A 144179-nucleotide genomic window follows, 5' to 3' on the forward strand; every position below is an offset into this window, starting at 1 on the left:
TGTTAATAGTCTTGAAACAGACACTCACTGATCCGGTAAGAGCAGGAATTTAACTACAAACCCTCATAGTCCCCATCAGTATTCTTCATTTTGCTCTGCAGCAATGGTCACAGTGGCTGCTTTAAGTACGTTTGCCCCATAGAAATCCACTGATGTTCAGTGAGTCCCTTTGATACATATTTAGACCTTCATCATTTTCAGGGTGCATGAGTGTTATATCTCCATCTCATCCTAAACATTTTACCAACCAACACGTTCTCACTCCCAACTCGTCAAACGTGTGACGCATGGTCAGGCTCCCTCTGCTTCACTTATTGACGTGCAGGGTCCTCTCATTGAATACTATAGAGCTCCCTTAACGTTGCTTATTGACGACAAGAGATTGCCGCGGAAGAGCCTGTTGTCCGTATATTTATATATTTCCGAAATCACATTGTATTTATAGAATGACTATTAAAAGTCAGCGAGTGTCAGTAATGTTAATGTGGTTATGTTAGTAATACACCGAGTGCTAATATAACAGCTTTAAGATGCATTTGTAGATATTATTACGTGTTTTACCATCTTTATGGTGCTAGCTTAAAGTTACGGTGTAAACGTAAGCTTATATTGTAGTAAAGCTGTTACTGTTTAAACGATGTTAGCACAGAAATATTCGCTTCTGTCATGACTGATGAAGTTACTAGTTAATAAAGTTTTCAGTAAAGTGTTTAATCGCAGCCACAGATTGACAGCAAATATCTCGATTAGCTTCAGTGCATCTATAATAAATATGTGCAAGTTTCAGTGCTTCGTTTAAACTGTATGATACTTATACTGATCCAGGGTCAGTGTAAAATACAATCCTAGCTGTGTGAACAAAGCCTGGCTCCTTTAATCCTGCATGACAAACCTCAGAATGCAGGTTATTATTACTCTTTCCTGCTGGCACACCTGTCACACCTGAGAGTCAGCTAGAAACTTACAGTGACGTGGACATCATGCAAAGACTGCCAGACTCTGTAATACTGCAAATGATCAGTGACTCATGTTAACACTAAACTTTAAACGGTATCTCTGTGTCTCTCTGTGTGTGCTGAACATTTAGGATTGAGTCAGGCTGCATCAGCTGAAGCTGTTATTTGTATATATCAGTATTTTTTTCATTCAGGTGTGGGGAAAATACGTAAGACTGCAGTGAAGCGATGTACCAGATTAATCCCTGGCCAAAGGTATCGTACTTAAATCAGACTACTGATCCAGCCACATCAGCCTTTTGTGAGGTCTGTTTAAAGTAGACTAAAAATGAACTGCAGGTTCCTGAGAGGTGGACTGTGAGCACAGAAACACATGTTCATACATACAGCTGCAGCAAACTTACATTAATTTTAAATAGATTTGTTACTCTGATGTCTGTCTCTGTGTTTGTCCTCTGACAGACTGGTGACCTGTCCAGGTGTGCTCTACCTATGACTACTGGGACAGGCTCTAGCCTCTGTAAAAGAAATTTTCTGTTATTCTCATTTAAAGTATTTAAGTGCTTATGCATATGCTTAGTTGTGACACTGTTATAGACTGTTCAGTGAAAGTTTCTAAAACTAGATGAACTTACTTCAGCGTCAGCAGTTTGAGAAAACAACTCCCTTTACAGGTGCTGATAAGGCCAAGGGCACAAAACAGCATAACCATTGATCCGTTAGGTTTCATAGCGAGACACGTGAAGTGTGGTAGGATCAGTTTGTAACTTCCTCCCTCTTCCTTGGAATGCATAAAGGAGTAGGAGCACAACTTCTGTGGCAGCGCTGACATGACTGAACTGTGATGTTTGATGTGTGTTGGCGTAGTAATAAATAGCTTGATCACAGCTCTTTCTGTGTTGCAGACTTTATTTAAAAAATTCCACGACACCCCCCACCCTCCCACTGTGAACCTGAATTGAATATTCAGAAGACATTTGTTTAAATAGTTCTACAAATCTGAGCTGTTGGTGTGTCCTTGGATTGTGTGGTAATAATATTAGAGCTAGCAATCTTTCTTACTGAATCTCTACTATGAGTCATGTTACCTGAGATTAATTCTATGTTTACCTGTCAGCCTGGACAAATGTGCTGTGTGAAGGAAATTAAATTAAATCAGATCTGAACTGCGTACATTTAAGGAACCTGTTCATATTTAATTGAAATATGAACCAGTGATTTTTTGATTGCTGATTCCAAGAGAGTCTTTGTGGAAATCCTGTTTGGCTTTTTGTTATTTTAATTCTCTTCTCTGTTTTCCAGAACAGTTCTCCACAGTCGCTGTCCACATGGGTCAGTGGGACCAAGAAGCACTCTGCTAATGTGTGGACTCTGACCAGCAACATCCAGCAAGACCCAGACAGCGTTTTCTATCTCCCAGCTGGAGTTTTTTGTTTGTCTGTGACTGGAGAGTCAGATTTTTGTTGAGCTTCACACTTGCAGAGGTAAGTCAGTTTGCAGAGATCCCTCCCACCCTGGCTTTTATGTCCTAGATTTCTTATCTGAAACAGTAATATTTCAGTGACTGCTGCTTATACCACAGGTTAATACACGCTACTGATCCCTGATAGGAGAATCATCAATTTTGGCAACAAAGAAGCCTGGTGGATGTTTGTTTGCAGTCTGATGATGGGACATCATGCTCTGCATCTTCAAAGTTTGCCCCCTCATTATTATTCATACCCAGTAATGTGAAGTATGCTTATATCTACTATAACTGAACCAACCTGGTGCTCTTCATTTATGGAGGCTGTTGAGTCTGAATGTTGGATGTTGTGTATCTCGTGTTCTCTGGGCTTCGTTGTCCTCAGTCTTTTTGCAGGATCAGAAAACAAAACCAGGAGGCGTGTAAATGTTTCTTCTCCATGATGTTTCTTCAAATGTTTCTTCTGGATGATGATAAGACTGTGACACGGGATGCCACCTTTGGTCTTGTGATGAAGCAAAGCTCAGGAAGAAGTGGGATTAAATGGTACCCACATGTGTGCTGCTGAGAAGGATGTACAGGGGCACCTGCAGCCAAATCCAAGCTTCAGGTTAGTTGTAGTTGCAGAACGCTATAGGACTGAGACAGCTGAGGCATCAAATGTTTGATTAAACGGATGAAAAAGAGAAGTTTTTTCCCTATAATTATCACTTCTTAAAATCTGTAGCAACTTCAAGTCTGTCAGCGTGCTGAGCATGCTCAGAATGTGACAATATATTTTTGTTCAATATTTAATTTCTTTCAGTTGCAATTGTTAAATGAAAAAAAAATAAAAATATATTCTTATAATTTAGCAAACTAATTTATCAAAAAATATATATACATATATCTGTATTAGTTTTAATAAATTAATTTGACACCTGTATTGAAAATACCATATTGTATTCATACAGAATCAGTATGGTATCATTGTTTGTCTGCTCACTGATTGTTGAAACTAAGAGCTACTTTGATCTGTTTAGATCTAAAGTATCCAAAGTTGAGCTCTAATGTTTCTTCACCCCTGTGTGTGTGATATCTGATTTCCTACATGCTGGCAGAGCAGCAGTTTGTGCTCACAGATGGTGACGGTGTGGAGAGACGGTGGTGTTTCCTCAGAAGAACCAGCAGAGTCACAAAGGACACCAGTCCATCTCACCACCTTGACTTGCTGACTGATGTTCGTCTGCACTGCACAGAGGAAATCAACTGACCGAGGTTTGTCCAGTGACGTGTTATGAAATGTATATTTGTTTTATGCTTACAGATATGTTTTTCTTGACAGAGGCTCTGCAGAGGTTAGACAAAGCAGAGAAAATATGTGCTTTACATTTTACTGTGATTTATTGAGATATTTGTTGCCTGATGTTCAGCAGGAATGGAGAAATAGAATCAAAGGGAGATGTTTTTGATGTTTTTGTAATGATGTAAGTAAATCTTCAATATTATTTATTTGCTTGGTTATATTAGGAGTGTTTCTGAGTGAGGGGGAGAGGAGTCATCATCCAGTTTAAGTGACGTAGATCAGTGGATACACTTGTCTCCCCTTTAAAGGAGACAATCCAAGTCATCCTTAAATGTTAGTGCTTTCAAATACACAAACATTTTTAAAGGACAAAAATGAACATCCAACTTTGACTGTAATACAAAATAAATCTTTGCATGTGTGTTTTCAAACTCTCAGATGGGCAGGATATCAGTCTTGGACTGTCTAACCTGCCGGAGCAGCACTGAATGACCACCACACATGAGCATGTTCCTGCAACATTCAGCATCTGATCTGTCATCTGTGTGCTTCTGCTTTTGGTAAGTAGAGTTACCCAACTCCAGTAACTCTAAACACATGCCATCCATTTCTAACGGCCTGGTTACTTCCTGTCAGTTACTTTAGAAACCATGTGGTCACCTGACCTAACACTGTTTCTTCTTCTTCCCCTTAATGTTCAAGTGTCAAATGTCCAACAGCTGGAGAGGAAACTACACCAGTGTACTGGGATGTTTCAGCAACACGTGCCAGATGCTGTTCCTTCATGGTGACATCACCAGAGACAGCCCCACCCACCTAAGGACCTCGCCATTGATCATGATGATTATAATGATGACAGCGAGCGGAACTAAGACTGTAAAAATCCACGACCACAATTTTTCTTTCTAATTATTAATGAATACTGAGAGCCTCTTTCTGTGTTTTGTCTGTTTTGGGGTTGTTGTTTTTTACCTCATTTGTTACTAACAAAGTTCACCAAACTCACACAGTTTACATTCTGTATGTTTCCATCTTTACCAGCCACACTCTAACTGCATTTAAGAAAATAATCCTTAGAAATCGTCGTTTTTCTCTTTCGTAATTGATGATAATTCAGTGAATATACTGCGCTGCTTCCTTTTATTGCGTCACACATTGCTTTAAGTTTTTCAGTGTCCAGTTATTTTTTACGGCTGTTTGAATTCTCTGTATGTTTGACCCTGTAGACTGTTTGATGGACTGCTTGTCTTCCTGTTTGTTACCGCCGCCTGTTTTTGACTAAAGATTTGGATTTCTGACTTCAACACAGCCTCTGCGTGTCCTCCCTTTGTGTCCTCTTCCTCTGTGAATGTGTTGCATGTGTCACAGATTCATTTTATTAACAGTTTTCACACAGTGAGTTGCATCAGCATTCATCCACAGCACATTTCAGAAGGATTCAGATTAATACAGTGATCTTATAGTCAGAATTATCCTGACAGACTGCCACTGTAAATTATCTTTCATCAGGTAAATTTTCAAATAAAGTCAAATAAAGTTCAGTATTTCAAAGCAGGAGTTATGAAGAATCATACTGGCATTAGGACTAATAATATGTACTTACAAAGTCAAAGTTTTTTAATTATGCTAGAATACTGGAAGACAATCAACTTTTAGTGTTTTCCGCATATTAATTATTCCGAAATAGAGATGGTGACCCTAACTGTACAGAAGCACACTAAACAACTGACAATCTAACAGACATCATTGGCCTGAGCTGTCATGCACAGTGAGTCTGATCCTTTGCTGTGAGAGTCTGACAAGCATGTTTCTGGTCAGTTTGGAAGAAATAATATCACAATGTTGATCTTTTTTTCCAATATTCCTTCTCTTTTACAACATAAACTGTGATCAAAGCTACTTATGTTCACAGCATGTAATAATACTGACAGTCCAGGGCATTGTGGTCTGTTGAGCTAGGGTTAGGGTTAGCAATTCAGACATATGTAATCAATATTAAACGTCTCTGACGTGGGCCACTGTCCGCAGTGTTGGGAAATCCATACCAGGCTGGAACGAGTCAAGGTAGGTGAGCATCCACGAGAAGACACAGCAGATGCATCCTACTAATACTGACAGGACCAGGAGACTCCAGAAACCGAGCATCTTCTCTTCAGTGCCATCCTCTCCTGTCACCCTCTCTGCCCGCAGCTCTTTGAGTATGGGGTAGATAAGGGCGCAGAGAAAGCCTCATTACTAATTTATATTATAATTCAATTTTCATGAAATATTCATATTCAGTATTGGTCCTTTTATATTATAACCACGTATCCACCCAGGCTCATGGTGGGGCAGGGCTCTGTCCTGGGATGCTTGAGTACAAGGTAATGTACACCCTGACCAGGTATCCAGTCTGTCAGAATTGTTTTCAATATTTGGTTCAAAAACATGAGTGACAACAAAAATCCAACTAGGATTCTTGCATATGATGAATGAAGTCTGTCTTTGACTGTATTGTCCAGCTGATCCATCAAACCCCCAGCAGGTGAACCTTATTCATGACATAACACGGCAACAATGTAAAAAATTAGACAGCAACAGTCTAAATGTAAAGTGCATTCTAAACTCCTCTTCAATAAATTATATGCAAAGAGTCATTCAGGACTGTAAAACGTGAACTACAGAACCCAGAGTATTCATCATTAAATCTCTGGTTGCTTCATTTTTCTATCTATCCTATATCAGATACTTTAAAGGTTAGGTTAGGTAAAGTTGCATTCTCATGGTGAGGCAAAGTGCTTTATGTGTGTGTGTGCGTGTCATGAACGGCTATAAAAGGCCTATAATTAAAGAACAAAGCGGGGTTTGAGTTCGAGTTGCGGCAGACTGTCACTACTTGTAAATGGAACGCAGCCTTCCTACGGCGGACAGCTAATAACAGGAATCGGACGCGGTCCACCCAAGTCCACAGCAACCACCATAGCAACCGCCTAGCATGACCTTAAAAACATATTCTGTCTTCATAACTATCAAAAACATGAAATGATTTGCAAAGTGTTTAAGTGTTACAGCTGCAGAGAGCTATGGCGGTATCTTTGGAAGCTGTTTACATAGCTAATAATATACGATGTAACCATGGAGACAGTCAGTTACGTGAGCTAGCGGTGCATGTTTACTACAGTGAATAAGGTGATTGCGTGCACAGCGTCCACACGCTGCAGGGGGTAAAGACATTACTTCAATATTGTTTTATATTGATATATATTTGCCTTCTGTTGACCATCACCTCAGGTTCACCATTACAGTTTCAGCATACAGATGCACACTGTCTAAATATCAACACATTCAAAAACTTATGTCTCAGAAATAAGCACAGCTGTTCATGTTTGTCATTAGAGTTTTATTTGTAAGAAAATTATGAACTTCATATTGTGTATCAAATAAAAGAACATTTCACAACTCTGAGTCAACAGAAACAGGTAACAGAAATGTCTCTAATGTAGACATGTAGAGTGTAGCGTAAGCATTAAAAGATCATAAAGGAAAAACTAACATTTATGTGAAACTAATTGTAATAAAAAAAATGAACAGGTGGTTTATAGATGTAAAAGAAAGAATCTGAAAACAACACTTTTTTGGTCTAAGTGATCAAAGTAGAAAACAGAACTGATGTTCAAAAACAAACCGTAGCTGCACTAATATTACACATCTCCATTGTTGTGGTGAACAGACATGTTGCTTTTAAAACCACATGCAGTGTGTGACCGTGACTGTTCACTGAGACCATGAACGCCACTTCGCTGAAGCCTTCGCCTTCTTCTTCTTCTTCTTCTAAAATGGAAGCAGAAGGAGCACGAGCTGCTTTGATCTACTGAAAGGAAAAAGCAGAACATCTGAGCTGAAACCAGTCAGCTGAAATCATTAAGACAGGAACAATCATTCAATGCAGTGTCTCAGGTGGCTTAGCCTGTTACAACTGTTGATACAAGCTAAATACGGTTAACACACAGTGTCAGGGAGCTCCAGTGTGGGAACTAGTGGCTTTAGGTTTGTAGTCATTTAACTTTCATCCATTCATTCATTTAATTCAGGAGGAAGAAATGTCAGGTTGATGCAGGCTGGTTACATGCATTTGGTCCCATGCTGTCTTTAACTAAATGACTTGGTTCATTTTATGGCTGGGCTGTACGTGGGGTTATATCATGTTATTTGGGCAGGAGTACCTGTCCCCTGTTAGACTTAGAAAGTTTCTCCATAAGTAGAGTTTCTAACTCTTCTAGCACATCTGTTGCTGACAGCTTTTTGGTGGCTCTTTTTACCCCACACTGGTTGTGAGTGTGTAAATAGCCCCACTAGTTCTTTTGGGTTGCAGTTAACTTGGGAGGAAGAGGTAGGTCTGCCATGACTAGATGAATAACAATTATCTGGGATACATAAATTTCATAATGCATGCATATATCTCTCTAAACCTGGCCTGAGGGCTGCCATTTTTTACATTCAGTTATTTCTTTGTTGAATCTAAATAATGAATGTGTTACAGTTAAACTGACACTGATCAGTGTAAATGGCTCATTGGGACACAGAAACCTTTAAATTAAACCCTATCACCTGATATCGAGTGTCAAACAATATCAAAGCTGTAAAAGCTGTTTACAGTCAGAATTTATAAAGCTATGATTGTAAATAAATTCAAACAAGTGAGCTTTTCTCTTTGTGCTGAATATCAACACTGTGATTTCTTAGACTGCAAGCTTTACTTTAGCACAACCAGTTGTAGAAGCTGCCACTCCAAATGTCTTTTGATAGCAAGAAAAAATACCTTTTCAGTACACGGCCTGAAGTTCTTCTCTGACATCTTCTGCAATCGGCTTTGTCTGCTGGTTTGAAGACAATAAACCACAAAAAGATGATTTAGTCACTTTGTCTGCGTCATGCAGCTCGAATGTGTCGTGTAACGATGTTGAATAGCCGTCGTTATCCCTCTGCTGTGTCAGTAGGATTGTACTGTACAGCATCTCACTGATATGTGAGGAATGCTAATGTAACACGATAACAGACTTCCATCATTAAAACATAAAGGACAGGAGATATTTACATATTTTTATATTTATATTACATTTTATAGCTGACGGATATTACTAAATAGATAGAATTTACTAAATAGCTGGATGAACATGAAAAATATGTCTATAATAACAAATGACCATGAGAGCCAGTAGAATTAATTCAACTGGACACTCAAAAGATGTCCTTAAATGCTCTTTAAGTGGCAGAACAAACGAACAAACAGTTAATTGCTTACTTGAGATGAAATCTGCTCAGCTACTTTGAAAACAGCTTCTAAGTGGTTCCTCCTTTAACAGGATGACTGCTCAGGGGTAAGGCCATCATGCAATCCAGCAACCTTTATGGTTCTGCTTTGATTCACCAGGAACTATTAGGGAAACCTTCCAGCGCCTCCTGTGAAAGACACAGGCATAAACACACAAACATTTATTAACATGTTCCACAGTCTTCCAGTTTGATTTTCTCATCCTGTGGACAACAACGTACATGGATGCAGGTTTATTGTTAACTTTTGTAAGGTTTATTTAGTGAACATATCCAGCTGCAGCTCCACTGTGATCCTGAACTGGATAAGCACTTAAGAAAATGTGTCAATAAATGGACATACATCAACTTACTATATTTATCCAAACAGACGGGACCAATAATGCTTCACTGAGTTAGAGACTTTAACAGTCTCTTCTATGTAAGAATGTCTCGTGCTGATATACCTGCAAACTTGACAACAAAGGTTTTTCAGACTACATTTAGCTGTCCTCTATGTCAGCTCACACATTTACATTCATGTCACGCTTATTTCTGCTTTCCCATTTTATAATTATTACTTACATTTTGATTAGATACCTTGAGTTTGTAAATGATCAGATTACATAATTGGAATACAATGTATCCAATTCAGGGTTGCGGGAGGATGAAGCCTATCCCAGCTGATACAGGACAAAGACAGGCTGCCAGTTTATTGCAGGGCTAACACAATATGTGTAACAGAAAATCCACTTAAATGTTTGATATTTCTTATAATAATCATAATTATGACTATTATTTAAAGGTTTCTTTATAAATACATTTTGATTTTTTTTATAACACCTAAAATCCAAACCTGAGCTGTTTCAGATTCTGACCTCTGACCTCAGTGACCTGGCTGTGTCCTCACTGCAGCTCCCTCTTGGAAGTACGTCTGCTTCTTGTCTACCCCTAGTGTTGACCGCCTGCCCTTGATATCACGTACTGTACCTGAGGAACAAAAAAGGACAAACACTTGCCTTCATTTAAGAAGTACATTCATACAGAGGTAATCTATGGAAACACACTAGTTCACCCTTTGGGAGAAATCAGTTCCTGTGAAACATTTCTGTAAATGAACATCATGTGGAGAATGAATGAAATGAGTTCTTCAGGTGACTCAGCAGACCCACACTGACAAATGAAATCTAGTTAAACTATTAAGCATATTTGCTCTTCTGAAATCTGTGTTAAACAACAACAAACATAAATTAGTAACAAAAATACAGCTGAGTAGAGGCTTTACAAACCACCAGCAGCCATAATGCTAAATTTTAATCTTCAAATGTTTCTGAGCCGTCTTCAACCTGCTTTTAACACATTAAAGTCCCACAGTCAATGCAGCCTGACTCAATCCTAGATGTTCAGCACACAGAGAGACACAGAGATACCGTTTAAAGTTTAGTGTTAACATGAGTCACTGATCATTTGCAGTATTACAGAGTCTGGCAGTCTTTGCATGATGTCCACGTCACTTAGGGTTGCCAACCGTCCCTTAAAAAACGGAATCGTCCCGTATTGAGAAACAAAAGTACACGTCCCGTATTGAGCTAATAAGGGACGCACTTTGTCCCGTAATACAGTGAGAATCAAAAGTAGTCTATAAATGTTTATGGAATTAACGCTTTGTTTGAAAACATAATTCCCAGCCCCTCTCCTGCTTTGTGACCAATGAGCTGACAGCACACTTATGACAATTCGAGTATGACAATTCAGATTACCGCTCATCTCATTGGTCGAGGAAAGGTCGCTTACGGAGAAAATACCGGAAGACAACAGATGACCACAACAACAAGCATGGCCAACAGGGAAACAAACGCCGACACTGCGGTGCAAGTCTCGGACGACACTACACCTAAAGCTGGGCAGACACTGTGCGATTTTTTTCAGTCACGTTATTCAGCTCCTGCTCAAACTGCACGATTGACTCGCAGGGGTTAGAAGTTGGTAGGTCACAATGCAGGGTCTGACACTATACCGCCCGATGCTCTGATGCGACCTGAGTGCTCACACTGTGCCTCCATAAAATGAAGGTTATAACAGAAAATCTGTCGCTTGCTCTCTCTCTCTCTCTCTCTCTCTCTGTCTTTCACTCACACAGACACACCACCGCCATCAACTTTGCTAAATTGCTAATGAAAAACATTGATCAGGCAGCTGTGATTGAGCAGCAGTGTAGATCCAACTATTTTCACGGTTGTTGTGGTCGTGATAATTTTGTGATGCCACATCGAAAAGGCTCGGATGAGCTTTCCAAAGTTCTACAAGTTGTGCCTCCATCGCTTGTGTCCAGATCACACGCTGCACAGCCGTGCTGCTCCATCTTTTTCGCCGACGTTTACGTGTTTGCGCGTGAGCAGTGTGAGCGGCTGTGGTGACACCCTCACGAGCGATTGATGATCGGGAGCTGGTCGTGAGGTGTTAATCGCTTCTCGTTACCCCACGTATACTACACGATGCACGATGAAGGCCAAAATCGGGCCGATCACCAAATCGGTCGCACGACTCAAAAATCGTCTCAAAATGGGCCAAAAATCGCACAGTGTAAGCCCAGCATTAGAGCAGCAATGTTTGTTCCCCTCAGAGAAAGAAAAAAAAGGCTGCAAAAGTACAGGGAGGAATGGGAAAAGGAAAATACCTGGCTGGGAAAATGCACGATAACACCTTTAAAGCGCACTGCACTGTGTGCCGGCGCACTTTTTCCATAGGCATGCTTCTAGTGGTGGGCACATGAAGAACATGAGGGGCGTGAAAGCTCGGGGAACACTTAACCAATTTTTTGTCCACCAGGCCACGGCAGAAGCAGATATGGTATGTAAACACTGGTTGTTGTTTTTTTAAACCCTCTGGTTAAGGTTAATATGGGCATGTGCAGTGAATATCAGCGCTATGTGGCCAGAAGTGTGATAATATAATTTATTTTGTGTAATAAACAACTGCAAGGATAGATGATTACAACAAATAGATCACTAATACATAAAAGCAATACATAGATTAATAATGATGATGACTTATGATGCGTAATCATGGGAACAAGTGGGTTTACAAACAGGAGCAGCTGATTAGCATTAGAAAAGCTGAAATAATACCTCAACTGAAGCCAATTGTACTAAATGCACTATATGTGCACTGTTACAAGAATATTTTTCGTTCTATTGTTTTCTATTAATTTATATAATTTTAAGTTAAGCAGGACAGAGTTCTTTTAAAGAAAGATTTACTTATATTCTCAAAGGTTAAGCATGACAGGCTTCTGTTTAAGAAAGAGACCTGTTTTACTGTGTTAATGTTGTCATTTTGAGCTAAAAATAAATGGCTAAATGATCATTTGTTTCCCATATGGTCATATCACAAAGAATATGCATCTGCTTAAATCAAATTCAAGTCAAATGGTTAAAAAATAATTTCCCACACAAAAAAAAGAGCTACAAAATTCACCACACTGGGAAGGGTGAACGAGGTGTCCCTTATTTATTTTTCAGGGAGTTGGCAACCCTAACGTCACTGACTCTCAGGTGTGACAGGTGTGCCAGCAGGAAAGAGTAATAATAACCTGCATTCTGAGGTTTGTCATGCAGGATTAAAGGAGCCAGGCTTTGTTCACACAGCTAGGATTGTATTTTACACTGACCCTGGATCAGTATAAGTATCATAAAGTTTAAACGAAGCACTGAAACTTGCACATATTTATTATAGATGCACTGAAGCTAATCGAGATATTTGCTGTCAATCTGTGGCTGCGATTAAACACTTTACTGAAAACTTTATTAACTAGTAACTTCATCAGTCATGACAGAAGCTAATATTTCTGTGCTAACATCGTTTAAACAGTAACAGCTTTACTACAATATAAGCTAACGTTTACACCGTAACTTTAAGCTAGCACCATAAAATGACCAAGCATTTCAGTATTATTTATTCAATTTTTTGTGTGGTTTTCATTTAACCTTTTCAAAGTCACTGTATACAGACTCCAACATGTCGCCAAAAAAAACACCAACAAAGACAAAAAGATTATGCTGCCTCTCCTTCGTGGCCTAACCGGCCAATTTTTCCAGGAGAAATTTTCCGAGGCTGGGCAGTTTCCACAGAGGAAATTTCCCTGGCATCTGTTCAAAGGGCATTACAGGAAAGTTGGAAGGGAAACTCCGACCTACAGAACAAAATTAAACAAATTGAAGAAGAGAAGCTTCAACTAGAGGAGAAGTGCAGACAAATGGAAGCACGAAATAAAGACCTGGAAGGAAAACAGCAACGCCAGTATGACATAAAAATTATTAATGAGGGCTGGAGAATAAAGTTTGGTCAAGCACGAGAGCAGATTGTGCACCTGATGAAAGAAAACAAGAAAAAGAGCGCTGAATTAAAAGAAATGTCTGCCCAGCTTCAAAACAAGAAAGCTACTACTGAGGAGATGCAATGGGATCTCAAAGACATGGACCAAAAGAATCAGGTGCTCCGAGGAACGCTCGAAGAAGCTGTAGAAAAAATTGAAGAAAACCTATAACAGAAGGATGAACAGGACATAACGCAAATAGAAATGCAGCACAAACTCACAGGCATGAAGGAAAAATACAGAGCGCTAAAGGTCACGCTTGATGAAACACTGCACAAAAATGAAGAGCTTCTTCAAGAGAAAGAGCAACAGGAAGAAGAAAAACGTATTCTCCAGGAATTTGAGAGAAGAAATCTACAACTGCAAGATTTTTTTAATAAATTGAAGGACAAAACACCTGAACTGGAAGGAGAAAAGGAAAAATGACGCTCAGAGATGCAGCGTAGGTTCAATGGAATAGAGAGAAAAAACTCAGATCTCATTAAGGGGAGGCCGTTGAACTTCAACAACTTGAAGCGCGAATTAACTAAATTGCAGGCAGAAAATCAACAACAAGAGAAAATAAATGAAGACCTGCAGCGTACAATTCAAGAAATCCAAAGGGCATTGCAGGAAAGTCGGAAGGGAAACTCCGACCTACAGAACAAAATTAAACAAATTGAAGAAGAGAAGCTTCACTTAGAGTAGAAGTGCAGACAAATGGAAGCATGAAATAAAGACCTGGAAGAAAAACAGCAACGCCAGTGACATAAAAATTATTAATGAGTACTGGGGAATAATGTTTGGTCAAGCACGAGAGCAGATTGTGTTCCTGAAGAAAAAAAACAAGAAAAAGAGCGCTGAATTAAAAGAGATGTCTGCCCAGCTTCAAGACAAGAAAGCTACTACTGAGGAGCACCTGATTCTTTTGCTCCATGTCTTTGAGATCCCATTGCATCTCCTCAAAAGCAGCTTTCTTGTTTTGAAGCTGGGCAGACATTTCTTTTAATATATTTTAGTATAGTTTTTGAATTGAAGACAATAAAGTTTTGTGATGTGTTCGTAAATGTCCCTGAATCCAAATCACATGTTTTTGTGTATACCCTACCTACCTACCTTCATGAAGGAAATATGATTTTTTTTGTTACTATTTACACAAATGTTTTAACCTCCATACTTACAGTCACTTGTTTTAACTTTAACCCATTAAATGTATTTTTTTTTTTTATATCCTACATTAATTAATTAATTAAAACATCTTAAAATTGTCTGTGCACAAGTAGTAAACAAGAACATTGGTACTGGTAATGTTAGCTATTCTTTTATTGACAAAAACTATAAACTCTAACAATAGAGTCTAAAATATAATGACAGCATAACTCACAAATGCAAAAATTGGAACAAAAAATGGAAAGCTTAAGTCATGTTAAACCTAAATAATGATTACTTTAAAAATGAGTCAGCAAAATATCCCTGACTTATCTGGATACACACCAGTTTACAAATAAATTAACAATTATTTCTAAATAAAAATATGTCTTTTGAAAGACATTATTTTAATTAAAAAAAAAAATATAGGCTTTAATATTTATCACAGAAATATCAAGGCAGTTTCGCCATCTCCAAAGTCCAAACTCCACATGAAGCCTGAAAGAAGTGCAATGGCTGCACTTGCTTATTTTTCCCTGCTTTTGAAGTTCTTTCTCCCACAATGCACTGCAGTAGTTAACCCTCTGGGGTCCAGGGTATATATGGCCGTTTTTGACTACTTTTGTTTTTTCATTTTGGCATACTGTATTAGCACAATTGATTCAAATCCAGACAAAAAAAACATAAAATCTGAGTTTAAAAAAAGTTATATTTTTTACCGTAAAAACCACAAACATGTTTAACAAATCATTTTAATAACTTGAAATGCAAACAGAAATTGTACATTTTAAAAATTGTGCATAGGTTTTGCAAACAACAAAGTAAAAAGGTGCGATTTAAAAAAATGCAGCCAAGGCGTTTTTTTATATAACCATTTAAAACTGTCTAAATTCTTTCATCTGTAATAAAATGATCAGTGTGGCTGCTCTACCAGGTGTAACAATCAAGTTTAACATCCATGAAAATAGAATTTATTAAATTTAACGTGGTTAGAAGTAAGCAGGAAGTTAGCTTGCTAGTTTCCACCTAAACATAATAAACCATGCTCTGACTGAGAGATTTCTGAAAAAATAAAATGTACAGCTCTGCTATCACTTCTGACATAAATGAAGACAGAAAACTAAACAGTAGTGACGTTTGTGGGGTTACTGAAGTTGGACTAGCTGGTATATAATGATGTGCTACGTGATCGCTAGCGGCACATCTATGTTAGCATAACATAGGATGAACGCTAACTTTTTTCCACTCAGTAAAAGTTAATATGAGGGATTTAGTTTTTATTGTGAAAATGATAAACGTTTAAAATTGGTGACAAATAAAAAATAGTGGCTTTGGCTAAAATAAGATCAGTGGATTGGCAAACAGCAAGAAAACACTTTTAAAAAGGGGGGGCAGCTCATTGAAAAAGGCAGGAAAGGTTTTACATTTTTCTCTGCTGATAAAGACCTTTCCCATAGCTATTTGAATTACACCAAAGTAGTAAATAAATGATTAAGTGATAGAGATCTTCCTGTTATTTCACAACTATAGAAATTTCTGATTTTACAGTGATTAAAGAGCTCTCTTTTTTCATTATAAGACAGTGTGAGTAATGAGATATGTGAACCTTGAACGCTGTTTTTTCATTGTAGGTACAGAGAGATGAAAGAGAAAGCTGAAAGTACTGCAGTGATTGTGTTCATACTCAGGAGTCAAACTGGGCTGGAACGAGTGCAGTGTGTTGTAATCAGTGAAATAAACTGCAGATTTACACATGTAATGTGACAATGTACAGCAGGATGTGGAAAGTAGTATGCATGCCAAATATCCTTGGGCAAGATACTAATCCCAAGTTGTTCTCCGATGTGTCCATCAGAGTATGAATGGCATATACATGTGTGTGACTGCTACATAGAAAGCACTTATGCAGAAAAATGAATTGGTGTGAATGAGGCAAGTTGTATAAAGCGCTTTGAGTAATAAGAGTAGAAAAACGCTGTATAAGAACCAGTCCATTTACCATTAACGTGGAGAAATCACAGTGACTGTGGTGGTCAGTGAAAGGTTACATCAAGTGTAGCAGAGATTAATTTATATTTAAGTTTATAGCAACTTCATACTGTCTGGTATAAAGACAATATACAGAAAAATGTTGGAACTCAGCCCAGATATGAAACATCTGCTTACATTTTGTTGAATTCACTTGTGTAAATCCACAAATAACAGCAGGTCAGCCGATCACAGCCCATTATTATTGTGAGCTATTAGTATTTTCCCCACGCTGAGCCACTACAACAGATCCTAGTGTTTCCACACTTTGTTCTTTAGAACTAGAATTTAGCTTCGATGATCATTTGTATTGTCATGTACTAATATTATATTAGTTTTATATTTATATCGCTGAAAGTCGAGTTACTTGAGCATAAAAATAGATGGTAGATGTGTCATTCAAAGACCTTCTTACTTTGATTTCAGAGACTGTAGTTTTTCACTTTAACTTGAGTAAAGAAGTTGACTCAGTACTTTTACTAGATTATTTTTTTAACACAAGTATCTGTACTTCTACTTAAGTGCAGGAGATGGGGTGGAGGAGGGCCAGACAGTAGACCAACCTTACCTTAATTCCATTATGGATGAGAAGTACTGTGTTAGCTAGGGCTCTGAAGTTGTGGGACTTGAAATACAAGACGCCGGCTTTTGAGCTTTCACCTTCCTGCTCCTATGTCTGGCCTTCCTGACAGCAAGAAGACTGACTCCTCCTTTACCATTTTGAGTAAAATCCTTTCTGCTTGACTCTGTCCTCTGCTTCCTGAAGTACAGAAAGGCTGAAAATGTTAGGTGGTAAATCCTCCTTTGCACTACAAAGGACACAGAATTCAGTTTTAGTAGCTAAGGTTATCAATGCTAAAATGAAAATTTCTCCAACTTTGAGAATGATGACAAGAGCAAGAGCAGTAGAACCATATTAAAAGCAGTATAGCTAATACTATATGCAAACACCACAAGCATGTTTCATGCCTTTGCACAAACGATAACAGCAGCAGACCCATGAACACTGCTGACGGCCCGCTGTGAGTACACGAGGATAGAAAACCTCCTGCAGCTGCCCCCACTGTCACCCCCAACCTTCCTACATACTCCATACTTATCTGCAACTTGTCCATATTGATCTGTAGCTTTCCTGTTGCATACCCCTACTGGCCCTGCCACCCCATCAGAGCTCCTATGGTGGGACTTGTTGTGTGTTTGTATCCCATGAGTTTCTGGTTGTCAGCCAGTAGCTCCAGGGACTGAAAAAAAAACAATTGCAGTCCCTCTCATAAGCAGACCTCCTGGAGCTCCAAACACCAGCCCAATGCAGATGTGGAAATGAGTGATGCCAGCTCTGAGGATTAATAAACAGGTCACACTGTACAGAAGATTCATTGAGTGTGAATGTGTGTATTTGTGTCCCACATAGATATACTGTAGACTTATTACTGAAAACACCAAAGTGTCTTCGCAGACCTCTGTAAAACACAATAACAACAGTAGCTTTTACTTTCATCCAGTAAATCTGTTCTGAAATGACTCAGAAAAAAGCTTTAGCTTAAGCTTAAGTTCACCTGTTAGAGTCCAATATTTTCCATTTCAGTGGCTGGCAACAAAAGAGTTTTTAATGAATAGAAGATATTTATACAATGTATTAAATCCTCCATGATCAATATTGTAGATTCTAATTAACATATAATTAAAAGCACCGCGTTCCAATGTGGCCATCATCATTATGCTCATCAGTAAATAATAATTTAGTAAGCATGTCTTCTTCATTTAAGAAGCACATTTCCCTAACCACAGCTAGCTGCTAATATCTGTGCATTTCATTCCTGTTTTGATCACTGTTACATTATTATATTGAAATTTCATTTCATTGAGTCTTTGATTCTTGTTTTTACTTGATTAAAAATGATTATTCTAATGATGAGCTCAGGTTTGAAAACGTTCCTTCCTGACAATGTCAAGCCTTATTAAACCTCTTGACACTGTCATAAAGAAAGTTTTGCTGGACCGGCTGAGTTAAGATCAAAGCCGGCTGTATGTGGCCCATAAGTTTGACGTCTGTGCTCTAGTGAATTTTCTGGTTATGACATCGGTGATATGCAGTGACATTCATCAAACAGGAGAGGTCAGCATGCGGTTGAATGCAAAGCTGCTTAGGCGTACCGCCTCTAAAGTTCTCAGTGAAAACCTTTCACAGAATAACAGGTTAAATTAGCCTGTGTGTCACTTCAGCCGTTGTGGTGACTGTATAGATAAAACACACAAAAGTGGCATCTGCATACTGATTTAGAACAAATGAGTATTTTACTTTCAACAGTAAAATTGAATGTTATGAGGAAATTAGTTCTCTATATTCAACACTAAATCCGTCTTAAAAATTACTCAGATTTATGTCAAAAGTACAGGTTTACTAAGCTAATGTAACCTGAGAGTGAGAGATATGTTAGCTGTTAGCCCCGTCCTCCAGCGCATGAAGCAGGTGTAGAGGAGATCCTGGCTCCAGACATCCAGAGACCCCCAGAACACAAGAGACCAAGGAAGACCAACAGAGGGGCAGCCGTGCCACTCTGAGAGAGCCCCAGATGAGGGGTCACTCAGCAGCCGCGGAGCAGAAGCCAGGGGGGGGGGTTGCAGTGACGTGCCCGTGAGCTCCGCCGGCAGCCAGCTGTGCCAGAGTGACCGAGCCCCAGGCCCAGAGGCCGAGGGCACCCCACCCCCCAAAGGGGCCCGAGCGAGCCCAGGCTCCAGGCCCTGACAAGCAGCCACCAGGAGTGAGCCGGTGCGTAACTGGACGCCCATCCCCGGACACAAAGAACCATCAATGCACCGATGTCTGAGGGTGTCTGCCAATGGAAGGGGGAATGGTGGGGGGAGATAGACCTCCATACCTTGGAGGGCCTGAGATGTCCCTAGAGAGGTGGCGTCTGATACCCGACCTGACATATAGACACAGACAAACAGGCACACACACACAGATACAAACATCCATTCCCACCCTCATGCTCTCATATGCAAATACTCAGCACTCACCCAACGTGGAGACAGACATAAATAGACACTGTACACTCCCCAAGCGTACCCTAAGCCCCAGGTCTACGTACCCTTGCCCCTAGAGGGGGAAACTGCACCCAGACCCAGGTGGTGTTACCCTCTTCCCTGGGGTGGAGAGAAGCAGACAGTCCCGACTCCGCAGCAGCAGGGAGGCCCCACATTCCAGACCCCAATGGGACGGCCAACTCCTCCTCCCAGCCCAACAAAACTGAAACAAAACTGAGCTACTGCCAGACAAAGCCACAATTCTCCCTTCAGCTTGGTGATACTCTTTATAGGTTGTGGAACTTTTTAAAGAAACTGAAAGCATTCAATTCCCCAAAATGGATTCTCTTTTGCACATATTAAGTATTATTTAATCAAAATTCATGCTTTATGGTTTCCAGCAGCATTCAGCATCCTCATACCTCTTTCCTAAAACAGGTTCTGACGATTTGTCAGAAATATTTTAACCGTCAACAGCAGCCAGTATGATGGTGTCAGTTTCTGGCAGCACAGCAAACAAGGTGTCTTAGAACGGAATGTTGTCCTGCAAACATTTGTGGATACACCTCCTCATGGTCGGATAAGTATGCACTCACTGCCCTTCTGGCTTGTTCTGTATAGACTCACCTGACAGCTTGACGGTTGAGAAGAAGTGATAAGAAACGAGAAATAAAGTAAGATTAGTCAAAGGTATTTAAAGAAGACCTGACAAAAGAAGAGAAACTAAGCACGAACAAAAGCAGCTACCCGTCTCACCACCACGGATCATGTCGCTGTCAAAGCCAGAGGACCAGCTAGCCTACGAGCTGAGCTGTCCCATCTGCCTTCAGCTCTACTCGGACCCGGTGGCTCTCCCCTGTGGGCACAACTACTGTCTATCCTGTATCCGCAAGACTATTGACAGCACGGATAAGACTGGCAAAATCCTGCCGCGCTGCCCAGAATGTCGTGAGGAGTATCCTGGCACGGATAACCTGCAGATAAATTTCAAACTTCGCAGCATCATTGAGAACTACGAGGCCACCGCGCTGCTGCTGAACATGCAAGCCGACTGCGTGGATACCAAAATGGAGGTTTTCTGCGATCAGTGCATAGATGAGCAGTCGCCCGCCGTGAAGACCTGCCTGAAGTGTGAGGTGTCTCTCTGCTCCAGACACCTTCAGAAACACCACGAGAAGGAGTTGTTCAGGACCCACCCCGTGGTGGAGCCCACGACGGAGCTGAGAGTGAAGGCCTGTGCCATCCACCAGCGTCCCCTTGAGTACTTTTGTTCCAACGACATGATGTCTCTGTGCACCACGTGCGTCGTAGAGGGCCATCACAAGAGCCACGACGTTCTCACCTTTAGCGTAGCTGAAGAGGAGATGAGACGAGCGCTGGAGGCCCGAAATAAGGTACTTTTGACTGCATTAACATCTTAACATTTTACCTACTGTTATATTGTAGCATTATATATTAGGAAGGGGGGTTATTATATATATGTATTGATAAATAAATTGATAACCTACAAAATGTGGGCATATCTGGGTCAGCTGAGCATGCACAAAAGTGAAAGTAGTGCTCAGACAGTAGACTGATGAATAAAATATTCAAGTTATACAAATGCATAATTCATGTTATAAAAATATGTGAATCCCATCAGGGAACTTACTGTTGAGAAATGTCAAAACCTGAAAATCCTGTAATATAATTTTGGAACAATGTTTAAAAGACTATGCTCTATGCACATGGGACATAGACATGGGAACCGAACTTGTTTCACATATAAATTAAGGGCTTGGCACCTCAGTGACTCACTGCCATTTTTGAGGAGTGGTGAAGATCTGGAATGCAAAACAAATCTGTCTGATAGGAATAACCTGATGACCTTTGGCAGAGTCTAAGAGAGTACACAGTTTCGTGCTATACATACAATTCAAAAGTGCAAAGTCAGACTGTTGAATTTAATATTTTGGACCAGAAAATGATCAAACTTTGATGGAATATGATCATATATTACTTAACATTACAGAAAACATTTACAGTACCATATATATGTATATATAGATCTGTTTTCTCTACTTGTTTTCCGAAAGCCACTAACGTGAAAAGGGCATCCAGTTTTTCCAGATCCGAAATCTTTTATGCTTATACACAATAGAAAGAATCCTGTTGTGTGAAAAACAAAAGATCTTAAAACATATTACATGTGTGTTTGCAGGTCATTTCTAGCAGACTGCAGCTGACAGAGGGACTCCTGCAGAAGACAGCAGAGGATCAGGGAACCTCTGAAGCTGCAGGAGAAAAAATGGTCAGCAAGGCTGTGACAGTCATGGACAGCATAGGTGCTCTGGTGGACAGGTAACCTGCTGCACATTTGCTGCTAGTAACACTGCCTTAAAAAGTAGCAGGTGGTGTAATTAAGCAAATGCAGTGACCAAAGATGCACTTAAAGGCTTTGAAAACACATTTCCCCAATTACAGTCTGAACTATATGAGGTATGAATGCACGCTCAACAATCTCTCATAAAACCAAACACACCCTGTTCTGATAGAATATCCTCACGAATCTTTGACTTTAAAGCACTTGATAAAAATGTTTGCAGGTTTTCATTTGATTTTTGTGGTTAAACGTTAAACTCTACAACCATCACAATGTAAAAATAGATGGAATGATTTCTCAATAAAGAACAGGAATTATCTGTTTTTCCCAAATGCTTTAAAAGTCAGCCAGTTTTCGTGCACAGTATGTTTTCAAACAGCAAGATGACAAATGATATTGGCTTTAAAAAGGTGTGGAAAACCCAGACTGCATATTTCAGAGGTGGTAGAACAGAGTTCCTTCAGGAGCTTCTCTCTGACAGGATGTGCTTCATATTTTCAGCAGCAAATAAAAATACAGACCAAAACTCAGGCCCCTCAAAGAATGTAGTAAGCATGTATGTAATTAATGCAGTTTATCTGCATTTTAGGCCTACCAGTGTCTGTTTTGTGGGGCAGATTCAAGGGTGTCTGTAACACCCTAATACTTTAGTAAGTTTCAAGAAAACATTCAAGAAGGTATATCTTCGGAAGGAAGGAAGACTGAAATGTAGAGCTCAGTCACATTAGTGAGGCTGTGTGTGAGCTAGTTGTACTTTAAGTTAAATAAAAATATTGAGCATGCATAGCAGCAATTTTCCCAGGGCCGAGGGACTCTTGGAGGAGTTTATTATGTCATAGGTCAAAAATTAATATGTGGACATTCATGGTTGGAACTTTCTGGAAGTTCAGGAACTTCTGGGTGTGCCTCTGAGCACATTTCTTATCATTTAAGTAGCCTACCAGCAGCATTTCAGCCAGTTTCATCTCACACGCATTTTCTCAGTACCAGGTATTTATTGAAAGAACAAAAACAAAAAAACTCACATACATAATCAGATGCTATCTGTTTAGCATTTTTGTTTGATTTTTAAAAAACTATTTGGCTAGCTGGCTAACCTTATCTAATTAGCACAGATTATAACTTAGATTGTTGAATATTTTCTGAGCTTTGTGATTATTTCTCATTGTATGGATGCAATGGATGCATGTACAACTTTAAAGCAGACACAGTGATGAATCGATCTACCTGACTCTGTTTAGTAACATCACGATAATAAAAGGAATAAAACTGACCAGTCCGCTTCACTTGTGTGCTGTGATACAGGTACAGGGATCGCCTGCTTTTGCTGTTGGAGGAGGAGAGAGGACAGCGCCGCAAAAGCTGGCAGCTAGGCGTGAGTGCACTTGAGGAGCAGCAGCAGCAGCTGATGGAGGCCCAAAAGAGTGCCACAGAGGTCCTCAATGAGAAAGACACATGCATCTTTATACACAGGTACAGAAATCTGCCCTGCTATTACAATTAAAAAGAAGAAATATATAGAACAATGTAAAAATGACAAGAAAAGTGAAAGTGATGCAGTATTCTTACTGATAAACCGACATGTAATTGTTTATTACCCATGGCATGTGGCTAGATGAGTGGGGTAAGTAATAATAAATCTTTGCTCTCCAGGTTCATGCAGATTGAACAAAAGCTGAGACATGTTGTCACCAGTGCCATTTCCTCCAACATCCCCTCAAAGGCTCCACTCAATAATATGTGCCTGCAGGGAGGTCTCAAAACCCAAGACTTCTGCACAGAAATGACCTGCCTCATGGATTCTCTTCATATCCTCCTCAACCCACTGGAACTCACCTTCAGCATCTTCACCGCCCACCCCAACCTGCTGGTGTCCAACGATCTGCGCACAGTGAAATACAGCTCCAACAAGCAGTCGTACCCGGAGCACCCCGAGCGTTTCACGAGTGCACCTCAGATCCTGTGCAGCCAGGGTTTCTCTGGCGGCGAGCATGTATGGGTTGTAGAAGTGGGACCCAATAGCATGTGGTCATTGGGTGTGTGCTACAAGAGCATTCCTCGCCGTGGTGACCACAGCCGTCTGGGGCACAACACTGTGTCCTGGAGGCTGCAGTGGAAAAACGGCAAGCTGACAGTGTGCCAGTGCTCCTCGAATGTGGTCCTTAAGGAAGTGACCACACCACCGGTCAAGATTGAGGTCGCACTGGATTACGAGGGGGGAACTTTGACGTTCCACAGCACCAAAGGGCGCAGGGAACACCTCCACACCTTAAAGGCTGTGTTTAAAGAGCCTGTCCACCCGGTATTCAGTATACTTTCAAACACACCAGACTCCTGGATCACACTGAGCAGTGGGATGTGAATACATCCTGCATAGAAATTGCTTGGGTAGTCAGCCAAGTAAACTGCCTTCCAGCTAACACAAAAACCCGCAATACGTCTGCTGCCTGGCATTGGTGCATTGTATAAATTTAGCATTACAATCACATGAGATTGTTTACAAAAATGTGTTATTCATGTTTTGGGTGTTTTAATAGAGTAGATTTATCAATACAGGCGCCTAGTACCTTTGTGAGATCTTGAGGCATAAATATTTATGTCACAAGATCATGTTTCCATTTTGTGTGTTTTGTAAATGTTACTGGAACGTGTTGAATGTTGTGTTTGCTCCCCATACAGTAAACACTGCTGTGCGCAGACGCTGACATTTAGGCATAAACCGAGACATGTTGTGTGTTTATTCTACAAATAAACTTATCTGGCAATGTTTCTGTGTGTCTTGTGACCAACTTTCTTTGTCTCAATACTTTTACGGGTGCATAGAAATAATCTATGCCGTATATAGCCTTTGATTGGCTGTTGATATTTCAGCCATTCAACTATGACCCTGGAGTTGCCAGGTGTGCCTGTAAATCCTTGATTTTTTTTTTAAAGTGATTAAGCAATTTGCATTTAATCTGACTTCCCCCAGAACACACATGTAATAATTTCTTATTAACAATTTCGTATTCACACGCAATGTTTTCATTTCCAACACACGATCTGACCTTTACACATGTGCAAAAGGAGGATGGTTCATGAGGAACCTGGCAACCCTTTCCCTTCTGTCTCACATTCTGTCATTGGGCAGGACAGCAACATTATTTCATATTAGAAACATTTTTCTCACCACGAAAGCTGTGCGTTTGCAGCAGAAGCATGGGTTCGGGAGAGAGTACAACAAGAAAAGTGTCCTTCGGTGTCGACGATGAGGACAGGGTCAGAATTCTCCGTGGAGTCAAGGTAATGCTAATTTAGCTAGCACTTGAGAAGCCATGTTAGCATTACTTTAATGTGTCGCTTAGCGCTGACTGGCTATTGTCAAATTAAGTTGTTGCTTTGTTCAAGCTATCAGTCTACGACTGGTAGAGTTTCACTGCTAAAATGAGGAGGTACAAAGGTAGGAAGAGGGTGGGACAGGTTGTTGGAAGAGCTGAAATATGTAACCCCAAACTCCATTTGTAATAAGGTGAAAATAGTAATGTTCCTTGTTTACAAGTAAAGGAATATATGTGGCAGATGCTCTAAGAAATATAGAAAACTTTAGGACCTTAAGGTAAATTCGGCATATACATTGCCCACCTAGCAGGAAAACTAATTACCCGAAATTAAACATTTTAGCTGTTACCTACTCGCTGGCATTTGCTAACAACGTTAACGTGTTAACACATTTAGTTTGCATTGAAACGTTAAAGTTCGCTGTTATCCTACTTGAACATGTCTGCTGCACAGTAAGTGTGTATCAAAGAAAAACGGGGAGAATTGTATAAATGTCATAACTACCTGACATGTTGGTTTAACTCAGCATATGTTTAACTAGAAGTGGATGGCTTCAAATGAGCAGATTTCAAACAAGGTTTGGTGTGGAGTTGACGCCTCTTTACAGTGTTGCTTTCACGTGCTGTTGGACATATAGAAAGCTTATACTTTTAACACAACCAATAGTAGAGCGAGTTAGTGTATGTAAGTGAAACACTAATGCAGTTGCATATATAACTAAATCGTCGTCTTCTAAAACAGGAAACGATAATGAACAAAACAAAACGACAAATAGAAATGATTTCAACAGGGTATAGGCATGTCTAGTTTTGCTGAGCTTTCGGTCACCTGTCAAGCGCTGACAAAACCAGTTAGATAATCATACACCTCCATGTTTATTTCTTTTCTGAACTCGTTTGTGGAGATTCTTGCATTGTCATAATGATGCAGATGTGTACTCGTTTCACCTTTAGCCTGTTGGCGTGTATGATTAAGTGGTAAATTAAAATTTACCATAGTTAAACTTCTTGCATGCACACACATGCAGAAAGTCAGCTGGTGTGGGTGTGTGCCTCCAAATATCCAGACATTATGAGGAAATGAAGACACCCTCAGATCCTGCAAAAACAACGACTGGAAATTAATACATTGCGGTGGAATGCAATGGCATGCAATGGAGTTAGCAGGTTTGTAAATGTAAAAACAGTTTTTATCTAGTGCTTTTCTACTCTAAGCACCCAAAGTGCTTTTAAAATCTTTTGTGAAAATGTCTGTAAGAAGAGAGCCTGCCTTGGTTGCACATTCAGTGTGACTCATAGAAATAGTGAGTCAGTGCTCCCTCCTGTGGTTTTTGGGGTAGTAGTACTTAAGGACTTCCCTGGATACACAAAGACACACACACACACATACAGGGAGTGCAGAATTATTAGGCAAGTTGTATTTTTGAGGAATAATGTTATTATTGAACAACAACCATGTTCTCAATGAACCCAAAAAACTCATTAATATCAAAGCTGAATGTTTGTGGAAGTAGTTTTTAGTTTGTTTTTAGTTTTAGCTATTTTAGGGGGATATCTGTGTGTGCAGGTGACTATTACTGTGCATAATTATTAGGCAACTTAACAAAAAACAAATATATACCCATTTCAATTATTTATTTTTACCAGTGAAACCAATATAACATCTCCACAGTCACAAATATACATTTCTGACATTCAAAAACAAAACAAAAACAAATCAGCGACCAATATAGCCACCTTTCTTTGCAAGGACACTCAAAAGCCTGCCATCCATGGATTCTGTCAGTGTTTTGATCTGTTCACCATCAACATTGCGTGCAGCAGCAACCACATCCTCCCAGACACTGTTCAGAGAGGTGTACTGTTTTCCCTCCTTGTAAATCTCACATTTGATGATGGACCACAGGTTCTCAATGGGGTTCAGATCAGGTGAACAAGGAGGCCATGTCATTAGTTTTTCTTCTTTTATACCCTTTCTTGCCAGCCACGCTGTGGAGTACTTGGACGCGTGTGATGGAGCATTGTCCTGCATGAAAATCATGTTTTACTTGAAGGATGCAGACTTCTTCCTGTACCACTGCTTGAAGAAGGTGTCTTCCAGAAACTGGCAGTAGGACTGGGAGTTGAGCTTGACTCCATCCACAACCCGAAAAGGCCCCACAAGCTCATCTTTGATGATACCAGCCCAACCAGTACTCCACCTTGCTGGCGTCTGAGTCGGACTGGATCTCTCTGCCCTTTACCAATCCAGCCACGGGCCCATCCATCTGGCCCATCAAGACTCACTCTCATTTCATCAGTCCATAAAACCTTAGAAAAATCAGTTATTTCAGAGATATTTCTTGGCCCAGTCTTGACGTTTCAGCTTGTGTGTCTTGTTCAGTGGTGGTCGTCTTTCAGCCTTTCTTACCTTGGCCATGTCTCTGAGTATTGCACACCTTGTGCTTTTGGGCACTCCAGTGATGTTGCAGCTCTGAAATATGGCCAAACTGGTGGCAAGTGGCATCTTGGCAGCTGCACGCTTGACTTTTCTCAGTTCATGGGCAGTTATTTTGCGCCTTGGTTTTTCCACACGCTTCTTGCGACCCTGTTGACTATTTTGAATGAAACGCTTGATTGTTCGATGATCACGCTTCAGAAGCTTTGCAATTTTGAGACTGCTGCATCCCTCTGCAAGATATCTCACTATTTTTGACTTTTATGAGCCTGTCAAGTCCTTCTTTTGACCCATTTTGCCAAAGGAAAGGACGTTGCCTAATAATTATGCACACCTGATATAGGGTGTTGATGTCATTAGACCACACCCCTTCTCATTACAGCGATGCACATCACCTAATATGCTTAATTGGTAGTAGGCTTTCGAGCCTATACAGCTTGGAGTAAGACAACATGCATGAAGAGGATGATGTGGACAAAATACTCATTTGCCTAATAATTCTGCACTCCCTGTACAGATACACATGCAATAGAGGTTCAGTGATCCTCTATTAATGGCATGTTTAAGAGGCTCATGCTTTTTTGTTGTTGTTGTTTTTTTTTATCTGAAGGATTACACAAATGTTTTTTTCTCTGAAATAAATAACACACGTCGTGTATATTATATGCCTTGTGGTTGACTCTGTCTGTCCAGCTGTCAGAAGATGTTCTGCAAAGAATGAGAGGAGTTGCCAACATTGCCCCAGACCGCACGTCATCACCTGCCTCAAGCCCTCAGACAAACACAGGTAGTGATCATTTTTGAGATTAGATTCTATTGGTGCCTCTGCACTTATCAAGTTTGCTTACAAGTCAGTTTGTTTTAATTATTCCCCTTTTGATTGCTGACAGTTTATTCTCTCTGTATTTGTGGGGGTAGGTTTCACTGAGTCCCAGCATTAACAGTTTTATTATCTCCCAGTGTGAACACACTGACTGAAACTCAGGTGTGAAAAAACCTCACCCGCTGTGAATTAGGCGTCATTGTTCTGCCATGTGCAGTTGCAAGTACAGTGTGCCAACATTGTGTGAGAACTTGATAAACTTTGACACATACAATTCAAGGGAAGTAGACAATTTGGAACTGGTTCTCGATTCTCATCTGTAAATGCACGTATCACATCAGCTGATAGTGTTTAACGAGAAAATATTTTTTTAAGAAAAAAAATGTGTTGCCTGAGCTTTTTAACTGGACACCTGTGTCAGAATAAACTGAGAGCGGGAAATGATTTTGGCAGCCAGGGAAAAGTTGTGGTGTCCTCCTTAAAAAAAAAAAAAAAAAGTAACTATTTTTCTTTTTCTTTAGTGGAATTTAATTTACTGAAATCGACTGCTGCTTATCAAATTGTCAAACATTGCCAGAAAATGTATAGGGTTTTACACTTCTGTTAAGAAAACACAGATTCACTGTCAACCAAATGTCTGACCTAAAGTAAATTTTGAGCCATGAAAACCTTCTACAGATCATACAAACTTCAACTATTTTTTCTTAAGAAAGATTACAATGTTTGATTATATAGTATTAATTATACATGTGCATTCGTCCCTATTTTGACAGTATTTTGTAAGCCACAAACGTGCCAAGGTTGTTCTTACCTTGTGTGATAATCTTTTTTCCTTTGAACGTTTGTTGTGTCTTTGTTCAGCCTCCTCTCACAGTGCCAGCTCAGGCTCTCAATCTCAGCAAGGCCCACAGCAGCGCGCACAACCCAGTTCGCAGTCCAGCAAATCGGCCTCCTTCAGCAAGGAAGATCAGAGGAGGTGAGTTAAAGGAAATTCAGGATACAGATTTTAGTTAAGATTTCTGCCTGGTGACCATTTGTATGCATTGCAAATAGAATTGTTGCATATCGGAGCAAAAGGTTTTTTGTGATTTGTTATAAATCACAAGGTTGTGTTGCTGTTTGCGTTGGAAAGAGAACATAAAATGTGGAAGGTGTGCCACATTTTTTTTGAAGGCTCAATCAAAAAAACTAAAATGAGCTGTAACAGGATAATATGCAACACTGTGAAGGTTTCAGAAATATGATCTGATGCTTATCATTTCAGAGAGCCTTTAAATCGAGAGCTTCTTCTAAAAGAGTCCTGACTAATTTAACCTGCAGGGCATCATGCATGGTTTCACATTAAGTCAAGTTAAGTAAATGCATAAATAAATACCTGTAAAGCTAATCAAGCTCCTTTTTCCATTCCGAGTTGTGCGATTGTACAACACGTCTCTGTTTTGATGGAAGCTGTTTTTGTATCCAAAGAGGTTTGATTTTTGCAAGATGCAAGTTTGCTAGTTCACTATTGGTTAACAGTGTGTCTATATAAAGTAGTTTCACAAATTATTTTAGCTGTCATGGCCTTTGCTACTTATAAGCTAAACTCAGGTATCATTTGACATTTGAGACACGAGTTAGACTGTGTTGCACTTTGATAATTTAGTAGGATAAATCATGTTTGATAAGGACCTTCATTTATAGTAATTTTGTTTATTTGAAAATGGATAAAAGGAGGTAATTCTTATTTCATGTCAGCATTCTGATTCATGTCTAATGAATAAACTAAACTCCTGATAAGTTTGAAGCTACCCTACAATGCATGTTTCTAATATTCTATGGAGGGAGCTTAAATTGTGTCTATACTGCCCCCTAGTGGACATACATAAATATATACATACGACATCTGACTGTACTGTGGAAAGCCATGAAAAACCTGCCTTAAACATCCATTCTTTGTAACACCTACCATCAGGCCATGTGAAAAGGCTTCTGGTTCTATAGAGATTGACAGACCACGTGACTTTCACGCATTGCATGCCGGGAACTCGTGGCAAAACAATCAAAGCAATGCATCAAACGCAAGCATTTGCAGCACCGCAAAACGTTCATTCTCCGGTTCCAATACCTTCTTGCTTTTTCTTTGTCCCCCAAAAAAGTTATGTACAAAACGAAGGAGAACAATGCCGGTCCATACAAAAACAGACTTGACGAAAAGTCAAAGAAAAGATACGAGGAAAAAATCAAAGGAGTGAAAGGTTTAGACCCTTACGAGCACACAGTGGACAAAAGACGTTAGCGTGCTGCCCAACTTTCACCACGTTCATATTTATAATTATACGGTTCTTGGAGTGAGTGCATACACTCATGAAGTTTTTAGTAACTTCAGGTCACTGCAACAAGCCCAGGTACAGTTTACCGACGGATGGGTACAGGACCTTGAAATGCACCGTGTAGAACGAAAGACCATCGTACGAACAAACGTAAGTTTACCAGTCTCACAAATCGTCTTCATAAATACACATTCGTTAACCGTTTATTAATAGGACCTTTAAGCTCAACGGTAATTAATTAGTAGTGGAAATAATTTCTGGTTTGCATTACAGAAATGTAGCAGTGACAATAATATTGTATGCTGTAATCGTACTGGGCAATTAGTGATACGAAAAAAACCTGTTTTATCCTGTGAATAAAAGTATATGTTTTTGTCAATGTACCATGGTAATAACAGAAGCAAAACGCAATATTGTGTCAGGACAATTCATTATTTATGCACAATAAACAAAGGAGCATGGCGCGACCATTTCTGTTCAGCGCCAGACTTGCTTGTAACCTATATCACCAATTATGTTATGAAAAATGACGTATTAACTACTACAAAACACTGACCTTTGTGGGAATGCTTGGAGCAGACTAACGTGAGCTGGAGTGTTCTGGGACGTTATATTTGGTCTTCGAATGGCTGCAATCCAGGCCATCTGTCGCCTCTTTGCTACTTCGGAAACATGACTTGAACAATTTCTCTTCAACGACGTAATCCGATAACAACTGATCTCTTTACCCATCGGCTTCCCGTGGCTGTCATGCGACCGGCTATTGCAGTTAATAATACTACAGCTTCTTGCCATTTTTTGTGTTTCTTTTTATCGCTGTGTAATGTAATTTCAATTGAAAGCCTGCGTGCGCTAGTACCGCTTACCACAAGTTCCCAGAATCCTTTGCGGTTTTACCCCTGAATGACGTCACATTTTCAATCTCTATAGAAGGCTATGGGAAAAAGGTCCTGAGCTGTGACCTCTGTAGACACTTTCCCGATGACTTTATGGGCTCAGTCACTCATTTCAGATTATGTTGCATTAAAAATAAAGACTTAAAAAAGAAAAAACCCCAAACAAACAAAAAACATTTGGTCTTTTAAAGTGTCATGAGGATTACCTGTAATCCATCTTACATACTTTAATGTGTCAGTTTGCCATTAATGTAAGCAATATTCATTATATGTATGGTTTAAGGTATGAACACCAACAGAAGTTACTGAAGGAAGAGTGGGCCAAGATGGCACAGCGAGAAATGGAGGCGGCAAAGGAAGAGATGGCCAAAGCCACGAGCCGGGAAAGACAACAAACACGGCTGGAAGCTGAGAGGACCAAACAGTTGGTATATACACACCCACACACCCATGCATGCGTCAGACATGTTTTCTATTAAAGTTTAAATCTCTTGTTTCCTTCATGTGTCGTGTTGAGCTGCTACTGATAGTTTAAATAAGAGTGAAGTAAGTTCATATTTAAAACACTTTAGTCCAGGGGTCCCCAATCCCAGTCCACGAGGGCCGGTGTCCCCGCAGGTTTCAGATGTGTCCTTTATCCATCACAGCTGATTTAAATGGATAAATTACCTTCTCAGCATGTCTTGAAGTTCTCCAGAGGCCTGGTAATGAACTAATCATGTGATTCAGGTGTGTTGACCCAGGGTGAGATCTAAAACCTGCAGGGGCACCGGCCCTGCGGACTGGGTTTGGGGACCCCTGCTTTAGTCAGTCACACTGCACTAGGCAGGACCCTGTAGGAAGTAATTTCTCTGCAAGGGTTAATACAGATTTCTCTGGTAGTCGGTCAGTACCAAAGTTTTGGGAGTCTAAAGCAAGACAAGAGGGATTTGCAAAGTGGTAGGAGATTCAGATTTAATCCAATTAAAAATTGCCATCACATCCAAAGTTATGAAAATCAAAAAGTATTTTTTGCATAAAATAAAAAACTATACTCCTACAGCTAACCTTATGGGTTATGTATGACCTAATGCAACCTGAGATGACCCTCTAGGCATTGCTGACCATTTGCTGTATATACTTAAACAATAACAACTCTGTACTCCAGCTTAACTAATTGCCTCTTCTAGTTTTTCTTGTTACACCTAACACGCCTTGCCTCTCCTTCGACTGCCGCTCTATGTTTACAGAAACTTTGTGCATCATTTTTGTTAATATGGTTATGATGTGAATGAGGGATATGTTGCTTCCCCCTGCAGTATCTGCCAGTGACCCATTGAGGGAGCTGTTGCTGCCTGTGTACAGTTCTTTAAAGTTTTAGTCAGCAGTCAGCCTATCTCTGTTCACTGAAGAAGTCAGGTGTTGCACGAGTTTGTTGATAAAGTTGTGTAAAAGCGGATTACTCTGAGTGGGAGGAGATAGGTTTGACGTGGTGTCAAGATGTGACTCAGTCTGATGAGTTTGTCTGTGGTTAAATCGGAGTATTCATACGGACGCAAATTGGCTCTTGAGATTGAATTTGCAATTTCCATGATGATACTCCCCCTGCCTCCTCCTCGTCCTCCTTTTTATCCTCCCCTTCTCACCTATTACATCCCTGTTCTTTTTCCTATCTACTCCTCTTTCCCATGTTCTCCCTCCCTCATTTCTCTTTCTTCTTTCCTGCCCTCACCCCCTATCTCACTCTGTCTTTCTCTCCTTTTCTATCCCAGCCCATCACTCTCTCCTTCCTGCCCGGGAGACAGTATTATCAGCGTAGTGCAAGCGGTAAATTGCACCCTGAGAGTTTCCTGGAGCTGGAGATAGGAGTGGTGTGGAGATGCCCGTGTAGTCGTGGGCGGGGAGGGTTGAGGGGGGGGGCTCTTGTTGTACACATCAGCCGGTGCCTGTTTCATACAACTCTTCCTCCCCCTTCCCCTCCTATTACACCCCCTCCCCCCATCGCTGTAGCGCCTGTCTTATCTCCACTCCAACATACTCCCACTGCTAATAGAAAGCTGCTGGAGGGATGCGCTGAGCAGAATGACCGCTTGAGCAGGACTGGACCTCCTGATGCTGAGGGCTGCTTGTAATTACTGTTTCTGTGCTATGAAAACCTATATGCACATGCATACGAAGTGTGGGCAGACTTGCTCACATTCTTTACTCAAATTTGATTTTTTTTTTTTTTTTTTTTTTTGCTGTTCTGGAGTCAGAGAGCATGATCACTCATCTTCCACAGTTCTTTGTCCTGTGCACCCTTGCATGGGTAGTTTTTTTTTTTTTTTTTTTTGGTCATTTATTAGAATGTGATATTTTGTATCACAGTAATACAGACATGGCACAGAGTATATCTAGTGCATACTGTATGAACAGTTCGCCTAAACTTTTGTATCCATTAATCACCTCCAGCCAGCAGATTTATTTATTATAATATAGCAAATTTCCCATAATTGAGTGGTTTCTGTGAATCTCCAACCTCTTGGAGAATCTCAATAAAAGGTCATAAAAAAAGAAAATAGAGGTATGTATTCAAAGACATGCAGGTTTAGTACCTGTTCAGCATTTAAAATATACCGGTACTTTTTATGTGGATCAGCAATACTTTGCTAAATTTTCACTAAAATTGCTCATTTAAGTTGCAGTATTTTATTTTTCTGAGCCCCAAATTACTGGAGATGGCCATGTGAAATATTTCAGGGCTGAATAGCACATTTACAAAACTGTCCTGAGAGTTCAAATGCACTGCAACTTGAAAAAGACAAATGCTGTAGTGCTGCAAAAGCACACAAAACACAAGGAAAATACAATGGAAACAGAAAAAATTCCACAAACTCACAAAAACCCAACGGCAGTGTTTTTGGGAAGACAACAATGTGACGGACAAGCTAACAGTAAACAGCTAATATTAATAGTAAAGTGTTGCTTTTTCTATTTGTTGGTGTTTTCTTAAGCTGCAGTGTGTTTGAAATCTAAGGACCACCCTATGTTTAAGCTTTATTAAAAATGTTTTAAATTTAAAACCAAATCGATTTTACTTTCAACCAGGAGCCACAGTCTAAGGGAATGTCCTATCTGTGACCATCTTTCATAATCAATATGGATTATGTTTTACTAGGAAAACTGGTACATGGCATAGAGCACATGTACCGATACCTTGGATGTTCACTGTTTTTTCCGATAAATCAGTGGAGGAAAAAATGGGATTTGGGGTAAACTTTAAAAGTGACATTTCACCGTGTAGGTTAGGTGGTTGATTAAAACAGGATTTAAGCCAATGAAAGGTCCTATTTCTTCCTACCATTGTAATACCAAAACCTGTGCTCACATTGTAGCTGTGATTACCAAATTCTTTTAGGTGTAAAGGATTTAGATCATTTTTAAATCTCAGTGGCATCTCTGCTTTTTTGCTTTTGGGAACCGAAAGAGCATTAGGACCCAGAACAGGCTAATTACATCAGACATGACATGTACACAGTGTAGATGGACGCATGGACGAGTGTTTACAAGTTAAAAACATAATAATAAAAGTGAATATTTTGTTATTTTTAGTGATAAAAATCTAAATAACTTTTGAATTTAGATGGATTACATAGCTGGCAGCAAAGTTATCTGGCACCCATGGTCAGAACCAATGTACATTTGGCAGGGAGCCATATTAATTATGCAAGGAAAAGTTTAAAGCTGTGACAGTTATGCAATATTTCCTGAAAAGGGAAAATAAATGGATGAGGGAGACTGAACATATGAGACGATTCAAAATGGGAGCTGACAGCTGATTAAGCATTTACTAAGTAATTGGGAGCAAGAAGGATGTGAGGATGAAAAAGAAGTGACGGAACATTTTGTGAAGGGTTAGGATGAAGAATGAAGAGGAGCCGGGAATGAATGGGAGTGAAAGAGAAGATGACACGCATTTCCTGCCGAATAGAACTGAGGAGAAGGGAACGAAAAAGGAGCCCTTTACAAGCGATTGAACATTTCGTGAAGGATCCACAAGGAAGTGGAATGGAAGCGCAACAATGGGTCAACGAGAAGGAAGGAGGGACTATTTGTAACGCTTCTTTGTCGCATAGGGAGGATGAATTGCAGAAGGAGGGTGTGATTTTAAAAGCGGGTTACAAGATGAATAAATATTTCGCACAATCAGGAGATGTTACACAAGGAGGGATGAGGGGTGGCAGGGGTTGAGAGAAAATATGAAATCTGACGGAGAAGGACGAGGAGGAGAACAAAGACGGAAAGAAAGGAATGATAGGAGCAAGAATGAAAATGACAGATGCCTCAGCACTGCATACAGAGGGGAGGGATACGTGCAGGGAGAGTTTAAAAAAAAAAAAAAAACAACAGCTGAGTAAATGCTTCCTGTGGAAGTTGAAATAAAGGAGATTTAGATGTAAGGCTATTGCAGCTGTAAGGCTTAGCACCACTAAGTTTAACTAGTTTAACTAATGTTTATGATGATCATCATGATGATGATCCAGAAAGAAGACGCAGCAGGTGACCTGCAGAATTGTTAGAAAGCGGAGGAATAGGAGGAGAGAGGAGCTGTGCAAATGTGTGCCGAATGGACGGAGTCGCGGTTTATCCTTCAGTGTCGGAACAAAGGTGTGAGGAGTGGGCAGAGAAGGTTGCTACAGGTGACTCAGTGCCCGCTGTCCTCGCGCGTGGTCGCAGCACTGAGTCACATGTCAAGAAAGAGCCGGACAGCGATGTGTGGCGTCTGTTCTTTAACTGCTTCTTTCTTTTCCGGTGCCTTTCACTCCCTCGCTCATTTCCTCCTGTCTTTTGTGCTCTTCCTAGCGCACTGCCTGATCCTTCTGTTCCTCTGGCCCTTTCCTCATCTTTCAAGCCAAGGCTCTCACCCACTGTGCCACACTGTGTGAATAGTCTTTGTTAATAGCAAATCTTCTGCAGATTAATTTCAGAATAAGTGAGGGGGGGGGGGGGGGAGAACGGGAGAATAGAAAGAATAGAAGCAAGTTGAACTAAAGAGCTAAAAGGGATTTTCTCTTTTTATATTGTATTAATGGCCTTTTGGTGTGTCTTCAAAGGCCCACCCCCCCTTTAAAAAAAAAAAAAAAAAAAAAAAAAAGGTTATAAGTCACATTACCATATGGTAAATTTCTCTCTCTGCCTCTGTGTTCTCACAGAACAATTAGGAAGACTATTTTATTAGCTGCCCTTTAACTTCCTCTGACTGAGCTTGGGCTAATATAAAATGCCAGCCTTGTTTTTCTCATTCTTCAAACGTGCCTTTTAAGCACAGGTGAGTCAGTTGCATCTTACTTGGACTTAATGTGACAGGGAACATGTAAGGTGGTTAAAGGGTATTATGCAGGGAATTTTTCATGTCAGTATAACACTTTTAAAACTATTTAAGGCTTCTGTTTATTCAGGAACCTCTGTTTGAGAGGGAAAAATGTCCTATTCATCATCATCAGGTATCATTGGCTAGCTGTCCAGTTTAAAAAAAAAAAAAAAAAAATCCTCAGGGCTTCACAGAAGAGAATTAATGGGCACTCGAGCAATCTTTACATCATGAGGAGATGTTCTCAGGCTTTGATTTTCTTTTAGCTCAGACATAAAAGCAAAATAAAGCCTGATTACATAATATTAAGAGACATTACGTATTATTAACATAAAGCCTGTGTTATATAAATGTGCACACATCTAATTCATAGATGTGGACATTTACCAGAATGAGATACTACTGCGTTGTTCTCGGAAATGTCCATGTATTAGCTGGTTAGATGCACTCTGGGTGTACTCAGTTTGAATCACTTCCTCCAGTCGACACTAGATGGCAACAAAACCATATGCCATATTTCATATGTTGGCCTGTCTGTCTTATTTTGCCTGCTGCTTTGTCCCTGTGCACATCATGCACAAAAACTAGATAAATTTGAAATTCTGTCACCAGAAAAGCCAGTCACAAATGCTATTCCACCTGCTCCCCCAACACTAATGGAATCTGTGTGTGCCCTCCTTGTACATGTCCTATTGTCTGCCATTATTTTTACTGTCAGAATTGCCTGTGGTACAGCGCCAGGGCACTTTTCATTGTAATGTTCATATTCATTTAGTCTTTAAGGAAGCTATCATATATATCAAGAGCTGTTGATGTTCTTTGACTCACGTGCTGCAGGGATGTTCCTGGATCTTTACAAAGAAAGCAATTATCCTTACTCAGATTTGCACCAGGTCACTGAGTGAGGTTTGCATTCTTCATATTTAATACTTGTGAGTTTTGTTTTTTGTTTTTGATGTTTGGTTTCTTCCCCCAGTTGTTGAAGTGCTTATTTTGATGACACATTAAATTTGAGCCATCAAATTGCATGTAAAAAAGGGTTAAATTATATTTCAATTAAAGTTTAAAAGTAAATTATTATTTTTTGTTTGGTTTTTGTTTTTAGGACAAAAACATATATAATGATAATCGAATGAGCTCTTGTACCCATGTGTACTAAACATCTTTCATTATAATTTCTTAGTATATGTCATTAAAAAAACAAAAAAATCCAAGTGCAGCATTACAACCTCCGAATCAAAACAACACCGTGCACACTGTGTTGGACTCCTCATTAATACTGACTGTGGCGTGTTACTATTTTCCCACCTTTAGCTTTTTTCCATGCTATTCTGAACAGTTACTGCAATATCAGTGCACAACTTTTTTTTGTCAGTGTGGTTTGAATTGTGTGTATCTACAACTGACTAACACACAGATATCTGGCTTTTCCTGTGTGATGTGGCACTGCCAGGCATTTTTGCTTTAATAAAAGTCATATTTTATATGAAAGAAAAGTGCAGAGGCCCTGAGAGGTCAAATGCAGTGCAATTTAAGAACACACTAGCAAACAGAAATTTGCTGCAAAAGTTTAATACAACACAACAAAAATAGAAAACAAAGCCACAAAACCTCACAAGAAAAAAACAAAACCTGCAAAACACAGCTGTAGTGTTTTTTAGGAGATAGCAACAAGACCGAAAAGCTGTAGAAGTAAGCTAACAGTAAACGGCTAATAGCAGACATGTATCAGTGTTGTAAACCATAAACGGTACATCTTAAATATGCGATTAAACGCACATTCCTTTACATCCTTTTCGCCCTCACAGCACTGATAAATCCTCTGTCTGTTTTGAGTGTTTCCGTGCAGTCCTTCAAATCTTTTGGTTTCTGTCACTTCCGTAGCTGTTCCGTCACGTTATTGTGTCCCCAAAACACTCTAGTTTCCTTTCCTTTTCTTTTATTCATCTTCCATGTGTTGCGTGCACTTTTACGCTTTTGCAGCGCTCTCTTAAGTTGTAGTGCATTTGACCTCTCAGGGCCACCGTAGAAAATATTTGAATCCATTTCTTCTGATATTCATCTGGCGGGGTAGTGCTCTTTATTTTGAGTAAGGTCAGGTTTTAGTGCTTTAAAATAATGAAGGATAACCCAATTTTATAGCCTTACTCCAGTGATTTAATTATTATGGTAGTAGAATAGCCAGGGTATCATTAACTTCAGTCTGCATGTGGTGCAAGCTTTAAAAACTTCAGAATGTTTAAATACTCAAAAGAAAAGAAATCTTCAAATGCATCTTTCAAAGTTGAGAATCTATGCTCTGCGATGCTTGGGTTTAAAAACTTTAAGCTTCAAGTTTAAACCAGAGTAACCCCGTTGAATTCAGTGACTTAAAGAGAGTTGTTTTGATACCATGCCAGTTAACGCTGGAAGCGTTGCTGAGGAGTTGTTTGTTTGGACTAAAAGAAGGCTTGATTTTAAGTTTGGTGGTCAAAGATGAGAGAGCTTTGCTTCACAAAACCCATTTTAGCCTTAAAAAGGGTTTCTATGATCTTTTTAGCCATAACTGAATAATTTATAGACTAATATCACAAAGCATTACACAAATATCGAGTAGTTAAAAATAAGATGATACTATGTTGGTATCTGTAAGTTTTTCTGGCCAGTTTTAAATGCATAAGTTTTTAAAATAAGGAGACACTGACTATATTGTACATTTTGTAAGATACCAAAGTTGATGCTGTATTTGCTACGTCTTGCACTTCTTAAAGTACTTTGATTAGGAGATGCATATAAACACACTAATTCTAGTTAATTTTTCTATGATCCTGAATTTGGTTTAATGATGAGCAACAAATCCAAGTTTTTCTCTGCTATAACTTTTAGGGTCTGTGGGTTTGAGCGCTCACACTAAATGTTCCTAAATGTAATGTCTCTGTTTACTCCCATCGCTCATGTCCCCCTTTTCAGCTGCAGTTGGCAAATTTTTAGGACCAAATGGGAGATCAGCATAAATGACAACTATCTGTTGAAAGCATTGGAGAATATAGCCGATGAAGAAACAGATGTTGTCATCATGTTTAGTGTAGATTAACGCAGAGACTAAAATGAGTCAGCAGCCCAACACACTCCCACAATCTCCAAATCTGGTAGAGTATCCACAACATGCTCAGTCCATGGAGATCTCACACCAGCAACCCACAGGACCCAGAGGATCCTCTGTTTAATGCCTACATTGGTCTCTTGGAATGAGCTTACACAATATTACACAGCATTTTGCTGTTTCTTGAGCTGTCTCATTTCAGGAGCGCTCCTCTATTACTGTGAAGTTCTAGCAAAGACTTGGTCAGATGTCGCGCCTAGGTGCTAGCGATTGATTTCATCACGTTGTTGTTGTTTTTATTTTTTGTTTAGTTTTTTTTCCCTACCTGCCGGTGTGTTTGTCAGACTGCCGGAATGAACCAGATGTTTTCTCTGATTGGACAAACCAGCCTCACTTGTTTATACCTAAAACCATATAATCAGTTGGAAACTCTGATGCTGATGGGGTGACAGCAATGTCTCTCTGTTACACACTCAGGAAACTCATTCAGACTTTGCTTATCAGTATGAGAGAAACAGCTGTGTTTATGCTCACACTCACACACACATACATAGAGGAGTGAGGCAGACTGAGGCAGATGGGACATGCTTCATTATAGCACTACATATGAGTGAATTGCTTGATGTTTTATCGTGTGCTCCTCTGACTGCTTATTTAGTCAGACATATGGTAACATGCTGCTATTATGCCATTTAGTTGAATGAAAAAAGGATAAATGAGTTGCTAAGTGCGCAGGCTTTTTCCTCCGTTTTCAGTGGTTTAGTAGCCTTTGATCTATTTTAACATTATTGCTCTTATTATGAAAAGCTGTAATCCTGCCTTGGTGTATAAGTTGGAAAATAATTTATTAACAAAGATGTGCTCAGACATGCATGCTGTGCAGAACTTCCCGTACTCTGAAAACTATTCCCAAATAATTTTCAGTTATTTTCAAAGAAGTGCAGCACCAACTCTCCTAGTTTCATTGGCACAGCTTCAAGAAGTTTGTTCCAAAAACATTTTTCAGAATTTGTCACAGTTCTCATGTGGATTTATTCGTCTCAGTTATCTTCAAGTAATCTCAGACTTACGCCATGATTTTAAGATCAGGGCTATTTGGGGGCTGTACCATCTGTTTTCATGCTCTGCTATTCGCTCATGATGATTCAGATGCATTTAGAATGGACCGAATCTGAAGTGCTTTAACGTTTTGGACTTTGCCGTAAAACGTTACTCACAAATAATCGCCAACCTTGACCCAGTGTTTGGGAAGAAAAAGACGACAAAGGAGAGGAAAAAGAGGAAAAAATGTAAACGGTAATGAAGCTAAAGCAAGGGGGGCAAAGAGAAGATGTAGCGAATGACCAGTAAAGAGAGAGGAGGAGGAGGAGGAGAGGGTGCTTAGGAAGTAGGGAGAAGGGATGTGTGCTGCTGAAGGAAATGGTGTGAAGAGAGGTGAGTGACGGACTGAATATAGGAGGAGAAGGAGGTTGTGGAGGCTCGGGTACAGATAAGCCTGCAGGTTGTATCAGTAATTGTCATCTGCAGTGACTGAAATGGTTCTGCATGTAAAGCTATTAGACTGACAGTGCGCTCAAAAGCTACCTTCCCCTAAATGCAGAGTGAGATGGTGAGGCAGAAAGCCAAATGAGAAGGCAGACAGACGGGACGTTTGAGGAGTTCTTCAGGTAATCTCAGTTATTACAATAAAAAAAAAAAAAAAGAAGTAAATATTCAAATCTTTCCTACTTTAGTTTCCATCCATCCATCATCTTCTGCTTCTCATGTCCTTAGGCTGTTGTTTTAAATGCTGAAATTTGTCAATATGTTTGTCTTTTTTTCTTTTAGAGAATAGGGTATCTTGTAGCATATGTAGCACATTTTCCCAACAATGACAAAACAGCTGGCAGACAAAGAGAAAAAGAAAATGCCTGAACAAAAACCAAACCAAACAACACTCTGTTCATCATATTCAATATGTAGCGATCCACATCCTCAAAAGAAAAAGTCCCCTCCAGGGAAAAAATAAAAGGACACGCAGTTCAAGAATAAAAAAGGATAAAAAAAACCAAACAAACAAGCAAGCAAACAAAAAACACCCCAAAACAAACCAACCGCATGTTTTACAGTAAACTCTTATTTTTTTTTATTGAGTATTCTGAAAAAGTCACCAAACTTTTCTAGTTACTCCTTCAGTACAAAGCTTGTTCTTTTTAGTAAAACGTAGGATTTTCATTTATACCATTCACTGCTAAATTTTGGGGCTTTTTTATGTTTGTGATTTTCCCCAAACAAGGCTAGTATCTTTTAGGCACTCCAAATGTAAAAGTTGATCTTTTAATAACTAGCTATCTACACAATCATGATACCAGAGGCCTGATTGCATCATTTAAGGTTATCCACATAAATGCAGGGTTACTGAGAACAGTTCACTTCTTACATCGCTATAGTAACTTGTGCTGCAGACTTCGCCATTGTTGCTAGCTTTCTTTCCTGCCTTCAGACTGGCTAAAATGTATTAATATATTAGTCTTAAAGAAAGTGCTTAAAGTACTCACACGTTCATAGTGGTTTTCCTCTCCAGCACCATATAATCGTGCGACTGTGTGGAAGCAAGTGTTGGCTAACTTAGTAAGTTGGAAGCTGCCTTCATGAAGCCAGATATGTTGAACTTACACAGACTGTGTGATAACAAAAACATTAAAGATTAAGTGTCAGACAGAAAAAAATAAATAAATAAAAAGCAGTCTGCATGAAAACAGTAACTATAGATGAAAGAGAGGAGGAGGAGAAGGGCCAGTGGCCCGTTTGTCCCACTCTTTCTTCTGTGTAGTTGGCTGGCTGTAATTATCAGTCAGATTATTATTGAGTGCTAATTTATTGCCTCGCTGGGAGCTATGTGTTAAATAAACGCAGTGGAGTAAATAAAGAGAGGGGGAGAAAGAGGGAGAACAGACTGCTGACGCTATCAGATGGCAACCCAACACACACGCTGCCCACGGGGGAAGATGGAGATGTGTGAGTGTGTATTTATACGTGTCTGTCCCAGACATACTTACAAGCCCAAACATTAGTGCGCCTTGCCCATGTGGTGCGTTGATGATCCATTGCACTGTTAACACTGGGGCACTGAGGCTCTCTTCTTGTTTTTCCTTCTGTATTGGATCAGGGAGTTGGCCCACAATAGTTGATATCACTGTGAGAGACACACTGACTAACAGCTCAACCAGCCACCATCTGTTGTCCCTACAGCTTAACCTCAAAACTGGTACGACTGATGTAGGGAAGAGCTGTTTCAAATATTAAAATGTGTCTTTTCCTTTTTCTTTTTTTTTTGTTCTTTGACAATCATAAAATGAGACCCAACTCTCACAGTGTTACACAACACCACCAATACAAAATACAGAAACTTTTGCCTGATTTAACTTTGGTCATTCTGATCAAACAGCAGTTTTTGTCGTGGTCCTCAGTGGCGATGGAACAAGTCAGGAGTTTACCCAGGACACAACACAGTCTCACCACCGGCCGACTCACCCTGTGGCTTTAACCTCTTCACACCAAATGAACGCTGAGTTGAAGGGAAGCAGGAAGTGACACATTCTTGCAGTTATTTAGGTTTAATCCAGGCAGTTTGACCCTTTGGCTCCACTAACCTTTGGTTCTAGAAAATGGTAAATGGACAGGTTCTTAAATAGCACTTTCCTACTCTATCTGAGCACTCAAAGCACTTTACACAACTTACCTCATTTAGTCCAGCAACTGGTTTCCTCAGTTCCCAAACATTTATGGACTGTTAACAGAAGCGGAAAATGTGGGTTTATGACATTCCTAAATCATAGTATTCTGGGTTTTTCTTTTTCACCTTTGTATGAGTTGATGTTGTATTTTCTTAAAATCTTTTAGCTGACATGTTTTGGTTGTTAAAGTACGCTGTTTTAAATTTGATTCATTTGAATAAGCACAGGCAGGATCCAAAGTGGCCTTCGTAGCTTTGTGGACTCTGTGTTTCAGAATAGGTTAAATCTTGCTAACAACTTTGTTGTCTTCATTTCTGAGTTGTTTGCTTGTTGGGGAAAAAACAAAACAAAAAAACAGTCTTTAACGTAATCACCTGTTATTTCTTTATATTTTGCTTGGGAAAAGAACAATGAAAGTAAAACATAGATGAAAATGTAGTATACAAGCCAGAAACCATTTTAATGAGTTTGCAATTCAATATTGACCATCTCTTTTCTTCAGCTCAGCCTGAACTCTCTTAGCTTTCTTCTGATTGCTTTAAGTAGTCTTAAGTAGTTCTTCAGGCTTCTTGAAGGACATTGAAAGCTCTTCTTTGGCTGCCTTTTGTTCAGAGCTCTGTCGAGATGATGTAACACTGCATCAGTGATGCTGATGTCCGAGCTCTGGGAAGGCCCGTCTGTGACTGATAGTGTTCCATCGTTTGTTTTTATCCATGTATGGCTTTAGTGCACTGGCAGTGTGTTTGGGACCATTGCGAAGCTAGAAAATGAAGCCGTTCCCAATCAGACGCTTCCCAGATGTTGCTGCGCGGTGATTCAGAATCTCCCACTAGGTTTATGTGTTCTTAATGCTATCAATTTTGATCCCCAGCACCACTGACTGAAATACAGCTCCAGACCATGACAGAGCATGATTCTAGTTGTAATGCAACACTGAAAGTATCAAATAATCATAAATCATTAGTAATGTATGCTTATTGCGTCATCTTCATTATAAAGTCGAAAAATATTTTATGGCTCAATTTTCCATTAAAAGTTGCCCAAACGTGGCTTATTTGATAGTAAAGGTTGCAGGCCCCTCGGTATAAATAAAGCTTTTAGTTTAAGCTTTTTGTCACTGATCAGAACGGACAGTGGCGAGGATGTTTGCCTGTGGAGTTGGCGGCATCTGCTTGTTAGTGGCTTGGTTGTTTCTGTTGTTTATTAGGCTCGACTTCTGTAGTCTATTTGCCGTGCATGTTTCAGCCTCATGGAGCTACTGTTGAACCTTTAAAACTGTCTTTGTCACTTATTTCTCAAAAAGGGGGAAAAAAGGGTTTCAAGCTAACGAGTCAAACTGCATTTCAACAATGGGAACTGTTTAGGCATCCCTGCTAGATTTCAGTTACACTGTCGGATGTTTTTCCTTCTCTTGATCTGCGAGCTCGCTCATTGTTGCTGTGATTTTTGTAACGGTATTCTTGTCATTTTTTTGTTTCATACTTGTTATCTGTTAGACCTGTCTTCTGTTTTTCCCCTCATCATTTCCAGCTCTACCTTCCCTCTCTTACTCCCGCTCAGGTTTTCTGTCTCACATTTTTTTTCCTGCTGTCTCTAGCTTCTAAGTAGATGCTTGACACCTCCAGCTGTGCTCTGAATTGATTCATATGCAGAAGGTGCCTGGAGAGGGAAGAATATACGATAATACATTTGTAAGCTAATCTCCTGCTTAGCTCATGGCTAGTAACTGCCGTAATCAATTATGCACCTTGTTAATAACTGAAGTTATTTTCCTGCCCTTGCTTACATTTCTAATGCATTTGCTCTTTCTCTTGTGTCTAGTAATTTCTGTCATTCTCCTTTTCTTTTCTCAGCCAGGTATTTTTAGGAAAGTTTTAAAAAATACTTCAGGACAATATATTTAAAGCAACATGTAAGACGACGTGGTAAATTTCTCTTTAATGCAAGTAACTGGTCAGGCAGCGAAAAGTGTGGCTTTTGTGATCTTAATGGTGCTTTAAAGCTACATTTATTTATTTATGTATTATTCTGTACATAATGTCTGTCTAACCCAAGTTCAGTGTAAAAGAAACACTGTTCTTTGTGATGAGTGTGTCTTCTGTTATCCTAGAAGCACAATGCTTAATATCCCTGTAATTTTACCGCGCTATGGACTGAGTGTCTCTGCAATTTGAATCCCTTCATTGTTGATTTCAGATGTATAAGCCGATTGTAACTTCAATACCTTATTGGAGCAAGAACCGACATAACACAGTGAACAGATGCACTGCGATAGCATTCATTTGAATGGGTTGGACTGAAATCACCTTGTAAAGGTTTATTATTTGAGTGCCTTGTGTTGTTGGTGAGTCATGTAAAAGCAGTTTCTATTTTCTTTTGCGACTATGGCAGTAACACAAATCCAGTTTCTTTTAAAATTAGTAAAACTCATGCTGCTGTGGCTCAAAGTTTTGGATGTAACACAGAATTTGATTTTCATGCACTTTGCAGCTTCTGCTGTTGCTGGGGGAAGAAAGGTGCTTTTAGGGACTTTCAATGGTCTAACAGTCTTAAGGTAAATAATTTTGACCAAGTTTCAGTGTTTGCTGTACAACCCAGTGAACTAGGTGATGTTGTTTTCAAGCCTTGATTATACTCGAGGCTGGGGCCATGATGAGAGTAGTCATTCCTGTCATACTACTTTAAATTCTCCTGCTTGGGACCCATTCATAGTTGATGCGTTGTAATATAAATGCTCCACGGACCAGTCTGCACAGTCACAGCAAACGATCAGATGTGGATGCCGCGTGGACCCTTGCTTTCACTGATAAATGACAAAATATATGTCACTCGGACCCAAGTGGATCCTAGCAGATTCAGGGACGCGGAAAGTGTAAGCAAGGCTTTAAAGCTGGGCAGTCTGTACCCTTGTTAAACAACTGATTAATGTGTAGTTTAAGGTAGTGCTGTTCACTAAAAACAAACTGCGGTGCTGCTGCTGCTAGCGAGAGAAAGAAAGGGAAACACCAGGGAGCTTATTTCTGCCCTTCCACCATGAGCTGAAAAATACTGAATGATCTCAGAGAGCCTCATTCACATAAATGGAAGGATATCATCGGAACCACTAAAAGCGCTTATTTTTCCAGCACTGTTGGTCCCACATGACCTCATAAGTATAGGAGCCAGCCATATGAACTACATGGCTCAGTGTAATGCATTCTTTCAGGACGATTTCTTCTGTAACTAACTTTGAACATCAGTTACATTGGATAAATTATGATTTTAATAGGAAAATTGTGACACTTATTTTCTACCAATGCTTGTTTCATGGGAAATGTATCTGGAATACGTGACTGTTTAAAAAGGTGATAACATTTAAAACTCTCCTTTTTACCTTATTTTGATACCGAACTCATCTTATTAAAATGTTTCCAGTATAGTCATAGCCCATAGTTTTCATGGTAAGAAGGTCACACTTGACTTCTTTACTAAAGAGGTAATTATATAAAAAGTATGGGCTCAGTTTGCAACATTTAACTGATTGTTATTAAGTCATTCATTTCTGTAGACACATCTGAGTTTTGCAGTGATGCACACATGCTCAGTGAAACAAAAAGTTAAAGAAGCAATACCTGGAATCTTTGTCAGCACACCGTTATTTAAACCTGTAATTTTAGTCAGCCCATCAGACAGAAACACCCTCTTTCTGTTTTCTTTTATTTTATGATGATCGATCAGTGTAGCCGCTTACCAGACACATTAATTTCAGTTATAAGCAGACAAGCCAACATTAAGCTAGCGATTAAATTAAATGACTCTAAAGATGGTGTTAATATTGATTTCGTGCATTATCGTCCTTGATTGTCAAGTTTCTAGCGATCACTCTGACCATCAGCACAGCACTACCTGTGTCACCTTTCTGCTGTTTGACCGTGTGGTCATGGCCGTGTTTCCCAACCACTGTGCCATCGTGACAAATGATCAGGTGTGTCGTGGAAGATTATCTAGTTTCACCTGATTGGTATTCTAAGTGACCGACGTGAGTAACAGGCAGAACGATTACATTCTTTTCCACTAGAGGGCAGTACAACATCTTGCTCCAATTAAATGGGTTGCCAACTGCCAGTAAAACAGAAGAAGACGAAGAAGAAATTACATAGTCATGAGACAGCGCTGCGCATAATAGCAATAAATTAATATTTGAAAAGAAAAAGTAGTCAGTTTGACCTGGGTCATGGAGAAACTTCCAACCCAGATGACGGCCCTAGCGTGAGTAGTGGTTAAAAGAAAGCAAAAATGGTATATTGGGGACAAACGGAGCCAATTCTGCTATGCCTGGTGTGTGGGGAAAAATGATCAATATGCTTTTTGTGACATTTTTGTTTGGTGGTGTGCTGTGATTTTTTTCTAATGCGAAATATGTGCTGTGGCTCCAAAAGGTTGGGAAACACTAAGTTATGGTGACTCTGATTTAGCATTTCCGCGTTGCCAGTTCAAAGGTGGATCGAGCTAAGTATTGAAAGCAAAGGTGCTGTGTGGTGCTTAATATTGCTCTAAATACAGTCAAAAATAAGATTTAGACTTGGAGATGCTGATTTAGTTGTGGCTTTTTGTCTGTAGGGGGAAAAAAAAGCATCATTGGGTAACAGACATGAACGGACAATGTCAGGTACCCAACAGAAAAATGGACAGACTCAATAAACATCCAGTGTGTATACTTGAGCCATCCTCTTTAAGCGTATCGTGGTGTGGTGCTGCGGTGTGTTGTGTGTAAAGCCACGCTTGGCTGGCTGTTATCTACCATAGACTTGCAGGTCCCTGGAGGGACACCAGAGGAGTCATCTGATTCACTTTCAGCCTCGTCTCTGACTGCAAATTAAAACGGGACCAACACAGACAGACACAGATAGAAAGGAGTGCAGCTTTTTTTCTTTTTTCTTTCTTTTTTTAATTAAATCTCTTCTGATTCTACCTAATCCCCACCAAACCGATACTTGTCTAACATAGAAAATGAACACATGAACAATTTCAGTCTCTCTTTTCACCTGCATTAACATGCACCAGCTGTAGCCTTTCACCCGACAGTGGAAGCGTCTCTCCCGTCAGAAGCCCTCTCGCTCTTTGTCTCTCCTCAGTTAAGGTCTGTTTATGAAACACAGACGATTGGCTCTGATTTGATTTGGCGTTCAGCAGCCCTGATAATTATGATGAATCTTCCCCCCGCTGTACGCGTGTGCATGTGTGCGAGTAGACGCTCTTCACCTCAGTTACTTGCCGGCGCTGCTGCTTTTCAGTGCCACTGAGATCTGAGACCTGCGATACAAGAGCTTTAAAAATATTGATTGGCATTAATTTGCCTGGAGCACCAGATGTGTAAGATTTAGTGCATCAGGGCACTTCAGATAGTGACAACCCGTCAATCTCAATGATAGTTTGCAGGTATTATATTTTTCTACATATTGAGTTTTTCAGTGTAACAAATGCACCCATCTGGTGGTTTTTGAACTTTAAAAATCATGTGTGATGTTGTAGTGTCTTTAGCTAATTATATACAGCTTGTGTAATGTGGAAACTTCATATATGGCTTTTGCCAGATGCTACAAGCTTCATACTAAGGAAACATATCTTGATATGACAATCATAAAATTCTCTTATTTCATTATATAATCAAATAGTGATATGAATATATAGTGAGTAGAACTTGCGTTGATGGTATAATTTGGAAATGCTAGCACTAACAAAAAGATAGGAGGTTAAAATTTAGAGAGGCAAGGTTGAGAAGGTTTGGACATCTGGATAGGAGGGGTGGTGAAGATGTTGAACACAGAATTTTGAATATGGCGCTGCCAGGCAGAAGGGAAAGAGGAAGATCTTAGGGGATGTGAGGAAAAGAAGACATGCAGAGGGTTGATGTGACAGAAGAATGCTAGGGATAGCATGAGACGGAGGCAGATGATCCACTGTGGTGACACCGGCGTAAAGCAAGCAGCTGAAAAAAAGATGATCTAGGAGATCAGACAGAATGGCAGGGGTCTCGCTCCCACTTGTTCAGAATGGAACCCCTTATGTTTCTAGAGAAAGCATGTGGCTTTCTTCATAGTCTGTGGAAATGCTGCTGTTGTGGTGGGAATGGCGATCTAAGAAGAGAGATTTGGCTTAAAGCTTTTCTAGGTGTTTAGAGTCACCTGTGTGTCCAAACGCTGTCCCCATGTTTATTTGCCTTTCTATGAAACTCTGCTTTGGCAACAGTGGGGAAAGAAAAACTCCCTTTTAACAGTAAGAAACCTCTGTCAGAACCAGGCTCAGGCAGGGGCGGCCATCTCCCATGACCGGTTTGGGTTGGCAGGGGGGTGGCATGCTGAATTCAAATAGCTAACATGATTCAGATTGTCTGAACATTGCAGCTTTTCCTTTAATGCAAAAGAAGACAAATGAATCTGTCTTGGAGGCCTGGGTCATAAATTGCCTGTTTCTTCATTAAATTAGTTTAACTGGTGAATTGTTTTAAATTAACAAATTGGATCATACAGATTTATGACACTGGATGCCTAATTAAAAGCAGAATTGGTAGATCTGTTGTGATCCTGCAATTCTGGTAGAGGTTAATTAGCCTCTGGTTCAGATCATCTTAATGTGCTAAATCAGTGAACAAGCCACATGTGTGCCAAACATCAGTATCACTGCATCTCAAATGGAAACCTGGATTTATTTAAAGACCAAACATTTGGAACAATAATATGTCTTTAATCTTTTGTTGATATTAGTTGCACATTAATGTTGTTTTATTCAAGAAATGCAGGTTAAATATTCAGTTATATGATTGTTCTACATTCTCAAAACATGTTGTGCTAATCTGGAGCTGTGGAAATGACAAAAAACATGTATTATGTTCAGAAATGTTTAATTATACTTGATACATTTGGTGTTACAAGGTTAATCTTTTGCAAATTCCTATTGAATTGTTTACTTTTTGTTAGAGATGAATGTGATTGCATGCATGTTTCTTGGGGGAATCTAATCTGATCGCCTATGCTTTTGATTACATGAATTAATGGTCCTTCCTGTTTGTGCTTCATTCTTTCTCTTTTTATCCTGCTTTGTTTCTCTTCCTCCTCCACTCTTTCTCTGTCCCCCAACATATCTAGTCTGCAGATGAGATAGAATCAATGGTAAGCTTCATTCTGACCTTCAAAAATTCAGTCTCTTTTGTCCTTTCCATCTATTCCACTGCTTTCTCTCAGTGTTCCCTATTGTGCTCTTGCACAGGCTACAGGTCACTTTAAAACAAAATCGAAATTACCATTTATGTGTTGATTAGAGTCATTCTTAATCATTTCTGTTGAGCTGAAATCCTTGACAGCTGGAAGAGTGAAATATCTCTAAATTGCAGCATCTCGTGAATAAAAAAAAAAAAAAAAAAAGAAGAAGCAAAAACAACTTGAATTCAAAGCAAATCGAACCCCTCCTTTCCCGCTTCCTTCCTTCCTCCTTATTTTTTATTTTTTAAACACACTCACTATTCTAGGCTTTTCATCTCTTCTCAGTTTAATGCTCCTCCAGCCCTTTCATTCAAATATTCACATACCTTCTTCCTACTTTTAACAGTCCCTATTCATTCTTTTATCTCCATTGCTTCCGTTCTTTGTTTCATTACTTTGACCTTGCTTTCTTTATACATATGGCAACATTTTTCTGCTGTATAAATATATAACGTCAGTCACAAAGCACTGGAATAAAATCACATTTTGTTACTATAATGTATCAACAGCAGTTTTTCTATGGCTGTAACAAATAATTGATTTCTTCAGTTAGTTAATTCAGTGCTTTTTAAAAGAAAATGCCAATATTGGCCCTCATTTACAGTAATAACTATACGTACGTACAAATCTGTGTATGTAATCATCCATACAAAAGTTTCACAGACAAATCATTGATTCATCAATGATTTATCAATAAATTTGTTTGTACTTAACAAAAGAATAAAATCCTGGCTGTCTTAGGAAATGTACATCTAAGTCTTTGAAATAAATGCTACTACTTACTACTGCTTACTATTAATAATGATAATAATAATAATGATAATATGAAGAATAAGGCCATTATCTATAATTTTCTGACATGGCGTAAGACATGCTCAGAATTAATACAAAAAAATTCAATTGCATTTAAAGGAAACAAAATGGAAAGGTGCAGGCTTACAGTTTCAATTTAAACCTATTCCTCATCATTCATTAAAAACATCAAACACTCTTGTCTGAAAGAATAGTTTCAGTTTCTTCAGACTTGGAGTTTCTCCTGCTTCCTTGCCTCAGAGGTGCAGGCTTTTTATGCTTCACCAGGAGAGAAATGGGGACAGTATGCAGCTCGCTGTTGGTTCAGAATGATTCAGATTTTTGAATTTACGCTCAATAGTAAGTGATAGGCCGGTGTGCACGTTTCCTAAATGCAACAATGATTGTATGCACTTGTCTTTTGCACAGGGTAAGAACGTTTCCGTGCACGTGTTGGTAAATAAGGGCCATTGTCTTTGCAGCTTTTCTTGCATTTCTCTTGTGTCTCATGTCTCTTTTGCGAGCTATGCTCCCTTTTCCATTTTTCTGTCTGCTCTATGTCTCCAACACAAGTTTTTTTTTTTTAATTAATTAATTTTTTTTCTGCTCTCATTTAGTCACTGTGGTGTAGATTTGCATGTGTATGCATGTCTGTCAGCATGCTTGCACTAAATTGCACTTGTTCATGTTTCTTTGTGTGTAACTGCCATCTTGCAGCTTCAAAACTACTTGTAAATAACATGGTTGGATGTAAGATGGTGCTTATGGGAGGGAGTAAAAGAGAATCCATGGGTGAATAAACAGAGGGGTGCAGGTGAAAAGAAATAAAAGATAAAAGTCTGATTTGAGAGCTGTGATTATATATGGCATTTTTTTTTCTTTTTGCTTAATCGATACCTTAAAGCTGTCCTTTGCACAGAGAACTTGTGTGTACCTGTATCACTGATGCTGTAGGGACACATCTGTTTACACTGTCACACTGTGAAGACTCTATTTTCTTGGAGACAAAATCGTGTCCCCATCTTGAGGCTGTTAAATCTTAGATTTAGAAGATATGTTAACTTTTTTTTACTGTACTAAGTCACACGCTGATCTGTACTGCATTCATTTGCCAGTGCTGTATTTGTACAGTGGTGTCCAAGAGACTCAGACCAGATCAAGACAAAACAGAGAACATATTCATCCATCCAGTTTCTGACACTTATCTAGGGTCGGGGGGCAGCAGTCTATTCATAGTAGCCCAGACCTCCTTTTCCCCAGCTTCCTCCTTCAGGCATTTCAAAGCCATGTCCTAGGCCTGCCCCAGGGCCTCCCCCTGGTAGGATCTGCCCAGAACACTTCACTCAGGAGGTGCCCAGCAGGCATCCTAGTCATATATCTGAACTCCCTCACCCCTCCCTCCCCCATTCCCTCTCTAAGGGAGAGCAGAGCCGCTTTTCAGGGGAAGCATCACAATCTCATTCACAGAGTCTGACTCAAGTAAATAAAATGTGATGGGTGAACAGTGGCTCCCAAGTGTGCCCCAGGTTTCCAGCTGAACATGGCTTGCTTTTAAAGTGAGAATAAGAGGCAGAGTGCCCGAAGTTGGATTGTTATTCTAAGCAAAGATTTCTCAGCATCGAATAATGCAGAGGTGAAATGTATCTACTGGAAGCTAACTAATTATCTTATCTTGTTTTGTCCATACAAAAACATAATTGATCACAAGCGCAAGGGAGATATATGTGGGCTGTTTCTTGGCTACAGGAACTGACTCCACAAGAATATATGATGTAATGCATTAATTAGTAAGCTTTCAAAGTATTTTTGGTGTCAAACTGTCCTTCAGTGGGTTAAAACTGTTGCATCCAAGGGACAGCTAGCCAGACTAGGAGTGACTGCTTAATCAACGTGTTCATCAAAATTCTTTTTATGGAAAGATCAAACAACAGCTTCGGGACAGACATAGATTTTGCTGAATGAAGGCTGCAAATTTAGAGGACGTGCCGAGGAATATTCTGCCTAATCTGGAGTTTGATATGTGCCACAAAGTGACTCCACGGAGTAGATGTAGTACTTCCATGTAGTTTCCATCTTTTGAGAGAGATTCACAATGCAGCAACATAATGAACCCAAACATACCATACACACCAGTCCTGGTGCTTCTTGACCTTTGCAAGAAATACAGGCACCGGAATCTGACCCCAAAGAAAATTTATAGTTGGACACTGAGAGAATTCCTCACATTACAAACACTTTTTGCTAGAAGGTCCTGAGTTTTACTCCACCATCTGTCCAAGACTTTTGTGTGGCATGTTCTCCCCGTGGGTTCTCTCCAGGTACTCTAGCTTTCTCCCACTGTCCAAATACATGCATTTACTGGTGTTAGGTTAAATAGTGATTCTAAAATGCCCATAGGTGTAAATATGGCTGTGAATGGTTGTCTGTCTCTCTGTATTAGCCCCAAAGAATTCAAAGAAACCACAAAAAGCCAAAAATTGACAAAACATTTATGACCATGATAAGTGTTGGTAACCTTTTTTTCACAGCTGTATAAACTACAAGTTAGGTTACCAGTATTTTTATGTTAAATGATAACAACATATCTTTCCATGTCAGTTACATTGATTTTCTGATTTTAAAATCCCATTTCAATATGATACAACAGCATTAACATAACTTTTTTCTTCTCTCCTCTCCCATTGACCTTATATTGTGGCAAACCACTGCCTAAAATGTTATAACTATAATCTAAAATAATCTAAGTAAGTTTATCCTGGATTCCATGTTTTGTTTTGTTTTTTTTCATCCACTGTTCTGTTTGCATGCATGTGTATTTTTACTTGCAGGTTCAGCAGCTACAGAAGAAAGACTCACAGCTGAAAGCACTGGATGCCTTCTACAAGGAGCAACTGGCACAACTGGAGAAGAGGGTAAAACATTTGCACAATCACACAACTAACACATAAACAGGTTTCGAGCAGCATCATTTTAGGTTTCACTGGCTTTTAAAAACTCACATGGTTGCAGTCTTTTGCAAACCAAGTTATATAGGTGTACAGACATGGGAAGACTTGATGTACACACATAAATATGGTCGAGCAACCAGAATTCAGTCAGTTAAGTGACTTTGGTGCATCAACATGGCAATAAAAGGTGGAGTCGGCCTGCTATTAGTTTTGGACCGGGCCAAGTTGTAATAAAAAGATGATTAACTGTAATAACTCTGCAACACTGTTGTTGCCATAGATGTTAAGGAGAAATTAAAATGCACATTAAGCAGAAACAAAAAAATCTGAAATTCCTCCACAAATGGTGACCTGGTTGCTATAGGATGGCAGTTTACTGCAAAATGACATAAGCTCTTGGCAAGTTTGTTTTTATATAGGCATGTAACCAGAATACAACCAGCTGACTTTATTGCAAAGAGACCTAACATAGATAAGTTGGCACAGACAGACTCAGACTGCTTGCAACCCTTGGTCAATCTGCCTGAGCGATTAGTCTGAGTCAGATTTGGAGACGGCCTCCCACCAGATGACCTGTGCAGTTGCCATGCACTTGAATGGGTGGTTGCACAGACAGTGTTGGAAATGGTCAACCTCTGGGTGACCACTTGGCGAATGGCGATCGCAAAAAAATTCAATCCAATCACCAAGCAACCAATTTTTCCTCATTGCAATGAGCTTGCCATTCGCTTATTACTCTAGCGCAGTGGTTTCCAAACTTTTTTCGCTGAGCCCCCCTTTGTTTTACAGAACTCTTTTACGCTACGTCCACACCTACACGGGTATTTTTGAAAACTCAGCTGTTTCGTCCACACGTAAACGGCGTTTCGAATCACCGAAAACGGAGAATTTTTTCAAACTCATTTTTTGCGTTTACGTGTGGACGAAGAATACAGAGTTCGTCACACAACGTCAAAGGTATGTGCCTTTTTCACGTCAGCTGTGCGCCACGTTATTGCTTACATGAATGGCAGATAAACAGTATTTTGTCTCTATCTTCAGGTTTTACACTCTTACATATACACACGCAGTTACTGTCCCTCTATTTAGAAAGGCAGAGGCGTCACGGTGTAATTATTTTACATGTAGTTGTTTTTTTCCTGTGTAATAATATTCAACATTGCTATCAATAAATTTTTCAAAAAAATGCCTCTCTGTGCAAAATGGGTTTAAAAACATAAACAGCTGTGGGATCCTGTTTGTCCGTGATTTAGACAGGGGGAACAAATTGTGGCAGGATCAGCCTGATGTTATTTGTATCCCACTGTAACGTTACTGTATGAAGAGCTAACATCTCCAAAATGTCAGGAATAGTTAGTCATTACAACAATTGTTGTGAACTAAAAATCAAGAATGTGGGATACTGTTTGCCTGTGATTTGAAGAGCCCAGCGCTGCTCCCGACGCAGGGAAAACCAATTCTGCAGGGGAGACCTACCTCGGCACTTGTGCAGGTGAAACCAAAGGGAAGATATGCTTCACCATATTTTCTAGTCTTTGGCTTAGAATGAAGTTGGTTTGGAAACATATTCAGCTATGCTTCATCTCCTGCTTTGCATTTGTGTGGGTGCCCCGTGCTAGCAGTGTCCAAGCAGGGTTTTTTTTGTTTGTTTTTCCCTTTTCATGCCGCGCCCCCCCTGCAATGGTACTGCCCCGCACTTTGGGAAGGTCTGCTCTAGCGTGAGTGAGCCATTATGAAAATCATGTGCTGAAGCATGAGCACGAAGTGGAAACACACTTTTATGTGGACATATTCAACAATATGATCCGCACGAATGCATATATTTACTCAGCAGCAACATTATGACGGACAGTAAATTGATATAAATGATCTCCCAGGTTTGTGAGCAAACAAATGCATCTACAGTAGATTTAACCTGACTGATACAGCGGAATTCAATGCACAAAAAGTGTGTAGCAGAAGCACTCCACCAGGTGTATCCGTAAATGTGATTCAAAAAAAGGAAACAAATTTGAGCCAGCCTGAGTATCTCCAGAGAGCCCTTACAAGCCCTTGCGTTGCCTTTCATCTTTCGGTCTGACATTTGCCAGGCAGAAGAGGTGTGGTTTCAAGTTAAATCTCAGCCTCACCGGGCGCCACACAAAAAGGACCTTTTCGCGGTCTCTCTGGGAGAAGCACTCCTCTGTACTTCAGACTGACAAGACCTTTATAGGACATTATGTGTAAAATCCAAGTATTATGTTCTGTTTACCATGGATAATTCAAGCTTGACGGGGACAGGGTGGTGGCAGTAGACAGAGCCACATGGGACAACTGTAACATTGGAGTGTCATCATTCCCCTGTGGCTGAGTGGACACTTTACAGCCACTCTGCTGCTGTGTTACATTTTCTTTTGTTTATTTGTGATTGCTAATTGAGATTTAAGGCAAGTTTATTTATATAGCACAATTCAACAGCAAGGTGATTCAAAGTGCTTTACAGAGACATTAAAAAATAAAAACAAATAAAAAGCATGATTTAAAATGGGGGGAAAAAGGGAAGAGTAGATAAAATCAGTAGTTAAAATGTAAGTTTTGAAATTTAAGCTTAAAAGTAAAACGGTGTGGATTTGGTGCTTTATTCAAATGCAGGTGAGGACAGGTGAGTCTTCAACCTGGAATTAAATAAACTGAGTGTTTCAGCTGATCTGAGGCTTTCTGGGAGTTTGTTCCAGATATATGGAGCATAAAAGCTGAATGCAGCTTCTCCATGTCTGGTTCTGACTCTGGGAATTGATAAAAAAAATAGGCTTTTTTCTGCTTGGTTAAATCTGAAGTTAGGGATTTATTTATTTTTTAACCAGAAGTCCAATTCTTTCCGGCTAGCCTCTTTGCTGAAGACAAGTAAAAAGGACAAGAAAGAGTTCTTTCTTTCTCTTTCTTTCTTTTTCCCGATTGTGTTCCTGTCTAGTTTAAATAACAGAAGGACAAACGCAAGCAGGCTTAAACCACCACAGCACAAAATCTGTATTCCGTTTACCACGCAGTCAACCTAAATAATCATTTATTACCTTGATGAATAGTCTCTACACATATTTGAATTAGCCACACACAGAGGTCTTGGTGTCAGATGCTTGGCTATTTGTGTTAGTCTCATTAGTAACAGGTTGGGTTTGCAGAGGGAGTAGAAGAGTGGCAGGCTGGCATACGGGTGGCACAAGCTGTGTTTACTGTAGAGCTTAGGATGTTTACAGACAGTCCTCAATGTGTGGGTATGTGCATGTGCGTCAGGCAAAGGAAGAGGGAGATGTTTTGCATGCATAACATAACATAACTGTATATTCAGGTGGATGTGTGCAGTATATGTAAATTCACGGGTCTATCTGAAAGCTCACTGTGTTTGCAGACTACACCAGCAGTCACATAAGAGACTGGTCAAAGTGTTCTCGATGCTTGATGTTCAGTTTTCAGTAGATGTGAATAAAGATGAGTTAAGCAAAGCTTAGCTAGGTTTATGTTAATGCATTTATGTACATTTCATATGTGCCGAGAAATTAAAAGAAGGATTTGTTTGTCATTTGCAAATACCTGAGTGGTGTAAGATCAAGCACTCACAATGGTTATGACTATTAATATCTTTGAACATACTCTGGAAATGGATTTGTCAAATACAAAATGTTTGACATGTAGCTTAGTCTCAGTTTTCGGTGACAAAGAAAAAAAATTGCTAAAATATTTACTATAGGGTATTGCTTTTGCTTTTAAAGACACAAAACATAGTATTTGAACTTTAACTGACCCTAAAAGTCTTGTTTCATCTTAACGAATTGCTCAAGAAAAATCGTTTGCCACTATTTTGACAATGTCAGGAGCGACTTAACTGGATAACCTGATTGAAGTGCGTCTGTCTGTCATTTGAGAAAATCAATACTAACATTTACCTGCCGTGGAAGCATATCTTTTGTTAGTTCTGCAAGCACTTTTTAATATCTCCCTAATTCTTCCTTTATTTCCCCCCTTCCTATTTCTCTCACTGGTGGTCTTGCACTCTCTGTCACACTCTCCTGTCACAGTATGGAGTATTGTTTGAAGCTGGTGGAAATAGAGCATACAGAAGGAGATAATAATCCTCCTCCAAGTCTGACAGGTTGCTTGACAGGCTGTCAGCAGGGGCCTCTATGTAGTGCACCAGAAATATCTGCACACTTAAACGCACACTCACTGCTTCACTCCAAATCATTCCAAAGGCAGTACCTTTATTCCTGGCCAAACAGAGGCGAGAGAATATTTCGGACGGCATGCCCACAGACACACACTGCTGTGTTTTCATTATTTCAGAGGACAGTACATCGACTTTGATTCATTGTCTGGAGATTTACCATAACCCTACATCTAACGTGTTAGCTGGTCATGCTAGCAATGAACGTTGCCTTCTTAATGAAATAAATTTACAATATTAGAACTTTTTTCTAGACATTTTTTATAACAGATTTTCATGACAGATTTATATCCCCACAGCAGGTGGAATATAAGCGCACACATATGCAGGTGTAAACATATAGATCTTTATACATATACACCCACATTGACGCTTACTGTATGTGTGATCCCGGCCCAATGAAGCCGTGCTACTGTTCTGATCAGACCTCGAGTACTGCATTAAAAAAAAAAAACCTCCGCTTTTTTGCTGTGTTGCACTTTCTTATGGAAACACATACACTCTGGGCCTTATGTAAACCAAGTCGAACTTTAACGCTTTCATCCTGCGAAAAGCTGTCTGCTCAATATGCGGCAGCGAGGGCTTCGGATCTGCTTATTAGTTGAGCTTGTTTGCAGTATTTCCACTGAGGCTGCACCCATCTGGAGATGAAGATAGCAGTTTCATAATGAGTTAATGTTACTAAACATTGCAGAGTTGTGGTTAACATTCCAGTTGCCTCATTATTCTTCCTGAGCAAAAGGAGCACTGCTATAACTGTGGTAAACACACACCATTAAATCCAGCCAGCAACATTCAAGTATGCAGTGTCCAGAAGAAGGCATAGTGAGACTGAAAAAGTAGAAAAATGATTCAAATAAATGTTTTTCTTTTCTTTGTTTTTGTTTTGCAAACTTTGGTTGTTGACTAAATGTTACAGAATAAAAGCACAGCATGTATTATGTTATATAACCATTCAGAGAAGGTGGTAAATTACACAAGGATATAACACGGAATAGACCACGATCCCCAATTATTAAATAAAATATCTAATACATGTATTTTAAATGTTTTTGGACAACATTTTAGCTGAATTTAACATTTGTAGCTTTTGTGTGATATGATCCCGCTATTAAAACAGCTGTAGCTGTACAGCTGCATAACACTAGGGAAATAGTAGTTTTGAGACTGTGGGACCACCCAGATTATTCCGACCATATGCAGCAAACTTGCCATCATTTTGACCTTGTCATGCAACAACAGCAGCAGTGATGAAGAAGATCAGGTTAATTTTATCAGTATAAGTAAGATTTCACCGAATAAGTATGTACGCTATAGGGCTTTTTTTTAGTTTTGCAATGTTTTAAAACCATTTTGTTATAGGTAGCAAAGTTAAAATGTACATTAGAATTCATTATACAGCTTGTAATAAACAAAGGATGCAGCACAAACACACAATAGCAAACATATCTAAATAAACAATATGTTCTTAGGTAAGCTGGCTTGCTACCTTTGTTGTTTGTTTTACATTAAATTCTATGCGATCAAAATGACATGCTCAGCGGTTCTACGTGTAAGTGGTTGAATTTATTTATTTTCCCCTCCTGCTTGCATAGAGGTTGCCTTGATGTTTTTACTCTACTGTGACTGAGCCATTAGAATCTGAGCAGTTGAAAGAAGTACAAATCATTCCCAAATATTGCCCTTACTCACATATAGAAAACAGCGAGAGATGGTTTGCTTCAAGTTCATTCTCAATATTAGAAACTATTACTTTTGGTGTTTGTGCTGACCAGGAGACCCACTCTGAATCCACTGAATGCAAACCTGTTCTGTTCCCACATAGATGACAAAATATATTTATTTAAAGATATAGGTCACACATACATGTGCATATAAAGAAAATGTCATGTAGGCCCACACATAGTCCAGGGTTAATGGTGTGAAACCATTAAAGATTATTTTGTGTTGTTCAGTGGATGCTGTTGCTTCTCTCAGATCAGTGTAACATGAAGTGGGAGTGTGTGTGGGTTAAAAGACTGCTTGTTTTACAGGTGGATCAAAGGGTGTGTGTTGTGATTGCGTGTGAAGAGTAATTTTGCCACCTACTTCTGGATCAGTGTTTGTGATATCTCCTGGTATAGAAAGAAAAAGCATCTACATAACTGCATTTGACTTCAGTGTTCCCAATCCACCAAATTTAAGAAATATGTTCCCATAGTTACGGGGGTAGTTGTAAACATGTGTAGACAGCTGGGGAAAATGGCTGCAATCATCATCAGCAGAGAAGCACAAATCTGTTTGGACTGATGACAGTAAAGTACAGCTGTTGCCACCTTTCACAGCTAACAAGCCTGTTGGCTCACCACTGTTATTTATTCTTTTTATCCCTGTGCCATGCATATGTGTGTGTTCTCCTCAATTCTATACACAGCCGACATTTTTGCCAACGCAGTTTAGATGGAAAAGATGCAAAAAAAAAAGGAAGAGATGCTTTTAATAAACTGCAGCATTGGTGCGATTTTGAGGCCAGCTATTCAGGCTGAAGTATAGAAGAAAAACTGACAAAAGGTTGCTGGGTTGAATGGTGTACAGGGCAGAGAGCAAGTGAACATAATGAGCAACCAGTGGGGGAAAAAAAAGGGTAAATGGCAATTAAAGCTTCAGGTGGCCTGTTAGTTGTAGCCAAATCCCTTAAAACTGAATGACGCAGATTTAGCTGTGTCAAATCCTGTCAGTCTGTGAAACATTTTACGTTGATTGCTCCAGTTTTTTGGTTCTTGAAAAAATACTTGACTTAAATACTTGGATATCATGAAAATGAAAACTCATTTTGAAGATTTTAACAGTAGTTGATCAGAGTTGCATGAAGTTTGTTGTTTTTTTTACCAGGATTTTGTTTTAATGTGAGCTACCACTAGCCGGTGGCAGTAATGCACATATACTAAAGTAAATTGTTTGCCAACCTCCAGTTAAACAACACGAATGGATGTACCATGCAGTACTTCCTGGTATAGATTCCATATGGATATAATTTCCACATCTGAAAAGTAAAGCCAGTGTGGAATAACTTTAGACTTTATTTAATAATGGATTGCATTTATATAGCGCTTTTTGAGACCCTCAAAACGCTTTTCAATTCCACTATTCATTCACTCTCACATTCACACACTGGTGGAAGCAGCTACAGTTGTAGCCACAGCTGCCCTGGGGCAGACTGACAGAAGCGAGGCTGCCATATTGCACCATCGGCCCCTCTGGCCAACACCAGTAGGTGGTAGGTAAAGTGCCCAAGGACACAATGACCAAGACAGACAGAGCAGGAGATCGAACCGGCAACCTTCCGGTTACAAGATGAGCTTCCCAACCCCCTGAACCATGGTTGCCCTGCATTTTTATGAGTTTAAGGCCTCATTGACTAATTTCAAGTCTTACTGAATACAACATGATGGTTTCTTTTCTTTTTATTGTAATAGTCTTGTTAGAATCAACGAGGAGGTTAAAATGTAAGAAACAATAAGCTCATGTTCTCTGGTCCTACTACAGTGTGCATACAGTGAGCAGTTTAACCTGTAAAATGTTTTATTTTATTTTAAACTGATCGTGGCCTGTCTTCCTGTTATAGCTGCTAAAATCACCTTGTGGAAACTGTCAGTGGTATCGCTTGTTAGGACACAGTTTAAATAAACTTCACAGTTTATTCATTTTTGTTTTGTTTGTTGTTGTTTTTTTCTTAAATTCTTTCAATTCTGGATTTTGGTTCAAAATTAATGGAAATACAAACAGAAATCTGTTGCTCAGTCTAACCAGTTGATAGAAGCTAATACACGCTTTATAGTTGGTTAGAATTAAGTTGAAATATAAAGGTAAAAAAAAAAAAAAATAGGGTGGGGTCAATTATGGTTCAGTAAAAATGGATTTTGACATAGTCTTGGACTAAAGTTCTGAATAGTGCAACCAGTGTTTGAGAATTTTGCTTTCAACTTAAGCAAAATTGGTGGATTGCTTTGCAGCTAGTGTCATGTCACGTCATCTTGGCAAGCACAGTTAAACAGTATGTGTGAGTTAATCACCGATGATAATGAAGGAATGATGAATGGTGGAAAGTAACTCCAATATTATGCGTAATCTGTGGAAGGAGGGGAAAACGCATGTTTAAAAGTGGAAGAAAAAATGGAGTGGAGGAAGGATGGTAATGAGAAGGAAGGAGAATGATGACGGTTAAGCACTGGTGTAAGAAAAAAGAAAAGCAGGTACTGGAAAATAACTCTCCCTTTATACCATGGTCCAGGTGACTACTTGATTTTTGCTGCAGGGTGTCTTTTGACAACAGGGACACAAATGATTACAATTTCTTACAGCGCAACACAATGCTAACATCAGATTAGTTACAAAAATGAGAGACTTTGAACTGATCCTCAGAAATCGCATAATGATAATATCTTCTTAGCGTGTTAGCTGTCCACAGCTACTTTATGCTGAATGGGGAAAATCTCTCCTGTAGTTCATTAAATCCTTGCAGCCATCTGACGCAGCAGTACGGATATGTTGATAAACCTGCTGCCTGTGATTCAAGATGCTACACTGAAACCCATGTCTACTATGCCAGGCCAACAACGCTGTGTTTCTTGCTTCGGTCACAAGAAGTGCCATTGATTGCTTTGAAATAAACATGTTTCTGTACACTTTAAATAGATATTTTTACCCATTTATGCTGAAGATAGTGATAGATGTACTTGAATTTTATTGAAGTTTTTTTAGAGACGCTCATACTCGCTGATGATAAACTGATGAGGTACATTTGATTAGCAGCAGGTGATTGCTTCTTACCCTCTTAATTCCTGTGGTTATTCCTATCCGGTCGTTAAGTGATGACGTGACGAATCCTACTTCCGGGCCTAAAGTAGTCTGCGTTTAATATGGCTTTTGTGTTGTTAACATGTTTAATGTTTTGTATTTTCTTCTATTTAATCTCAAAAAGCTCCTAAAACAGTCAGTGATCACTGTTGACCTCCCTCGGCTTTTATTACCGCTAATCATTTATTTAAGCTCAGTTTTTAAAACCTTAGGATGTAACTACAGCCCAGCCCATGCAGCAGTATATGAATGACTAACCTCGTATTGTGGATGGATTATCTCAGTTGTTCTCCTGGCTGAAGTTTGGTCCTTTTACAGCATCCTGCCATGCGATTACATTTGTTCCTGACCACCGAGAACACTCACGTTAACTTTTATCGAGTGGAAAAAAAGTTAGCTTGTTTATATTATGCTAACATAGCTGTGTCGCTAGTGGTCACGTAGCACATCATTATATACCAGCTAGCCAAACTTCAGTAACCCTACAAACGTCACTGCTGTTTAGTTTTCTGTCTTCATTTATGTTGGAAGTGATAACAGAGCTGTACGTTTTAATTTGTTTCCAAAACCCCGCAGTCAGGACATGCTATATTGTATTTAGATAGAAGCTAGTGAGCTAACTTCCTGCTAACTTCTAACTCCGTTAAATGTCATAAATTCCGTTTTCATGGATGCCTGGATGTTAAACTCAATTGTTACACCTGGTAGAGCAGAACGCTGATCATTTTATTAAAGATGAAAGACTTTAGACAGTTTTTCAACTCTCAGTAATGCCATAGTGATCATTTGATATATGGACCTGCAGCGGAGTTTAGGCCCAGACACGGCTAGTGACGTCAGACTTAACGACCGGATAGTTTTTCACATGACTGTATGATCATGCTGAGCCCAACTCTGTACTAAATAAATGTCAGGCCAAATGATTTCTCCCCTCTTTATTTCCTGCTACTTACCTTCATGCCTTCTGCTGCTTCCCTTCATGCCTTCTGCTGCTTCTCTTTCTTTATTCTTGTCTTACCTTCTTTCTTGCCTTTTCTCTATTTCTTCCCTTCCATGCTTCCTTCCAAAGCTGGTACAGCTTGCTGGGTAAATATTTGTGGGGGATACAGGGTGCTGGAAGGCCTAAGCTGGGAGGATCAGCAGAGGAGAGGCTGCAGTTGTTGTGGATTAGCTGCTTGTTTTGTTATAATACCACTGTCTGCTTGCCTGGGTTTTGGTACTCACCAGGCAAGCTGCGAAATCAGAAATCACGATTTCTTGAAAAATGCATGAGTAATGCAGCTCATCACTGCTAGGCTTTAGTTCCACTTAAAGAGGCTGGAATCACAAAAAAATAGGTCCTATATGTGAAGGTAATGTTATCTAATGGAAGTCAGACTCCTAAGTTTGAACTTGGAAGGAAAATCTGGAAAGTTATAAAGATGAGGTTGGAGGAAAAAAAAAAAAGGGTCCTAAATCAGTGATGGACAAATGACGATCAGAAATGTTATTATTCAGTCAGATATGGGCACAGTCTGAAGTGATAACCAATTAAATATGACTTGGGAACAGACGGGCTATTTTAATGAAATAGCAAAGCTTAAATTCGGGAAAATTGTGATACATAGTTGTTTGTTGTGTCTATGCTCACAGTGCAGCAAAAAATCAGATATGCTGCTTATAATATAGTTGAGCCTGTTAGCTTAGCTTAGCACAAACACTTGCTTTTATCTTCATGCTAAGCTTTCAAGTCCTTCATATTGCTTAATAGAGTTTCTTTTAAAGTCAAACATATACTTTCTAAATAATACATTATACATCTCTTTCTGCATTTGCCAGATCTTAGTTATCAGAGGGCACAGTTACAGAAAGGTGTCTTGAACGGTCCCAGGGTGTATATATCAGCACTTTATAAGCCCTACTTACAATACTACAGTCACAAAGGCACACAAATACACACATTAACGCTGCAAAATCACACCTTTTACTAATGCTGTTTTTTTTCCTGTGTTGTTTTTGGTGTGCGTGTCTTTAGAATTTGGAAAGGTATCAACAAAGCAAAGAACAGTTCCACCAAGCTGCCTCCAAGACGGAAGAAAATGTCAGGTGAGACGCACAAACACTCGCACACCCGCACATCTTATACCGTAACCCTAACCTCGACCTGATTTTAACCCTCGCGCTAAGGCCGAGGCTCATTCTCTGCTCTCTGGTGTCGGAAAATGAAGACCTGTTAAAATGTCATAACTCACAAAGATAACCACGCAAATACACACAGACACACGTTTATCTGGAGTCCAAAAATGAGGAGATATGATTCCTGGAGCCTCACACACCCACCCATCCCCACACTCATACACACTGTGACTCACACTTATCCATGCACACAGTTGAGTAATTAATGGCAATAGATTGTAATATTTTTTTCTTATTGTTTAACCAGTTACATTCTTATCTTAGAGCAAACTGAAAATGTGATAAACGTTTTAATTGGCTGCTTTGATTAAGCTGCATCTAACAATACCTTATTTCCTCATCTTCACTTCTCATAGTGGACTTTTAATGAACCGCAGCTGGGAAAAGGTAGTTAATTGTTGCTGCTGAAATCAGTTTTTCTTTTTTCACTTTTTTTTAAGGGGGGGGGGGTCATCTCAGGTGCCATTTGCATTAGAAGCCAGAAGTGAGTTTGCTGTTAAAGGCCGAATGCTCTCAGTACAGCTAACTGGTAGTTCAAAGTTCAGATTCACTGAACAGCAATTTTTATTAACAAAGCAGGAAAAAACAAAGAAATTCAGGGAGCGACTGTGACAAACACAGGACCAGAAAGAAACTGGGCGCAGTCGGTCTGATGGCCACAGAACATGGGAACTGAATGAGGACGTCGAGCACCGTGAAGCAGGACAGCCATTGGTCAACTCACTGACAGAAGATGCTTTAACAAAACTCAAAAACTGAACAACTTGGGTGTACAAACATATTCTGCAGTGCTCAGTTCAGACCCAGGCTATTAGTCCGCTTGGGAACTGTATTAGGAAACTGCCTGGCCTGTTCAGCCATCCGAAACCAGCATTATTACCTATATAATAATTAAAAAAATTAAAAAAAGGACAATTGTTTGTTATACATGCCTGTCAGAATCAGTTCACAAATCTCTCTTTAAAAAAAACAAAAAACAAATCCAAACATCCTTTCCCTTAGATGGTTGAAATCAAAGAATTGGCTGTATCCTGCCTGTGTAATCTTTTATTCCTGCTCCTTGCATTATTTAACAAGCTTGCTTGGAGGGGTTTTGTCTAAATCCTGTTGAACTTATTGTTCACCGTGTTATTTTAGATTATGGGGGGTTATCTGCTGTTAGTTCCAAAGTCTTTTAACCTTGGCTTTACATATGTGTTGAGTGGAGGTGAGTAAACACAACAGGTAGGCTTTGCACAAGCTCGATTTGTATTTTGGAAGCTATCAACTTGAACTAGCTATCAGCTGCAGGAGCTCATGTCACACTGACGGTGGGTTATTTTTTTTCTGTCAGAACAGGTGCTTTATCTACCTAATGTGTGTGTGTGGTTGTACCCAAAAAGGGATAAATACTGTATTCAGACCACATAAATTAACTGTAACAATGAGGAAAATGTATTTATTCACTTTATCTTGACTAAACAGTATTGTTTAAAAGCACCCAAAGAAACTAACAGGCAACAGTTGTGTAATGTTTATGAAAATCTTACCCTAACACAAAATTGAAAATGGGTACTAGTGTACTGCTTTATACCCATCGATAGTCTGATTTAACTCACACAAGAAGACTGTGCAGAAATTCTCCAACAGTGGAATTGAGAGAAACGTCTTTTATATTTTATATTAAACTTCAGGCAGACCTTAGTTTTCAAAACTATCCGAGGGAAGTTTCTGAGTGCTGAGCAGTAGAACAAAGCTACTGTAAAATAAGATGTGGGTGACTCGTAAACCGCCCAAGCTCCACTGTGCGTGTTATTCTGTGCTTTGTATAAGCACGTGTTTATGCCTGCTGGTATGTGTGGGATGTGTTTAATCCACAGTTTAATCCTTGGCTTTGGCTGGCAGCACTCTGGGGCTTGAGGAAGCCAAAGAGCACAGGGCCAATGTGTCACCATGCTGTGCGCGCGTCTCTGTGTGTGTGTGAAAGGAAAAAGAAGATGAAGAGAGTAAGAAATTCTGCAACCTGTAGCACTCTAAAATGTCAAACTCAATGGAGTATAATAGAGCAGCCTCAGTAACTTTCCTATCATTCCTTGCCTTTCATTGCTTTGCCTTCTTTGTCCAACTCTTCAGGCCTGCCAATTACAAATTACTTTTCCCCCCTTTATTTTCTAGAAGTTCACTGCATTCCAGATTTCTTAACCAGATTCAGACATTTTTTATGTAATGAGAAAGATTTTTCAAGCATAGTTCACATTTTGATTATAGCATACCATTTCATCTACTACTACTTATCACAGATACCTACAGTTCAAGTAGCCAGCAATTGTTAAGTACTGTAAATCAGCAAAACATACAACACTTGCAAGTCTGTACATACGCATTTTAACCAGGTTATTTCCACTTTTCATTCCACTATTGTTTCATGACAGTCCAGACAAATTAGAATTCCCGCAGAAATCAGGGGTTGACACGGAGATACATGGTGTGTATAAAGAGATGGATCCAGACAACAGAGACTGATGGAGGAAAAAAAGCCTACTTCTGTGAGTGCACTGGTGTTTCACAGAGACGTGGCTACAGGAATTACCCCAGATTGCATTGTTATCATTGACATCTGTCAGACAGTTCAGTGTACATGGTACACCAAGGGGGGGCAAAGAAAGAGGCAGAAGGTCTGCAGCCTTTATTAATAACACATTGCGGTACCTTGGGCAGATTCCTGTGAAGGACTGTTTGTTTAGCCCAGATGTTTAAGTGTATCTGCCCGTGCCTAACACACAAAGAGAACTATCATGTACTGTCTTGGATGCTGTTGTCTGTCCTTCCACTAACCAGACAACCACATATGTCATGTTGATACAAATTACTATATATATGGTTCGTACATTTGATGAAAGACCTCTATTATGCTTTTACTGTTATAAGTTTTGTCCAAATACAGTTTCAGTAGTTGGTGAAATGGGCTGTGATGTTGATATCTGTAGTAGGACGTAGGCTTGTGTGGTAGTTTATCAGTCAAATTGTCACAAAATAAGCAAATGTTATAAAAATAAGCTGTTAATTATTGCCAACCCCGTCCCCGAGGCCCCCAGCCTCCCACTTTCCCCCTTTTCAGGTTCCTACATGTTGGTTAACAGTGTTGCACAATTTTGCAGTTTGCTTTGAAGAGCCATCAGTTTCACAAGCCTAAAACTGAAGTGCTGGCAGGTTATTTACTCTCCTAGAGTGGGATTACAGACAGTGAGAGATAAACTAAGGTAGGGTCTTGTTAGAAGAGTCAGTCAATGGCTCTCAATCTAAAACAGATTTCTGCAGTAGTTCAGAGCAGCTCAGTTTTATGAGTAGTGCACCACATGTGGCCTCTCTGTTTTCCAGCTGCCACAAAAAAAATATATAAATGTTTAAATAAATGATGTCTCATATCGATGTCCTGTGGCTGTAGACGTTTCATAAACATTGTTGTTCTGAAACAAAGAGATTGATGTAGTTTCTGATATTCACTTAGCAAATATAAAACTCTTCTTCTAAATTGACAGGTTTTTCACACGTTAGCAGTAGAATTGGAGTGAAAGAAACGGCCTCCTCTTCAGAGTATTCAAATGGGAGTAAAATGGAGACAGGCAAGATATACTGTATACCCACATCAGATCACTCGGGTCAATAATCCAAGGTGTTTTAACAAGGCCAGCTGTCTGTTACAGTGGTAGTCCAACTAGTCTTAATAGCCACCCTTTGTCAGATTCTTCCAACATGTGTCAGAATGTACCAGTCAACAGAGATCACTCAGTCATAAAGCTGACGAGTTGAGTCCAGATAGATAAGCAGCCTAGTTCGCAATTGTTGCTGTGCTGTAAGAGAAAAGCCAATCAAATACAAGTCTGGATTGCAGACAGATTTATAGCAACCTGAATTTGAATAGAAATGCTGTCAAATAAAGTTATGAAGATTAGGTGTAAGATTGGGTGTACAAATCAGCCCCGCATCAGCTACAGATGGATCCGCACCCTACATATAAGCTTGCTGCATTTTGTATATTCTTGTTTTCTCTATCTTAGATACCTTAAACAACCTTTAGGCAGCTGCCTGCTGCAGACTGTATTTATTTGTGATCAGCAAATTATTGGTTCGTTTCGACATTAGTTAGGGTGCAGCTGTAATGGAGCTGCAATGGAAAATCATATCACCTGTTACTTTCAGTATTTCCCGATAGCAGAATCTTTTTTGCTGCAGTCGGAATTTTAACAGATTTGTCCTTCACACAGATCCACAGTTTTCAACCGCCTGTGATCGAAAAACTAAATTCACTACTATGTCCCACAACAAGCAGGCAATGACTGTACACCCAGCTATAATCTTTGTTTCTTTGGATATTTGTGCAGTTCACTCTGGTATAGCAGACTGGATTCACATTCGTGTATGAATGGATTTGAGAAGTTGCCGTTTCCAGTGAAGAATGAGAAATGATGTTGTTCAGTAGATTGTTTATTTTTTGCCCAGTTTCCTTTGGAGTATAATGTTTAACAAAACAACAAAATAGTATTAAAATGAGACGTTTATTAGTTTAAGTACAACTTAAAATTGGTGATTAAAAAAATAGGATGACAGTTTACAAAAACAAGAACAGGCATAAATGAATTATTACACAATATATGGTTTTTATTTTAAAACTATAGCTGGGCCGGAGTGGGAGCATCTTTATTTCTATTATGCACATTTTCCAGATGGACACACGTGGATTCTTTACAGTATACATTTTTATGGAAATTTTTTGCATTACAGTCATCAGAGCCACTGTGGAAAGCTAAGTGAAATGATGTGTGCAGCATTGTTAAAGGACTGACAAAAGTGAGAGGGAGTCCTTTAACTTCAGTGTTTGCGAGAGACAAAGTGAAGTCTGAGCACTACTATATAGTGGACCCTCTCTTCTGGGTTACGGTTGTGAGGGCATAGGCGAGATGGGAGAGGATGAGTGAAGGAGTGTAGAGAAACAAGATAGGGGGGAAGAGCATATGTGCCCTGAGTCAATTGAAAAGCTGTCAGGGAGCAGGTGCCTACAAGCTACAAGCTAGAGATAAGAGGCAACCCTTTCTCTGTAGCTGTTTTCCTCTTCACCTGTCCTGCCCTATCTCTTTTTCTTATTATCGTCTTTTTTTCCACCACCACGTCAGTATTAATCAAACCACTAACATTAGAGTAGTCGGAGTGATTCAGAACCTCCAGTGTGCCAAAATGTCATTACCTGATAACTTGTTTACCTTCTGTTGTTGCTGTCATAGGAGAACCTCTCTGATGTTAGCACGTTTCACTTATTGGGAGACAGTTTTGATTCTGGTTTAAAGCTAATTAGACTTTAGTTTTTAAAGATTAGACTGCTGTAGAGCTCTTGGTCAACACATTGCCTCCTTTGTTTACAGGAGCACATATTAGATCAGCCGTTAATTTATGGACTTGTTTTGCTTTTTCACCGTTTGCTGTTGGACCCAGGAGTTTGAGGTTTTGAATTCATTATGCTTTTTGATTTATGTTTCAGTTTTTCTTTTTTTTTTTTTTTTAGAATTTTGGTCAGTATTTATTTTACTATTAATAGAGTTTCTGTTTTGTTTTGTTTTTTACTTGGGTTTACACATCTTGGTTATCTTAAGTTTGTATATATTCTCTATGGTTTATTTTTTAGTCTTGTTAATAGTCTTACATTAAGTCAGTGATGACTTCAGGTTTATAGTTATTTCCCCTTTTGTGTTTCCATTATGTTCCTTCCATCAGTCTCATCCCTCTCTTCTCTTTTGTCTTCTCCTGCGTCAAGCTTGTTTAGATGTTTTATGTTGGTAACTGTTGTTCCCTGTGCATGTGTTGATTTTCACCCTCCCTCCCACCGTCTCGTTATGTTAATTATCTTAAGCTTTGTTCCCCACCTGTCTCCTCTTCCCTCATTACCTCTTGTATATTTTGCCGGTCTTCCTTTGTCCTGTGTTGCGTTGTTGTTTGCATGCGTTCCCCTTCCTCTGCTTTGCCTTTTTTTCCTCAGGTATGTTCTGGAAGTTTGGATTCCTTGGCTTGGTGCCCTGTTAGCTTTTAAAAATTGGGCTTTGTGAGTTTCCTGGACCAAGAAACATTAAAGGTTTTTTCAAGTTTATTTACATCTTGAGAGTGCTGCGTTTGGCTCCATACGTTTTTGTCTTTTTCACAACATTTCATCACACCATCATCATCTTGGTATTTTAATTGGTTTACGGAGCCTGACGGGGAAAAGCAGGACTGCACAAATTGTCTATCACATGGTTGCAGTGCCCTAAAACACACCCTGCTTTGTTTTTAAATTTATGGAAAGAAAAGAGAGCAAAACATTGTTATTCATGTGACAAAGACATAGTTTTGATGTTTTTTTTGTGACATCACATCGCATACCACTGCCACAATGAGAAGCAAAGTAAAGTTTGATTTTTTTCTAATAAGAAAAAAATCAAATTATAGCAACATTATAGCATTGTTTGGATTTTCGTTTGTTTACATAAATGATGATGATTTTTTTTAGCACTATATACAAAAATAGCTGACAAAACCTCCAGGTCAGTGCCTGTGATGCTGTCAAATAAAGCAGCCTCAATTCCAATTAATTTAAAAAATGCATTTATTGTAATTTAATTCTGAAATATAGCTCATGTTAAGAGCATGATTGTAGTTGGAGGCTATTATTGGAATAAAAAGCAATGTGTCTGCTCACACACGAGGTATTCCAGACTTCCTACACTACGTCATAGCATTTGATTCTCTCCGCTTTTGTTTTTTTCCTCTCTCCTCGGGTGCTTATTTGTATGAGATGTTAACACGATTTTCTAATTATTTGCCTGAAACACATTAGAGATACCAGCCCTTTGTAGTTGACAGGATAGAAATAAAATGGTGTATAGGACAAACAGTGCCTCATATGTATAGCCAAAGCCATTAAGGAAAAACACAAAAACATCACTCTTAACTCTGAGAGAAGCGCGGTTTCGAGGCGATAAAAGCATCTTCCTTATCAGTCTCGTAGCTTTCCCGGAGGCTTTTGTAGTCACTGGTGTGTTTTCGTGTCTCTTCCGTTTTCCAATTTCTCACCCTTTCATTTCTCTCCCTCTCTTTGTCTTGGTAAGCTGCGTGGTCCAGAAGTCTGAGGCCTCTGTGTTCTGCCCGCCTCCGCCTTCGCTGCCGGAGATTAAAAATAATGGGCAGCACCATTAATTAAGCGACTAATCTTACTGTTTATGTTTTGTCATATTTACTGCTCACAGATGCGTGGAGTACCCCACCACACCACCTCCTCCAAAAAAATGTAAAAATTGCTATTTCCACTCGCATTTAGAGTGCTTCTGCAGCACGCACACACAAAAATGAACAACAACAACCCCATACATGGCTCAGCGGGCTGTCAGAGATGCCACTTTACCTCATTCCAGCTAAAAAAAAAAAAAGAAGAAGAAGAAGAAAGAAGTCCCACCACTCCCCACCACACTCACTCTCCTCCTCTTATTTATTTATTTTCGTAAGCTGCTCAGTTAATATTGTTGATTTAAGACCTCACCTTCAATTTGGTGTAGCATGTGGACAGAGCTTTAGCTTTTGCTGCAGCTGAACCAATTTTCTGCTTCAAGCGCCTTTAATAAACCACGTAGCGCTATCAGGAGGCTTTGGCTTCCCTGATGAAGGCCATTTATTTCAAATTAAAGGAGAGTTCCTTATCTTTGGCGGCCTCAAACGGAGGGGGAGATAAAGATGGCACGCTTTGGTGTCGTACTCTCTGTGTTGTTAATGGTGGGACCAAAAAGAAAAAAAAAAAGAGGAGGAGGGCGGGCTAGGGAGAGAAAAAAGTAAGAAAGAAGACAGAGTTGGAGGGAAGGCGAAAAGTGGAAGAAGAGCGATTAATCAGGAGATATAAACCATTGGAGGTTGTTTGGGGGGAACAGAGTAATCTGATAGGCTGTCATCTTCTTCAAATGGGCTTCTAAAAGAAAGCCAATTGATGCTTCATTCCATCCATCATTCTATCTCACTTTCTCTCTGTTTTTTCCTCTTCATCTCTGTTCGTTTTCCTCTTTAACCTTGATCACCTGCGCTCAGATAAACTCCGTTGCCGCATCCATGATATTTTTCCTGATGATAAAGTGTTTGCGTGGATATGGATATGCTGTAATTGAAACGATGGGGTCAGCTTCTCTTCATGAGTCAAAGTCTAAAAGAGTCTTTAATTTGGCTTTCAATTAAATCCGGTGTTAAACGCTCCTCGTGGAGAAAGCGAGCAGGGACACAGTGCGGAGATCGACGTGTTGGCATGTAGCGAAGCGCGTGCGTGCACGGCGCCCTTTGATGTTTACAGCGTACGTGTGCGCACGTGCCTGTCTATACCTGCGTGGGTGTACATAACTCGCTTGTCTCTGCTTCAATCAGTCAGAATCCATTACTGCGAGGCGCCCAGGCAGCAAGCCTGTCGTAGTTAACAATCACACAGATAGACAGGTAAAGAAAAATTATAATACAGCCCACATATCAAATTAAACACGGCTAATTCAGTCTCTCAAAGCACACTTTTCTGCTGTATTTGATCAGAATGATCCTGCCCACTCAATTAAGTACGATTTAGCGCTAATTGTACGATTCGCAGTGAAGCACGTACCATACACCCCATAGGTTGTTCAAACAGGTTGGCACGTCTAGGTGTGAATTGTTTTTTATCTTCACTGCCAATTTTTCTACTTTTTCTTAAAAGAGTTTCTTTTGTTCTGATCTGAGACAAAATAAAATTAAAAAGACATCTTTAACCCACAGCTTTAACCCAGAACTTGAACTTGAACTTGAACACAGCTGTAAAACAAGTGTTCAAAATTAAACACTACAGTTTGTTGTTTGGTATTGTTACTGGTATAGACAGGGGACACAATTGAAATTGGTAAAGATGTTCATCTTAGCCCTAAGGTGAAAAACTGTGGAGAGTCAGGAGAAGTACTTTTAAGAAGACTTAAGAACTTCTAAAGCAACGAGAAAGCCGTGGAAAGTGTAGCTGTGCCGGAGCACTGAAAGCACCATCAAATGCTTTTTCCCCACCTCTAAGTGAGGAAATGGCATATTTGTGATTTGCATAGTACAGTTATTTCTCATCCTCCATCCTTTAAGTGTCTGTCATGCAAAAGGTCCAGTACAACAAAACAGCTGCTGCAAAGCTGTTTGATTCACATCAGTTTATGAAGTGGGTAACATGTAAACGTCCCAATTTAAAGAGTGAGTTTATTTTTTAAACCTCCTATAACACAACTGAGATTAAAGTTGGACACACTGCTAACTTCATGCAGTCTTAATTGTTAATGGTGTAACCATAGTTGATCAGCGTTACGAGATGGGATCAAAAAGTTCAGGGGGAGTCCCTAAAAAATGATAAAGCTTCCCTGATTGTTGTGTGTGTAAGGTCGGGGGGTGGGTTCATTCCACTGCAGGGCAACCTGCCGCTGCATGTGGCGAATAAAATTTGAACTTGAACTTGATTTAATCACCCTTCACGAAAAATTTTTTTTTAGCGTGTCCAGCCAGCTTTCAGAGCAGCTAATGTTGTTAAGACTGCTCAGTCCTGTTCTCTCCTCCACATCCAGAGGAAATAAGAAGAGAATATGAAAGCTTCTAATTGCTTGTGGGATCCTTCTGCGGATGGAAGTTTGTGATAGATCAGAGTCCTCGCTGCTGCACTGGTGCATTTCCCCACTTTTCGCCAAATATGTCAGTGATGTGATCATTTTTGTTACCGCTACCAAGAAGGTTATGTTTTTGGTAGTGTTTGCATATGTGCGTGTTGTCATTCTGTCTGTAAACACAATAGCTTTGCGAGGGTGTAGAGTGGGCTCATGTTAACAATTCATTCAAATTTGGCTCACCTTCACTAATGGCTTCAATGTCATCTTAATGATTTATCGGCCTAAATTTGACGAAAAGACGTATAACTTGGAGACTTTATTGTCAACATAAAGAAAGTATAATATAAATATTTAAAATAACATGTCACACTTGACCTCTGACCTCACTTTTACATTTAAGGATACCTTTCTTTAAAGTTGTCCCCCAAATATATTATATCTTTAAAGAAAGTATTAACTTATTAGCTTCATGTCCAGTTATTTACAATTCAGTGCCTATTATCCATGACCTACTCCTACATAATGTTTATATACAAAGTACAACACCGTTGCCTTTAAAGTAAATACTCGGAGGGCTTCTTGTTTCTGCTGCTACATCAGGAAGTGAGCACATCTCTAATGAGACTGATCACAAAGCCTGAGTGATCTAACCTGCAGTGTTTCATTAGTTTACTGTCACTTAGTTTTCCTGCGTGTTCTCTGCTGCTTCAGAAACTGGTAGCAGTCTTAAAGATCCTCTTCCCCTCTACTAACCATTATTCATCATCGATGATCTCTTTAAGGATGCCAGGATGCTTTGTAGATGACCTTTATCTTTACAGGGATTTGTCTAATGGAAAAGTTCAGACAAAGTTCTTCGGACAGCTTGCTATTGTTTAAAAGAATAATTTCAGCATTTGGAAATGCGCTTTGCTAACAAAAGCTTTTTAAATAAGGTCCCCAAGAGTACTTGGAGGCCCTTTTTTATTTGTCTGGTACAAATGTTTACTTTGACTCCTGATTATAATTTTGTGATCAAAGCACAAAATCACTGCGACCTCCCGAAACACAGTTTTGGCCATAACTAAGAAATTCTCAGTAAGTAATTATGACAAAATTTCACACAGCATATGTTTTGATGCCAGACTATGATGTGCATACCACATTTTGAATGTAATGTTCTCCAAAAAGGCTCTTTGTGTCAGTATTTAAAACTGTAATCCAAAAACCACATTTCTGAAATGTTTCAATGAATGAATTCCATGAACAAAGTGAGCTGATGAAGTTGTTTTGTTTAGTCACTCTAGTTGACTCTGTCTTGTCTGTCTGTGCAAGCTTCTGCTTTTTGCCTTCCTTTGTTTACAGGCTAGTGTCTGTCTGTGAGTGTGCTGCTGGAGAGTTGGTGAATAACAGGTTTTTGGAGCTTTTCTGCTGAAAATAGCCGTGCTGCCACCAAAACACAGCAATAGACAGCTCTCTTGGATACTTGTAAACTTTCATAGATTGTAAATGCATTTTAGATGCTTTTTCTTGCAGCTTTTCTTCCCTCTAAGTCAGTCAAGAATGTGAAACTGACAGCTAGAGTATTGATTTTTTTTTTTTAAGTTGTTGTTTTTTGTTTCAATTGTGATCCAGCATTTTTCTCTTTTTCTGAGCAGCTGACCTACCTGAATTCATGTTACACTGATACTATGTCATCAACTAATCAAAGCTAAACCGATGAATGAAACGTTGATTTACAGAAGATGTAAGAATCTGAATGAATAGTGTGATGAGTTTACTTCTTTTTTTTTTATTTTTATTTGAAAGCCTAATTTACACTAGCAGTAAGAAACAGAGGTACAAAAATGACAGTTTTTTCACTCCGTCTCTCTTGTTTCTTGTCTTTTGCAGGCCTCGCAACACAGAGGCAGTGTGTGCTGGCCTGCAGGCTCAGATTTTATCCTGTTACAGGGACAACAAAGACCAGACCTTAAAGTGTTCTGACCTGGCCAAAGAATACATGCAGTGTATCAATGCTGCAAAAAAGGTGAGAGCTTTTTCAATCTGCAAAGATATAATAAAAAAGTGTCAGGGATGGTGCAAAGTGTTAATGTGTCATAAATGTAATGCTGAAAACAGAAAGATTTGAGATTTATTTTTACATGTTATGAGGACTCCACCTATAGCCTTCACCTTTTGTTACCGCACTTTGGTTCCTCTACAGATGCAAAATAATCTAAAGTAAAAGTGCTTTTATTTTGAAAATGCATTTAGATTGTTTATAAGGATTTATTCATTTTTATGAAGTAGTAGGAGAGTAGGAGAGATTACAATAACTAATAGTCATTCACCTTAAAAAAAATGTGTAATCCCGCCCCCTCACTGCTAAGTTCTTCTTTAATAGTCGCTTCAGGTTTTTCTAAGATTTTTATTTATTTATTTTTTTTAAGTTGGGCTATACGAGCTACTTTTCAATAGTTGATTTATTACCTGCAGTAGATGGGATCGGCACGACCTGGTTTGGAGAAGCAGCCTGGGGTAATGCATGGAAGCTGAGCAGTGCATACATTAGGACTGGGACTGCACTGAAAGCCACCTTGATTTAAGCATATGTGATATTTAAAATATTTCCATTCTTTTGCTGTTAGACAGCCTTTGAGGACAGGAAGCTGAAGCCAGTTTCCAAAACAGCAATTTGAACTTGCAGGAGTACCGCTGAGTGACTTAGGTAGTTTAACACGTTTAATCAAAAACACCAAAGTCACACAATACCACATACAAACGAACAGATCAAGCATGTCCCGTTTTCTGCGATGGGAAAATTACTGTTTTTGTCAACAGAGTCTGGTGGCTTTAATGAGACTTCAGGCTTCAGTTCCCAGTATAAAAGGACTGTCTGTATAGCCTTCAAATAATCCAACCTAACACTTTAATGCACTCCTGTCATCAAAGGAAGTGCAGGGGAATACTTGATGACGGTGTCCCTGCAACAATAGAAGGACCCTTAGAGTTTGCCTGGGTTATGTGGCTGATTTTATCGTTAACTTTAATTTTTCTGCGCAGAGGCCAGAACTGTGACAAAATTGCACCGCTAATAAAGAATCTCTGATGTGTTATGTCAAAAAACAATGTATAAAAGAGTGACACAAACACAGCCCCTTAACTATACGTTGCCTTAATAGCAATTTTTTTTGTCAGGCAGTGGCGCTTAGTGCTAAATTTCAAGCATTGTCACTGAGGCGTGTGTTTGTTTTTGTTTGTTTTGGGGTTTTTTTTTAGCCATATTTCCATGTAACATAATTGCTCATACAAAGGTTAGAAACAGCAGAGTGCCGCCTTCACGTCTGATTAGCTGCCTTGCCATTAACTAAATTAACAGCAGAAACCCCACTGACGCTACTTCTCTCTGACACTCTCAGACCTTCACCTGAAAGTGCAGTGAACACTTACAAGGGGGCTTTGTAGACAAAATGATCTGTGCAGTGTTTTAAGATGCAGTTTGGGGACAGTTGAGAGGTATAGTAACTTGTTAAAAAGGGATATACATTAACAGGTCACTTTATTAGGTGCAATTTACTAGTACCGGAAGATGGATACACTCTGGTCATAAATTCATGGACATGGTCAACGATATTACTCAGGTAGGCTGAGGTGATTAAAAGATACTCAGTCTATTAGTCAGTTAGTTAATTACTCAGTCAAGGGGCTTGATTTTGCCTAGAATATATTGCCCACACTATTATCCCCAGCAAGAGCTTGAATCTTTGACACAAGAGAGGATGTCTGTGAAGGTTCTCAGTCATCCAGGTCATCATAGTCAAAGGAGCTTGCAAAGAAAAGCTGGACGTCTGGACTTCTTTAAGTTGCTTGAAGACGTTTCACCTCTCATCCGAGAAGCTTCTTCAGTTCTAAGGTCAAATGGTGGGGAGTCCCAGATTTAAACCTAGTGGGAGTTTCCCCCCACAGAGGGACAAAAGGACCTTAGAACTGAAGAAGCTTCTCGGATGAGAGGTGAAACGTCTTCAAGCAACTTAAAGAAGTCCAGACGCTTTTCTTTGCAAGCTCCTTTGACCACACGAGAGGATGGAGCCATGCTTTATTGTTGTTCTGACCCTGCCATCCAAATGCTGTAACAGAAGTAGGAGACTCATCAGACCAAGCAGCATTTTTCTATTGCCCAATTTATGAGTTGCTGTTGACTTCCTATGAGCTTGAAGCAGTCTGGCCATTGTCCTCTGACCTCCGACATCAACGAGGCATATTGATGGATATTTTCTATTTTTCGGTCCATTCTCTGTAAACCCGAGAGGTTGTTGAACATCCCAGCAGATCAGCAGTTTCTGAAATACTTAGACCAGCTTGTCTGGCACCAACAATCATGCCACATTCAAAGTTACTTAAATCACCTTTCTTCCCTTTTCTGACACTTGGTTGGAACTTCACCAGGTTATCTTGACATGCCTAAAGCATGCAGTGAGTTGCTACCATGCAATTGGCTGAGCAGATATCTGTGTAAACGAGCAATTGAACTGGTGTACTTAATAAACTGACCTTTTAGTGTATTTGGGGATCTTTTAAATCTGATATTTTTATTGAAAGTATGCATATTAACATTCTTATGTTCTTTGGAACTGAAGAAGACTTAATGAAGTAGCTGGTCTGATTTTAAGTCAACAAGAAAGCAGTTGATGCAGCAATAACGTCTGCAGAAATTTAGAAGGGTATGAAACTAAACCACCCACTCTGTAGACACTGTCTGACTGTAAATAAGATTATATAGTAGTGAGGATAGTTTTTATAGGCTTTTTTAATGGTTATTTTATTTATCATGTTTTCAAAGCTCTCTTTTTTCCACCTAGCCCCTCATAACAGTAAAGAGGACGTAGTTTATGTGATCAGGCATTACAGCCAGATTTGTCCTTCATCTTTAATGTCAAATCATTTTTAAAGTAACTTTTAAAATTCCTCGTGTTTCACTGCCGTTCAGCCTCGCACATAGAAAAGCAGTGATTTGACTGAATTACGTTACACTGAGCTGTGCAGGTTTTTGAAGATAAATGTAAAAAGATGATGGAGCATCAAAAGGCAGTTTTTAAGGTTACTAACAAAGTTAATTGATGATTAAATATCACAGAATACATTTACAATTGGAAAGAAATAAGAGAGGCATATAAAGCTTTTTAAATTTGATCTAACTTCCAGTTAGTTGGAGTTACTTTACCTCCAGTAAGTCAGTTTCATTTCTGCCTGGCTCATTTTCTAAGCTCTTAGTTTTTCTTTGTTTTGGTGCTAATAAATGATTTTTTTACAGGCTGGATTCCTTATACCATTGTTTTTCTTTTACTTCTGTAGGCTCCTGAGATGAATCATCAGTCTATCTCTGATGATTTGGCTTGGGTTATCTACTAGTTACTGAATCTTCACTCTTTTTATCTCTCTCGTTCCCTTATATTTTTATCCACAATGGAAAACTCAGATATACATTCACTTAGAAAAATTTAACCTTTATACTTCACTTTTTGGCACCGCCTAATATTGAGTTCAACCTACTGCTTTTTTATTTAACAGCATCGAAAAGTCCTGTGTACATTTCTGCAGCAGCTACAAGCTGACAGAATGCTAGAGAGAAAATGTGAGGAGGAAGCTGCAGGATGGGCTACTCGCAAAGTTTGTGCAGTAGAAGCATTTGAAGGTGCTCATTATGCACTCGAGCAGCGTATTACTGTATCTCATGCTGGTCTCTGCTCACATCTCCTCTGTATTGCTCAGGGGCAGTGAGGCTTACCCTGGAACACAGTAATACAACGTGTGATAATCAGCTTGCTGAACATTGATACCTCTGCTGTTGTACTGCTGTATTGTGTGCATGGATACATGCACTCGTGTGCTCGTTCAGCAGCTTCTGAACTTCTGTTTATGTCTTGTATGACAGCATGCAGTCATAAATTCACATTTTTAAATTTGCAGCAATGTTTATGTTCTTATATTTGTTGCTTACTAGGATTGTTGTGTGTGTGTGTGTGTGTGTGTGTGTGTGTGTGTGTGTGTGTGTGTGTGTGTGTGTGTGTGTGTGTGTGTGTGTGAGAGAGAGAGTGTGCGTGAAAGAGAGTGGGAGACTTTCCTCCGTATATTAGCTGGTGTGAGATAACAAGGAGTGAAGGGAAGACTCTTTGAAGACAGTCTTTAAAGACTACAGCAGAGCATAATAATACGTATATGCGTGTGTGTTTGTGGCGCGTGAGTAGCTTGCTACATTGCAGCTTGCTTCAACCTACTCATCAAGGTCTTTCCTCTTGATTGGCCCCCGAGGCATCTCCCTGACTTTCACCCTGTCAATTTGGAAGTTTATAAAGTTCTTCCTCCGTTTTGTGTCTTTAAAAGCTGTCACAGTTAGTTTGGTTATCACTGATAACTTTTTCCCAGCGCAGTAGCAGTGGCACAGTAAACTCGCCAAGTGCTAGTGAGACAACAATTAGCAGAAGCACATGGATAGTTTTCAAAGTTGATTGCTTATGTTTTCTAAGAAGAGCTTTTAACTTACAAAGTATCAGTGTGTCCTGTTTTTAAGACTATTTTGAAACCATTTTACCTGCTAAAGTTTGACAGCTGTTTGTTTCTTGTTCGTGGAGTTTGGTCATAAACTCCATATGAAGGTAATTGCGATCTAATATAAAAATGCAGACAGATTACCAACATGTTGCAGTCCTTCTGAGTACGTAACCACCGATGAGTGCAACCCATTTTCAGCATGTTTCTTTGGGACTCGGCTAAACTCGTTGCCATATGGTTGTATTCTAGATAAAAGCAGTATTGCCGAGCGCCTCTGTCATTTAGCAGTTCAAGTGCTGTCCTGCAGCAAGTATGACCTTTTTAGAATTTCTGTTTCAAATCTATGAGGTTCTGGCTGAACTAATAGAGTTAATCACTGTGTTATCACAAACAGACATAATTTCCAAACTGGTCCCATTCAATCCCAAACTGATAGCCTACCGATTATCTCACTGATGTTTTATCTGCGTCTTCAAGCACCAAAGACGCTTTTAAAACAGCAACTCGGTGCGATTGGTCGCACACCTGCTTCCTGTTTTCAAAATAATTTCAATCACAAGTTCGTTGCCCACAGTCACCATCATTTAGTTTGTGCCTCAGGCTGTAGCATAACTGACTTTGTGTCATTCACTTCATTTCTTTGAGCAGCATAATTATCAGCTAGGCCTACTTTGGTTTTCTAGTTGTGCTAGCTACATTAGCTCTAGCATTGCTAATGCTAAAAATCTCTGTCAGCTGCTAATGACACTGTTCAGCTAACACTTTCTGCTTGGCTAACAGCTACTGTGATAGTGTGACAAATTAGGGTTTTTATGACTGCGTAAAAGAGTACAAAATATGCTTATGTAAAGCTTTTGTACAGATATAAAATCTGTTAACTAACTAAATATTACTCTTCTAATGTATTTTAAAATGACTGCATCTTAAGAAGGCTTGTAGGCAGAGAGCCTGGGGAAAATTCATAAATGTATTTCATCTTGTTTATAAGCAGAGCTGGTGAGTAATGTCTTCTGTTTTGTGAATCAAAGTTTTAATCCTTTCAAAATTTTGCAGTGGACTGGACCATGCAAGAGGGATTACACTACAGCTGGTTAGTTATTTAATAATGATAGGAAATAAGGACGTCTCCGGAGGGGAGAGAAACACATGGTGACTTTTCATTCCTGAGCTTTTAAGTGAGTGAAAGAGGGCTTAATTGGGACAAAATTGGTCCTGTTCCTTTTTTGTCTCTCAGCAGAGGTGACTGTGATGTGTTTTGATCAGTGCCACAGCAGGTCAGTAGACAGACATGCATATCGCAGACGTCTTCCTGCTGGGTTATGCTTCCATCTTTATGTGTACCCGTGTGCATGTGTTTGTGTGTTTGATGACAAATGAGAGGAGGATCCCACAGAGACGGTGTAGACAACCTCTAGTCATTATCCTCTGGGAGGCTGTGCCTGATGTGGGCACTACTACATGTAACGCTTACACACTGTCCAGACACTCAGTGGGATTCTCTAGTCATTTATCTGCACTCTCAGATGTGAATACATACACAACACACACACACACACATGCTGTCTGTGTGGCTGGTGGGATTCTCAAGTCATTTAGCCTCAATCTAAGAGACAGCCTGCTTTTGATCAATGTCAGACGCTCACGCTCACCGTGGAGAGAGGAGTGAAAGGCAAGAAACGAGACAGACATGAGAGAGTGCTACTAAAGAGATTTGTAAAAGTCATTTGGAATATCTGAGCAGAGAAACAGAACAGACTGAAAATGTACCAAAAGATGGAAAATACACATGAAAGAGTCCTTTAATCTGAACCATCTAAATAATGTGCCACTTTAGATCTTTGGTAAGTTTGTGTCATACGAAACATATTTCACGGAAGCATAAGTATTATACTAGATACTGTAGGGCTGTTCAGTATAACGATATATATCGGATGACAATATGAAAACATCTATCATTTCATATCACGCTATCGTTTGTTTCGTTTTGTCACTAAATAAACTGTTTACATCAATATTTTTTCATCATTTTGATGGTCACGGTGTAATTTCTTAAAGTTCTCTCTTTCTCTTATATTTAATATAACCACACTACGGCTGGACAAGCGACTGCTTTTATGAGTTGTCGTTAGCAACAACGACGATAAAACCATCACATGGCTCCGCCGTCCGCTTGTTTATTTTCCACATAAACTTTTCACAATAAAGATGAAGATTCTGTGCAGATTTTTCAAAATAAACTGAATCATGTGAAATAGTATGCAGAGTGTTTACTGACAAGAAGCTAAAAAGAGCCGTCAGGGGGTAAAATAATAAACCTTAGAAACAGGCTTTTCCCCGCAGCATGCCGTGTAATAAATACTCACAAAGGAAATTGCGGCCGTTTCAACTTATGTCACACTCGACTCCAGGTACACGACGCCCAGCTGAAAGCACTGCACACAATTCGAGTTGACCTCACAGAATTTACAGAAAATGTAAAATATTTGTGATATATATCATTGTCTGTACTAGAGCAGGGCGATATCACCAAAAATATTTATCACGATATACATTTGAAAATTTGTGATAACGATATAACTGATGATATAATTGACAGTAGACAAAATACTTTACAATCCACAACTTTATTAGTGCAAAAAAACCCATCAATGTATTTTCACTTAAACAAGCAGCTGTTTTTTTTGTGCATTAAAGTTATATAAAAAATTAACAGTGCAAATGCAAATTCCTCGCTGACAGTTTAACCAAAAGGCATTTCCAGTGGAAATTGGCTGACATATCCTCAGCATAACCATGTATAATATCCACAAAACTTAAAAAGAGGTTATACACACACAATACGGTAATATTATGTTGAAGCACAGTACGCATCACTCCGCGAGGCGCCTGCCTACAATAGCCGTAATGCTCCGACAATCCATCAAGCGGTGTGGCTTCGTAGCTTAGCAAAGTCGTACTAAAACATTTGACAGATTTTCGAGCACCGTGTACCACATAAAATCGTTTCGAGGTCAGTAAACACAACCAGAATTTATACATAAGGCACACGGGATCATAAGGGGCACTGTCGATTTTCAGACAAATCAAAGAATTGATTTTAAGTGTGCCGTATTTTCCAAACAACACGGTAATAACGACGGCCTGCTAGCATGCTCTACCAAAAATAGTGCTTTGTTGTGTATCTGACGGACGAAAGCTAAACCAGTTCCACACCACTGAAGTTGCAGCATTTTTACAAACCAATTCTGGTTCATCCGTTTCATTCAACGATCCGCTTTCGCCCTTCTTTCTCCGTCGCCGCCATGCTTTTTCCGCCGTGTGTGTATGAAAACAAAGGCACTGCGCATGCGCGTTTTACCCATATTCTATCACGATATTTCATTTTCTTGTCGTTGCCCAACATTATACCGGTATTACCGTGAATGGTATGATATGGCCCAGCCCTAGTCTGGACGATAAATGTCTTATATCGGGATATGAGATTTTGGTCATATTGCACAGCCCTAAGATACTGTGTGTATAAAGTTAACCAATAGTGAAATCAAAATCTTGGGAAGAAAGTCACAAACAAGCTGTTTGTCCATCACTGTCAACTTCAAATGTTCAGATGTTAGATTTAAACAGCTCATGTGGTCTCTGTAGTTACGGAGAATTGAAGCCTCTCCCACATCAAAATTGGTTAAACAAGCAGTTTCTGAACATGCAAATGGAGTGCAATGAATTCATGATTCAGTCTAATATCAGGCAACATCGTGTTTGAAGTCGTTTGGCTTGTGGACCAGGAAGTGTGCTCTTAACATGGGAAAATATAGATGCAGATATAATGAAGGATATGGCGCTATGTGTGACCATCCACAGGCGTGGCTCGTTGTATCCCAAACTTAGTTATATTTGAATTTATTTTGAGTACCTTGAGAAACTGCATTAAAGCTGAAGCCAGCCTTTATAGCTTAACAGCTATAACACCAAGATATTTGCACAAAGCTGCAGTTATGGTAAATGATACACAAATGGACAGTTTTTATTTCATTTCTTCTCCAGTGCTTTAGAGTCGCATCTTAGAATCTTGCCTTTCCCGTGTAGCCTGTTAGCTGTCCATGTTGACGACTCCTCTGCCCCTGACAGCCATGGAGAGGTGCAGTAGGGAGTTGGCGGGCTTGGTGATGAGATGTCAGAGTTGTCAGCTATCACGGCGTAGGAGAGTCACCCAAATAACCCAGCGTACTGAGACCGATTAGCCTTGTTTTGAGGAAGGAGCAGTTTGTTTTATAATTGTTCAATCTAAAACGCCATAGTAGGTCCTTAGACCATTAAGCAATCACTGACAGTCGTATCAATCGAGACTGTGGGCAGGTAAGAGGCAGGACACCTGTCTGTGTGAAGTGGAGCTTTCCTTGGATCGGCAGCATCACTCACTTTTCTAATGCGCCCAGTTAATCTTTGCTCTCAGTAAGACGTGTGATCTAACACGACCATCTATAAAAAAATGGATGAGATGGTAAATGAACCATTTGTGAATTGTAAAATGTAATTTTTCTTTTTAAATTGACACTGTTCCAGAGAATTGTTTGCAATACTCAGCCTCCCTCATTTATATGAAAAGGGATCTGGGTGGCTTCATTTCAGGGCTGCGTTGTAGTCAGTGAATAGGAGCATCCTGTGGACATACAGAGAATTGGTGTAGCATTTTTGTAGCAAGGAACACTGTTGTGATTCACAATGGCGTGGCCTGTCGAGCCGGAAACTCTGTGCAGTTTCTGCGGCTTTGTGTGCTGGAATGATTCTCGGTGGATAGCCCACCAGAAGATAAGGGGAAAGAGAAAATTGTTTCATCTTCTTTTGATAAGTCTATTCTCAAAGAAAGTCCACACTGACAATGTTGATATGCTGATAATAAATGTGTATCTGTAGCCGATCTGAATGCACAGCGACTTTCGCAAAGCCAGTGAATCACAGCAGTGTAAAACCTCATATTGATTTCTTTTTTCTTTTACCTTCAGTTTTATTGTTGATTGAACAGGAGTCATGCTGGTACAGAGATCACAGCAGCTCAGTCACTCTGCTGGTAGATAACAAAATAGACAAAGTGGAGAAAAATACAAAGAAGAGGCTCAGGACAGCGAATTGGACTGAAGAAGGAGAAAATACACGTTGTGGATACAGAGAGATCTGGAGCCGGCTAGATAAGGAGGCTAGATGTGAAAGGCCAATGAGAAATAAACAGAAAGGCCTTGAGAAGTATCGGACACAGAAAGAGATGGAGTAGAAGGAGAGAGAAATGAAAAGACACATTAAGGTTTGAAGTTAAACCTGAGATTAAATGGTGACATGTAGGCGCTGGAAGTTGGTTTAAGTGGAACAAACAGCTAAAGAAACTAAGAAATGTTCAGGGAGAAAAAGACTGAGATGAATTTGTGTTCAGGACTGAGGCGAGAGACGGGCAAATAAACAGGAAGCAGAGTAGAGAAGAATGAGTAGTCGAGGGAAAGTAAAAAACATGATAGCAAACAGTGAGCAATTGAAGAAGTGATGGGAGAAGATGGGAGAAGGAGAAAATGATGAAGAGGAGGAGGTGGACAGTTAAAGAATAGAGGTAAGGAGGCAGGTGATGGGGAAGGGGGGAAAGCTGGACAGATGAGGGAAAGTAGAGAAAGGAGGAGGGACGGGGAGGTGACATGAGGCAAGTTGGGGAGATGATGGGGAGAGAAATAGGTGACTGTCAGGAGGTAAAGGCGAGAAGGGGAAGATGAGTGGATACCATGAGGAGATAAGTGTTTATGGAGGAAGGGTTGGAGATGGGCAGGGGATGAAGAGATGTACACAGACACACAGAGAGAAGGGGGCATAGACGTTGGCCCCTCAGCAGTCAAAACTTAATGAAGAAGAATGAGGAGCTTCAGCTTCCTGCTGGACCTGCTGCTGACCACACGCACATTCTCACTTAAGTATGCACTCCTCAAGTTTTGACACAAAATTTATGAAGCGAACAAATAGTTGGACTCCTTTCACCTCATTGCTATGCATGAATAAATATTACAAAGTGTCTCATAGCTTTCTTAAAACTAGGCCTAATTAACGACCAGAGTTTCTCTCATTTTTTGGTATTTGTTCAGAGATAAACCGTCTGAGATTAAACACTCGGGCATAGGCGTTTCAGACCAACCTTCTAAATTAGTGTGAGTTGCTTTAATTGGGGCTGAAGTCTATGCAGGGCTTTTATATCCGCTTTCCAAAGGCAGAACTTTTCTGCGAAGTTGATGTACCATAGAGCAGATAGTACTTTTCATCTCTTAGCTCTCTATTTGTGACTCTGTGACTTCCTGCCCACTAGAGAGAACAGGAATAAAACCTACAAAGGAAAGATGTTAAATCATAACAAATTGTAAGGAAGCAGTGTTCAGTGGGTTTTTTTATGAAAGGTGTTGAATTGATTTTTAAAAAGTGACATTCATTTGGAGCCCATTTATGTCAGCTTCGTGTTTCTGTTCTGCTCTCGCTTGTAGGTCTGTTGTGCCTCATTAATGGTGACTGCCTACAGACACTGAGGAAAAAAGTCTTAAAAGAACTGTTGAACTTTTTCTCCCTCTCAGCTCACAGTTTTGAGCCAAAGTTGACAAAGACTCAACAAAACACGGTGGTATAACATGTTGTGTAATGATGGTCTGTTGACCGAAACAGGTTATTATTATTATTATTAATGTGGTACTATGAGTTTGGCATGTAATAAAGCAATTGCCACCATGCTTTATTAGCACTATTTTCCCTGCTGGACTCCTGCATGTTTTCCCCCACAAAGTCTAATGTTATGACTAGATAGCCAGCAAAACGCACATCACATGATTTTGTTTTACGTTTACATCCTGAGGAAGTTACAGAACTATCATTCTGTTAGCCGGAAAATGGAAACTGATATAGAGTTTAGATGCTAGCTGTCACGTGTTTCATGTAATGTTCAGCGTAGGGCAGAGGTGGGTAGTAACTAATTCAGTTTGCTCAGTTACATTTACTTGAGTAACTTTTTAGAAAAAATGTACTTTTAGGAGTAGTTTAACTACACTGTACTTTTTCTGAGTAATACTATTATGATGTATCGCTACTCTACTCAGTGTGAATAACTTTAGTGAAAACAAAAATGAATCTTATTTTGACACAAACTTAGTTTATGTCAAAGTAAGATTTGTTGTTTTATTTTTATTCTATCTGCTGAGCCTGTTGTGCAATTTGGAGAAGTATCATATATAACCTAACAAATATAGACCTATAGGGGTAGGTAATATACCTACTCTAAATAATAGTTTAATATTGATTTGGAAAAGTGTTTCTCCAGCTGATATTTATTATTTTGTAATCATTATTTATATGAAGCATTTTCTTTTCCTTTCCAGACTTTAAAATACCAAAATTTGCCCTAAACGTTATATTTTTGTCTTTCTGATTATCTCATTGTTAAAGATTAAGTCAGATGTTATGATCAGTTACTCACTACTGAAGTTACTCACTACTTTTTACTAATTTTGTGGATGGCTACTTTTTACTTTTACTTGAGTAAAACTATGTTGACGTAGTGTCGCTATTACCTGAGTACAATTTTTGGCTACTCTACCCAGCTTTGGTGTAGGGTAACATTTACTGTACAGTGACATTGACTTGATGAATCAGTGAAATATACCCCAAATAATTCTAATCAAATTTTACCAATTTTAAAGCTTAAAGCTGTCGGCTAGCTCTATTTTTCTATGTTACTAGTTTAGTTCTGAAACCTAATGTTCTCATTTAAAAACAGAAATAATAAAAACACATTTTGACTCCTGACCCTAAAAAGAAAGACCAAATGATGGCAGATGCTAAACTTGTCAATATTTTCATAAAATTTGGCTCCTGTGATTTAGGATTGTATCAAGTATGAAATGCAATTGTCAAATTTGAAATCTCCTGACGTATCTGTAAACTTCTGACGTCTTATCTGATAGAAGATTCATTGCTTGTTCCAGGAAATCTGTAATGCTGCAGAACAAAGTTACAGGATTTTAAAGCATATTAAAATATCCTGAATGTTTTTCATCTTTTTTCACAATAAGCTAAACGTACTATGACTGTCATTAATGTTAATGTTACATATCAGGTTTTTTAACATTTCTACTGTTACATAATGAAGAAAGTTGAAATTTTATTATTATTATTATCATTATCATGAAACAACTATAAATATGAGAAGATATAAGCTCACGGTTCATGATTAAAAGTCAAATATCTAAATGTACATTGGTAAAATATAAAATAAGTATAAATATATTTGAGAGACCAAGGCCAATCAGCTATTTTTAACTGTCATGTTTGGATTTAGCCCATCAAAATCTGTAAGAAACGCTTTCTCACAAGCAACTTCTGAAAAGTTATTGCTGAAAATTCAACTTTACCTTATGCACAGCATTTTCTAATTTTCTAGATTCTTGATCAAATTACTGCAGCAAACATATAAATATATGAACATTATAACATTTATGCTGCTGTGTGCCTATTAAACTAAAAAATATACAGAACATAAAACTCTGTTCTTCCACCTGTGATGTTGGTGTATAAAAACTTTTTTCCATTAGTGCAGTGAGTAAGTCACTCTCCCTGTGGATGCAAAGGTCAAAATGCTCACTGAGAACAACACATTTGTAAAAGTTCACATCCTTGCAGTTTGGAGTCTTTAGATTGTTTTTGGCCGTTACATTGTCACATTTTGTATTCATTGCTGCATCTTTAAAGACTTTTGCTGACACAAATTCAGAAAAACATATAAAACATAACTTGTTTGTGTCTCATTGCATGTCGTCCGTGTGACTCAGAGTGTTTTTGTGTATCTGTGTGTTTTTTGTCGGGTCCATAGAGAGAGAGTTTAATGCTGTTGTCATGGATATCTGAGTCAGTGAAGAACAGCCTTTTTTATAAAGAACAGAGGGATGGACTTCAGGACACTCTGTGTGTTTTTAAATTAAAAAAAAAAAAAATACGCCTCTGTTCTTTGGAACATCTATGCTTTGTTGTTCTGCCTGACAAAATGCCCACAGTGAAGGGGGAGAGAAAGAATGTCCATCAATCATCTCACCTTTCATGTGTAGACTTACCTTTTTATAGACACAATCAAATATAGACATATATACACGGTAGACATGCCCGGCTATATTTACATCAGGATCTGGGTTTTGTTCAAAAGTTTGTCAGTTCGTGAGTGTAAATGTTCATCGGTTTGTTTTTGCTGTACTCTGTTTTTTTTTTTTTTTTTTAATCTTTCTTTAAAGAATTTTCCTTCATCTGTCAGTTTAGTTTCTCTGCCTTTGCTTCATTTTAAACCAGCACCTTTCATCTCACTTCTTAGTCTGTCTGCAACTCTTTCTCTTTTCTTTCTCCGCGTCTTTCCCGCTCTCTTTGTCTCTCTTGTTTTATTCCGTCTTGTCTCCTGTTTCTTTTTTTTTTTCTTGCTTTCTCTCACCCGCTTCCTTCATTTTTCTCTCCCCCGCGCCGCAGCTGACTTATTGATTTCATTTTCATACTGTTGGCAGTTGTTCCCTCCTTCATAAACCATCAGCGTTGCCTCCTTTCAAGCCGGCATTGATCATTGTACAGCCGATCACAACCAATCTCCACCGAGCATCATTATCTGCTCTCGCTCTTCCTCTTTTGTTGTCTCCTCTGTCTTGTATTCTGTGCTTTGTGGGTTGTATTTTTCAGTCTAGCTATTCGGTGCTGTGGGGTTCTGTACATTTAGTTATTTGGGTAGTGAAGTTTTGTCTCCCCCCGCCTTATATTCTTGAATATTATGAGAAACAAAACTAAGCAGCAGGCTTTTCTACCTTCAGAAGTCGGGACTTTAGGACAGGTTGTTTGGCGTAACACGTGTTTCTCTTCCACTAGTACCTGCTTGGCTAAGCTTGACTCAATTTTGGGGGTTTTTCATTACCTGGAACCAGGTACTTTTTTTTAAGTAGGGTTCCAATATAAGTATGAGAGCATCGGGATTTGGCCAGTCCTCATGCAAGTGGTGTTAATGAAAAAGAGTACTGCAATTAAAAGACTTATGTTATGTATTTCAGTCAAAAAGTTCTGCTTTCTGGTTTGCAAATCTCTTCAATAATCACAGTGCAAGTACGTACAACTACTTATACCAGCTGTTTTGTTGCATGTTGAACTTTTTCTAAGAGCTGTAGCACACGTCTTTCTCCTCCTGCACGTCCCCTCTCTCCCTCTGTCTCTGTATTTCCTTTTCTCTGTCTTTTGTCGCGGTGCGAGGAGCGATCGAACATCGCATCAAACCATATTCAGAGCCTCTGCTTCTTCTTTCATCCGGTGCCCCTCAGACACCACAAAGCTTTCAAACAAGGGCAGAGTTGTGGGGGTGGGGTGGGGGTAGAGTTGAGGGTATTCTCAGCTGCCTCCTGAGGAGCATTTTCACCATCTTTTGTGCTCTTTGCTCGCTGTATCCTGACCTTTCTGAGCGCCACCACTCCCGTCGGCTCGCGCCACCAGACCCCCTACTCTGTCTCCCTCTTTCTGTTTGCTCCAACAGGGGTCCCGATAATAATTCAGCACGGTGCCGTATTGTGTACTATTGAAAGCCACCTAGGCTGCATAAGCAATTGACACACTTAGTTGGTTTTTTTGGTTGTTGTTGTTTTGTTTTGTTTTCTGGGCACACACCAGACCGCCATTCTGGTCGGCATTTTATCGGCCCCTCTTGTGTGTGCTTAGGAAGAGGTTTTGTGGAACCAAGACCACCAGCTGGGATAAGAGAGGACAACAGCGGGGCTTTTAGGTGGGTCTTTCACTGGCTTTTGTCACCCCGAAACAGCCACAACATTATCGGAACAGTCCACTTTCTACCAGCCTCTCCTTTGTGTCCCATTGTGACTCAATCCGTCTGTCTCTCCACTTCTTTTTTTTCTTTATGATTTGAAGCCTGCCTTTCCTTTGTGATTGCTCTTCATTCACACCCTGTATTTCTAAAAATATCGATTTCCTTCTCTCCGTCTCTTCTCTAGCCCTATTGTAAATAAAAAAAATACCAATGTTTTATTACCCGCTTGCAGAGCTGTTGGTTTTCATGTGAAACCTGTTTTCATATAAATATACTGCAGGCATTTGACGTTCTTTTGTCCCACAAATCCACAAAAAGCAGCACGTTATATTTATTGTACTAAACAATGACATCTGAACTTCATTTACTGGATTTATAAAAGTCTAATTTCTTTAGATTTTGTGAGGAAAATGGGAAGTAGATGCAGATGTTTACTGAAATGGGCAAATATCTATAGAAATGCGTTGCATGGGGCAACAACAGAGTTTCTAGTTTTGCATGCTTCAACATCACTTTTGGTACGACCCACTGGTTTCTTCATCCCAGCCTGAACTTTCAGGGCAGCTTCCTTGTTATTCCTTTAAGTAGTTCTCAGGAATAGTTTCCCAGCTTTTTGAAGGATGTTTCTGCCTTTTGTTCCGTTCTCTGACACGATGTTGTTAGAGTAAGGCCTTCCCCACATAATATCTCTTCCTGATGATTTTCAGTTCAGTAGTCATATTAGGATAGAAATCTTGGATCAATCAGAATAACTCACAACAACACATTGATTTGCAGTGACCCTCTCTTCTAAAGAGACTTATTTTATTTCCTGACTTAATTTAGTGTCTCCCAACTCATTACAAAACACCCTTCCCTCTCTTACGGGGCATATAATTACAGATGAGGTTTGTCAACATAAAATTTGAATTCACTTTTTTAGCAGTTGCGTTCTCCTTTTTTCGTCATTTATCAAGAAAACACTGGAATCTTTGTCTTGTTTTTCAGACGGCTTGCTGCTTTCCTCGGCCTTATATCTTTGGAGTCTTTTTTTTTTCCACTAAGTGAAAATACTTAGTAGCTCCCCTCCCACTTCTTGTTTTTGATAGAAGTGGAGGCCAAGTGATGATCTAGGTTGCCTAAAATGAACTTTGTTAGTGGAGCCAATCTAGTACGTGTTCTCCTCCACATTCCCCTCCATCTTCATCCCTCTGTCCCTCAGCAGTGGAGTGGTCAGGCCTATCAACCGCAGAGCCTCACCTGGGAGCCCCAATTGCCTGCCAGTCATCAGATAAAATGGATTTCCAATTCAGTCAAGGCTCCCAGGCTGGGTGTGGAGTGGGGAACAGCCTGACTCTGCTCTCCTACCTCTCCTGACTTTTTGTTGTTATTTATTTTTATCTCCTACAGTGGTCAGCCCCGGTCTCTCTTCTCCTCTCTTCAGTCCCTTCACTCTGCCTCTTTAATCTTCTAGCCGGAGCCACATGAACTGAAAATAGGCTCACTGTAACAGCCCGTAACCATAACCAAGGCACTAGCTGGTCAAAAGTCTGAAAGAACCTCAGCAAGTCTTCATAGTCGGTGACTACTTTAATTTAGAAGGTGTCTTCAATTAGAGCAGGGGTCTCAAACGTAAATGAGCTGTGGGCCACTGCTGGCACTGTCATCTCATTGAAAGGCCACTTTAGTGTTCAAGTAGGACAAAACAAACAAGAAAACACCCTCAAATATGTCCAAAAATGTTGTTTTGTTTTTATAAATTTCAAATATTGTATAACAAGACAAAACTGCAAACGTGAACACAATCTTTTTTTCTTCTCACTCTTAACTAACTGAAGCCTTTCACTGAACTACCAAATAAAAACACTGGAACTCTCCTACTGGCCAGACATGTGGCAGCACTTGTTATAAGTTTATTCGTATTTAACAGAATAAAAATAAGTTATAAGTGTTTTGTTTACAAATAACTCTCTCACTGAACTAACACAGCCAATCCCTCAACATGTAAGTGCTCTCTGCTCATATTGTTTTCATATTAAATCAGTTTTTGCTTTTTAAAGAACTAATTTAACATTGTACAACAAACAAATCCTCGCTAACAAAAAAAGGTTCAAGGGACAAATTTCATTAGATTTCTTTACATCAATATACAGGCCACAAGCTGGGGTGACATGGGCCACAAGTGGCCCCCGAGCCACGAGTTTGAGACCCCTAGATTAGAGCAACAGGTGGGAAATCCATTAGTTTCTTTTTGCTCGTTAGTACAGTAGATGTGGAAAAATACAGTTTTCAGAACTGCTCAGATGGCTAATTAATCTGTTTAATAATTTGTTGTGTGTAAACTTTGTCATACTACACTTGAGTGAGCCTGACCGGTGACATCTCCTCTCTGACGTTTAGCTACATATCTAATCCCCGAGATTCTTAAAGTGAAGAAGGGGGGTCATTTCAACATCACATCTTAGTTTTTCTGCATTGTGTAAAAATGCTTTAAATGAAAGGAGTTTGTCAGCGTGACTCTTTCTTTCTGTTAAATTGTAATAATTGTGTCAAATTCTAGAGAAAGTTCCTGTAGTTCCCGGCCCAGACTGTCTCGTAATCATAAAACAACGTTTTTATTAATTCACAGAAAATATTTAACTGTGGAAAACAATAAAAAAAAACAAAACAAATGAATGTCAATCAGGAAGAAATGTTTTAACAGTTATGAAACACTGGTAAAAGTCCAAATGTTTGCCCTCCTTCACATTTTCCAAAGCTGTCAAGTGAGCTGGATCAAAATCCAGGTGGATTTTGGCTCCCTGCTTTAAACACTCACAAGACTCTGACAACAGAGTCCATCTGCTTTGAGAATTTAAATCGTACAAAAGAAAAATGATCAGGTGAAGTTGATCCTGGAATGTAAAAGATCCCATGTCAATGTTTTAAAGCCATAATACAGGTTCATTTGTTAGCTGGTTTGCAAAGGTGCCGTTCAGCATGCTGTACATTTCTAACTAGAGTTCTTGTCTCTCTTATAAGGGTTTTTCTTTTTCTTTGTCATTTTAGATGTACAGATTGTAATTGTGTCCTACCATTGTCCTGTTTTTCTATTTTGCGTATCCAACTCACTCTTGTTTTCTTTCATGGTCAAGACTCTTTTCATGTCTGTTGCTTTTCAGCGAGCGAGCCAGTATTAGATATCTTCTTCACTAAGGTAAACAACAGGAGAGGAGATACGCCTTCATGGCTTACATTATTATAAATGAACACGAACTACTCGTGTGAGCAAAACTGTATAGAGGAGAATGAAGAGACACTGGAAGGACAAAAAAAATCAGTGAAATAGAAGAGTCGAGGAAAGTGACAGAAGAATTGAAAGGGAATGGGAGATGAGGAGACTAAACCAGAGGCATCAGATGAGAGGACAAAAGAGGGGAGTCATATTGATCACACTGCTCTGTAAGTCTCTCTGTGGTTATAATGGTTTGAGTTTCACAGCTGGAGTGAACTCTGCAGTGCTTAGAACAGATACCACGTGCTCTCAGCGCACACATGCACATATAGCACATCCATATACGCAGTGTGTCTAGCAGGCGGCTTCAGGTCAATGCGCCCCCAGCTCTCAGTCAATTGAGCTCGTTGCATCGTTCCACTTGGGCTAACCCTCCTCCCTGCTGCTGTCTAGTCTTTGAGACCAAGTGGGGCAGAGTTGGATAAATTTTTTTTTTGACTTGGAAACCAAAGCAATTTTGCAAAAGATTCATTTTACGATAAAGAACCTTGGGTTAAAAACAGATTTTTTTTTTTTTTATAGATGATTTCTGATCATAGAACTAAGCTTAATGGGCCGTTTGAGTTGAAAAATATGAGAGGATCAGGACAAGTTATTGCTGTTCATTTTTAGGGGAACATCCATGTAGCGAGAGACATGTAATGTCTGTTTGGGGCCTTTAGCTAACAAATAAATGAATAAAGGTAAACCCCTGTTTCTGTTTCCAACACAACATTCTGTCATAGTTTGTGTTGTCTGTACATGTAGCGTTGCGTAGTTGCTGCCATTTTTTGTGTGACCTCAATAAATCCAGGGGAATACTAATCACGCTCTGTCCACAGAATTTACATGAAAAAACGAAAATTTCAGTCAGCTACAAAAGCGCTCTTTGCAAACGCTCGATAAAATTTCACACGAGCTTGTGCTGCTGTCTTATGAATGCGTTACATGTGCTTCCTTGTACTTGATTGCTTCACATTTGCACTTGAAAAATAATCATAGTATATCTGATCCTCCATTTACAGCGAGTGTTGAACTTTCCTGTGGAAATGAGCTTATATAATAGCTAGGAGTCATCTCGTTAGGTAATGTCTCTGTTTTCAAAGGAAAAGTTCTGAAAGACCTTCACATATGAGACCAATTATCTGTCCATTAGTTTTATACAATATAGCTGTATATATTCTGTAAAATGTATTACCTTAGCATTTCAAAAAGCTGCCTTCCAAGGTTGTAGAAACAGCTCTGTATGATGTCAGGGCTCAAGTCAAATTAGCGTGAGATTAGTTTAGTTTGTTGGTATCGCTCTTAGAATCACTGCGCCAGCAATTCAAGGTGTTAATTGATCGTTGCCATTTCACGTGAGAGCTCACAATCTGAGCGAACCCCTCTCATGGTACATAAGACAAGGTCGCTGGAATGATGGTGTCAGACGCGTCTTCTTTCCAGGACGATTTGTTGCTAGGGTTTCAAGGACTGCATTGATCTTAGGTTGAAGGATGAAGGTTGCACTCCTTGGATCAATTGCATGCAGCTGTTTTTAAATAGCAGGAAGGTACGCCTGATAGGCTGCGCATGCTGGAGCTTGGAGGTCATTTTGTTTGAAAGCTGCAACAACTGCAGCAGAAAAATGTTCGTACGACAGAGACTTTTTCTTGAAACTTTTTTTTTTTTTTTGTGAATCTAGTGACCAAAAACTTTTTATTATAGCTTTGAAGCATCAGCTGTATGATCTAAACCCTTTTTTTTTCCTTCATATTGATTTAGATGGACGAATGTTTGAAGGCCAGGACACTGACACCTTCATCCCTGTTTGGCTCATACAAATACTAAATACACAGTGTACTGATCAGCCACAACATTAAACCCACCTGCCTGAAATCGTCCCTTTAATGCCACACAAAGACTCCATCGGGGCATAGACCCAGCAGCTCTTGGGAGATTCTGTAATATCTGGCACTGGGACATTGGCAACACATCCTTTAGACCTGGTGGGATACTTAATCGAATTCAGATCTGTGGTGGTTGGAGGCTGGGTCAGTGCCCAGGGCTCTTTGTAAAGCATTACCTGAGCAATTTGATAGGTGGAGTTTTTCTCCATGGGGCTGGATGTGTGTCCACAGTGTGTACAGTGTGTGTGTTCTTGGCCTACAAAAACGTTTAGTTGCAGTTTGTAAGTCTCAAAGTAGCATTCAAGATGGTCAGTGACAGTCACTCCACTCGTCAGTTGTTTAAATGTTGTAGCGTCAATTTTTTTTTAAATATCTGACAAAATGATGACAGTTCAATGCCATTAGGATCAGCTGTAAGCTTTATTTTGTAATCAGAAACAAGTCAAGAATTTCTCATAAACCTCTTGAAGTTTCTTTTTATTTTTTGGGTTTGCTTATTTCCATTACCTGACCTTTCAGCTGTGGTCAGTTAAAGGTGGCAGAGAATAAACAAAACGGGGACAACCCTTCCACCTAAGAACGCCTTCAAAGGTCAGCAGGCGTGGCTGCTCTGCAGATGGACTAATTCTCTGTTCTTTCTTCTCTCTCTCAGAACCTGCTGGTCAACCACGGATGAAGAGTGGGAGGAAAAGGGTAAAACCGTTACATGACAACAAGCTTTTACTTAAGCACTAATGGCAGCACTGTGGTCGCATTCTTGTTTTGCTTTATGAAAGAGATGGTTTGCTGTTAGCATGCCTTTTTTTTGTGCTATTTTTTTTTGTTTGTTATTGTGCTATTTTTCTGCGGTGTGATCCGTTACACTATTATTCTGCACTGGTACATACTACAGAGAAGTAAACAAGAAATGAGTGTGTATATTAGGCTCACGGGTTGAGGCGGTGCACTTTCAATTCAGTCATTTATGAGCGCTGTGATAAAGTATCTGCACTCTTCATGATTCCCCTTTTTTGGTGCGTTTCTCACATTTACATGTTTCAGATCATCAGGCTTAGATGACTTAGATTACTCTTAATAAATGACATCATTTAAACTCTCTGACTAATATCAAAATTTGCCTGATGATGTGAAGCATGTAACTGTGCTACAAAATAAGAAATCAAGAAGGGGGCAGATCATTTTTGACAGCACTTGAATGAGATCAGTGGAAAATGTTTCTTAAAATCTGACTTGTAAAGATGCATTCAGGGGCACTCCTCCATCAGCTGAATGTGGAGATCAGGTTACGTCCAAACCCGTGCTAAATTTTGAAGGGTTAAAAAGACTGGAAGTCATTTAAGAAGTGAGCTGAATCAGGTGCACAGGGACCGTCCTTGTTTTGATCTCAGATTGAAAGAAGAACTGACTCACTTGTTTTTCTTTTGAGCTTTATAGATTTGTATTTTTTTAATGACACAGGAATATGCTCAGGTAATCCTGGCCATGACTTTAATTCATCAGACCTGTGATGTATTTTATGAGTTTATTAAACCATTCATATCCTCTCACGGTTTTGTGTCTTTAGTTGTGTGTTTGTGTGCCTAATTCTGCCTTGCTTCCACTTTTAATAGCTGAGTGAATTTAATTTCACTGCAGTGGTTTATTCATTTCTCTAAAGAAATGCAAAAAAAGGAACCTTGGGACATTCTATATAGATGAAGCACCATCCATGATAATCTATTAAAACCTTTCTAAGTCGTTTTGAAGGTACAGTTCAACTCAGGCTCAGTTTGAAAATGAAATGCTGCCATTGAGCAAACCGTTCTGTGACTTTTAGTGAGTTTTTTTTCTAATAAATGTGTTTGAAATCAGTTTAAGAGACTGTGAGCTGAAAAATAAAACCCATTAACCCCCATTACGGGTTAAAAATAATGTCAAAAGCAGGTTTCCTCCCAAACATAACTCAAAACAGTGGAGATGAAGAGAGTCATGTTAATATTTATTGTCAAAAATCAGTGAGAAATATTGGCAAAAGTAGATCAATGTACTTTGTTTTAAATTAAGAGTCTACCAGCTAATTTTTCTTTCTTTTTTCAAATTGTGATTTTTAAGTTGGCAATCCCCCACCAATGTCTGGTTTCGAGTGGTCGCTGGGTTCTCACAGAGCGGTTGTAGCACCAAAACCCTCACTTGCAGCTGGTCAGTTATCACTAGTTACCCGCAGTTTGTGTGAAACATGCAAACTTGTTGCTGACCAGTCTCCAGGCCTGCATGAATGCGCTTATAGCAGTTGATTTTACAGCAACAGCTAGCAACCTCCAGAAACTTTTTGCCAGTGAATACAAATTCTTCCCTACCAGTAAGTGGTTGCCAACGATTCTCTAGGCCTGTGTAAAAGGAGCCTAAAGGCTTTTTAATCTGTGCTGTTTTTACGTGCCAAATGCCAATCAGCTGGCATGCAAACAGAGGTTTCTAAAGAAGATACAGAAACAAGTGGACACTTTCAAACGTTTTTACCCAAGTCACGTAAGAAATAAGAAACCACTGTGAAAATTTTTTCCTGCTTCTACATGAATGGAATACAAATATTGTAATTCCTGGTTTCATTGTTGTTGGTGGGGCCAGCCTCTCTCGCATCATACAGACTTCACATACTTGCAGGGTTACTGTTTTATTTTTTTATCTCATTGACATTACCCCACTGTGTCCTCTTCCCTGTCTTAAAGTAGAATCAGATCCACACATAAAATGATTATGCTAGCCAAACACACTAGCTTTTACTGTTAAGGGCAATGCATTTTTAATTTGTACTGACTCGGTCAGCAGTGCACAGTTCCTCTCTGTAGCAGCTCGTGCTCGTTTTTTGACAGAAAGCCAGTTTTATATCTTTTTGTAAAGCAAAAAGGAGCTGCCACAGAGAGCACACTGCACCTGCTCATTAAGGGAACTGACTTGTACTGTAAAGCTGATGTGTGCAGTATGAAATCAGATCACACAACAAAAGCTGATTATTGAGTGACTCTTTGATTAAAACTGAATGAATTTATTTTTGCCATACAGACACACCACTTACTCTTCTGCTGTGACGGGGCACGCTCAGTATTATCTGTACTAGCTGTGCTATCAAACCCCACTTTGTGTTATTGCTGACTGAGCTGCAAAATAACAAATAGAAGCTTTCAAATGTCCCTAAAATGCTCTGCATTACTTTGCTTGAGCCCAGAGAAGATTTTCAGACTGTGTGACCTCCAGTACCAAGTCCTGACTGTGAAGTTGTAAAATAGCAGCGCACAGCCTGCCACTTTTCCAGTCTTCATCCCAGTATAGGGAATGTTTCCTCTCATAAAAGTAGCAGATAAATGTATGTTGTTAAAACTAGAGCCGATATTGGCTATTTACAAACTATATCGGCACTGGCTAATATATTGTCTAATATTAAAATGAGTTCATATTAAAACTAAGTAATCACCACCAGAGTGGACCAGAGTTCAGAACGCAACAAACCAGCTGATCAGAGCAGAAAATCTAAACAATTTATCTGGTAAAGTTCATTTTTCAACTGCATTCTTATATTATCTTAGAAAGGACTTATAAATAATTGCACATAATAAATGTTTGGAAACTCTCTGCATGTTTCCTGTGTCTGAAAGAAAAAAATATCAGCCAATACGTCAGCCAGTGTTGGTAGTGGTTTGGTAACAGTTGTGTGATTAACACGAGACAACAGATGACAAAAAGAAGACACAATTATGCAGATGTTTGGGCATTTAATAAATAATGAAACCTGCATGTCGTCATGTTTCAGGCTGTTTAGGTAAGGCTTGTAGACACACGTCAGGAGCATTTTTAGGAGGGACTGCTTTGCTTTTACTTTTTTCTTTTCTTTTCTACCAAACGCCCCGTCCTCCCTGTAGCTGTCAGACTGCTTGACTGCATGATAGCACCTGTAGCACTGTAATCTGAATGCATCGCTCGTCTTTACTGAATCTTTATAAAGGAAAAAAATAAATAAATCTTTTTGATTGCTTGAGGGCTTTATGGAAACCTCACTGTATGTGAAGAGATGCATTTTTAAATAAGTTGAAGTATGATGGGATTTTTATATTTCAGGGTAGCAAAACAGAATTTGACACCTGTTTTATTTAACAAAAATTCAATTTCATGTTTTAAAAAAAATGAAATAAGAGGAAAGAGAGCTGTACGACTGTTTCATGGCAGTGGTGCAACTTGTACAGCTAGGGATGTTCCCTTTGTGCTCTGAGGTGTGCAGTAATGCACTTGATTGACTTAATGTAACAAGTTTGACTTAAGTGGCTACATTTTCCCTCCTCGGGGTATTTCCTCCTGAGTTGTAGCTTTAAAATCTGTATTGAGGCTGCGGTAATTGGCTTGGAGCAGGAGTTAGGCTGACAACGGCTCTGCTGCTATGCACCTCACAGTCGAGGTGTTGCGCGCGCACACACACACATACATTTGGGCACTAGCGGCCAATCTTAATAAAAGAAATGACACGGAGGTGGAGGAGGGAGGGTAGAAGATGCGGTCTCGCAGATGTTGCTACGGTAACAGCGGTGAGCAAGGGCTGGGAAGCTGTAAGGCAGCAAGTTAGAATGGAGAAGTGAGGGAGACGACAATCGGCGCATTCAAATGCGTCCTCGCTCTCTCCCCGTTGATCCCGTGTCATACCCAATTACCACTGCAGCGAGGGGAAGGGGGGAGGGAGTGGGGGATGTACAGAGAATACGGGAGGAGAAAGCGGAGCGTTCAGCGGTCTGCTTGAACCTTTCACAAATTTAAGAGATGCCGCACGTGCTCGTGCAGAGGTAAACACCCACGCCTGTTGTTACACGTTTGCAAGGTTGTGGGGGGGGGAAAAGTGTGCTCATGAAAATAGAAGCATGTAGACTGCCAGCGCATCTCTGCATACACTACATACAGGCTTTCTTTTCTGCTGGCAGTCCGCCATGAAATACAGACCTCCCATTTCTAATTTGTTGAGTTCTGGCTGTGTGGGTTTTTTTTGTCCTCCTAGAAGTCATCAGTGAAACCTGGGATCATCAAAATTTCGCTGCAGGGGGGAAATATTACACCTGAAGTGTGGGTCCTTTGATGTAGCCAGGCCTCACTTATTTAAATGTAAATACACTGTAAACTCTGGCCCCTTAGATAATAACCAAGGATGGACTAGAACAATAACTTGATTCAGTCCCAGGCCCCTCTGTTCAATATCTGTGGATGTAACGGGTATCAGGTTGGGAAGTTATCCTGATTACAGTGTGCAAAATGTGCTTTGACTCTAGGTGTAGCTTCGAAATCTCACTGAATCCACTGATCCCAGCACAAGGCCACACACACAAAACCTTTAGCGGAAACACTTTTTGACACAAGACCAAGAAGTGCAAGGCATTGTACAAATGTCAGAAGTATCAAAAGTAATAAAAAAATAATTGCACACAGTCACTGAAACACAGCCTTGGCTACAGTCGGCGACCTCTGAAAGAAACTGCAGTTTCTCAAACGGCCACTCGGCACTAAATCATCACACAGAGTTGCATATTTAAAATGCACAGCGTGTTTTCTTCTCCAGAGCTAATGTCTCCCTTTATGACAGATGGATGGGGTTCTCTCTCTTTTTTACACAGCTGACCTGTTTAACTTGTATTAGAGCTATGCAAATTAAAGGACAGGTGGGTACACTCTAACCTAGTTTTCATTGTCCTAAAACTAGAAACCCATTTAATATCACAGACACACCTCGCTAAGCTCATTAGCTAGCCAGTGGTAGATTTGGCTGTAGCTTCTAATCCATATGTATGACTACATCCAATAACAAGAAAAAAAAGAGATAGCAATCCCCAAAATGTCAAACCCGAGGCTTGGAAGTGACATCACACGCTGGTTTGTGAGCCGCTGTCTGTGGTCGAGAGTTAGAACCACATCTGAGCCTCAGCCTGAGAGGTCAGTCAGCTTTTTGCCGTTGCTGTATTATTGCTGGTCATGATACATGATGACCGTGTGGTAATAACACTGTCCTAAAGCCTTTAGGGTTTGAGTTTATGATGCACTTAAGTGGTGTCATGTATTAAATGAGCGCAGAGCAGGCCTGATCTAACGCCCCTCTTCACCACAGTTCTCCTGAACTGTTCTTGCACAAGACACAAAAGCCCAGTTTCTCTCCCAGCAGCGAAACTGATGAGTAATTGATCATTATGATTTTTCCGTGGAAATTCAATATAACCGAAGATTAAAACCAGGCAATATAATCCTTAAAGGACTGTTTGTTAGTGTTGCTAACTCATATTAAATACTGTGATATAAAGTAGTGGATCATTTGAGAAAGATCCCTTATTCAAACACATTTAACGTTTTAGATTCAAGACTGCCACCTCCACCAAACTCCATGCAACCGACCCCCACTCACAACCCCCCACCACATATGTTTACCCACATACACACACACACATTGATGCCACACCTGCCACAAGGGAAATCAATGAGTCTTTCTGCTATCTCTCCTCTCCATCAGATTAACAGAAACACTGACATCTATTAGCCCAACACTCCATCTGTTCAGCAATGCGTGTGCGTGTGTGTGTTTCCTCTGCAGAGGCCTTCCCTCACTACATTGCTCCTCCGATTAAATACTTCCACTCCTCTAATGCCATTAAAAGGATGAGAAAAGGTGGATGAGGGGATGAGAGAGAAGCAGCAGAACGGGACAGGGGGAGAACGGTCTGCTTAACCTCCGCCGTCCGACAGAGCAAGCAAACGTTTAGTGAGAGAATGATTTAATCCCCCTGTAGTAGCCCGGATTAATCCTCCGATTTATCACTGCCTCGCTCTTTTCTCTGGGCCTTGCTGTCATTTTCTCTCCCCTCTCAACTGTTTCTTCATCCCCTCTTTCTTCCTCTGTAATGCGTCTGGTTCTGAGTGGCTTAATGCCGTTTAATGTGGTGACTTCCCTTTATCTGCCCATTGTCATTATTCTCTCTTAGGGACAAAGGGTTGCTATAGTGAGGCTTCCAGTGGTTTAAAATGGTACTGACATCAGTTTGTGTGTATTGTGGACTGTTCAGGGCTGCTCACTGTGAGGCTGAAAGTAGGCAGCGCGCTGCTTGGTGCTGAATGCTTAAACCGACATGTTGCACTCTGTATGCTAGCATACTGATTAGCAGGTATTTTCTCTATGCCTATAATCTCAGTTTAACTCGTTGTCATGCTTTCCCAAAGCTATTGTGTAACCGAACCCTGAGAGCTGAAAAACGGTTGTGTTTTCAGTGAACATAAGACATTGGTGGACCACATCTCCCTCTTCCAATAAATAAATAAATACAAAATGATTCTGTCTGTCAGTGTTGTGTAGGCTTAATGTGAGGGTATGCAAAAGTGATCCTGAAATGCTGACATACAAGTTTTCTTTGGCTGCTTTTTCATTCACTTTCCCTCCAATTCTTTTACGTGGCCACTTTGAATGACTCATATGTCAGTGTAATCATAAAAAATGCATCTGAAACCAGGCATAGATCAATGTTTTTGATACACAAAACATGCAATTTAGCAATGAGTACTTTTTTACCAGCAGCCTAGTAAATGTTATTTATTGCCATTTTTTTCTACAAGAAGCCAAAAATGACACATTTTATCAGGCGTGGAATTCTATTTTTGCAACCAGTGGGGTGGTTTCAGAGCTATTAGCCAACAATGTGTCAAATCTTGGTGGTGTTTGGACAAAAGGTTTGCAGTGTCTGCAGCCATGGTGGAGGCTCTGTCATGGTTTCAACCAGTGGTGTTGGGGATTTTGTTAAAACTGATGGAATGATGCACACAGAAAAGTACTGTCAGATTTTGATCAACCATGCAGTACTATCTGAAAAGCTTCTGACAGACCGAGGCTTCATGTTTCACTATGGCAATGATTGAAGAAAAAGACATAAAAACACAGGATGGAGCACTATGAATCATGGATTGGCCTCCCCAGAGCCCAGTGCAGTGTGGGATCATCTCGACAGAGAACGGAACGAAAGGCAAACAACATCCAAAGAAGAGCTTTGAATGTCTTTCAAGAAAGAATATTTAAATATTTAATAAGTTAAGTAAGCTAATATTTGTAATATAATGGGTCTCCAAATGTGTAAATCCACATAACACAGGTGCACAAATGTTCATTTAAATGTTGAGCCTGACAATGAAGGTGAATTATGCAGGACTCCTGTAGACCCACAGGCGCATCAGGGACAGACGTGACAGTTCAGTTTGACCTGTAATTGTTGTTCCCGAGCAGAGCAATTTTTGGAAATCCCGGAACACCGCTGACATGCTGCATTCCCCCAAGACTGTCCGAATGTGATCAGGGGGCATCCCAGATGGTGCGTGTGACAGACAGACAGAGGAAGGAGTGGATACTGATCATCACTCTACCATTCTTGTTAAATTTGACCAAACTGCCTACCGCACAGCTGCTGTCAGGTGGTTTCCAGTAAATGGCATCCTCCTTGTTAGGCAGTTTGGACCTGCTGCCTCCTTATTAAATGTAGTTTTTATGTAGAAAAGAGAATGGGCCAAATGACACATACCATCCTCCAACCTTGTTAAACCCGGACAAATCCCTTCCTGTTGGGCATTCCTGGGTATAGGAATAGACCGCTGTAGCATAACAGGCCCCTCATTTCACTGTAAGCGTTTCAACCGACACTTTCCATTAAATTCATTAAGAGCAGCACAGATTTTATAGTGTCACTGTGAAGACTGCTGTTGTAAAATTGTTGAGGGAATTTTAATAATTTCTAGTGTGAACAATAGACTAAAAGCAGTGCTTATCCCATCCTGCTTGTTTACTCAATAGCAACAATGAAAAGTGAAGCACAAGATAATGAAGATAATGAGGAGACGCTGGATGGCTGTTAGCTGTCCAGCCTGAATTTAATAGCTACGTTACGCTGCCGTTTACACATTTAAGTAACACATGCATCGGCAAATGTATGTTGCATCCTGTAGCAAAGCAGTGTGTCAGGCCTGTGACTGTATCGCAGGTCATCGAGCAGACACCGGAGCAGGGGAGATCATTTAATGGCAGTTTTGCAGATTTAATCCACAACCTGAAATTTCTTTTGCTTGTTTTGTACCTTTCTAATGGCATGTAATTGTTGCTCAAGATAATAGCACAGTCTGCTGAGGAAAAAGGTCTTGTGCTGTCTGTATTTATATCTATTTTTCGTAGTTATTTAAAATGTGCCACAGGTTATTGTATGAAAGAAGATGTCGTTATAATGACCTTCCAAATAGTCCAAGACTATTTGTACATCCACTGGTTGCGGAGAAACATCATCATCATTTATCTGTATTTTGCCTATCAAAGTAAACTTCTTACTGTTTTTTGGGCTTAAGGCCTCAGTCACACAAACCTCCTGTCACTAAAACCAGGAACAGGAGGTGAAATTGGTGTCAAAAGGATTGTGATTGCTTTAGTCCCAACCAGATTTCCACAGTCGGTGGCAGTTTGCGTAGAAGACTTTGACTTGTCTGCAAACAGCAGCTAACTAAGCTCTACAACAGGATTTCAAAATCTATACATTATAAGCAGAGAATATTAAGTGAAGAGCACACATTGCAATGTTTGTCACCAATAAATACTGTTAACTTAATAATTCTTATCTCTCCTTTTGTAGTATAGAAAAAATATTGATTGTTATTCTGTTAATGCAAAAAAAAAAAAATCAACATAAAACTGGCTTCTGAGTTCAGGTCAGGTCGTTTTCTATACATGCCCCCGCTAAACTTTAGTGGAACTTATTTTAAAAAAACAGCAAAGCCAGCACATGTGAAAAGGCGCAATTTTTATTTTCAAGGTGTACCAATGTGTCTAGCTGCAGTTTGCTGGCGAGCAACGCGATCACGAGGAGGTTTTTGATGCAGCACTATATACATGTTTGCGATCAGTTTGACCGAGCGCCCCTCCACCCCATTAATGAAACACATGTTAGTTACTAACTGCTCTCTACTCCTGTGTGACCATTACTGCCAGACTAAATATTACACTTTAGTGAATGCAAAGAGTCCATATTTAAACAATAATGCAGTGTGTTTCATTGGTAGCTGATGCCATACATGCAGTGGTACTCGCGGAGCGTTTTTCTACGTCAAGCACACAAAACCCCCTTTTTATTAAGCCACATTCACCTTTCATACATGGCTTTGCTTTTTATGCTTTTATTTTACCAGTAACGCCCACAATGAAACACCAGTGGCTCCAATGGGTTCTGTAACTATTCCAAAAACACTTGAAGTTGCAGACTGGTGGAGCCAGGAAGCAAACCACTGACCTTCCAATTAGAATAAAACCTGCAGTACCTGAGCCATAGCCAAATGCTGGCAAACATAATGACATCGCAATGAGCCTTAGGTTTTTAGTGCTACTTACAAATTGTTATCTAAGTAGCTAAACTAGGATGGAGAACATAGCAAACATTATACTTATGGTACAGATTTCACAGAGATAATCAAACGCGAGACCTGACAAAGTGTGATAATGATTGTGACTACCATGGTGACCCATGTACACCTCATTATAGAGCCAACTCTCACTTTGTCATTAAACGTGTGTTGGAGTGTACATGTGTGAAAGAGAAATTCAACGCCTTGTAACCCAAGAAGAAAAACAGGTCATGTTGTAACTATTGCCCACTCTACCTGAACATTAGCATTGGAAGCCAATATTTTAAATGAAGATAATTCAGTGTAAATTTTATACAAAAGTCTTGATGTTTGTTAAAGAAATGCAAAGTTTCGCAAGATCACCTCGGAATATTTAAACAGTCATCGGGGAAAGACTGTTAATTAACCTTTTGTTGCTTTTGTTGCTTTTTGTATTCAGTTCTTCACCTTTTTAATGATAGTAGAAACATGAACAGTCAGACACCAAAGCAACCAACTACAGAAGTTTTTAGAGAGATAAAAAAAAAAGAAAGAAACATATAATTAGCTTATCAAATACCAGGGGAGCTGCATGAGCCAGATGGCAATGAAGTAACAGTGTCTGATGAGTTGGCGTGTTTGGCTAGAGCTTTTGGATGCAGAACGATGCGTGGTGTTGAATTAACAATGTTTGATGAGCCCAGAGCGGCCTATTGTCAAAGAAAACCTCTGATTAAAAACACATGGGAGGTGTTTTTCACTTATTGTGCCTGACTACATCTTGAGCCTCTCTTCATCTGTGTCCCAACTTCAAGCCAAGCTATGGTCCAAATGTCAGGAAGTATTTTAACTTGGGTACGTTGGGAGCTGACTTGCATGACCTTTCATTTAATCTAAAACAGTGGCAGCTGTAGAGGACGTGACCAAGCCTGCTGCTCTTTGATTCTTTAACTTTAGTGCTGTCCACCAGATTTTTGTTTGTTGTTTGTTTTGAAGAAATGGTTACAATTTCTAATTCAGTCATTGGTGTGGTCCGATTTTTAACACAGCTTTTCCAAATATCCTAGTTTTATTTTCGATGCTTACATTGTTTTACTTCTCCAGAATTTTCAGGTTTGACAGGTTTTCTGATATTGACATTGGTCTTCAGTTCACCCCACAGATTTTCAGTGTAATACACGTCAGGGCTTTCTGCAGCCCAGTCGGTAACTATCATGTTGGTCTTCTCAAGGTAGTTCCTCACTGGAGCCGACGCATGTTTTGGATATTTGTTGAACTGGAAGACAAAGTGATAACCCACACCCAGTGTACCTGTAAAATCTTCATATATCTTTCTTTCTTCATGATTCTTTCCACAGTTGAGACACACTGAAGCATCCCCACAGCATAATACTCCCACCGCGGTGCTTCACAGTGGGGATGGTCTTCTTTGGGTTGTACACCCTTCCCTTCTGCTTTAAAACATGCGCAGCTTCTCTGTGGTCAAAGAGCTGAGCTTTTTCTCATCTGATCAAAGGAAACACTTCCACTATGCAATATCTTTCTCAAGGTTGACCTGAGGACACAGTTCCTTTAATATGTGCTTCCTCCTATTCTCTCTTTTTCCTGTGTACTCTTCACTACAGCAATTCAATTCAATTCAGTTTTATTCATACAAATCACAACAACAGTCGCCTCAAGGCGCTTTATATTGTAAGGTCGACCCTACAATAATGCATACAGAGAAAAAACCCAACAATCATATGACCCCCTATGAGCAAGCACTTTGGCGACAGTGGGAAGGAAAAACTCCCTTTTAACAGGAAGAAACCTCCAGCAAAACCAGGCTCAGGGAGGGGCGGTCAGCTGCTGCAACCGGTTGGGGCGAGAGAAGGAAGACAGGATACGGCACTATCAAATAAAGGCAAAAATGCCCCCGAAACGTTCTTTCAATATGCTGTGAAATGTATGTGTATTGCCTGGTTTGGTTGGATCATTGGACAGAAATGATTGTTGATTGAGCATTTGGGGACAGTGGGGAGGAAGAACTCTTTTGTATGCACCAACTGGTGCAACCATTATGGACAGGCATTTGCTGTGAGGTGACAAAAAAGAAGAGAATTGAGACAACCTTAGCAACTTGTTGCACACAACAAGTGCAAAAAGAACTAAAAACCGAAGGAAAAAAACATTACGTCAACAATGATTCTAAATGTACAATGACCTGCCTTCAGTAAAGCACCCTGTGCCCAGCTGAGAGGGACTTTACCTCAGATGCAATAACAGAAAGATTCAACACACCTTTACTCACACTCTGTGACACATGGATTGCTACCAGATCAATAAAGAGATGGCTCTCGACATAAATGAAGGTATTAAACCACTCACATCCTCTCTAAAGAGGCTTTATCAGATTGGTCCAAAGATTTAGTGCCAGTATTTTTGTGCCCTCCAGATACGCCTAAGGAATTCCTGTTATTTGTTCTTCTGCTTTATGACGCTTGCAGACATTTTTTTCTGTTAAGACAGACAACACAGTCCATATGTTTTGTCCACAGTGTGGAGACAAACAAATGTTTGATGTAAAACAAAACAGTGGAAGTTTTCATCATCATATCTCGCCCCGCTAGGCAGAGGGAAAAAAAAAATCCTCGACTTACGCAATGTTTGTGTCAGAGAGGCTCACACTGAATCTGCGCGCCTGCGTCTACTGGGAACACCTAATCACGACTCTTGGTTCTTTATCCTTGTGAGCTGCGCTTTTCTAAAGCTGTTCAGACACGGTCCAGTAAGTCAGCAATGACTCTCCAGCGGTGTTTGGACTGTCCAAAGTGGAATGCGTTGAAGAGAAAAAAATAAACCTTGATGGCTTCAGCGATGTTGGATGACACTTTATAGTAATTCATTCATTCCCTAACTGCAGTCTTGAATGAGAAACAAGGGGGCAGCCTGTAAGGTGGCTCTGTGAACATAAGGTGAAACAGTGAGGATAGGTAGGAAATAAGAAGCAGTTGTATCATGAAGAAGAAAGGGGATTAATAAGGAAGACTCTGGACTAAAAATCTCCATTACAGGACAGCTTTCATTATGAAGACAAGGCTCTAAGGTTTGATGTCCGCAGTTTTAATGATGTTACCTTTGATCTTGAAATCTGTCTTTAGCTCCTCTTTCCCTTCCTTTTAATGAGAACTCTGTTAAACACGTTCATGTGTGGAAGCCAGAGAGCTAACTCACGCCCGACTGCATGTCACTTACTATTCAACCATAGTCACTAAATGACTAGTTTTATATGATTCCCGGTGTTTTTCAGGCAGTTGAAGGTGGTAGAAAAAAATAATTCCCTGATGTCACACCTGTTGCTAATGGCAACCACACAGCTATATTAAATAAGTGTCAACCAAGAACCTTGACATCTTTAGTCCTTAATGTCTTTTTAAGAAAGCGGTGAAGTCAATGCTGCGGGTAGGCGGAGATGAAGTATTTTCTGTGTCGTAGTAGATTTCATCTACTCAACAGATCTGAACAGATATTTTTAATTGTACACAAGGATGTCTGTTTATTTTAATGAAATGATCTTAAATATCGTCATATTTGTTCACCAAATGCATATTTGGATCCAGGTATGATCCAGAGTTGTAGTCGTGTAGAAACCTAGTTGATGCATTACAGAGCATGTGTCTGTGGGCTGTGCTGCTGTCATACGAATGACAAATCTGACACAAAATATTTAAAAGATTATCAGCTTGAAGGAAAAGTGACGTCTTTAGATTTTTCAGTAATAACACCTGACAGACGTATTAACATAACTGAAATCACAATTACTAAATTGGAACAGGACAACAGGAGAGTGTAAACATTATTAATATACAGTGTATTCATTCATCACTGCAGCTGCAGTGTAGATTTGTCAATTTTGATGCTCAAAAATGTTAGTGGTAATAGAAGCTGAAATATAACTATCTGTAATGGCTCCTAATTTGTCTTAAAATGTGGTAATTTAATGATTAAGATTTGTTTCTTTTTTCCAGAAAGACAGATGAAAGAACTTCTAAATGAGACATAACAGAAACTTCATTCAGCAGTTGAATATTTAAATTTGTGGCAGATGGGGATTTATTTAGAGCCGTGATGTTTTAGTCAATCTGTCACTGTTCTTTTCAGCCCTGCTAAGGAATAAAAATATCTCCACCATTAAATATTAAATGCTAGCTGCTATCTTTGTTTCCTGGATGGTGTTCATTAGGGAGCTTTTTCTTGTTGTTGTTGCTTTTTGTTTTCTTATTTTGTACTTCAAACATCTGGCCTGCCGATAGGGTTGATTAGAGGAGTAAAACCAAATCAGAGTTGTAGAAACCAAAAGTTTCATTGAGGTGACGGGAGATTTAGAAAGAAATTTGATATTATATTTATGATACTCTGTGGAAGCCATTCAAGTATGGTAAAGTCATGTTCATGTTCAAGAAACCAGTTAGATCTGAGTTTTGTGTACGCTGAGTTAACAAGATGGTAGCAGCCAACAGAATAAGGTACACCGTGACCATAAAGGGATGGGCATGATAAGTAATGATACTTAATGAGGCAGTGACATATATGTGATGCTTGGTAAAAGCAAAAGCAAAATTCTGTAAAGAAAAATTCTGACTGTACCATCTGAATGCTGCAGCAGAAATCAAGACTCATGTGACAGGCAACATTTTTCCATTCCTCCATTTCCCAGCTTTGCTGAGCCTGTGTGGACTGGAGCCCCACTTTCCTGTTCTTAGATGATAGTAGTGGTTCCCAGAGTGGTCTTCTGCTGATGTAGCCAGTCTGCTTCAAGCTTTAACCTGTTGTCTATTCAGAGATGCTCTTCTGAATACTTTGTTGTAATGACTGGTTATTTGAGTTACTATTGCCTTCCTACAGCATCAGCTTAAAGGAGTCTGACGGCATCAACAAAGCATCGTCTCTTTTTCAGACCAAGCTATAAAGATGTCCGTGCGTGAAAATCCCAGCAGCTCCTGAAAACCTCAGACCAGTTTATCTGGCACCAAAAGCCACACTGCGTTCAAAGTCACTTAAATCCCCTTTCTTCACCGTTCTGATACACAGTTTGAACTTCAGCATGACTGCATGCCGAAATGCGCTGGATGCTTCCACGTGATTGGCTGATTATTAGTTATTTGTGTTAACGAGTAACTGAAAGGGTGCACCTAATAAAGTGGCCGTTGGAAATAATGTTTAAACTCAACTTTAAACCACGTAAATCCAGGACAGGCTGTTTTTTTCTCAGTAAAACTTGATAGTTTTAAAACATAGCAGACAAACTACGCATTTTTTTTTTATCATTACAGTTTTAGAAATGTATTTCTGTTTAACAGCTCCATGTGGCTTTTTTAACCTCTGAAAGCTGTTTTTATTTTTAGGACAGGAGAAAAAATATTTTAGTCCATATGATAAATTGGTTTGCTGGGTCAAATTTAACAAGAGGATGATAGAGTATAGATTCTGCTTACCTGCACACAAAAAAATAAAAAAAAATCAATTATTAACAAGAAGCCAGGAGCCAAAACATATTTTTATTTGCTACCAGCCAGTCTAGTGCTCCCCCAAACTGCCCTCTGGACATGTCATTATTTACCCAATTATAACAAGACTGCATTTTTCATCTTGCCATATCCAGCTTTCGTACCAAACCCTTTTTAATGATGTATGACAGTGTCTGCTGCGCCTCCCCCTATGGTCCGTTGATTGGCAGACAAGCACTTCACACAACACCAAATAGAAAGAAAAAAAAGGGAAAAGGGGGGGTCTGCTGTACCTCTCTTCAGACAGTTTTTAGTGATTGTTTGTTTTGGTCTTGTACATGCTCCTTATGTCCAACACATCTAAGGCATGTATGTGTGTGTTTGGGTTTCATATGTCCTGTCCTACTATATGTATTTGTATTGAGGAGAGGCTAAAATAGCACACACACACACACACACACACACACACACACACACACACACACACACACACAGAGAGCGCTCTAGGTAAGGATACATATTTCAGATTTTGCCTTGATCTGGTCTAATAGTTAATCATGTTAGGCTTTACTTTGTTAAAGTCCCATTTCAGGCAAATATGCAAAATTAGATTTCTGGCATACAAAAACCCCCTCTGGGAAGAATGGCTCTGCGATTTCCACTCTGGCCTTCTAAATTTGTGTGGGCCGACTTAATTGGGGCTAAGTCTTATCAAAACCTTGTAGTATTTTTCGAGCCTAACTAGAGGTTGCTATGGCAACGTGCCAGTAGGTAACAGAGGTCTCAAGCACAATTGGAGAAATAAGAAAATGTCTTTCAAGCTCGAGATCCGAGACCTACTTCTAAAATCGGCTAATGAGCATCCAATTTCTTTCTTGTTTGTTAACATATTTCTGAACTGTAAGGCACGACGTCTGTAAGAAAAAAAGAAAGAAAAGAAAAAAGTGTAGGAACGCTTTAAAACAAGTTTGTCTCTTACTCTCTCCTGTCGTAAGAAATCTCCCATTTCTTCTACAAGTTGCTTTGCAGACAAATGTGAGTAATGTTTGCATTGGAACGTCTTGTTTAGGCATCGACACCATTGTGCAAGCACAGAACAATATCAACCAGCGTCAGTGCAATAAAATCCAGAATTTAGATACGAACCGAGCAACTGCCTCTTTACTTGTTGCCGTTATCTGCTCAAAGCTGCAAACACACATTTGGAGAGAACTCTTCCATTAGTCTGCTGCAACTTCTTACAACTAAGCCCATCACATAATCCAGCAACATTCAAGCAAAACCCAACAGATAATTTCTGACTGCAACACACGTCGGAGGAATGCAATTTTCTCCAGGAGAACTTTATTGAGTCAGAAGTAAAGAAATATATTGGTTTTTGACTCAGAGGCTCAGACTTGCCAAACATCGCATTGCATTCTGTGGTTAGATCTTGCAGCACATAATGGATCTGTAGGCAAACAGCTACACTGCAGAGTGTTAAAGAAATCTGAGCAATAACGGTAGAAAGTTGTTGGGTTTTTTGCTTTTTGTTTGTCCTTTTGTATTCGCGCACAACACATTATCCCCAAGGTAACATGCAACTTTTAATCATCACTCGAATAAAAGTCCTCGCTTCAGTCCGGTGTTGAAATATTGAACACGGTTCGGGCATATTCTTCTTGTCGTGATCACGGCCGCTTTCAGGCGTGCTGTCAGGGAAACAGCAGCGCACATTACAAAGAGACTTGTAACATGTGTGGAGGAGGGGAAAACTGTCTAAATACATATTGATAAGAATTTGCTGTCATTACTTAATAATTTAAAGCGCATTGCTTTTCTTTTCAGCATTATGATGTCAGTCGGGATCAAAAACAGAGGCACCATTGGAAAGCTACTTTAACAATAATCAATGAAACACTTTCTAACTTCTCGTATAACCGTGTGATCCAGCACCAACGATGATATTAGTTTGGGATATTGGTATCGATACTATAGCGCAATAGAACTGATACTTTGTTTCTATCCTCTGAATATAGTATGTAGCCCACTGTTGTGTTCAATAATATTTAAATACATTTTTTGGAAATGAAAAATATACCTGAAACATGCACTATGAACCTGAACCTTTTTGTCTTGACTGTCACATCTATGTTATTTATAGCGCATTACAACAGCAGATGCTGACCCAAAGTGCTTCAGAAACAGGCACATTTACGTTCAAGGGTCTCCATTAAACCCAGTATCAAAATACATGAAATGCTGGAAGGTGTGTTTTGTCATGTTAACTAATTATTCATGAAAGTAAAAATAATTAAGATGTGTTCAGAATTTGCAATTTGATAATTTAGAAATTGTTCTCCCCTACATAAGCTGCCTTTATAGATAAAAAAGTATCTGTATCTGTATTGGCATCGGATTGTTTGAATATTTTGCAGTATCGTACAGCACAAGCGTAAATATTGAAAAAGAAAATGTAGTGAAGCTCGGTGTGTGTGGAAGCCAGTTTGATGCATCGAGTGTGATCGTATGGGAACGATAGATGGCAGCCTTGGCTTCACTTTACAGTACTCTCTCTCTCTCTCTCTCTCTCTCTCTCTCTCGCTCTCTCTCTCTCACACACACACACACACACACACACACACACACACACACACACACACACACACACACACACCACGCGATGCTGAGCCTGACAGTATAATGCTCGCCGAGCCTCTATTGATTTTGTGCATTAAACATTCATGCTTCAAATCAGCAGCAGGAAGAAAAAAACGGGGCGAAGAGACAAAAGAGAATATTTGAAAATGATTAAAATAATTTAAGCTTAAGAAAATAATAATAATAATAATAATAAGAAGAAGAATCAGGATTCATCCAAAGCTTGTTAACAGAAGTTATGATTCACCCTGAAACTAGCGAGGCATGCGTTTGCAGCATCTACGAGGCAACCTGTCGGCAGCAGGAGGATGAGTAATCGCACAAGGTTAAGTTCCATGTAGAAATGAATAAAGCATTTTAATAAAGCATTCAATGGTATTTTCTTCCGGAATTTAGCTTTTAACTCAAATTGACTATATTTGGTCACGCTGCTTTTAACACTGCAACCTTTCCGTAAAGTGGGATCTGATTCACACTCTGCTGTCCCCCCTACACATTATTCATATTGACTAAGAGTCCACTGCAAGAGTGCCTAGGGCTGCCGAAGGAGGCGAGGAGAGAGAAGGAGGTAATGAAGGAGATCGAGGAAGACAGGAAAGGAGATGACAGCAGGGAGACACGGAGTGAGGTAGAAAGAGGAGGAGGGGGAAATTGTATGAAAAGAAGGAGAAGCAGCAGGGGAGGTGTAAAGTAGTTGGGAAAATGGGTAAAAGAAACGGCAGAAAAGAAGAAGGCTAAAAATTCAGGTGAGTATGTAAAAGGGAAACGGTTCATCAGTCAGCCCATCTACCTGCAGAGAGCATCGGTAGCCAGATGGGGGCGGTGTCACAAATATGTGGCACATCTGGTCACATCTGTGGACTGATCGGCAGAGAAGTGTGAACACAAAGAGTGGAAGTGAAACCAAGTATTAAAAACAATGAGGTGTCCGCTGCAGAGACTGTCTGTGCTTTTCATGCTGTCGTTTTCATGCTTCTCCCATTCCCGCGAACCCCTTCCCTGTTCTGGACCACTGGTCAATCAATCAGCATTGATTGACGCACAGCATCATCCATGTTAAGCAAGATGTAGTTGGAGGACTGGCTCACTTAGAAGAAGTGTGTTTGCATGGGTTAAAATCCCCTCTCTGTACAGAGACATAATCACAGTACCATAAATTAAGCATGAGTGAACCGATCCAGATATTGATGAGGTCGATACCAGTGTTGGTACTGGTATCGGGATAACTTGCTTCTCTTTTTAAAGTTCAGTACAGTGACCCTGTTTAATGAGAAGGTAGACATCTCTGATGAAACACTGCTCTTCTAACACAGCCACATTTTGCATCTCCTCCGTTGTGTTTGGTTGCTCTGTGGTCACATGGCTCAGCTGCACTGAGCAGACATGTAGGCTACAGTGAGTGAGAGAGAGGAGCATCGTGTGGAGATACTTTACAGCTGTAGATGGAAAACATTGCAAACAGTGGAAGGAAATTCTCGATTATAGCAACACCGCCAATTCATAGAACCACCTGAAGAAGTGGGAAAAGAGGACGATACTTTTCCTGGAACGAGCAGTAAAAGTAACTAAGTGAGGAGGAGGGAAATCCCTCAGACAGGCACACAGAGGCAGAGCGCACTGGCAGAGTCCTGTTAGAGAGGCACAGAATATACAGGCAGCTTCTACAGCGATAAAAGTGATAGTGTTATTGATCATCACAGTTGTTACTGGAGCAAAGCAATTATTTGTAGACTACATTCAGATATTCAAATAATATATTCAGCTCACTGAGTTGTGTCAAAATAATTATTTTAACAGAACTGAAAAATACACATAAAAATGTCTGACTGTAAAACCCCTCAAATCATTCTTTATTATTTGACAGATTTAAAACAACAGAAGTTGATCCCAAGCGCTTTTCAGGCACGAGCATTTCCATTCCAGGTGTCCAGAAAATAAACAGATTAAGCATATTGATGATGCATTAACTTTATAAAGTTCCCTACATAAGCTGCCCTTTTAAGTATCGGTACTCGGTATCAGTGATACTGTCCCTGTATTTACTTGGTATCTGATCAATTCCTGGCATGACCAAAAAGAGAAGAAGTGAAACCTTAAAAGTGCTGTACGATGAAAAGGTGCAGCAGAGCATGTGTAGCACAAGGAAGGTAAAGAGTAGTCTGTTTAATGTGTATAAGAAATGTAGGGTAACAAGGGAGATGGGAAGTGACGCAAGGAGGTGCAAAACCAAAAAAATAATTGTGGGGATTTTCCCTTCTGAGAATAAGAAAGAGCAGAGAATAGATGACGTACGTGCGGAATAGAAAAGAGTGTCGAGAAAGGCGTCGCTGTGAAAAGGCTGGATGCAGGAGTGAGAGACTAAAACAGTGCAGGTAGAAAGAGAAAGGGGAGCGTAGGAGAGCAGAGCAGATGCCAGCTATAAAGTAATGCTCCACTAATCTGTGTCTGTCATGCTCCGCATATGAAACACCAAGTGATGACCGCTGTGATTCACTACTGCTGGCTGCAAACCAGTCACTCTGTGTGTGTGCGTCTGTGTGTGTTTGTGTGAACTTTCCATTCAGTGTTGAGGTTTCCTTTTAACAGCAGATTTGCTCTGATGTGATTCATAACGACCTGCCTTCAGGGCGGGGGGTACGAGGCGCGCACATGCACTCCCAGTGCTCGCAAGAGAGTTCACAAAACAAGATCAGAGTTTTACATGAAATTTAAATTCTGCTTGACTCTGAGGGGGCAGCATCATGTGTTCACCATCATGGACGAACAGAAGTGAGAAAAATGAAACAAACTGTTACAGGTGCGTCACACGTGTGACTTTGGCTTTGTGCTTGGTGTGTTCAGTATAGTATGTGTGGCCATGGCAAGGTTTATAAGACGCTCGCACAAACACATACACACATACAAAGCGATGGATGTGTGTATTGAGGAAGAAAGACAGTGCTGTCATCTCCCATCCACATCCACAGGAGTGGACCCTAAGCCACCCAGCCAAGTAGCCACTAATGGAGGTTTGATTGACACACAGAGGCCATCCCTGTGACTCACTCTGTCAAAGCCCTGTGTGTGGTGTGTGTGTGTGTGTGTGTGTGAGAGAGAGAGAGACCCTTAACCTAATGGAGTCAGTTGCTGCAGGTACAGAAAAGAAAAGATGAGAACATCACTTGACGGATGGGGGTAGTTGTGTCCACACTACAGTCAGATGTACTTGGCATGAATGTACACAGATTTAAAGGAACCACTTACATTTAAAAACATGGGGGGGGGGGGGGGGGGGGGGGTGAGCAATCAGAGTGTCTTTCGGATCCCAAGTGCACTGAGCCTCAGGAATTTATGGCTCCTTCAGTTACGGCAAAGCAGCCCCAGAGCATCACATCACCACCACCATGTTTGACTGTTGGTACAGTATGATGTTCTTTTTATGAAATGCTGTTAGTTTAATGCCAGATGTAACTGAGACCTTCCAAAAAGTTAAACTTTTGTCTGATCCATCCACAGAATATTTTCCCCAATGTCTTCGGGATACTGTTTGTTTTTTTGGTGACCTCCTGGATGAGTCATTGTTGCTCTTGGAATAATTTTGGTAGGCTTGCCACTCATGGCAATGCTCACTGCTGTCCCAGATCTTTTTGTTATGGCTGAATCATGAACACTGACCTAAACTGAGGCACGTGAGGACTGCACATCCTACAGACTTGTTCTGTTCAGACGATTTCTTGATTCACCATGTTTGGCAGCAATCAGATCTATGTGTGACTAGTGGAGTTGAAATCAGCTTTCCAAAAAATGTGGTTAATCACAGTTAATTCGTGATTTAACAAACGAGAAGCAATTGCTTTTTTATATAGGATCAGGTAGGTTTCTTTCCCTTAATTTTTCCCTTAATGAAATCTGTATGTAAAAGATGAACTAGATTCCTTTCTATCCTTTGCACTGTGACCTCAGTAAAGACTTTTCCGATGAGATTTCAGGCTCAAAAACTCATTTCAAGTTTCAAGCATGATGTTCATTTAATAAATTATGGTCTTGAAAGCCTATGAGTAAGCTGTGTTCCTCAGTTAGAGGGATGACCCTCGTTTGACACAAGTGTGTGAGTGATGGCTGTATAGTGAAGACAGAAACTGAGGTCCTTTAAAGTGTTCAGCAGGCCAAGATTCTTGTTATTCACCCTTTTCCTTTACAGTGTTGGCATATTTGCAGCATAGCTGGGTTTATTTTGGCCAAAACGGAAGAAAAGTTAAGGAAGGAAATGGATCAAACAAGAAAAAAACAAAGTAAAAACCATGATAATATCCAACTTAAAGATCCAAATCAAAAACTAAATCCAACTGGTAAGGAAATGACCATAAATACCATTATTATAGCTGGGTCCCTAGCAGAACAGCCACTCTCTTCACCACCAGTGCACTGTACTCTAGCATGAAAGCACTTTGGTCAGTATGACTGGAAAAGAGCTACTTTAACCCAGCAAAGATGCTAACTGTGTAATTTAATAGACTTATGAGTAACACAGCTCTATCAGTAAGACACAGTTTGATTGTTGAGATGTGTATAAGACAGTTTAAGCTTTGCCCTTTCGGTTGCAGCCCAGGTGGTGTTTACCAGTCTGAGAGCAACTAAAGAATAAAACGCTGTGTGAAAATTTGATATAATGTCCACAAGTACAAAATTATCAAGGCTTATAGGATAATAAAAGGAAATTGATGCATCCAACTGGAAAAAAACAAATTTCCCTCTCAAGAACCTTAAACGTCATCAGGGAAAGACAAAGACACCATTTAAAAAACCTCCATGCACAGATGTCTGAGGTTTGACTGGTTTAAATGTGTGGCGCAGGAAAAGGTGAGATTGTTCCTCAAAGCAAATACTCTGGATTTAGGACAAGGGGCTTTCATGAAGAAGCAAATAATCAGGACAGTTTGTTGAGTTTTGTGCAGATTTTTTCCCCTTTCTTTTTAATATTTTCTATTTTTCTTCCAAAAAGTGTCCTGAAGTTAGTGAAGATGTGAAAGCGATGTTCTGTTGACATGACAGTGCAACAAAAGATGTTTATTAAGATGTTTAAGAAAAGATGTTTATTATTTTGGCATAACTGCACTGCCCCAGCTGTGTGTATCTTATATATGCAGTTGTGGGTATATATCAGTTTTACGCAGAAAACAAGCCAGGTGGACAGACTGTGATCAGATCATTTGAAAGACGCCTTTAGGACAGGTCGTGACAACATATTCAACAAATGTCCCCTTTAGATGAAGATTGATGATGAATTAAACATGAACATGTCCCTGTATCGGTTAAGGGCATGATCTGATTTTCAATTTGTTTTATTTCTCTTCTGATTCTACATGAATTCACCACCCACATTTGACTGTGGAGCATAGTTTATTTGAATTGAATTATTTTATTGCAAATGTTGCAGGCAATAGTCTTTGATTCTGAAAGAACTCACTTTTTTCTGCTACTTGTTGAGAACTAATGATTTTTCTGTGCTTCATTAAAGCTGTAGTAGCATGGATAGCCTTGGTGAAAAATGAAAGTCTCCTCAGTCTACGCAAATAAGAACCAGATGAGTCCTGAAATGAGCTCTCCTTGTCTGGTGTTCATCTATTTTAATAAGATAACACTTTCATGAACACCCCTCAAGGTCAGCAAAGAGATAAGAAATTTTGTAATTGCTTGTGATCTACTGTTAAAAGCCAACCACTGGGGGAAGAAAAACAACACACAGCTTAATAAGACAGTGACTAAGGATAAACAAAAATCTATAGCTCTTCACAGATTCTGCAAGCAAAAACAGCTAGAAATCCAGATGTTTTTCAAGTCTGCTCTGCTAAAACACACAAGTCTTTGTGAGCGAGTGACGTGCTGAGCCACAAAATACACAAACAGCGGTTCGTTTCAGCATCAAAGCACCACGCGACACTAGTAAGTACTCATTCTACATTTGTTTCACATATTTAGCTGCTAAGTGCACCTTTATGATGCTGCTGTTAGCTCAATATTGTGCTAATGCCGAGGTCAATGAATGTCTGAATCCTGACCTTCAGACCTTTCTACAACGATTCGCACTGACATGCTGTTTTATGGTGCACGTCTAAATTCGTTTCATTAAATTCGTTTGAAATTCTTCCAAATGATTAACGATCATTTGGAAGAATTTCAGTTGATTTATTGAAATACAAAATTTAATTGATAAGTTGCTTAGTGATAAATAGAATGGAATTTCAACAAATGACAGGAATCAGGACTGAGACCCCCTGAGTCTAGATGCTGTTGGTTAGGAAGATGAAGACGGGGGGTTGAATGAGGCTCTGAGTGACATGAGGTAGCGATTGGGAGGATGTGGGTTCCATCAATGACTCAAAGGTAGAACGACAAGCGCATTCAGATTTAAAACAAACAGAGCAGAGGCCGACTGGCTCGCAGAAGGTGAGCAAGAACATGATTGTACCAGAGTAATGATCTCAGTATTGAGTTTGACAGCATGGGAAAGTGGAAGTGATATAAAGAATAGACTAGCAGCTTGAAAACCCAGGAACAATGGCAGATGAATGATTACAGATCATCTTCTTTATTGAGCTAACGTATGATCTTCAGTTAAAAGAAACCATGAATGGGCCATCCAAAAGTCATGACATCGTTCCATGAGTGCAAAATTACCTAATTACACTAATACAAGCCATAAACATCCAGGTTATGATCTATGTTATACACTCTTGGCGAGCAGTATATTGTGTTGACAGATCTACTGCCTGTAGAGAGGAAACAACAGGGTTTCCTGGTGTCTCTTCAGGCACAGAAGGGCCGAGTATAAGAAGTATAGTTTTGATCCAACAGTAATGTAATCCTGGATCCGTTACAGTGAAATAACTTTTCTGTAGCCTGAACAATAAACTGCCAGCTGATGAGATGTGCTCCTATTATTTTCAAAGGGAATTTGCCACTACTGTTGTGTTTGAATCCAGTTTGATTTAAAGCGTTTTGGATTCCTCCATCAGCTGCCACAGAGATCATCCATATGACTGTGACTGTGGTAAACGGTCGTGGATAATAAATGGAGACCAGACAGCTTTTACTAGACATGTAAAAAACACTTTCTGCAACATCACTTTGAACCTTGCTCTTCTCTATCTCAGACAATATCAATATCAACAATAAATGTGATTAGCAAACATGTGCTTGATGATTATACTTCCAAGAAGTCTCTGTGCTAACTTAGTTTATTACATGTACTCATGTTAGTAGACCTCTATGTAGTACAGTGTGAAGTAATTTCAACATTTTGTGCTGGCCTCAAGCTAACTTGCGCACTTAGTAGCAGCATTTTTACACTGTAATTGGAACACTAGCTGCTGCATTTGGTGAACATTAAAACTTCTCGAGGCTCTGGACATATAAAATACTCAAATGTTCCACGCTGATGGTGACAAGACACTTAAACATGAAGCAATGCCACAACACGTGCAACATCAATTCCTAATAACATCTGCCTGTGTTAGATAGCTAGGAAACATTAAAGTTGCCATCTGCACAGAGAATGTATTCCGCCTACTGACTAAAAAGTGGTTCCAAATTTTTCAATACTGAGCCAAGATGGTTAATGCTTAAGAAGCATGAAAGACAAAAGACATACTATTAAATACTTCAGCTGCAGAGCTATACAGAATACATGAACTACTAAACTACTGAGTTACATTGTGAAATAAGATTCATGATGTAACCAACAGATAGATTACTTTGGCAATTTGGGATCAAAAGTTGGAAATTACAAAAGAAAAGCAACACTACCAATGTTGTTTCTTTCAAGTTACCATCCAGAGGAGGTGGAAGCACAGCAGCCATAATTTATTTACCAGACAAGAGCTCTGATGGTGGGTTTGAACTGAGGTAAAGAGAGAAGATCCTTCACTTCACTCAGAGGAAGATGTCTTTAGTGCTTCAGGTAAGAATCTACAAGAGAAGGCAAGAGTAAATGCTGAAAACCTACTGAAAGGTGGGGGAATCCTATGACTGTGTAGCACGGAAAAATAATTATAAATAAATCAGATAACAATTTGTTGCAATGTTTTCTTTGTTTTCTGGCTGTAATCAGCTGACTTTTGCTGCTACACAGGTATTCAGCGCTCTTTGTGAATTAAGCAAAGCCAATTCAATAAGATCTGAGCTCATGTCACACGAGCTGATTTCTAATCCCTAAACACTATAAAGATGGTATAAAAGGTAGAATTCAGTCAGTGAATCTAATCAGCATCATCACCTTAAATATAAATTGATATCTGTGATCCTTAATGTAACCTGGAGGCCCATGTTACCAGTCCAATAAATGCAAAACTAGCACAATACTTCAAACTAACCATTGTTAGTCACAAACTAACTGAACTAAACTGACTGATATTTTCATGGAACCTTTGAAAAACACAAAGTTTGTATACTTAAGTTTGTTTACCTTGACGTTAGACAAAATTTTCCTGAAGACTATTTAAAGAAATTCAGAGAAAGCTGCCTGTGAGAGTTCAGTGCTGAAGAGTAAAGGTGGTCATGCCAAGCTCATTAGAATTGTACCGACTCTGTTTTTGCGTCATATACTGGGTTTGCATGTATGTTTGCACAGTAAATTGCAGCACTCTTTTCCCATTTTTCTTAAAAAACATAAAGGAATGAAGGATTGGCTTAACATTTTTGCACTTGCTTTTATTTCGTTCTTCACACATTTTCCTTTGATAACCCCTCGGACCAACCCCACCACCAGGGTCATCTGTGCTGCGCTGTGATCTGTCCAGCTAGTGGCTATGTATTTGAAGAGCAGCCTAATAATACATCCTCTTGTTTGGGCCTCACAGCTGCTGTTGTTTGTCTTGGCAGTCATCAGGTTGAGGACGAACACGGTGCCACGAGGTTGCCGAGGTTGCCAGTATCCTAGAGTCACATTTGATGCTTTTTGTGTGTGTGTGTGTGTGTGTGTGTGTGAAATTTAAACCTGACTCGTCCAAGCGCTGTACGGTGGGTGATGGAGTTGGCACAAGGATATGACAGTCATTTTAAGTCTTTGAACTATGAACTAAGTTTGGGAGGAAAATGGCAGTTGTGTGAAAAGTTTTTTGTCATTTTCACAGTCTTCTAAAATCCAGTGGTGTCTCATAAAAAATAATTTTCCACAGTCAGTCTCTGTGTTCTCCATCTTTCCCTCTCCTCAGCCTTTTCCTGCACTACATTGAGGGTCACTCTGGTGTAAATGAGAGCATTGTTCCAGAAGGGGAAGCTGGCTTTGCGGGGAGGATTATCTGTCGGTGTTGAGCTGTGGGATTCAGTTTCTTCTGGCGTATGAGCCGGTCAGCGAGCTGCATCGCTAAGCTTGTTATTATTGTTTTGGGAGAAGGAGACTGAGTACTGCGTGGGGGGGGTGGGGGGGGGGGAGTAGAGGAAGGAACGAATTAAAGAGTACATAAGGTGGGAAAAGGAAGCAAAAAGAGTAGCAAACGAATGTGCAGTGTGTTTAAAGACGGCGTAAAAGTCAGACTGCATTGGAGGAAAGGACAAAGATGAGGAACAGCAGACGGATTGAAAATCACTACATCTGCAAAATCTCTTGTCAGACACGAGTTGTAATGGGGAGGAGGAAAAATGCTGAGATGTACTTCTTCTACCCGCGAAACAAGAATTAGAAACCTGAGGAAAAAGCTCGGTTATCTACCTCTTGAGCAGCAAATGGCGACAGACAGACTCGCATTTAAACCACCAGCAGCACAAGTCCGTGAAAGTTGAAGGAAAAACGATTAATTCTGCTTCGTCTCTGGTCTGGTGTGCCCAGTTCCATATAGTGCATCAGCCTGGTGTGAGGGAATTGTCTATTTATCAATAGATAAATGTGAACAGATCAGACAGCAGGGTGCACTCTGCTAGTCTGCTTGATGCATCTTGAAAGAGAGAAAGTATTCTGCCTTAGACTGATTTTGGATAGTCTCTTGTTGTTGCTTTCTTAGCCTTCGCCTTGTGCAGAACTTTCTGTGGACTCTCTTGTGCTTTAGTTTTAGTTCCTCTGCGCTTGTCTCATCATCCCTGATTTCTTCCTGCTATGTTTCCCAAATGTTTCAAGTTGCCTCATAATTTTTTGTATTTGTTGCCTCAGTTTCCTCTTGTTCTTTGTCGAATCACCCCACGTAGCCATGTGTTTCCTCGCTCTGGTTTCTCTGTGCTTCCTAGTGTCTGCTGGTTACTTGCTTTCTGTTAGTGGACCATGTTTATCTTTGGACTAGTCAGCATTAAATGCTTGCCTGATGTTAACTTCTGTCTCCTGCATTCTGCAGTCCTTGCAGACTTCTTTTCTGAGTTATTGCATTCACAAGATTTTCAGAAAAGCCGACCTCTGACCTAAACCTTGAGGTCGAGGTCGCTCAGATTGAAACTCATGTGGGATTTTTAGTAGATACACCTATGGTATCAATTTCAAACTCCTAAGTCGCCTCGTTCTCGAGTTATCGCATTCACAAACTTGCACGTCCACACTGCCCACCCACACGTCCAGTGGGGTAAAAAGCAAAAGAAATATAGGAAAAAAATGTTTAAAGTAAAAACTCTTTCATATAATTTATGTGCACTTTATGTTTGTGGGTTGACTGGCTAGATGATTCCTTTTCACATCTCTCCAGCCTGTCAGCGTTGTGTCTGGGGCTGCTTCAGGTACTGTACTCTGCTGACACTGATGGTTTCACTGTGCACATCCCATGCACTCAGGCTGAAAACTCAACCTGGCATTTTCCTGGAGCTGGATTGCAGACAGGGGAGACGGAGCACTCTCACACTGACAGGCATGTCCAGAACCTTACTTCAGACACGCTCCTACCAAGTAAACTGCTGGCTGTAAAATTGTGTTGTGATAATGCTGCCTGCAAAGAATTATAGCAAAAATATATTCTAAACTGGAAACAATTATTTTTAATTTAAAATCAAATAATGTGCTATGAGTGATTTTTTTTTTACATTTAGCAAAAGGCTAACATGGTTTCAAGCTAATTAGATTTTCTTAGTCAAAGGTTAAGTTCACTTTTACCTTAAGGGACTTTTTTGGCCATAACTTGAGAATTCGTAGGCCTTTTAAGGCTTTTACATCCCATAGGTTTGCAGATTATAAAACATTTCATTTATTTTATTTGCTTAATTAACTGATTATTTGATAACTGCCTCTTGTTCACTCTGCAATGCTCCAGTCACACTGGGGAAAACTGTGTTTGGAGACTGTGGATAAACTGAATTATTGTCACCATGCAATGAATTTGCAGTTTCATTCCTCTGAAACTGTTGCTTCAAAGACAAGGACCAGTGTTGGGATCACTCAGAGTGACTTTGGTGCACTAAGACAGCGATAAAACAATAAGCAATAAGACAGAGTCAGTCTGCTATTTATTTCTGATCGACTGGGATCAAGTAGGCAGTGGCATTCTTTTTGTTTGTGATAATATAACGATTGACTGTGACAAATTGGTGAAAACTGCAAATCTGTTGCTGTCTACATAATCGCAAATTCACCTCCTACTTTCATTCAGTCCAGCCAGATCTTTATACATTTGAAACATAAAATAAGAGATAAACAGTGACGTAATAGTGATGCAATTAAACTGCAAAATACGCCAGATTTCACATAGGAATACCTCCAGTTGGCAACCAGCTGAGTTAAGCGCCCTGTTGCAAAGAGACATGTTGCATTGACATGACTAATGCCATCACTCAGAGGTAGAAGAAGAAATGGAGATAAATTGCAACTTAATTGGTTTGTGGAGGATACAAGAAAGCAACAGCAATTCAAATTTTGATGTAGATGCAGACAGAGATGCTGGGTTTATTCTTAGGTGTTACGTAATGATGCCACATGGAGCGCACGCAAGTTTCAAAATTCTGAAATTGGTGTACAGGATTGTGTTTGGTGACATGTTTTCAAATGTTAACATTCATCTTTTCTCCACTTTCCCATCTTTTTATTCACCTGGTGTTCATAGTGTCCCTATCTTGTATCTTCTTGCTTCCTCACCTTCCCATTTTGGTCTTCTCCAACGTCATTCTTTCAGTTCCCCTCCCTTTCTTGTTTTCCAGCCCACCGTTTCACTAATATTAATCACAGCATCTCCATCTCCCCTCAAGGGAAATCTCCATCCCAACTCTTCACTTCATCTGGAATTAATGCAGGATGTCAGAGAAGGATGGGAGTTTCTGAGCTGCCAAGAATGGATAGTCAGGTCACGGAATGAGAATACACAGAGACAGAGGTAAATGAAATCTTTACATTAGGTATTTGTACCCAGGTTGTATATTGCACCAGTATAAAATCACTCATATGCGCTTCACCTGAAAAATCCATTATAAATAACAGTGTGTATGTGTAGTCAATTAATCCTTTCCATTTGTATTTCCTTCTACTGGCTGGCGTGAACAGTAGAAAGAGACCAAGACATGATTCAGCATTTTCAAAAATGCTGTAGCAAGAGACACAAACATTAATTTGTACTCAACAATGAACTGATAATGTTTATGCGATAAAAAAAATGATATGATAAATGATGAAAAATACTACATATAAACATCTTAATTTTGATAAACAGTTCCCAACATGTTCATAGGGCTGTTTTACTCTTTCTCATAAACCAATCATAAGGGGAAAAAAGGTTGTTTGTAATTTTTTAAGAACAAAGATTCCAAAAAGCCACTGGTCCCAGCTAATCACATGACTCACAATAAAAAGGAAGTTACATAAATGACACAGGCTAGCTGTTTTTAACATCCAAGCATAAGGCAAACTGCCTCTTGCAGTAGTTTTCCATACAGAAACAAACCATAACAATCTTGTTGTGTAAGTCTGAAGAATTGTTCTCAAAATGTTAATCTATTGGTTTTAAATCCAAAAAATGAATCTGGGATGAACTGGTGCTGTGGTGTGTCAGCATGGATTAAAGGAGCCGAGTCTACATTCTGGGCTCAAGCAAAGAAAGAGAGAAACATGGCAAATACATTATATTAAGATACTGCACAATAATGTTACTTGTGCTGTGTAGCTGTAGGCTGTAGCCTGAAGACCTTGCCTGCTGCAGAGTCTGTGTGTCTACAGCCCCAGCTGGCTAGAACTAAGCTTGACCCACATCATCAGAAACAGAAGATGAATAATGAATGCACCGACAGCCAACTACCCATCCACAAAGATAGCCAGCCAACCTTTGCGCCTGTCAAGAGCCCTGTCAGCCAGTCAGACCGCCATGCAGCTGGCTACTGAATCAACAAGCCAGCCTGTTGGTGAGAAATCCAGTCAGTCAGCTATGCAACATGTAGGCCTGAAATTCAGCAACCAATGGCAGAGCCTCCGACGTAATCAGCCATTCAGACACCTTTGCTGATATGCCCCTGCTTGTAACCTCGATGCCAACCATGACACTCCATCGTTGTCTCCTCCCTTTCTCTTCTGGCTGCTTGCTTGTTAGCATTGTTCCACTATGACCCCACACCATCACACTGCTCCCTCCACTACCAACCATAAACCAGCCACCCATTCAACACCAATTTTTCTTCTCCTCTTCATCTTCCTCATGTGTTAAAAGGGCAGGCCTGTCAGAATAGTTTAGCCATAATGCGTTGTTTTCTCTGAGGCACAGACAGGGTCAGCTGACCCCAACTGTGTATTTACTGTCAGGAAATAGGAGGGGGAGCTTTACAGTAGATCAAACTCTGACTGAGTATTGGGCAAGTCTGATTTATTTACTTTTTCTTATGTTGAGCTTAAAACCGAACACTGAAATATACTTTGATTAAAACTGATGCAGTTTGAAGAGAAGGTGTAAACCTGATTTGCAAAAATATAAATGCACAATACATAATTATACCAATATTTTAATGTTTATTGCACTTCACAACTATTTTAAAGGCAGCTTTCAACAAAGCATTAAAGCAGATTTGGTAAAAACCTTTGGAATCATCATTCTGCACAATTAGGTAGTCTAAAAAAATACACTCTAATTGGTTTCTACGAAGCTACCTCTCAAACACAGTTTAACAAAAAATCTGATCATAGTAATACTGCCAAAATTGCAGCATATGTGGACATGTGTTGACTTTATTGCCACATAAAATACAACAGTGGTCTAGTTAGACCCTTTCTTATATTATTATAAAAAAACAACAACATTTTTTTAAAATATAAAATTAAACTACAGATTGCTGAATGCCTGTTTTTATAATATGTATAAAAAATATCAATGAAAGTTTGATTACGAGTACATTATGGCTCATTGTATGTTAAAATAATTTCTCTGGACTGCTTCCAGTGTGAGCAATATAGCACTGTAGTTTGGTCTACAGGATCTACACAGGCCGCAGGACTAGAGACAAGTCAGCAACTCCTTTTCAACTGGTTGCTAGGTAAAATGTTCCCTGGCAACCACTCCCTAAGAGGTTGGGGAGTGGTTGGAGGTTGCTGGTGGTCACTGGGTGAAATCAGTTACAAAGAGGGTGCTACACCAAAAACCTTCTTGTGATTGCTTTTGTCATTAGCAGACTGCTGCGGTTGCCAATAGTTTCCACTTGTCTGCAAACAGTTGCCACCTACTTGCTGAGCGAAAGTGAAACTTGGAAAAGTGTGACAAAAAACTGAATCAGAGAATATTTGCCTTCACAGTAAAAGCTATTTCTTATAACTGAAATCAACATATTTCAAAACAAGCAATTTAAACTTTAAAGGGAAATGGTCTCCATTTGCAGTAAATCAGTGAAAGAATTTTTAGATGACATTTATACATATACTCTGATTAAGCATGAGATTATTACCACATGCCGAGTACCCTGTTGGTTCCCCTTTTGCTGCCAAAACAGCCCTGACCTGTTGAGGCACGGACTCTACTAGACCTCTGAGGGTGTGCTGTGGTATCCTGCACCAAGATGTTAGCAACAGATGCTTTAAGTCCTAGAACAGGGGTGGCCAATTCCAGGCCTCGAGAGCCGGTGTCCTGCAGGTTTTAGATATCACCCTGGGTCAACACACCTGAATCAAATGATTAGTTCATTACCAGGCCTCTGGAGAACTTCAAGAAATGTTGAGGAGGTAATTTAGCAATTATATCCGCTGTGATGGATCATGGACACATCTAAAACCTGCAGGACACCAGCCCTTGAGGCCTGGAGTTGGACACCCCTGTCCTAGAAGTTGTGAGGTGGGGCCTGTATGGATCCAACTTGTTTGCCCAGCACACCCAAAATTTGCACAGTTGAATTGAGATGTGGGGAATTTGGAGGCCCAATCAACACCTCAAACCATTCCTAAGAGAGGCCACAGCCATCAGGGAATACATTTGAATGAAAGGGGGTACATGGTCTGCAACAATGCTTAGATAGGTGGTATGTGCCAGATGTTCGCCAGGTATGCGACACACATACACCCAATAATCGACATGGCCGACATTCATCAGACCAGGCCACCTTCTTCCATTGCTCCATGGTCCAGTTCTGATGCTCATGTGCCCATTGTTGCCACTTTTGGCAGTGGATAGGGCCACCCTGACTTCTGTTGCTATGCAGCTTCATACACAACAAAAGGGGAAGCACAGTGTATTATGGCACTTATTTTGATCAGAACCAGCATTAACCTTTTTGGCCTCAGTTGCTTGTCTGTCGGATCCGACCACATGGCCCAACTTTCACTCCCTACATACATCAGTGAGCCTTGGCCTCCTATGACCCGCTCACTGGTTCACCACTGTTTTTTCCTTGGACCACTTTTGATACATACTGACCGCTGCAGACAGGGAACAGCCCACAAGAGCTGCAATTTTGGCAATGCCCTGACCCAGTCATCTAGCCATCACAATTTGTTCCATGTCAAACCTGCTCACTTCCTTGCACATGCCCATTTTTCCTGCTTCTAACACATCAACTTTGAAGACAAAATGTTTACTTGTTCCCTAATATATCCCACCCACTAACAGGTGCCACAATGAAGAGATAATCAGTGTTATTCACTTTCACCTCTCTAATACGCCTAATCAGTGGTGGAAAACAAAGGGGCCTCTAAAGGTGTTAAAATTCAACTTATGGGGAAGATGTCTGTACGGAATTTCACAGCAATCTGTTCAATAGCTGTCAAGAATTTGTTTCAGTCCAAAGTGGGAAACAAATGTGTGATTAGCCTTTACTCCTAGCTATAAATAGGGTAAGTCCCAGTGGTCATTTTGGTTTAGTTATCTTGTGCTGTGCACTGGCACAATCAGAAATGCTGTTTCATTACAACATAAAAAGTTTGATATGAGCAGAGTGCAAGAAATGGGTCCTGCTCAAGTAGAAACAAAGGCTATTTTTCCTTTTCTCTGCTGTAAAAGAACATTCGTGTGCAAAATAATCTAATTGGTTACATAAACAAAGAATAACTGTCAAGTCAGTTGATGCTGTAAAACTCTCAAAGTCAGAACACTGCTTCTGATGACTGCTTTGCTGCTTCTGTGTCATAATTGAGGGCATTGTTATTACAGTGATGAAAAATAATATACACAGTGCAAACAAGACTGCAGCATAATTCTCCGTCCAATGTGCAATTGATTCTGTGCACTGGGCCATGCCGGGGCGCTAACCCAAGCTCAAGTCAAGCACGTCCTGGTTAAATTGCACAAGAGGCTGAGCTGCCTTTTGGGCAAATTAAGCCCCTCTGTCGCCCCGCTGCTGACTGCCCCAATCCTTCGCTGCCTCGTTCACACTGCTCACACTCTCTATTTTCCTCACAGACTCTGTCTCTCGTCCTCCATCCTGCACTTTCTTTTCCTAATGTGCTCCGTCCCCTCCCTCCCTCCTTGTACAGTACATACTTACACAGCTGAGCCGAGCCAAGCTGAGCTGGCCAGACCCGCCTGCTCGCCGTGATAGTAAAGGCTTTAATAAAAACACCGTTTGGGGGATGAGAATTGAATTTCATACTTGGACGCCCCGACACTACGTGTGTTTCTTTTAAATAAAGAAAGAAGAGTGAGTGCGAGAGAGAGCGAGAGCAGAGCAGTGCAGAGCCACCCGGCCAGAAGGAGATAGGCCGAAGCTTTTCTCATTTCTCCTCACATTCCTGCTTCCTTAAGCTCAGCTGTGTGCCTGCTGTTCCGTGGGGGAGCCAGAGGGGACATCTGGGTTGTCAATCAGTGCGATTCCACACCTTTTCCAGATAAAGCCGAGTGTTCAGTCTTTTCAAAAACAGGCTTTCAGACTTCTTTCCTATCTCCCCTTTTATTTCTTTTAGACAGTTTTGGAGATGCTAGAAGCCAATGAACGCCTTTGCTGCTCCATGGCTGCGGCTGATTTAACACAAGATTCCCTCCACTTAATGTATATGCAATTAGATTTTAGACACATGGGTTAATAGCGTCATTTGGATTTGAATAAGTTTGTTAGCGATAGCTAGCACGAGTAAACATTCACACAAAGGCGGTATAATTATGAATAACAATGTAATGATGCCGTTTACAGAGTTTTATTTCTACTACGGTACTACATCTAGTTCGATACTTGAATTGAACAGTATAAGTACCATTTGTAGGTCAGTGGGTCAGCAACGTGCTTGGGAAGCTTTTTTCTCTACAGTGGATCCAGTGCTTTACGCACCGAGCTGTGAAGCAGAACTGAAGATTCTGTGTTATCTGGTCAAGGGTTGAAATGTTAAAATCTCTACTCGTAGGTTGGCACATGAGAGGCACTACTTGACACTTGGCACTCCTTGAGGTGCAGCACTGTGTAAGAGACATACATAGCACATATATATTTATAGAGAACTGCCTGGATATAATCCAAAATGCTTAAGGTGACAAAGAGCCCATCAGCAGACCTGCCTGGGAAATACGATTCAGTCAGTGATGCAGTCGTTACATTTTTAGTCATGTAACTGAGTGTACTTTTTTCTTGTTATTCTTCTCTTATTACATCTATAACATGAATTAACATGGGATGAGCCAGAGCTGTGTACCGTACCTTGACGAAGTAGTAGTCAATCTCTGTGCATGTGTTGAAGAATAACTTGTGGGGAAGAATGCTGTTTAAGATTATTTTTGGTGGCCATGTGACCATTGAAAAAAAGGAATGCCTCTCACTCCTCCTGAATAATCTGCCCCCATCTTATGTCAGCAACCTCATATCAGCCCAGTAGAGTACGTCGCTCTTGCCGGTTTACTCGTATTTCCTAGAATATTTAAAAGTAGAATGGGAGGCAGAGCCTTCAGTTTTCAGGCCCCTCTTCTGTGCAACCAGCTCCCAGTTTGGATTTTGGACACAGACACCCTTTCTACTTTTAAGGTTAGGCTTCAAACTTTCCTGTTTGATTACGCTTATAGTTAGGGCTGGGCCAGGTCACCCTGAATCCTTTCTTAGTTGCGCTACAATACGCCTCAGCTGTTGGAGACTTCCCGTGATGCACTGTGTTTCTTCTTCACTCACCATGTGTTTATACACCAGTCTTAATCATTAATTATTATTAATCTCTTGCTCTCTTCCAAAATGTGTCTTTTGTCCTGTGTTCCTTCTCTCACCTCCAACCAGTCACAACAGATGGCGTCTTTCCCTGAGCCTGGCTCTGCCGAAGGTTTCTTCCTGTTAAAAGGGAGTTTTTCCTTCCCACAGTGCTTGCTTATAGCAGGCTTGATTGTTGGAGTTTACTCTTTATTATTGTAGGGTCTTTACCTTACAATATAAAGCACCTTGAGGTGACCGCTGTTGTGATTTGGCACTATATAAATAAAATTGAATTGAACTCTCATTTAGACAGGGTTTCAACATCACTGCCCAGGGGTATTACCGATGTGGCTACAGAGTAGTAGATACCTTCTAGAAGGAGTTTGATGAGACTATTGTCAGAGATTATTAGCTTCTTTATCAATAATGTTTCTGCAATAGATTTTTTGTTCATTCACTTTTGCACAGGTTGTTATGTGTGGCTGTGTGCAGACAGGAATAGGACCCAAGGTGCAGACTCCGGAGACAAACGTGAACTCAAAACAGCTTTAATGTTAAACTCAAATATAACATAACTGGAAAAAATCAAAATAAACTTAAACCGGAGGACTGACAGAACACACAGCTAGGTAAACGGTAGATCGCGACACAGACACAAAGAAACACAGGGCTTAAATACACAGAGGGAGCAATCAGGGAATGGGTAACAGGAGGGAAACACAGCTGGGGCAAATCAGATCTGACGAGACAAGGAAGCGTAAACTGAACACACTGAGATGAGACAGAGACCTTCAAAGTAAAACAGGAAACACAAAACACAGACTAAACAAAAGACACAGACTCACATGCAGGCACTACAGAGGGAACAGAGACGTGGGACCAGGGCAGACACAACACTGACTGGACACGAGGATATAGCAACCAAGGACACACAGAGACGCGAACTAGACAAGGGGAGACAGCTGACAGGGGAGACAGAGACATGAACCAAAAGACAGAACTCTAACAAAGAAACCAAAGACTAGAATTTATAATTAATAATATAATAAACTCAAAAACCCTGGGTCAACGACCCAGGCATCCTAACACAGGTTTGTTTTCACAGCCCATTTCTTCTCTCAGCAGAGCCTTGTGACTTTTTGCAGCCACGAAGACGCCACAATGCATCTGTCATAACTGTAAAATCAAGACAATTGTTTCAATAAAGAAAACAAAAAACCTTTATTTGTCCCCCTCGTCACTTCAATTCGGGGATCTATGAGAAATCAATTTCCCGACTATGTCTGGAAGAATAACCATATGTCAGTATTGTCAAGTTCCATGGATTCTGCCACTGAGTGCTGTTGTAGCTTTGCAGATGGAAAGCTGAGTACAGCGAGCTTGCGTTGGTGAAGATGCAATTTCAGCATGTATAAAAGTAAAGCTCCAAGTCACACCAAATTACTGATTGCAAGAAGCAAGGAGCTCGGTAAGGTCAGGTTGTGTAAATTTTAGAAAGGTTGATGATGATTAGAATGTCAGCGCTGAATAACTCTTTGCCCTCTCAAAATAACTGAAACGGTTCAAGCATTTCTCTATCAGAGCTGAAAAACCATTAAAAAATAGCTGAAAGGGGAGTCTAAATAAACATGATGTCGACCTCCGCCCCTTGTAACTGACTGAGATTTGATTTCCTTAACACATCTGACCTAAGTTTACTGCTCCGTGGTGCTGCATGGCCTCTGACACACTGGTCAAGAAACAGAGGCTTAGTGTGCTTTTATTCCTGCAGGAGCTGCTCTCACATCAAACACACACAAACAAAACAAAGCACCACGAGTGAAGACATAGTATTTAATAAAATGCTTTGGAGACTTTGCCAACCATCTGCAGAGACTCAATAACAAGTAGCACAATTCCAAATATTGGCAGAAAAATAATTTACCCTCTGTCAAAATTGCACATTTGTATACGCGCACATACACACACACACCAGGAAAGATTGCTGAAAGCTCTTTTGGATTTTTTCTCCAGTTGTTCTACATTATCCATCATAGATGGAAGACAAGGGGAATTGCTGTTGAACCTTGCTGTGTAGGAAAAAAGGAAGGAGAAACAAATGCAGGGAGAAAGCAATGAATGAATTAAGAAGGCAGGATAAAAAATGACAGAGGCTAACACAGACGTGTGCCGTGTTTGGGTAAAAGCACCTTTCAGCACTGCCTGTCTGCTTTGAGATATGATCGGCAACATTTCCATATAAATACATGTCAGTTACTCTGTTGAGCAGAGTAATGTTGCACAATTGTGATCCATCCTTTAGCCACATCCTTTATGCTTTACGCTAATGTGATTACTTAACAGCTAATGCATTGTTATCCTTTTTTCTTTTTTTGGGGGGGTCTTCTGGGTTTTTGATGAAAAGTTGATGTTTTTATTTCACTTTAGAGAGAAATTAAGTGTAATGACAATTGAACCAGTAGTAAGGTCTCTGATATACTTGTGCCCTTTAGATGAGTGGAGGACATGTCATGTAAAAAAATAATGGATTGGGTAGGTATTATACACAGTAAACTTTAGTTGATTAGATCCATGTTTTATAGTGTGGCTTGTTTAATTACATGGTGAACAAGTGCCTTTATTGGGAGTGTGGGAATGTGCCTTATGGAAACATACTAACAAGGGAAGTGTGTTGAGATGGTGGAAGGAGTGCGTTGAGAGGCTGACAAATTAAGAAAATGAGAGAGTGGTAGGAGAGGTATGGATGGAGGTAAGTCGATGAATCAGGAATTGAAGAGGATATAACATACCTGTGGATGTATGGAGATGACCAGGAAAGAGAGCTGTGGACTTATAAACTGATTGTTTAACACAATGTTGGAGAGGAATCGAGATGAAGTGCACTATAACTGTTTTTCAAGATAAAGTTTTATCCCTCTGTTGTAACTACAGCTGCTGAAGCTAGGTTAAGAAGGGATGATCTGATATCGTCGTGTTGGTGTTGTTTCCAGATCATCATGAAAATGTTGTTCCAGGTTTAACATTGCAAGTGACGAATCACATTGTTGTGACGTTATTCCTTTGGGCGCCAAGCCATTCCTGCATTTATGAAATTCCAATGTTGCACGGACAATATTAATTCTGCTTACCGTTTATTAAAGAGTTAGGGTTAGGGTCAGTGTTAGGGTCACGGTCCGTTGATCGGCGGACAGAGGCGGTTTCTCGCAGCTTAAGTACAGTTTTTTGTTTTACGGCGGTTTTTCCCGAAGTCGCAAAAGTATGACGTCACAACATTCTGATTGGTCACTTGCAATGTTGATCCTGGAACAACATTTAGTATGATGATCTGGGAACAACACCAACATGACGATATCAGATCGTGCGTTAAGAAGAGAGGTGACGATCAGGTCACAACGGTATTGTTTCATGCTGAGAAAGAGCACCACAGATTTGATGTTTACTTTAAGAATATTGATGGAGAAGTATGCCTTTTGCAACCAGAAGTGGTAACAAATAGTAACAGCAATCAGCTAATGCTAGCAAGCTTGGTTAGCAAGTCAAGTCGTAAGCTGTGAAATTTCTCTCGCCAAAGCTGGAGCACAAACTTCCTGCATGGTCTTTACCACAAAACAAGCCATCTCATTTGTAATTTAATTAAATTTAGTACATGCCCCAAAAGTACAAACACAGCTGCTAGTCCATTTCAGTAACTGGGAATAGCAAGGTTCACAACGTTAAGACATGCCAGTATGTAAGTGATGTAAGTATAGCTATTAAAATAAATTCAGCCATGGTACCATTTTTATGAAAGGGCAAACCATCCACAGAGACTACAACTGTATTTTTATCACACTGTAGACTTGTCTTTTGGTGCTGTTTAGTTAGACATTTTAACATGGGAGGCTACTGGGATTGATTTCCCAGCCTCAACTGGTCATTAGAGGAACTGCAGTTTTTTTTTGTTTTGTTTTGTTTTTTTACCCTTATTGAGTTCACCTTTAAACTTCTGATTACATAGCTCTGCCGCATTTGCTGCCTACAAGCCAACAACAAGAGTTGATGGGGATTTCCTACATTGTATAAATGGGATTTGTAGATACCGTCTTTACATGTGCCAAGTTAGTTGTCAGTCTTTATTTCACGGAGAGCTTGCCTCTGCTTGTTAATGCCACCTGTAGGATGCCTGGGATGGTTAAAAATGAGCACATGTCAAAAATACAAGAACAGAAAACCCCCAAAACAACAAAACAAAACAATCAGGCCATCAATTCTCACACAGTGCAATAGAAGATAAAAGAGAGCCATAGTAGAGGCACAAAAAGAGAAAAGATTGAAGTGTGTTTTTATACTGTATATCACTGCAAGTTAGCCCTGGATATCAGGCTATCATGAGAGCATGCAGGCCTTAATAGAAAATGGCTGTGTTGTCTCCCACTGCATATGAAATGTGGTGCAAGATGACAGTTTTTTAAGTTGCATGCCATCTCAGGAGGAAGAGAAAACCTCTTAGCAGACACACACACACACACACACACACACTCACTCATAGACAGTCTTTTTCGATGCTGACCAAGCTATCATAAGAAAAATGAATAAATGGATGACATGTCGCATGATTTTGAAGGCAGAAAAAAAAAATACCTGGGTGAAGAGGCAGATGAGAGAAGGGCCAAGTGGAAAAAAGATTATGAGATAGAAACAAGAGTGAGCGATAGTGGAAGGAGGGAGAGAAGGAGGAAACCGGTGACAAATTGCAAATGCTGCCTAGCAGCTCTGACTGACAGGCCAATCATCTTGCTAGCACATCTCGAGGCAATGCCTGGCTGACTGTTATTAATTGAAATGTGATTGGAGGATAGGGGGTGGAGGGGTGGCCACGATGCTCACATCTAATCCACATCAGAGCAATTAATAAAGCACTCACTCGTCTCGTCTCCTCTCTCATCACCACTGATATTTCCAATGGTGACTAGAAATTAGAAAAGGAGGGAGAAATAATTGAAAAGGGATAATTCCGAAAGGGGAGCTGGGGGCGAATGATGGAATTGGGAAAGGGGGATTAATTTGTGTAACAATTCAGAGGGCCGCCCAGGAGGGGATTTTTCTTTTAATTCCCGGAGAGATTTTTTTTTAATGGCTAAAATCTCATGACTCACTTTCATTCATTCCATGTCCAGAAAAAAGAAGAGAGAGGAAAGAACAGCAGCGAGAGCCAGAGAGAGAGAGAGAGAGGGAGGGAGAGAGTTCCCAGGTTCATTAACTTTCTTCCTTCATCAAGCTTTAAATAGGCAGGTAGTGTTAGCAGAAGTACTTATTCAGATGAAATCAGCTTCAGGTCACAAAGTAAAGGTCATATTCTTCACGTTCCTGAATGATTCTGCGCTCTTTTTCCCCCATCTTAACAAAATATAACATTATACTAATAGATTACGCATTACTATTGTAATTTCCTCCTACGAATTTCTGGAGGAAATGTAGTTTCTGCCTGGATTACATTCACTGGCGATATTTGTATCCAACCTAGGAGGTGTGAAATTATTATACTACCAAAAGTCACAGGAGGCTGAGTGGAGGATTGGTTGGGTGTACAAAACACAGGATACTGACATCAGAGAGTAGGATTTGTATTCTGGGTCCCAACTGCAGTCAGTGAGTATGTTATACATCCTGTGTTGTGCAATCATAGAATAATGCATTTGTAGGACATAGGAAGTAGATTTACCAGACATGTGGTGCTGTTGAATCCCAGTGTAATGACTTTCTCCCCCACATGTTGTTCCTCTACGCTAGGTGGCCCAGTACCACACCAATCAGGCACAACATTATGACCACCTGTCTAATATTGTGTCGGTCCCGTTTTGCTGCCAATAAAAGCGAACAACTACAATGCACTTGCTTCTGAAATCCTTCTTTCAGAACCAGCATTAACCTTTTTGGCCTCAGTAGCTTGTTTGTTGGATCCGACCACACGGCCCAACCTTCGCTCCCTACATGCATCAGTGAGCCTTGGCCTCCTATGACCCTCTCACTGGCTCACCATTGTTCCTTCCTCGGACTGCTTTTAATAGATACTGACCGCTGCAGACCAGGAACAGCCCACAAGAGCTGCAGTTTAGGAGATGCTCTGACCCGATCATCTAGCCATCACGATTTGGCCCACGTCAAACTTGCTCACTTCCTTACACTTGCCCATTTTTCCTGCTTCTAGCACATCAACTTTGAGGTTCACTTGTATGTTGCACTCACTAAGAGGTGCCATGATAAAGAGATCATGTCACCTCTCAGTGGACATAATGTTATGACTGATCAGTGTACACTTACAGTGTGGATGAGTTCTTAAAGTTCTTGTTAAAAGGTCCAATTATCTCTAAAGCATCTCTCATGCAAGACTCGAAATTGAACTGCAAGGGTCAGCTCACCCCACAGTTAGAGTGGTTTGAAACAAAGTTAGAGCTGCTTTTCCATCTGGTTTTAATCTGACATTGGAGAGCTGCTCTATAGTTTGGGATTTGTAGACACCGTCTTTACATGTGCCAAGTTAGTTGTCAGTCTTTATTTCACGGAGAGCTTGCCTCTGCTTGTTAATGCCACCTGTAGGATGCCTGGGATGGTTAAAAATGAGCACATGTCAAAAATACAAGAACAGAAAACCCCCAAAACAACAAAACAAAACAATCAGGCCATCAATTCTCACACAGTGCAATAGAAGATAAAAGAGAGCCATAATAGAGGCACAAAAAGAGAAAAGATTGAAGTGTGTTTTTATACTGTATATCACTGCAAGTTAGCCCTGGATATCAGGCTATCATGAGAGCATGCAGGCCTTAATAGAAAATGGCTGTGTTGTCTCCCACTGCATATGAAATGTGGTGCAAGATGACAGTTTTTTAAGTTGCATGCCATCTCAGGAGGAAGAGAAAACCTCTTAGCAGACACACACACACTGGATGAAATCCAGTAGAATGACGCTCCCACCGTAATACACATTCCAGCCATTTATTCCAGCCCAACTATAGCCTTAAAACAAACGTACATGTGTAGATTAATTCCAAACAGCTCTCATGTTTCCTCATTTTTCCAATTTCGTAATCTAGGATGTGTTGTGTGCCCGGAAGCGTAAGATATCATAAGATATTGATGATTTGTCACCTAGCGTAAAATGTTACGCTTTAGGAGTGAGAACGTGTTGATTGCTGCTTTTCCAGGGATGTGGGAACTTGGTGAGTACTTTGAATTGTATGTACATATTTCTTGGTTGAGTGGCTGAACAGACTGTATATCAGAATACTTTTAAAAACATCTTATAAACAGCTTTTACATGCTGGACTTAACAATTCCATCTGTTTTTTTCCTTTCTGTCAGTTACGAGTTGCTTCTCCCTTCCATTTTCATCAATTTGCATCATTTCCCTTTATCCGTATCTTTCTTTTGCTTAGAAACTAGCTTTCATTTATTTTTGTGGGTTAAAGAACATCAGTGCTAAACTGCTTGTTTACTTCGCCTTAGGCTTTTGAGAAATCCCAGGAAACCCAAGAAAAAGTTGATTCAACTCTAATATGAAGTCAGCAACGTGGGTCTCAGTGGATATATGCCTTTTGGAGTTGATTCTGAACATCATATCACAAACATTTCCTGCACAGCATGTTCAGCTGGAGTCCCAAATAGTTTCTCCTAGAATCTAACCTCTAAACGCAAGTGCCAGGCTCAGTTGTTGCGATACAAATTCTGGAGCAACATGGCTCCGAAAACGCTGCAGGGACATTAAAATTCTGTTGATGATGATAGGTGAGTGTGCAACCTGGCCTTGAGTGGCAGCTTTTAATGTGTAGCAATTTATTAGACATATTATTTTCTTTTAGAAAACAAATCTTTTTGTCAGTTTTACCCTGACATTCTCCCTCTCGCTAAGAGCACTTGTTCTGTGTAGGCACACAAATACACAGACTGTGAATGCCATCTCAATAAAATGACTCCTCTATTGAGAAAGGGCTGTCATTATAAGTGAAGCTGGATTATTGTGAACCTCTATGGTGGAGAGTGAAAAGGCTCTGAAAGCAGTACAGCAGCACATAGAAAAGCCGTACAAAAACTTAAGGTCTTCGTTCTTTCTGTGGCAACCTTGGCCCTTTATATTCAGGAAAAAAAAACTACACTCTGAGACCTCAGAGTGTGTTTATCATGTGAAAATGGTTTGAAAGAGATGTGAAAGAAAGTAATCTGGTGTAGTTCTGTGTGCACAGACAGGCACCAACACTTGACGGGTTTCTAAAGTTTGTTCTGGACTTTTACAACCTACAAATTCATTGACGTAACGCGGAAGATTTTTCATGAACAGGACACAAAAGAACAGAATATTACAAAGTAGTTCGCAATGGGAGCAGGATCGATAATTTGACAGCAATAATAGATGTGATTTCAGCCTTGGGCGTGTTTTGTTGTCTCGCAGAACATTTTTGATAGTCGTGCAGTTTGGAGTGTAAAACCTTGAGAAAAACGTGGAAGCACAAATACATCCCTTTGTTTTGGGGTTTCCGCAATCTTCATCTGTGCGTCTTATGAGTCGGCTGTGCTTTAAGCCACTGAAAAGCACAGATCACAGCTGAAGATCGCTTCCCTGACTCTCTCTTCCTCCTCTCAGCAAGCAGGAGTTTTGTTTGTTTTGCCTTCAATAAACTTTGTTACTTGCACACATTTGCATTCACTCACATCCATGCCCCCATTACGCACACACTGCTGATACGACTGACAGCATATTTCAAAGTTGTTTATCCAGTTAAATAAATTTTGCTCATTTCGATTCACGATCCTCTGTCTGGTCTCCCTTATTTGTCTGGACTGTGAGCTGGTCCATGACACCGCTAATCTAGACTAATAGCCATAATTTCCCCATTTGATAACCTAACTGTTGAAGCATCCCTGTCGTCAACAAATGCAGGAAAAAAAGCACAGAGGGTACGCCTGATTGTAGAAAATGTGTCAGTGAGAACAGCCTGTCTGTTTGCCAGCCTCTGCAGTGGAAGACTTGCTTTTAAGAATGCGGGGCGAGGTGCCTGTCTCGGATTAATCGCAGGGACTGACTGGAGGAAATCAATGAGCTAAATGCTGCCACTTTGGTCAGGAGACA

General features: G+C 39.9%; 2 protein-coding genes and 2 long non-coding RNA genes across 8 annotated transcripts; 3 read left to right on the forward strand and 1 right to left on the reverse strand.

Moving 5' to 3' along the window:
• Positions 1–1836: 1836 nt before the first annotated feature.
• Positions 1837–5338, forward strand: LOC146364254 (uncharacterized). 3 transcript variants are annotated; one of them, XR_014799106.1, is made up of 5 exons: positions 1837–3031; positions 3522–3678; positions 3931–4039; positions 4145–4266; positions 4409–5338. It is a non-coding gene; the product is annotated as an uncharacterized LOC146364254 (long non-coding RNA). The 3 variants fall into 3 exon arrangements; XR_014799104.1 differs by having other exon boundaries at positions 3931–4266; XR_014799105.1 differs by having other exon boundaries at positions 3527–3678; positions 3931–4266.
• Positions 5339–7012: 1674 nt separating this feature from the next.
• On the reverse strand, positions 7013–10531 carry LOC146364255 (uncharacterized). 2 transcript variants are annotated; one of them, XR_014798993.1, is made up of 4 exons: positions 9874–10531; positions 8988–9145; positions 8505–8562; positions 7013–7556 (listed from the first exon to the last, which is right to left on the reverse strand). It is a non-coding gene; the product is annotated as an uncharacterized LOC146364255 (long non-coding RNA). The 2 variants fall into 2 exon arrangements; XR_014798992.1 differs by lacking the exon at positions 9874–10531 and having other exon boundaries at positions 8988–9850.
• Positions 10532–11754: 1223 nt separating this feature from the next.
• Positions 11755–24684, forward strand: LOC146364256 (E3 ubiquitin/ISG15 ligase TRIM25). Its single transcript, XM_084917978.1, has 4 exons — positions 11755–20947; positions 21754–21893; positions 23221–23388; positions 23569–24684. The coding sequence occupies exons 1-4, from the start codon at positions 20321–20323 to the stop codon at positions 24275–24277; spliced, it is 1644 nt and encodes a 547-aa protein (XP_084774104.1). The 5' UTR covers positions 11755–20320; the 3' UTR covers positions 24278–24684.
• Positions 24685–24974: 290 nt separating this feature from the next.
• LOC146364257 (MICOS complex subunit mic25a-like) lies at positions 24975–99667 on the forward strand. 2 transcript variants are annotated; one of them, XM_084917980.1, is made up of 9 exons: positions 24978–25197; positions 28363–28456; positions 29354–29468; positions 31984–32128; positions 50952–50975; positions 54686–54769; positions 65854–65924; positions 77522–77657; positions 98773–99667. In XM_084917980.1, exons 1-9 carry the CDS (start codon positions 25114–25116, stop codon positions 98794–98796), a joined length of 777 nt encoding a protein of 258 aa, XP_084774106.1. In that variant the 5' UTR covers positions 24978–25113; the 3' UTR covers positions 98797–99667. The 2 variants fall into 2 exon arrangements, with proteins under 2 accessions (XP_084774105.1, XP_084774106.1); XM_084917979.1 differs by lacking the exon at positions 50952–50975 and having other exon boundaries at positions 24975–25197; positions 77522–77656; positions 98771–99667.
• The last annotated feature ends 44512 nt before the right edge of the window (positions 99668–144179 follow it).

This window comes from Perissodus microlepis, chromosome 20, assembly GCF_051167445.1.
Source record: "Perissodus microlepis isolate ML-2025 ecotype Zambia chromosome 20, ASM5116744v1, whole genome shotgun sequence".
NCBI lineage: Eukaryota > Metazoa > Chordata > Actinopteri > Cichliformes > Cichlidae > Perissodus > Perissodus microlepis.

What these genes read in the sequence shown, in the direction of transcription:
- LOC146364256 (XM_084917978.1), top strand. Translation starts at nt 20,321, where the DNA reads ATGTCGCTGTCAAAGCCAGAGGACCAGCTAGCCTACGAGCTGAGCTGT. An exon ending in CGCTGGAGGCCCGAAATAAG is followed by an intron (nt 20,948 to 21,753) that starts GTACTTTTGACT and finishes GTGTGTTTGCAG; the next exon opens with GTCATTTCTAGCAGACTGCA. An exon ending in ACATGCATCTTTATACACAG is followed by an intron (nt 23,389 to 23,568) that starts GTACAGAAATCT and finishes TTTGCTCTCCAG; the next exon opens with GTTCATGCAGATTGAACAAA.
- LOC146364257 (XM_084917979.1), top strand. Translation starts at nt 25,114, where the DNA reads ATGGGTTCGGGAGAGAGTACAACAAGAAAAGTGTCCTTCGGTGTCGAC. An exon ending in CTGAGAGGACCAAACAGTTG is followed by an intron (nt 32,129 to 54,685) that starts GTATATACACAC and finishes TTTTACTTGCAG; the next exon opens with GTTCAGCAGCTACAGAAGAA. An exon ending in TGGCACAACTGGAGAAGAGG is followed by an intron (nt 54,770 to 65,853) that starts GTAAAACATTTG and finishes GCGTGTCTTTAG; the next exon opens with AATTTGGAAAGGTATCAACA.